We start from the raw sequence: 109,400 nt of genomic DNA, 5'->3' as shown, positions 1-109,400 counted from the left end.
TAAGAAGATCACGAGGAGATAAAGGAAATCCAGTGATGTGAGCTTTGGATCCAACACATCACTAGAAGGATCCGTAGATTTTAAGTTTGAATTTATGAGTAGGATCAAACGAAGATCTAACCTGGACCACGATAAGCCGCAGAAAGTGAATGAATGGGCAGATGGACGGATCAAACAAAGAGAAAGAAGGCACAGATGGGTGTCATTGTTACTCCAGCTCTGGAGTGAAGCTCACTATTGCATTTGGAATTTGCCCATAGGGGAAAAAAATGAACAAACATCAAAGTCCACACAAAAAGATGGAGTCGCTCCATCCGTGTTGTACCACTTGTACCGTGGAAGGACAGCAGGGGATCTCTTTCCTTCCCACCACCCCCTCCAGCTTCATTGGGTGAATACCGAGGTGCTCCCCGGCCCACCACTCTCTCCAGCGTGTCCAAAGGTCTACCCTAAGGTCTCCCCCCATGTGGACATGTCTGAAACTCTTTCACAGTGAGGTATGGGGGTCGGGGGTCCAGGAGACATCCTAATCAGATGCCCAAACCACCTTCATTGGCGCCATTTTGTAGCTCCACACATCCATCGCCACATTTCTGACACGTTCGACTCCTTCTCCTGCACTCCGTTTACCGCCCAGGTCTCAGCTTCATGTCGTTGGTCTTACCGCCATCGTAAACACCTTGAACCCTTGCCTTGATTCTTTGCTCACACAATACTCCTGACTTCTTCTATGTCGGTTATCTCTGCATCTAATTCTCCATCTTGGGCTACCACTGATCCTCGACATTTCAACTTCTCCACTCCCTGCAGGCGAACTTCTGAATTCTGATCCTCGTTAAACCTATTATTGGATTCCTTTGAAAGTCCTTCTTCTCCATTCTTCCAACTTCTTCCTTTCCGGTGCCACATTACACCGTGTCATCATCACTTGGGGCATTGACCATCTATCTCATGAGCCAACACATCCATAACCAGATCATAGAGGCAAGGTCTTCAAGAAGACCCCCTGGTGCAGATCTCCTCTAACTACAATGATTTCTCTCATTGAAATCGGAGAACTTTACGGTTATAAATATGGCGCCGTTGAGCAGGTCCAGCATCCCTTGGTGGGTCTCATCTGTTACCCCAACCTGAATTCTCACTTCCTCACACATCTCCTGGTCAATCCTCACACTCTTCTCTGGCCCTCCTTTCACCCTCTAGACATGGCGCCCCATTAATAGCCTTCTCCAAGCCAATGACCACCATATGAAAGCCTTTCTCTTACCTAGTTTAGCTTTTATGAGAATTCCGGCTGGCTTTTTGGATTTGATGGCAGACCACGTGGCTGCCTGCTCATCAGACCTCTGCCCCTACTTGACTCTTCTTGAGCTTCTCCCTCAACTGAAGACGCTGGCTCATGTGTCCCTCGCTCAGTCTGGCCGGACGTCTCCAGCAGATCTCATCGATTCTAACTAAGCTAAGCTCTTAGTCCTTCTATTGCCTCTGAAGTTGTAACCATAATATCATAAAACTTTGCCTTCCACATTTTTCTCTGAAGTTTCACCTTCCCTAACTTAATGCTCATCTCCAAACAATTAAAAAAAGACAACTAGGGACCAATAACATGACACAATGACAACCACATCAACCAGCAATGGCCACTGAGACTACGGTGACGTTCAGACAAAGAGAATGTCTGTGTATGCAGGGTGAATCATCTCGGGGTTGTGTTGGTGTCAGCGGTGGGATGTCCTTTAGCAATAGAAGTGGAGAAGGGCAGGAGTTACAAGTAGGTGTTGCTTAGCAGGAACTCCATCAGTTCCTGACACGTTTCACTTTGCTCTTCTCCACCCTGTAGGTCTCCTGGTGGTCTCCCCACGTGTTGTTCTCTTTACCTGGCCGGTCAGTTTTGTGCGACTTATCTCTCTATTTGTGTGCCTAATTCATGTTTTCCCCGACTACCTTTGAGTGCTCCTTTGTCTTCAGGATGTCATTTCGACCCACACTGGCCCAGAATTCAACTGTCTGCTCCTGCCCATCGTCACATGTTGTGACCCCTGAGTCACCAGCATTAATAAGATTCCCTTACGGCAAGCCGAGTAGACAACCCAAGGTGTTCTGTTCGGAGCCTTCGTGTTTGTGTCACTTACCGATCTGACCGTATGCCATGCTGATGAGGCGCTCGTTCACCAGTTTGTCCGTTTTGGGATTGCGGGGCTGTCGTTTCATGATGTCACTCTCGGCCGCTTCATAGGCAAGTGAAATGGCAGGCACCTTGGGTTCAAACAGATCAATCAGTTAATGTGCTGGCAGTAAAATCACAGCAGTGGTGGAGACGTAGGCCCGTTACGCTGACTCCATCTATAAGAGTGACGTTTGCCATCTGGGATTACGGAAGGTAGACTTTGGCTCAGCCGGTCAGAGCCGGGCTAGGAGTACGAGGACTTGGGTTCAACCCCTGATCAGAGTCAAGCAGCCACAGACGTGTAAGGGTGGCGCTGCTCTGAGTTACGTTGGTGTCAGCGGTGGGATGACTTTGGTCAATAAAAGTGGCGTAGAGGAGTAGTTATCAGCAGGGGTAGCGTAGTCGGCTCACACAGGGGCCTGTGAAGGTTGGAAAAGATCTTTAACTCAACAATTTGAGAACATAAGGAAAAAATGGATGATGTAGCCAGACTTGTAACTTCTGCAAAATATCACGTTGAGATTCGAAAAGCCCCCCAAAGTACCTGCTTGGCAACTGATTTTACAGAAAACGTTTCTAACGTCTGCGTGAAGTCTGCCCTTGACTGATTTCCACTGCCGTTCCCATCATGCATTAGAACGCTTTAGTTCACGTAACGTTTTTCTGATTTCGCCACGTTAATTTTTTTTTTTTGTGTAATTTGTCGATTCGAATTCATTTTGCACATTATTCTTCATTATTGAACTTTGTGTTATGGTCGATTGATTTGATGTTCATGACAGTGACGTCATTGTTGCCCACGTTCTCATTTTAAATTTCATCACAAACCGTCCCGTTTTATTCTCGATTTTAGCGTGCGTAGCCATGTTGGGTGCAGTAACGGCTTCCGCTGTCACTGCGTGATCACCGTGAAAGATGGCGGTGCAGCAACTCCGATTGTCCCGGTTTATGGACGCGTTCTAAACTTACCCTTGGTTAATAATTTATTTAGGGATAGGGTAGGTGTGGGGTCTGCGGGCTTTCCCTTCCCTCCTTTTTCTAACATGTAGACTAAAATTCCATTATAACTTTTATTTTGACCACAACGCCAATTTGAATGGTGCTATTTGGGGTCACCAACACGTGATTGCAATTGCCAAGATCACAGAAATCTGAGAACTTTAGGATGTAAAGATGGCGTCAACGAGCAGGTTCAGCATCCCTCGGTGGATCGAAAGAAAACGAGGTTATGGTTGGGCTTCGTTCCAGTTCTATTCCCGTATTTATCAAACATCTCAGAGTGGAAAACCAGTCGTAACCGGCTCGAAAATCTCAGAGAGAGAGACGCAATTTCAGTCCTACACTCAGGACTTGGTGTGAAAATCATTTCTCAATTTTCGCAAGTTAAGAAACGACTCGGATTTAAGTGACTGTCGTAATTCTCTAGGAGATGCCACAAGATGGCATTCAGGCAGAGGGCAGCAGGCGCATCCTGAGAGAGGCTGAATGTTTTAGAAATGCCAGACAGCAACAGATTTGTACACAAAGATGTCGATTTGACAAACAGAGTCACATGCGTCACATATCTGGTACGTGACACGCAGAGACGCCATGCGCTTTCAGCTGAAATGAAAGTGTGACATCACACGTAAGATGCAGCTTTTGATTTGTGGATGTCAGAGACAAGCATTTCTCAAATTTTGCACCAAACGTAGGATATGTGAGGTCATTTCGCCGATTTACACATTGACCACAGCCCCATGGTAAAGCGAACTGCACTCGTGCCAATCGACACACATATAAAGACCGTTGCCCCCAAGTGTGGATTAGCACATGATGATATCACGCTATCGACACACAGGTAGTCATGGGAACAAACTGCACTCAAGTAGTCAGCCTATTACCCTAAAAGATGGGCGGGGCTTCATATGTGATTGACAGTGAAATGTCACAAAGGTACACTGAGCTCTGCCATCCACAAACCCTGAAACATTCCCATTACGTTGTCGGGAACGTTGAGGGGATCATGGAGATGGAGATGGAGATGACAATGGCATGGCCTAGTGGAAGACAATTGGGGACACTGGAAGAGTCAACGCCACTTCAGAAATGATGCAAGAGTAGCCGTGGTGGGTTTCAGTAAAGCGGTGACTTCACGGGGTGCTTTCTGTTGGTATAACAGCGGGAAGGGCATGTGTCTGGAAGTGAGGCTGTGGATCACCCATCCATCGATTTCTAATCCCGATTTATTCTGAGCCAGGTCACATGGGAGCTGGCGCCTATCCCAGCAAGCATAATGCACAAGGCAGGACTAATCTCTGGAGCGTCCATTGTTAAATAAACGTACCCGTTGTCAGCCTTCACTCTCGTTCAGTGTGTGTGTCTCTGTCTTTCCACTTTAGTGTTCATTCCAGTGTTACTCAAAGTAGTAAGGCATAATAAGGTTGGTATAATGGACACATGGCATTCCGGCCAGGATGATTCAAGAACCCTTGCCCAGCTGGCAGGCCAATTTTATTGGAAGGATAAGGGGAGACGAATTACACGGACCATTTGCTCCCTGACACAAAAATTGGCAGTCTTACTGGACTATGGTGCCCACTCGGATGCCCGTGGGGCAGGCTGGGAGTTGCAGTCCAGTGGCACTGCCCTGCAGTGGTCCATCAGTGCCACCAGGGGGTGCTGCAGGGTCAAATCATTCCTATTTTATTAATCTTTAACTTAATGTTGTTTTTTTATTAGTTTGCTGCTGCTGGAGTATGTGAATTTCCCCTTGGGACTAATAAAGCATCTATCTATCTATCTATCTATCTATCTATCTATCTATCTATCTATCTATCTATCTATCTATCTATTATATAGTGCCTTTCATATCTATCTATCTATCTATCTATCTATTATATAGTGCCTTTCACATCTATCTATCTATCATATAGTGCCTTTCACATCTATCTATTATATAGTGCCTTTCATATCTATCTATCTATCTATCTATTATATAGTGCCTTTCCCATCTATCTATCTATTATATAGTGCCTTTCACATCTATCTATCTATCTATTATATAGTGCCTTTCATATCTATTGTTTTTTTTTTTTTCTGTCCCACTTGGCCATTGGACCTTACTCTTATTCTATGTTAATTAACGTTGACTTATTTTATTTTCTTATTCTGTCTTTTATTTTTCTTTTCTTTATGATGTAAAGCACTTTGAGCTACTGTGTGTATGAAATGTGCTATAGAAGTAAACGTTGTTGTTGTCTATCTATCTAAGCCTCCATCTGGCCCTGAAGTACCTCCGGCTGGTTGTGTTATTACAGCAGATTTGTTCCCAGGCCTGGCATACAAGGAGCCAATTGATGTCCTCCAGAAGAGGTCGGGTGGCAGTGGGCAGCACTCGTCTGGAGGGGGGAACAGGGAAGAGAGGTGGAGAAAGTGGAATTGTATTTGTGCAGTCTGTGTACAGAGGTCGGGTAAAAGAAATCGCTATTTGAACTGAAACGTGTGTTGTTGTTGGTGTGTTAAAGGGGTTGGGGCTCGATGGCACCCCCCACTGGTCAATAGTGCACTTTATGAATATCATTATTATAATTACTATTGTCTTTGTGGAGCATGCACTGATACAGCCTGTTACTGCACCCAGCACACTACAGCAAAGGTTCTGGTAAAATTGTGATGTCATTCATTTTCATTCTTCATTCTTTTCAGAGGACTCCCTGAGTATCTATCTTCATAACTGCTCGCCATGTCCTACACTAAGGTGGGACAAATTCTTCTCCTGGAGTGACATCGAGTGCAATTCCTACGAGTAATTCTGAAACACTCGATAAATGCGGGCACAGACCTTCACCTCGTTCTCAACTTACGCCTTTGCCAAGTCTCTTGACTGGCCTCCCCTCAAGACCCCACAAGTGTGCATACTTCCCCGACATCTTGGGTTGCTTCATTCCTGGGCCAGTGTGTCTGCCTGTATGTATGGCCACAGGGCATGCTGGGAGTTGCAGTCCAGTCAGACTGCTTTTGCTGGGTCCCATGAGGACCACCAGGGGGAGCTACAGGAAGAAGCGGTCCTTACGTTTCAGAGCTCCCACCTGAGAGCAGACACCAGAACTACTCCTGGCGCCACCATCATTCACATGGGGAGTCGGCGCTGAGTGAGGAGGAGGACGGAGTTAAAGGGGAGAAGCCTGTGTGTGGTCTTTGTGAATGAAACAATCGTCTTTGCACCCAAACTGATCACACCGTCCATAAATTATCTTCACAAAAAATCCTCGAGTTGCTTCAACTCAACCCAATGGTACCCAAGATGTTTAGCTTTCATTTTTTGATTATTCGTTTTGTCTCTCGATTTTTAGTTTGAAGGAGTAATTTTTCGTGTTTCTCAACCATTTTTTTTTTTGGCAGCTTCATTTCCTGGTCCACTTTCATCTTCCCTCCTAATTTGGATCTATTGAGCTTCTTCTGCATGTGTCAAGTCATTCAGCAGGACTGTAAGCCCAAGGGCTGCAGTTTGACCCCAAGCTGGGGATGAGACACAGCAGCCCATTAAGGAGAAAGGTGTTGGGGTGGGATGGGAGCTGCTTAGGCTTCACTTCAAGACAGACTTCGTAGAAGCCAGGTGGGCTACAGGGGGTCTTGTTCTGCTCAGCCATTTAGATCTTGTATTTGTCAAGTCATCTGGGATGGCGAGCGCCCGTGTCTGAGTGTCTGATCCCCAGTGGGACAATTCCAAGCATTCTTGGGTGTGATGGGTGGGACTGCTGAAGGTTAAAATCTTTATGGTAGCCGAGCTTTCAAAATGATTCAGATTAAAAAAAAAATTGTAAAAGTTAACAAAAGAGTGCACTAAGAGTGAGACTGCTGCGTTATGACTTTGGGTGCATGGCCTCGGTTTTCCTAACGATCACCCAAGAGTCCCTAAAGTCACACAAGCTAGCGCTGAAGTGACGCACACTCACCATATCCGTACCCAAGTCAATACACAGGATGGTGACAGTCCCGAGAGGCAGCGGGATGTTGGCAATAATGAAGAGCAGGAAGGGCGTGATCTCCGGGATGTTACTCGTCAGAGTGTAAGCGATGGATTTCTTCAGGTTGTCAAAGATCAGTCGACCTGCACACACAAAAGGATAAGAGCATCGTTATCAGACGAGCTGTGATACTCGGCTAGGATGGGTGGAAATCTGAGAAATCGACGCAGCCCTCCGCATTAGCATTTGCAGGGCAACATCTATTGGAAAGTATTTTGTAATGCATGCAAAAATCAAATGCATTGCATTTGTCATTCCAACAGATGGTGCATCACAAACGTTTGTCAGAAATGATTTACTACAAATGTTTGGATGGACCACCTGTTGGAATGAAAAATGTAACCCACATGTCTCTGTTGTATGCTGTAAATGAAGTATTAGTATTGGCGATGCACCATCGGTTGGAATGACAAATTCAATGTATTTTGATACTACACATGTCTGTGATGTGTCATCTGTTAGAACATTAGAACAATCCAGATGAGAACAAGCCATTCAGCCCAACAAAGCTCGCCAGTCCTATCCACTTGTTTCCTCCAAGAAAACATCAAGTCAGTGTTGGAATGACAAGCGTAATGCACTTGCCCTGTTATATGCTGCAAAAGAAGTGTTAATATCTGTGATGCACCATCTGTTGGAATGACAAATGCAGTGAATTTACAAATGTTTGTGATGCGCCATTTGTTGGAATGAAAAATGTAACACACATGGCTCTGTTATATGCTGTAAAAGAAGTATTAGTATTGGCGATGCACCATCGGTTGGAATGACAAATTCAATGTATTTTGATACTACACATGTCTGTGATGTGTCATCTGTTAGAACATTAGAACATTAGAACAATCTAGACGAGAACAGGCCATTCAGCCCAACAAAGCTCACCAGTCCTATCCACTTGTTTCCTCCAAGAAAACATCAAGTCAGTGTTGGAATGACAAATGTAATGCACTTGCCCTTTTATATGCTGCAAAAGAAGTGTTAATATCTGTGATGCACCATCTGTTGGAATGTAAAATGCAATTCATTTTGTTACTACAAATGTTTGTGATGCAATACTTATTAGAATGACAAATGCAATGCATGTGTCTCTTATATGCTGCAGAAGCAGTGTTAATGTTCGTGATGCACCATCTGTTGGAATGACACACGCAATATATTTTATTACTACAACTGTTTCTAATATCCACATATTTAACAAAAAATAAAAAGGGGGGGCACAAACTTTTTCACAATACTGTCTATGGTATGTCAAGTCTGCGTTGACCAAAGTGAGATTTAAGGAAACGTGTCCTCAATGAATTCACGTTGCATTTCTGTCCAAAAACCGTGAGTTTTATTCACAGAAGATAAAGCCGCCTGCCCGCTGAGACCTCAGGCTGACATGAAAAACGAAGGGTTTGGCGTGGAATCCATAAAGACTTTCCGGCACTTACCTTCCTCCACTCCAGTCACGATGGAGGCAAAGTTGTCGTCCAGCAGGATCATGTCGGCAGCCTGCTTGGAAACGTCAGATCCAGCGATGCCCATGGCCACCCCGATGTCGGCCTTCTTCAAGGCTGGAGAATCGTTAACACCATCACCAGTCACAGCCACAATGGCACCCTGAGGAGAAGAAGATCACAGAAATAACTGATGGAACGGTTCAGGAAAAAGTGCTCCGAGTTTTATTAAAAATAGCCACTGGCTGTCGGCTGAAATCTGAAACAAGAATGGCTGTCCATTTAGTACAAGTCATGTCTTCTACAGAATGGAGCTCTGAAGCTGCCCACATGGATGCCAGTATGGATTTACTGAAAGACTTGCTGCAATAAAACGCCTCCTCATCTATTTTCACATTTAGGACTCTCCGTACATTTTCTTTCAAATACATTTTGGAGCTGTGCAACTTTGGAAAAGATTCTGTTGGGACCCTCGTAGTGATGTTCATCTTCAGTGTACAAAGGTAAGCTGCCACATTCAAACTCCTGACTGGTGAAGTGGGTAGCATGGATGATCTTGTCAGTGTGGCACCTACGCAGGGGTGGCTTATATCAGTCAGCAGGTGAACAGTCCGGTCTTGAAGTAATGGGGTGGAAGAAGGAGAAATGGACAAGCGTACGGATCTGAACGACTCTGACAAGACCAGATGACTAGGTCACAGCATCTCCAAAATGGCAGGTAGGTCGTGTTGTGGTGCCAGTAGACTGCTAAAAGTGGTGAACCAGCAGCACGATCATGGACGCCCAAGGGTCACTGATGTGCGTGAGGAGTGAAGGCTAGTCCATGTAGGTCGAATCCACAGAAGAGCTACTGGAGCACAAATGGCTGAAGAACTTCATGATGGCCATGAGAGAAAGACATCAGGACACACAGGGCATTACAGATGGCTGCGTAGCCTCATACCAGTCAGAGTGCCTACAAATGGGCAGTGAGCATCACAACTGGACCACGGAGCAATGGAAGAAGGTGGCCTGGTCAAATGAATCACTTCTTGTAGATCTCATAGCCGGCCAGGTGTGTGTGTGTCGTTTACCTGGGAAAGAGATGGCAGCAGGATGCACCATGGAAGGAAGTCAGGGTGACACTCTGGACCACGTTCTGCTAGGACGCCTTGGGTCCTGGCATGTGTTATTTTGAACCACCCACCTAAAAACTCAAAGGCCTCTTTCAGCAGGATGACGCGCCCTGCCACCCTGAAAGAATTGCTCAGGAATGATTTGAGGAACGTCACAAAGAGTGGAAGGTGATGATTTGGTCTCCAAATTCCACAAGCCTCAGTCTGATCCGAGTGTCCGTGGGATGTGCTGGAAAAAAACCAATTCTGATCCATGGAGGTCCCACATCACAACTCGCAGGACTTAAAGGATCTTCGCGCAGAGACCACCAGACACCTTGAGAGGTCAAGTGGAGTCCATGACTTGATGGGTCAGCATGAGGGGGACTGTGGCTGATTGGTGTGTACTTCAATATGGACGACTGCCCACCGTGTCACGTACTGGCATTTGTACTGGCAAAACGTGCGTGGATCGCCGTGCAGTTCGTGTGAGCTGCCGACGCCCGCCATCCAGCACATCCCCTTCTTCCAGTTCTCTAGCATTTCAATGTCACGTTGTGAAGTGACGGTGACCATTGCTCCCCCATCCTCCCACGACACCAAATTCTGCAACGGCGCCCCAAACTGTAACCCGTGTGCTCACCGTGCGGGGGTCTCTGATGAAGTTCACCAGGGTCCGTTTTAGCCCGAGAGCCAAAGTTTTGCTTATTTACACCACCATTCAAATGGAAATGCACCTCGTGGCTGACGTCACATGACGATGGCATCTCGATGAACGGTTTGCTGAATGTTGGCGCTCAACTCTCTACGCCTCTCCCAGTCTCTCTGAGTGAGTTCCTGCACTGCCGCCATTTTGTTTGGATGGAAATGAAGGTCCTCGTGCAAAAGACGTGTTGGAAATGCCAAAGGCTAAAGCGCCCTGAACGTCTAGGAGACGGCAAAATGGACGCCCTTACAGCTTGGATGTTTTCAGGCGTTTGTTCATACAGTCCGAGGACGGCCTGGAGATTTCCTGTTCGATGTTGGACCCGTCTCTCTACATTTAGAATTGTTTTTTTCCGATTTGAGACGTCACCGTCGATGGTAGACCTCTTGGGCAACCGGAACAGTCTGGTTTTACACCTATGAAGTCGACCATCGACCGCATCCTGGCACTGAGGTTTCTCATGGAGCGCAAACGTGAATATCGGCAGAGTTTCTTTGCAGCCTTTGTCGATTTTCACAGAGTTGATCGAGCTGTGGCCCTGTGAGACATCCTGAGGGTTGCTGGACATCCTGGCCGGCCTGTCCACTGGGACTGTGAGTGCTGTGCAGAGTGGATGCAGGACCTCTGAGTTTTTCCGAGTTGATTCTGGGGTCCGTCAGCGGTGTGTTCTGCTCTTACTCTGATCAATGCTGTCGTGGGGTCCAGCGGCTGGGGGCAGCTGTTGGTGAAGAGAGATTCATGGATCTTGACTTTGCTGATGATGCTGTGATCTTCACGGAGTCAATGGAGACTCTGATGGGGGCTCGAGAGACTGAGTGAGGGGTCTGAGTGTCTGGGCTTGTGAGGGTCCTGATAAACACCAAAGAACCAGGCCTTTAATGACCTCTTAGGCACGGCCATCAGCAGTGTGTCTGTTTGTGGAGAGAGTGTCGACCTCGTCATTGATAAGTTTACTGACCTCGGCAGTGACATTCATGTGACTCTTCCTATGAAGTCAGTAGATGGATTGGGAGAGCACTGGGGGGTCATGAGGTTACTTTAAAGGGGTGTGTGGCGCTCCTGATATCTCTGGTCCAAGTCTTTAGAGTCCTGTTTTGCTATATGGTTGTGAGACATGAACGCGGTCCAGTGACCTGAGATGAAGACTGAACTCCTTCATTTGTGTCTCTTCAGAGAATCCTTGGGTGCCGCCGGTTTGACTTTGTGTTGCTCGGAGTCGGAGTCCCGAATGAGGCACATGACCTGCATTGTGAGTTACGGCACTACGGCCATGTGGCACCATTACCTGAGGGTGATCAGCTCGTAAGATCCTCATTGTTGGGGACCCGAGTGGCTGGACCAGGCCAAGGGGTCGCCCACATAACACCAGGCTGAGGCAGATAGAGGGTCATTTCTGGAGGGTGGGACTGGACCGTGTGTCGGCCTGGGGGGGGTTGAAAACCGGGATCCCGAGTTGTTTCGATGTGTGGTGGGTGCAGTGAGGTGATGCACCAGTGCCTGCTCTCCAACTTGACTTGACTTAATGTCACCGTTAGGAGGAATGCTGAAGTGCGTCCGGAAGGCGCGTTGCATTGTGATGATGGATTCGTTGTTTTTGAAGAACACTTTGACAGCAAAAGCAGCTGTGGGCACCGGACCAAGACATGTGGCCGACTGAAAACTATAAGAGGTCGCCTATCAAAGGACCCCCAGCCACCCCACTACCTCCACCTCGAACAATGACCTTAGGAAATGGGGGCCTTCATTTGGGCACACCTTGTAACACACAAGTATCTGTCAATTGAAACTGGGGAATAAGCAGCAAAGGTGTGTGAGTTAAACAGACACAGGCAGCCACAAGGGGGCGTCATTCTACAATTACAGACACACACACACACACACATCTCTTTTCTTCCACATTTTTCTAAAGCTGTTAAATAAGCCGTGACATGACGCCTTGGCGCTGCCCACAAAGAATGAGCTCAGTGAATGAGGCTGGAGGGTTACGTTCAAATTTTATTTAGCTGAACCAAAAGAACTCGGGATACGAGACCACCAACTCACCTGCCTCTGGCAGCCCTCAACGATGATCAGCTTCTGTTGGGGTGACGTGCGGGCGAAGACGATCTCGGTGTGGTTGCGCAGGATGTCGTCCAGATACTCGATGCTCATGTCCTTCAGGTCTGAACCATGGACCACGCAGGCTTTGGCGTCCCTAATGACAGACAGACAGACAGACACTGAGTTTTTATTGAAAAGACTCGACGAGAGCCCAGAGCTGCAGCCCACAATCGGCGGTCAGGCGAGTGACGTGAGCAGAGTGGGATTCCATACGGAGAAGAGAAGGAGGACTGAGCTGGCAGATTTGAGGTTTGAGGTCCACAGACTAGCAGGAATCAAAGAGGGCAGAGAAGATGAACCATCAGTGGCATCCCTGGGGGTCCGTCCTCTGTCTGTCACTGTCGCTGATTAAAACTGCTCAGAAACATTAAAGGCACACTTTGAAAACACATCAGATCTCAGTGCTGGCTCTCTCTACCGCTATGGACTGATATGGTGATGTGTGAGGAACGAAAGGATGGAAATGAAAAGGATCAACCGACAGAGAGACACCCGAAAATCAAAGAGAACAAAATGATGGGGTGGGCAGGCTGACGAGTCCATTTGGACAAAATTTCATTGCAGCAACTCCAAATCATACTCAGTAATTTGTTGCCCCTCCACCACCAGTCAATGTCCTAAAGAGATGACAGATGGTGTCCTGGGGGATCTCCTCCCAGATCTGGACCAGGGCATCACTGAGCTCCTGGACAGTCTGAGGTATTGGATGGACCAAAACATAATGTCCCACCCAGAGGTGTCAGGCAAGTGAGCTTGGGGGCAGTCAATGGTATCAGTTCCTTCATCCTCTCCCCACATGAGGCCGGGCATTGTCGTGCACCAGGAGGAACCAGTATAGGGTCTGTCAGAGGGTCCGTTGTCTAGCCTGTAGAGGTCTGTGTGTCCCTCCATGGATATGCCTCCCCAGACTGACCATCACTGACCCACCACCAAACCAGTCATGCTGAACGATGTCACAGGCAGCATAACGTTCTCAACAGCTTATCCAGATGTCTGTCACATGTGCTCAGGGTGAACCTACTGTTATCTGTGAAAAGCACAGGGCGCCCGCCAGTGGTGGACCTACCAATTCTGGTATTCAATGGCAAATGCCAATTGAGCTCCACGGTGCCCACTAGAGGACGTCGGGCCCTCAGGCCACCCTCATGAAGTCTGTTTCTGATTGTTTGGTCAGAGACATTCATACCAGTGGCCTGCCTGCCTGCCTGCTGGACGTCATTCTGTAGGACACTGGCAGTGCCCATCCTGTTCCTCTTAGATACCAGTGGGTCCTACTGATGGGTTAAGGACCTTCTACGAGGGGCCCTGTCCAGTTATCCTAGAGGAACTCCTGGAATCTCCTCCATGCCCTTGAGACTGTGCTGGGAGACACAGCAAACCTTCTGGCAATGACAGGCACGTGTTGATGTGCCTGCCATCCTGGAGAAGTTGGACTACCTGTACCAGCTCTGTAGGGTCCAGGTATGGCCTCATGCTACCAGTAGTGGCACTGACCTTAGCCAAATGCAAAATGAGTGACAAATCAAAACAGATGAGGAGGGAAAAATGTCAGTGGCCTCCCTCCACCTGTTAAACCATTCATTCCTGTTTTGGGGGTCGTCTCATTGTTGCCCCCCTCCCCCCCCAGTGTACCAAAGCAGCTGAAACTGATGAACAAGCCCCTCGGCTACTTCACTGAGCACATCAACAGCCCGCAAGTGTCATTGACTTGATGCTATACTTGCATTATGAAGGGTTCCTTTCATTTTTTTCAGCAGTGTATATTAATGCCATTGAGGCCGATATCATTAGTGAACACTGAGAGAGGCAGCAAAAAAAATCCAAGAAGACTTAGAGAAGCTTCAAAACTCGGGGGGACCTGAAAATGGAGTTCAGTATAGAAAAGTGCAAAATGCCACACGTGAGCGACAGGAATGTCAATTATAAATACAAGATGGGCGACACTGAGCTAGGGAGTGGCAGGAAGAGACCAGCAAAGGGGCTCACTGTATGTGGGCACAACATTCACATTGTCTGAGTAAAGATGCAGGAGCAACTCAAAAGGCAAATATAATGTTAGGTTAGGTCCTGAAAACTGTGGAACATAAGTCAAGAGGCTTATTTACATGGCTCAGAACAAAGAAGGGAACACTTAAAGATCATTGGATCTCGATGAACGAAACTTTCAAGTGGAAAATCTTTACTGTGTAATTCATTGAGAACAAAATGGAAACCAAAATCACCGACCCATCGAGGGGCTCATTCAACATCTCACCGAAAATCAGAGCCAAAAACTGGAATCCCAGGCTGATCCAACTTGCGTGACGGTGTTAGCTAATGTGACTCAGTGGTGTGTGCGGCCCCCCACGTGCCTGTATGGACCCCCTCTGCTCCTGATGAGATGGCGGATGGTGTCCTGATTGATCTCCTCTGTCACTCTTAACTCTTAAGGCTCGATGAAGCCTAATTTAATGACACAGTACAGGTTGATAATAATATTACAAATCTCTCTTACTGATCGATCGCCTTACAGAGGAATCAAAGCATTACGCACGTCTGAATCTGTTCCTCGGAGAGTCGCAGTCAGGGCGGCTGATGGGATGGTCCTTATGGATGACACTGCAGTTGTGACCCGCTGGGCTGGCTACTCTGAGCAGTTGTTCAAAGCTGATCCTCCTGCTAGCACGTTGGATATCTCTGGTCCACAGTCCTTGAGGCTGATCCTCCGATTAGCTGTGAACCCCAAAGTCTCACTGAGAGGATGGCACAGGTGATGAACCACCTGAGGGGAGGAAAGGCTGCAGGGATCTGTGGTGTCCAGGGTGAACTTCTCCAGGCTGGTGGTAAGGCTGTCCTCCTGGCATTGCAAGCAATCTTTGCTTCAATTTGGGAGACTGGCATCATCCCAACTGAGGGGAAAACAGGACTTGTCGTTCCTATCTGGAAAGGGAAGGGTGATCACCTGGATTGGGGTGACTACAGGGGGATAACGCTGCTCTCGGTGCCGGGTAAGGTCCTTGCTAGGGTCCTCCTCAATAGGATCCGTGATCACCTGCTCACATACGAGAGACCGGAGTAGTCTGGTTTTATGCCTAAGAAGTCTACCATCGACCACATCCTGGCACTAAGGGTTCTCATGGAGCGCAAACGCGAATATCAGCAGAGTTTCCTTGCAGCCTTTGTCGATTTTCGCAAAGCGTTCGACTCAGTTGATCGAGCTACCCTGTGGGACATCCTTGGGTCCCGCTGGTTTGACTTTGTGTTGCTCATGGAGTCCTAAATGAGGCACATGGCCTGCATTGTGAGGGAGCGTCAGTTATGGCACTACGGCCATGTGGCGCGTTTCCCCGAGGGTTATCCAGCTCGTAAGATCCTCATTGTTGGGGACCCGAGTGGCTGGACCAGGCCAAAGGATCGCCCACGTAACACCTGGCTGCGGCAGATAGAGGGTCATTTCTGGGGGGTAGGACTGTCTGCCTGGGGGGGTTGCCAACCGGGATCCCGATCTGTTTCAACGTGTAGAGGGTGCGGCAACACTCTGTACCAGTGCTTGCTCCCCAACTTGACTTGACTTGATTGATCTCCTCCAGGACCTGATCAGGGCCTCAGTGAGCTCCTGGACACTCCGTGGTGCTACTTGGTGGCGTCGGGATGCCCAGTCACGTAACGTTCTGGAGGTTCTCAATTGGATTCGGGTCTGAGGAACATACGGGCCAGTCAATGGCATCAATGACTTTGTCATCCAGGAACTGCCTACACACTCTGGTCACATGAGGCCCAGCATTGTCCTCTCAGGGCCCACTGCACCAGCCTAAAGTCTGATAACATCTCTGAGGATTTCATCCCACTTTCTAACATCTGTCTGGGTACTGTAGCCTTGCGGGTGGAGGTCTGTGTGACCCACCCGAGGATATGCCACACCATCACCAATCTGGTCATGCTGGATGATGTTCCTGGCTGCATAACCTTCATCACCGACGTCTCCAGAGTCTGTCATGTCTGTCACACGTGCTCAGGGTGAACCTGCTGTCATCTGTGAAGAGAACAAAGTGCTAGTGTGGTATTCTCTGGTGAATGCCAATCACGCTCCACAGTGATGGGCTGTGAGCACAGGTCTCACGTCGGGCCCTCATGCCACCCTCATGGTGTCTGTTTGTGACAGTCTGGTCAGAGACACACACGCCAGTAGCCAGCTGGAGGTGCTCCTCCTGTTCCTCCTCACACAAATGAGCTGATGCCAGTCCTGCTGCCAGGCTGATACCCTTCTATGGCCCTGTCCAACTCTCCTCATGTAATTGTCCATGTCCTGGTATCTTAGGGGACTCCAACTCCAGTCCTGGAGAGCTGCTGTGGCTGCAGGTTTTCATTCCAACTCTTTTCTTAATTAATGGCCAATTTTTGCTGCTAATTCACTATTTCCCTTTATTTTACTTGACGTTTTCTTGAGACGCTGACCGTTGAATTGATTCTTTTTTCCTTAAGCGGACACCTAAACATAAATTTAATGTGACGTGAGCCAACAGATGACCAACTAATCCGGGACCTCAAACTCCAACCAGCTTCACTCCATTCAGTTTCTTAATTTGAAGCCAATGCTCGTTGCTAATGAAACCCGTTATTTCATTCCGTGGCGCTCGCTCATTCATTCTGCCGTGGCAGACATTTCCAAAACTGCTGATTTTGTTTTTTTAAGAGCGCCACCTGTTAAAATGTTTTGAGGACCTGAGCAAATCAACATTACGCCTTTCTTTATTTTCAGATATTGTGTGATGGTCGCAGTTTGCTGTTCATGTGTTGGCTCATTTTGTGTCTCGTTATTGTTTGGCTGCTAATTAAGGAAAAAAGAAATCATTAAGGGTCAATTAAAATGAAGGCAAAAAATTAAGTTAAAGTGGCAAAATCTGTCACTAATTAAGAAATGGGTTAGAATGGAAACCTGCAGCCACAGCAGCTCTGCAGGACTGGAGTTGGAGACCCCCGTGGTATCTCCGCCATGCTCTTGAGACTGTGCCGGGGGACGCAGCAGACCTTCTTGTGACATTACGTACGGATGTGCCATCCTGGAGGAGCCGGACTACCTGTGCAAGTGGGGGTGCTGTTCTCATGCCACCAATAGTGACAAGGACACCAGCAAAACACAAAAGCTAGAGAAGAATCGGTCAGGAAGGATAAGGAGAGAGCAACTGTCTGTGGCCACCATTCTCTTTTTAAGGGGGTGTCTTGCTGTTGCCTCTCCAGGTCACCTGTTGTCACTTTCATTGGCACCAAAGCAGGTGACGTTGATTCCCAATCACTTGTGCCTCCTAACTGGACAGACTGACATCCCTGAAGCTTCAGTGACTTGGTGTTAGGCTGTCATGATCGACGTGTTCCCTTCATTTGTTTGGAGCAGTGGATGAAACTCCGCATCTGGAGTACGGTGGGCAGAGCAGAGGACTTAAGGACAAGTCCAGCTGTGACAGACGCCGAGAATGAAACTCGCTCAGTCTTGAGTGGAGGAGACTGCATGGGGACCTCATAGAGGTCTTCAAAATCCACATAAAGTAAATCAGATACTGGAGGACATCAGTGGGAATGAAGGGGACGTGCGTTTGGGAAGCTCAAAGAGTTGGTGGGAATGAAATGAACTGTTGAGGCATGGAGCTGACAACCTTTAAGAAGGATCTGGATGACGGGATGTCATCAGGACTTTCTGGTCCAGTCATCGTTCAGCTAGTAAGTTCAGTCAGTTAACGGAATGTGTTTTGAGGGGCTGTGACTGGTAATTCTTATGTTAGAAATCTGGTTTTTTAGACGTACGCCATACAGTTGCTAATCATACGTACTGTCACACGCGTGCGGCTGAAAGGCTCTAGTCCAGCGTTTCTCAACCTTTACGTATTTGCGACCCGAGTTTTCATAACGGTTTTAATTTTTTTGAAATGTAGATGCATACTTTATTATACCTACTTAACTTTTATTTATTTTTCTAGTATCAGAATCTAGTTTAAGTTCATTTGTTTTGGTTTCAATAGATGTGTTTTTCATATTTTCAAATCTTCGCGCCCCCCTTTTTGTTACTTCACACCCCCCAAGGGGGCCCGCCCCACAGGTTGAGGACCACTGCTCTTGGGACTGCACTTCTACTGCCACTCCAGGGGTGGCGCTGTGTCCTAACGCCTGTTTTCCTTTCTCCCTCTTGCAGACTGGATGATTGACGGCTATAACACCTGTGACATCACCTGGACACGCCCCTTCCTGCCAGAAGGACTGAAAACCGGACGCTCCGCCATCTTTGTTCAGTTCTATCCTGAACTCGCGTCTGAAGAGACGTCTCTGCAGTTATTCTGTGTGTGTTTTTATTTTTTTTTTGCTTTGCAGTTCAGGCTGCTATCCCAACTCTTTATCGTTGTTGTCTCTTTTCTTTTACGATATGCGCTGCCAGATATTTTAAGAGTTAAATTAACATTAGCACAGGTGAATTTGTTATGTAAGTTTATAATTAACTGATATTTTTATCAAAAAAGGAGAGGTTTGCATGTGGTGACCCTGAGAAAAAAAATTAAAGCAAAGCTACAAAACAGGGTGAGCCAATAAGAAAAGTGGGCGGGCATAGGCCTACCCGTACCCTATACCATAGTGGAGGGAATGAGGCGGTGTGATAGGTGGTCCATGGCATTTTAAATAAGAGCGTGCAGGCTCAGAGGTGGCACAGATGTGTCTCAGTGTCGATCGTGGTGCCAGGCTGAGCGCGTACTCGGGTGCAAAAACAGATGGATCAGTCAGGGGCCACATTCGCACCTCAGAGTGGTTGGAGGGTCACATCTGCACCCAATCAGGTGGATATAAGAGGAACCTGCATGGCTGGGAGGGACAGACAAAAAGGACAAGGAAGAGAAGAAAAGCAATGGAGGCAGAGGTGCAGAGAAGAGGAGACAGGCAGCCAGCTGAAGAGCCCCGAGGAGGAGCGTAGAGCTGACGCTCGTGGTTTCTGAAGAGGGCACTCCGGCCGAGTGACTTTAGGTAGCTGGAGTGACCCGTTACTCAAGATGGACTCCCGCGTAAGGCCCCGAGGAGTGGCAGTGGGGGCTGCAGAAGGGAGGCTCGGTGTGGTGCCCTGCCATGGCCTCAGATGGCAGTAGGGTCCCAAGCCTGGATCAGAAGGTTGGCCAAGCCTCTCGTTAGGACGTCTCCACTGTCGGCGGGTTCCCATTTGCAGTCAGTTTCAGACCAGCATTACGCGCCTTTGTGAATCGGGGGGCTGAACGCACCCCAGGGAGACCCCCTCTTAAGCGGTGATACAATGGGAAACAAATACTTTGCTAAATCAACTGCTGGCATGCTGCTCCTGCTGTACCCCGTGATCTTCATCTCACGTGGCGCTTCGAACGTTTAAAAGCCTGTACAGCCGCTGTCCTTGAGTCTCTCGTCCCCCAGACATCCTCAAACACTATTCCATCTCTGTTTCTGATGTTTTCCATTTGTTTGCTCTCCTTTTGTTTGAGACTTTCGAATTTTCCTACTAGCATTATCTCTAACCTGCACTGCATGAGTACCGCGCGAACGTTTTTGAATTCTTTACGACGTTCTGCTTTGTCTTTTTCGGGCTGATTATTCATTTTCCTATTTTCAGAATTTGCACATTGATCGTTTTTGCTTTATTTTCTCTCCAACGCTTTCGGGTCTCTTTTCGACGCGCTGCTCTTTCTTGTTCGCTTCAGTCGTTGACGTGTCATCTAGAACGTCTAAAACTTTTAAGTGTGTCTGCTGTGAGAAGACAGCCCGGACACAAAGAGATGGACACTGGCAGTTCTAAAAAAGACCGAGTCCAGCACCAAACACCCTTCACTGCTTGGGCCGCCTTTCCTCCTCACCCCCGAGCGTTGCCTTCTTCCACCCGACTCCAGCTCTCTGATCGTAGGAAGGTGGTCCCCTGTTATCTCCACCCGGATGTGATCCAGGTGCCTCCGATGAACTTCCGGTTTCCAGGGCTCTAGGATCCTCCAGGTGCCCCCCTGGTGGTGGCCATGAGCCTCAATAGGGTTGAGCTTCTAAGCTCGGTTCCCGTGGCCCCCATACTAACCAGGGTAGTCTGGGGGAGGTATGGTCCCTCTCCCAGTCCTTCCAGGGGTCCTGGCTGGGTATGATGCCAGAAACATCCCGACAACTGAGAGGTTAGATGACCGCGGTCTTGTTTGAAAATGGCTGTAAGTGGGGTGTAACGTACAAAAGTCACCGTCTCACGGGACTTGCTTCCAAAGGTTGTTAAGTATGACGTGACTTGACCGTCTCGCGGGGCGTCAAAGTGTCTCTCTTCAAAAGATCTCGTCTCGTCCCAAGATTTTTTTTTTATAATAGAGAGATTTATTTATGGAATAATTGGATGTGCTGCACCTATTTGAACACTGCTGTTTTCTGGGATTGATTTTAATAAAAGCACTAGACACCTTTTGGCACCTACCCCTTGCTCTGTGTGTGTGTGTGTGTGTGTGTGTGTGTCCTCATTTGCCCGGCTCACCTCGGCCTATGACCAGCGACATTTCTGGGATTTAGAGGCTCCCGGTGTGGAGCAGAGCCGGATCATCACAGCGGGTAGCCTCTAAAAGTGGAAAGTAAATGTGGCAGAACTTAAGACAGAGCAGGTCAGGTTGTTCCTGGTCACAGACGCTCATATCAATGGATTGAAACAACAAAAAAAAAAAACCAAGCAAATAGAAATGTGACGACAAAATAAGAAATAATAAAAGTAGCAAATCACTGGAGAGAACTGAACTATTACTATGACAAACGAACTGAAAACGATCCTCAAGGGTCTCACCTTGGGTTGACTTGACTCAGCGGGATATTCAGGCGGGCGGCGATGTCTTCCACGGTCTCGTTGCCCTCTGAGATGATCCCCACCCCTTTAGCAATGGCTTTAGCTGTGATTGGATGATCGCCTGTCACCATGATCACCTGCGGACGGAGCAAACACAAGGCCACAAGATGAGATTATAGAAACCGAGCTACAAAACGTGTCTGCAGTGGTACGTGAGGTGGAACACCACCGTCCAGACTGAGAACGGACAGGAACTAGAGACACCAATGTGAAGAAGGCACCTTGATCCCGGCACTCCGACACTTGCCGACGGCATCGGGCACCGCCGCTCTGGGCGGATCAATCATAGACATCAGGCCTACAAAGCACAGGTCGGTGAGGGGGAAGTTGACGTCATCCGTGTCAAACTTGAATCCACGTGGGAATTTGTCTGCTGGGAGGATGTAATGACAGAATCCTACAAAGTACAAGAACAACAAACAGTCGGATCAGCCACCATCACCGCAAATTACCAGGACCAGATAAGATTGACCATCAAGACTTACATCTCTCTGAGGTGCAAGTGAGCAAGTGGATAACCTCAGAGCAGCAACAGGGACTACTAAGGAGGTACTGAGGGATTGTAGAGAGAGAAGAGCTGCTCAGATTAAATCAGCTGAAGTCAAACAAATCACCAGGACCAGATCATATTGACCCTCAAGTTCTTAAGGAGGCCAGCAAGTGCAGATATAAACCACTGACACATATTTATAGGAAGTCACTGAGCACTGGAGAGATTCTGAAAAACTGGAAAATAGCAAATATCATCCTGTTATATAAAAAGGGTGAGAGGACAGATCTGAGTAACTGTAGGCCAGTAAGCTTAACGTGCATCACAGGGAAATTAATGGAAGGAATTATTAAGGAAAAGATGGAGCAACACATGGCAAGGACAGGACAGTCAGCGTGGGGTCAGAAGAGGGAGGTCGTGTTTTACTAACAGGTTGGGATTCTATGAGGAGGAAACAAAAGGATACGACCAGAGAGGAGCAGAGGAGATTATTGATGTGGACTTTCAGAAAGCATCTGATGAGGTGCCACATGAGAGGGTGGGCATCAAACTAAAAGAAGTGGCAGTTCAGGGTGTGGGGTGTAGATGGGTGAAGAATTGGCACAGACGCAGGAAGTAGAGGGTGATGGTGTGAGGAACCTCATCAGAATTGGGTGATGTTAAGGTGACCGGTAGGGGGCAGTGCAGGGGCCGCTGCTATGTTTAATATCTATAAATGATTTGGATAGGAATATAAGGAACAAACTGGCGAAGTCTGCTGATGATACCAAGACAGGTGGATTAGCAGATAATTTGAAATCTGTTACATCATCACAGAAGGACTTGGACAGCAAACAGGCTTGGGCAGATTTGTGGCAGCAGATGAAATTTAATTTCAGTAAATGTAAAGAATTACACATAGGAAGTGAAAATGTGAGGTTTGAATACACAATGGGGGTCTGAAAATTGAAAGTCCACCTTATGAGAAGGATTTAGGAGTCGTAGTAAACTCTAAGCTGTCGACTGGCAGACGGTGTGCAGAAGCCATTATGAAAGCTAACAGAGTGTCAGGTTATATAGCGCCTTGATGTGTGCAGTACAAGTCACAGGAGGTTCTGCTCAGGCTTTATAACACACTGGTGAGGCCTCATCTGGAGGTCTGGGTGCAGTTTTGGTCTCCAGACTACAAAAAGGACATAACAGCACTAGAGAAGGTCCAGAGAAGAGCGACTAGGCTGATTCAGGGCTACAGGGGATGAGTTATGAGGAAAGATTAAAAGAGCTGAGCCTTTACAGTTTAAAGAAAAAGAAGACGAAGAGGAGACCTGACTGAAGGGTTTAAAATAATGAAGGGCATCAGTCCAGTGGATCGAGACTGTTATTTTAAAATGAGTTCATCAAGAACACGGGGACACAGTTGTAAACTTGTGAAGGGGAAATTTCACACCAACATGATGAAGTTTTTCTTCACACAAAGAACGACAGACACTTGGAATAAGAGACCAAGTAGTGTGGCAAACAGGAGGACCTTAAGGACTTTCAAAACTCGACTTGATGTTTTTTGGAAGAAATAAGTGGAGAGGACAGGCGAGCTTTGGTGGGCTGAGTGGCCTGCTCTTGTCCAGAGTGTCCTAATGTTCTAATTTCTCCATCCTGGGTAAGTCGTTAATCTGCAACCAGCCCTCCAAGCAGGTCCTCCGATTTACTGGGAAAACTTGGGGGTTGGTGGCAGGATTGGCACTCCAGCCGCAGTAAAAAAAAAAACATCAGATTGTTCCAGTGTGGTGCTGAGTTGTCACCTGCTGGTCTCGGGTCCAAATCCAGGTGGTTTATCGTGTGGTGGGTTTGGCTCCCAGCTCCCAGCTTCTCTCTCTCTCTATGAACTTCAGCATGGAAGTCAAATCTCATCAGACCATTAGACATCTCCGCTGTCACCTCTCTCCTTAACCTTCTACTGCTTCCTTCCTCAGCCTCCCTGACCGTTGATGATGTTGCTGCTATTTTTCTGGAAAGGAGGCTGTCATCAGCAGTCAGTTCCCATCACTCCTACTTGCCAGTCTGCTCCCTCCTGAACACACCACAGCTCTCTTCACCTTCTCACATCTGATGATTCCAGCTGCATCTCTTGTCATCCCACTACTGGTGGTCCAACATCTCTCCCTCACGCGTTTCTCCAATTACACAAATCATCAACTCCTAGCTCTTCTCTTCTCAAAAAGCCCACATTTGATCCTCCTCAAGCAGGTCATCACATGCCTGTCTCTCACCTCTCCCTCCTTTCTATCAAAAACACTGGATCTCCAGCTAAGTCCCTTCCTTAATTGGACTGACCCAAATCACTCTACTGAGACGGCTCGACTCAACGGATGTGAACACATTACACATTACACACAGAGCTGCAGCACATCAGGTCAGGTCAGGTCAGGTCAGGTTGGGGAGCTGCACCCACCACACAATGAAACAGCCCAGGATTCTGGTTGGCAACCTCCTAGGCAGACACACAGTGCAGTCCCACCATCTATCTGCCTCAGCCAGGTGTTATGTGGGAGTCCCCTTGGCCTGGTCCAGTCACTTAGGTCACCAAGAATGAGGGTTCTGCTTTTCGGATCACCCTTGGGTAATCGCGCCACATGGCCGTAGTGCCGTAACTGACGCTCCCCCAGAATGCAGGTCATGTGCCTCATTTGGGACTCCGTGAGCAACACAAAGTCAAACCAACGGGACCCAGTGGTACATCATCTGTCCTTATTTTTCCATCTCCTCTTCCTAGAATTCAAGTCAACCATCAGACCCTTTCTGACCTTGGTATTACTGGGACTGCCACCAGTTGCTTTGAGTCCTACCTCTTTGTGTCGTGGCGAGGAGAGATGTCAGGCGTGCTCCAGGCAAACACTGGGGTGACCCAAGGATGGGTGCTGTGCCCTCTTCTCTTCTCTCTAGTTACCTTCTCACTAAGCCCTATCATCCAGTCCCATGGTTTTTCCTATCGGTACAATGCTGATGATACTCAGCAGTACCTGTCATTCCTTCTGGAGGACCATAAATTATCAGCTAGACGTCTCAGAAGATCTCACTGGTAGCTCAGCCTGGGTGAAGAAGCACCACTTGCATCTCAACCTGGCAAAGATGGACCGCCATGTTATCTGATCCATCTATTCAACACTCCATTTCTGTTCAGCTCGGCTCATTCTCTCTAACACAACCGACTTGGTGGGTGATCAGTGACCAGCTGTCCTTCTCTGACCATGTTGTAATGGTCTCTCTGATTTACAGATTCACTTGATACAACATCTGCAAAATCAGAGTCTATCTGATGGAGTATGCAGCAGAACGTCTGGTCGAGGCTTTGGTCCTCTTAAGTCTGGACCACTGCAGCTCTCGGCTGGCAGGAGTAACCACCCTGTGTCACCAAGCTGTTGTAGATGATTGGAAATGCAATGGCATGTCTGGTGTTCAACCAGCCGAGGTGGCACTGTGACTTCTCTTTTTTAAATCACTAGAATGACATTCTGTAATGGCAGATATAAAGTTTAAATCCTTGATGCTCATCTACAGAATAGTCAATGGGGTCAGCAACTATAGATGTGGAGACACTTGTGAGGTCCTAAGGCTGTGAGGTCTGCTGATGGATGGCATCTGGTGACACCATCAAATCTCACTCCAGACTCTTAGCTTGTGACCACCTCCATTCAAAATATGGATTCCCTCAAAGTGTTTAAGATGCTTTTGAAGACCCTCTTGTCTGGTGAATTTATTTAACTGAGGAAGTGTCACTTGCTGGCTTTTTTGTTTTTCAATTTTGTCACCTTGTCCTGTCACACTTGTTCCCAAACAGTCTCCCAGGCTGATGTTGTCCTCTTTTGTAAGTCGCTTTGGAAGAAAGTGTCTGTTTAGCGAGTAATTGTGAAAGTAAATGTGAACGAGGGGAGGACCGGCCTTTATTTGTTTCAACTTTGGGCACTCCATGGCTTGCAGCACTCGACTCTTTGCGCCACCTGTCTGAATGCATATTTAAAGGTTGTTTCCTTCCTTATGCCCACCCCTGATGAATCCTTAGCTATTTTGGCTCCACAGAGTTTTACTTACTACCAGGCAGACCTCCACATCCTCCCCCTTGTCACAAGCGTACATACCCACCTAGCACCCGCTCTCCGAGTCCTCCGAGTTCCAAATAGGCGTTCTGGAATGCCTCCTTCATCTCATCATCCAGGGGAATCTCCTTGCCGTGAAACAAGATGGTGGAACACCGATCCAGAATGCGCTCGGGAGCTCCTTTCATGACGAGCAGATGGCCTTTGGGGTGGGCTTCGGACTCGTGAATCGAGAGCTAAAGGCAGCGTAAGACTTGGCATTAGTGAACTGAAGCCCAGAGTCTGAATCAACTTAACTCTTTTAGGGCTAATTTTTTTTTTTTTCTTATCTCCCAGGGCTGAATATTTTTCCAAAAACTGGCATTTTTTAAAAAAGAACACAAAGCGATTGTGTAGCATATCAAATCAAGAAAAAATATTTACTTTTGACAAATGTTACTGTCTTGCATGCACTGTCTTTGCAGCAGCACATTGTACCTATCACCATGCTGCATAACCTGTCCAAAGCCACCAGGGGACAAAGCACGTTTGGACCAATGCTCCCTGAAGTTCTATCACCAGTTCTGTCCCATCTCTATTTGTAATACCACAGCACGCTTCATCTCGTCTTTTGTTGTGGGTTTACACTTTGAAAAATGAGAATGCGATGCAAACGCAGCCCGCGATTGAAAAAATTTCTCTGCCTACCTGTTTATCTCACCTGACGGTAGCTGAAAAGCAGCATCAGGAGAGAGCAGCCTGAAGTACAGCAGCTGGTGATCTGTCGTGTCCAACAGCAAGCCATGCCGTCTTGTGAAGTCCGGTAGCCAGATCGACTCTCAACGGATCAATGTCTGTGTATTTATCCCATGCGAACCTTGCCGTAGATGCATCGGCTGAGCGAAGCGCTCAACTGGCAGCAGATCCGCTAGCGCGGCATCGGCTGGTGTTCGATCGGCTGATGCCGGCTTCTCACTCTCTTGCTCGATCTCCTGATCACCGTCAATAAAATCTGATTCTGAAAAATCTGAGTCTGACTCTGCGATAATGCGCAAAACATTGTCTGCCGAGTGTTTTCTTTTCTGCACTCACTTCGCTCCCTTGTCACATGTCGATGCCATCTTGCCATTGTTTACATTTCGCAACTCACGCACACGCTAGGATTAGTTGACGAGTCAACGAGTCTAGCATTCCTCCAAGCACAGAGGGAATGCCTGTGACGTGACAGTGAGATTTGTCGCCATTAACAGCTGATTATCGCCCTCTATCCCTGGATGTCGACTTTAGTCAACATGCGCCTCAACCCCTCCTGTCGACAAAAGTCGACATCCGCCCTAAAAGAGTTAAATAATAATAATAATAATAATACTAATAATAATTAGATATTCAGCAGACACATGTTTTCTGTTTGATTCTTCTGGAGAATGCCTCTTTATGGGAGCAGAGGATTATTGAACTGCTCCTGTTAAATGTGGTGATCCTCAGGGATCCTGTTTTATTTATTTACTAGGTGAAATACCCAGCGTTGCCCAGGATGAAAATAAAGTGTTTTTTTTTAATTGTTTGAGAAAAATATAATAAAAAAAAACAAGTTTAAAGATAAAAATAAATGAACAAACAGTGAAGACTCACTAATGTGCTTGTCTTGCCGTCTGGTATGTATGATATAATCCAGTTGATGCCAACTCGATTTCATTTCAAAAGCACCAGGCGGGCGCGGTGGTGGTGCTCAAACATACAGAATGCTGGCAGTCACCTCCAGTTCGCCCTCTGGTGGTCGTTCCAAGTGTCAATGGATGATGACAGGCATACAAGATCACCCCCCACCCTAAACCAGAAGGGGGTGGGTTACGGCTGATTTCACCCTACTGTATTTTTAGTCGACCAATGAGGAACATGCGTACCAAGTGTCATGAAAATCGCTCGAACCATTCGGAAGTGACGCTGGGACACACGCACACACATTGACTTTTATAAATAGAGATTTATCTTCATCCTATACGAGTGATTTTCAAGAAATGGGATTCTTTTTTTTTTCCACTGCTATGCTGATGATACATAATGTGTGTAACCCTGCAATTAATCGGCTGCACAATCGTCTTTTTTGAGCTCAGATCCTGGATAGCCGGCAATTTTCTGGATCGCAAATCAAAATGAAACGGAAGTGCCGATCGCCCGTCCCGCCTGCTAAAGCTCCAGTTGGTTTCAAACTTCTCGCCCCATCTCGTAAACTTTTGCAAACCTCAGGTCCGTTATCTCGGTGTCATTTTTGACAATCTTTTGAGAAGCCGATGAACCCGAGTAGTCAAGAGTTGCTTCTTCCGGCTTCGTCTTTTAGCAAAGGTCAAACCTTTTATACTTTCTCATATACGAAGTACAAGGAAAGTATTGGAATCGTCCACAGATTCCATTTCGATTTTTTGATGAAACATGACATTTTAGACCCCCCCCAGAGTCAGAAAATACCATTTTAGCGCTGCTGCCTCGCAGTTAGGAGACCCTTAAGAGTTCGCTTCCCGGGTCCTCCCTGTGTGGAGTTTGCACTTCTCTCTGAGTCTGCGTGGGTTTCCTCCCACAGTCCACAGACATGCAGGTCAGGTGGATTGGCGAGTCTAAGTTATCCCTAGCGTGTGTGCTTGGTGTTTGGGTGTGTGTGCCCTGCCTGGGATTTGTTTCCTGCCTTGCTCACTGGGATTGGCTCCAGCAGACCCCCGTGACCCTGCGTTAGGATATGGTGGGTTGGATGATGACTGACTGACTGACTTTCTTGTATACAAATTATTAGGCAAAGTATTGTAATCGTCCAAAAATTCCATGTCTAGATTTTGATGAATCTCAATGTTTTAGACGTGCCTGATTCCAAAAATACCATTTCTGGAATTATTTGTGTGTGTGTTTCTAAACACAGTAACTTGAGTACACATTCACTTTGGTCAACCACATTTTGTATACAAGTATCAGGCACAAAACGCAGATTTCTATCAACTTTAGGACTTTTTCTGTTAACTCTGCAGTTGCAGAGTCCGATTTATTGAACTTGACTTTTATAATAATTGTCCATTTATCGATTATCCAACCCGCAATATATCCTAAATACACGGTTACGGGGGTCTGCTGGAGCCAATCCCAGGGTGCAAGACAGGAAACAAAGCCCGGGCAGGGCACCAGTCCACCACAGGGCACACACATGCACAATTTGGGATCGCCAATCCACCTGACCTGCATGTCTGTGGACTGTGGGAGGAAACAGCAGACACGGGGAGGACATGCAAACTCCACACAGGGAGGACCTGGGAAGCGAACTCTTAAGGGTCTCCTAACTGTGAGGCAGCAGCGCTACCCACTGCGCCACCATGCCACCTTTATACTAATTGTTCAATATATTATTCATTTGTTGTTGATGGCTCTTTAATGAGCATAATATAAACATATAATCCTTGTCTTGCGGTTTACTCCTCAAATATCCATCCCCATATCTGAGTACACACAAAAGTCGAGGGGAGACCACTTCTGATTTTTTCTGGGATTTTTCGATCCCAGAATTTGAATTGAATGTTTTATTTTTGAATTTTCTGTTCACTTTAATCGCTGTATAACAGTGTGTATTGACCACCATTTTATACTTTAAGATCGCCATCACACATCGATAGGAGTTTGACCTTTGGGCTGCTCCCACTAACCTTCATGCAGCTGCAGACTTGACTTTTATAATAATTGTTCAAGATATTATTCATTTGTTGTTGATGGTTCTTTAATGTACATAATATAACCGTTGACTTGCCGTTTACTCCTCAAATATCCATCCCCATATCTGAGGATACGAGAGAGTCGAGGGGAGAGCACTCCTGATTTTGATCTCTTAGAGATCTTGAGAAGGCGACTCCTGCTATTATCTTTTCTCGGCCTGATCACCGTAACTCTTCGTTTTCTCAGATCAGCAAACCCCGATACGCAGGTTCTTGTTTGATTCTGCTTCTCCACACTGACGGCTGCCTGTCGGTTTCCGATTTGACGTTAAAGTTTTGAAATCACTCCGTGGCTCTGTATCTGAATTGTGTGTTTTATACCCCAGCCATCCAGAGAGCTGAGATCTGCCGGCCAGTTGTAAATGGCCTGTATTTGATATAGCGCCTACTAGAGTTCAAGAACCCCCCTAGGCGCTTTACAACACAAACAGTCATTCACCCATTCACACGCTGGTGATGATAAGCTACTTTGTAGCCACAGCTGCCCTGGGGCGCACTGACAGAGGCAAGGCTGCCGAACACTGGCGCCACCAATCCTTCCGACCACCACCAGCAGGCAAAGTAGGTTAAGTGTCTTGCCCAAGGACACAACAGCTGCATTCTCATGCCGGGAGCCAGGATCGAATCTGCGACCCTCTGATTGCTGGACAACCTGCTCTACCGACTGAGCTACTGCTGCCCTATTGTTGTCCCTTATGGTCCCTCACACTAAAACTAAGGGGGGCTGCTGCTGCCCCTTTGCCTGCCTCACGACATTAAGACGCATTTCTCGCTTTCAGTGACCTTCACTGGTATTGATGGCCGCCCTTCTCTCAGTCATCTTCTGTCTTTTCTTTACCTCTCCCGCTGGCTCTGTTTCGTTCTAATGTATTGTATTTCTATTTATTTCTATTTTTGCTCGTTGTATGTTTTAATGTACAGCACTTTGGCTGCAGCGTTACTGATGTTGTGTTTGACGTCGACATTGACAAGTGCCAGCCGCTCACTTGATGCTCACACTTCCTTGTAATTTCCACACGTGACACAAATGTAAACCTCCTCTCTTTGTCACCATTACATTGGTTTGGTTTGCGCACTGACGGGCGGCTTAGCAGGACACGTGACAAATGACGTCTATGCCATCAGCCCAGCATTGAGGGGTCACTGCCCATTGGTTTTCTCCACCTTTTTGGTGTTGTGACCCCACATTTTCTCGTGTTAATTGTCTTTGTGACCCACCAAAGTGAGTCGAGTGTGATTGTCGGAGCAGGTGGTGTTGGGGGTCCTCAGAACTAAATCCCAATTGCGTGATGACTTGGGTGGGGCTCTGTCCCCATTGGCGAGCTCATTGGACCAGTGACCCCAATAGCAACTCAAGACCCACCAGTGACCCAAAAGTGGCTTGTGGCCCAGTAGTTGAGAAGCACTGCTGCGTGGCACCCAATTAGAAAAAGTTGTCTTGTTATTTAAGGCCCAGAGACACATCGGGATGAACAAGAAGTGCCAGAACGTCAACACCACCATAATAGCCCCATTGTCTGTTATCCGGTCAGCTAACCCACCGGTGGACCGTCCGGTCGTTTCAGAAACACCTCACCTGGTATTTGTTGGTGGAGTTGAAGGGGATCTCCGCCACCTTGGGATTCTTATCTCTCATCTTCTTCACAGATCCGCATGAGAGCTCAATGCACTTCAGGAGGGCCGACTCCGAGGCGTCACCAGCCGTGTCACGCTGAAACGATTCCAGGGAGATCTTTGTCAGGCAAGTTAAACATTTCACAACTTCTTAAAATCTTTCTGATCTGCCATCCATCTGTTTAACGGCCCTGTTTGTTCATTTATTTGGATGACAAGGAGATGAAGTCTCCCCGTAGGACTTTATGTGCAAGACAGGAGCCAAGCACGTTCACACACACAACCCGCACTGTGCCAGCTTAGAGTTAACAATGAACCTAATTAACCTGCAAGAAAACGACACATAAACACGTGGAGGACACGCCAACTCCATAAAGACAGCCGAATGGCCAAGATGTGACCCTGGGCACTGGAAACGGCTCACCACGGCACTACTGCATTATCCATATTTGTGATTCGAGATACGCTCCAAATGTGTTCATTTTGTTAAGATTTGCTTGGGATCCATTAATTACGAGCCAATCTGTCGGTCACTCTCTCTGTGATTATACAACAGAGAACATAAGTTTTGAACACGTCGACGTGATGGAGCTGCTGACATGAAGTTTACACCAGATGTCGGTAACAACCCAAGTAATCCACACAGAGAAAGAAATCGAAACAAATACTGTTACTGTAGGTCCAGAAATATTTGGACAGAGACCACTTTGTTCTCATTTTGTTCTGCACATCACCACAATGAATTTGAAATGAAACAACTCCGATGACGTTGAAGTGCAGACTTTCAGCTTTAATTCAGTGGGTGAACAAAACGATTGCATAAAAATGTGAGACAACTAAAGTATTTTATGAACACAATCCCTTCATTTCAGGGGCTCAAAAGTAATTGGACAAATTAAATAACTGGAAATCAAATGTTCATTTCTAATCCTTGGTTGAAAACCAATGCCAGCCTGAAGTCTTGAACTCCTGGACGTCACCAGATGTTGGGTTTCCTCCTCTTTAATGCTCTGCCAGGCCTTTACTTTCAGTTGCTGTTTGTTTGTGGGCCTTTCTGTCTGAAGTTTAGTCTTCAACAAGTGAAATGCCTGCTCAGTTGGGTGAAGATCAGGTGACTGACTTGGCCATTCAAGAATTTTCCACTTCTTTGCTTTAATAAACTCCTGGGTTGCTTTGGCTGTATGTTTTGGGTCATTGTCCATCTGTATCATGAAACGCCATGCCCAATCAATTTCACGTCATTTAGCCGATTTGAGCAGACAGTATGTCTCTGAACACCTCAGAATTCAATCGGCTGCTCCTGTCCTGTGTCACATCATCAATAAACACGAGTGTCCCAGTGCCACTGGCAGCCATCACACTGCCTGACTCCACCGTGTTTTACAGATGATGTGCTATGCTTTGGATAATGAGCTGTTCCACGCCTTCTCCATACTTTTTTCTTGCCTTCATCATTCTGGTAGAGGTTGATCTTGGTTTCATCTGTCCAAAGAATGTTTGTCCAGAACTCTGCTGGCTTTTTTAGATGTTCTTTAGCAAAGTCCAATCTAGTCTTTCTATTCTTGAGGCTTATGAGTGGCTCACACCTTGCAGTGCCCCCTCTGTATTTCCTTTCATGCAGTCTTCTCTTTATGGTAGACTTGGATATCGATCGCCACCAAGCCCTGGAGAGTGTTGTTCACTTGGTGGCTGTTGTGAAGGGGTTTCTCTTCACCATGGAAATGATTCTGCCATCATCAACCACTGTTGTCTTCCGTGGACGTCCAGGTCTTTTTGCATTGCTGAGTTCACCAGTGCTTGCTTTCTTTCTCAGGATGTACCAAACTGTAGATTTTGCCACTCGTAATATTGTAGCAATTTCTCAGATGGGTTTCTTCTGTTTTCGCAGCTTAAGGATGGCTTCTATCACCTGCATGGAGAGCTCCTTTGACCGCATGTTGTCTGTTCACAGCAAAATCTTCACATGCAAGCACCACACCTCAGATCAACTCCAGGCCTTTTATCTGCTTAATTGATAAGACATCACGACGGACTTGAACACACCTGCCATGAAATAGCCTTTGAGTCAATTGTCCAATTACTGTTGAGCCCCTGAAATGAAGGGATTGCGTTCATAAAATACTTTAGTTACCTCACATTTTTATGCAATCGTTTTGTTCACCCACTGAATTAAAGCTGAAAGTCTGCACTTCAACGTCATCGGAGTTGTTTCATTTAAAATTCATTGTGGTGATGTACAGAACAAAATGAGAACAAAGTGGTCTCTGTCCAAATATTTCTGGACCTCACTGTAAGTCCATAAATGAAGTGACGTATAATAAAGTGGAACAACATGGGGAATAAGAACACATGAAGAAAAGGAGGAGCAAAAACGCCTAGAAAGCCAAGAAAGCAGCTGACGTCTGTCAATCCTGATGGTCCCCTGTCAGTGCCAATGAATATCTGCTGCTTTAGCCCTAATTGATGGTCTGTCATTACTAGGGTGTCACACAAGAAGCACCTCATGATGGGTAAAAGCACAGAGCTTTAGTCTCAAGACCTTCACAAACACACTGATGGCATCGGTGACAGATGGACATCTAAACTTCTGAATGTTCCAGTGAGCACCGTTAATCCACAAGTGGAAAGAACATCATGTCACCATAAACCAGGGGCTCCTTGCAAGATTTCTGACAAAAGAAGTCAAAAGAAGAATCAGAAGAGCCAAGGACCACTGGTGGAGAGCTTCACAAAGACCTGGAATTAGCAGGTCCAGTAAGTAAAGCACTCCACCGCCAATGACCTTTATAAACACTCACCACTCAAGACTCCACTGCTGAAGAACAAGCACATTGAAACTCGTTTAAAGTCTGCTGTGCATCATTTGGACAAACCAATGAAATAACTGGGAGAGTAAAGTCTGGTCAGAGGAGACCAAAACTGAACTCTTTGGCTGTCATTACAACACCCCATGTTTGGAGGGGAAATGGCGCTGGACATCACCAGGGACGTGCGGTCAGGGGACTCACCTGTCATCATGAAAAGTAAAAAAACGAATAATGAAAATATAAAATAAATGTGTCCGCTGGTCTGTGCTATACATTTGTTTTCTGTGTGATTCCAATATTGCAGTAGGCTGGCACCGTGCTCGGGGTTTGTTTCCTGCTTTGCGCCCTGTGTTGGCTGGGATTGGCTCCAGTAGACCCCCGTGGCCCTGTAGTTAGGATATAGCGGGCTGGATAATGGATGGATGGATGGATGCCTCCAATAATTTTTGATCATTTTTATAGTCAAAATCGCTGAACTGGCGCATTTCCTGTTCAAATACACGGAAGAAACGTGAGGCGCGGCAGTGACAAGCCTCACCTGAACTCGGACTGCCCTCTTCCTCACACACTGACGGAGTTGATGCCTGCAGTTGGCGTGTGCCTGTCACCGTCTCTCTGTGTGTCGCCAATCTAATGCGTGCAGACACGTTTATTACACACCCTGACTTTCCACAGTCTGGCTAATATCTTTAATGAATGTCTGTGACATATTTAGTCTCGCTGATTGGACATCAAATCGCAGTGAAAAGGCAGTACCGTGCCACCCAGAAGGGGGCGCATATGAGCCCAACAGGTGCCCGTTGCTACTGTCCTTCTACGCAGAGGCGCCAATAAGTCAGCAACATCAGAAAGTCAAGTGCACTGCAGCAGGCCGTTTAGTTTGATTTTTCGTTCCGACTGACTGATTACGACTTTTAAAACTAAAGGAAAATAAGGAGGACTTTTACAAGAAAGTGAAGGAGATTTTCGGTGAGAAGGACAGGCGCGTGGAGTTCATTTACAAATAAAGGTAAGAGCATAAACGGTTTTCAATTTTATAAAAAATGGGATCAGACAAAGAAAAAAAATTCCAAAATTTAAAAACTACATTTTGACCTTAAATAAAATGTGAATTTGTTTTTCTCTCTCTCTCTTTTGTTGAACAGTCTGTATTAACATTAATTAAAGCATCAGAATGAAAAGCTTTTACAAACAACTAAATATTTCAACTAAGGTCAAAATTGAAATCCGTTTTTATTATTATTATTACTCTATACTTTCCTTTGTATTGAATGAGTTTGAATTGTGGAATTGCAACGGCGAATTTAGAACACGTGGAGGGTGAGGAGCAAATGCGCTCTCTTTCTCTCTCTCGCCGCTATAAACGTAACGTTCTTTCTTAGCCAAATATGCGCCTTACCTGTGTGTGCGTAAAGAATGAGATATGAAACATAACCAGTAGTCCATGTGCAGGCTACCTGACAATTGAATAATCAATAAGCGACTTTTTGGGGTTCATTGATTTGTAAATCTGACTCTGAAGGAGTCACCAGCCATGAACCTCATCGCACGTCACTGCACCTCAGCCCAAAAACACCACACAAACAGTGAAGTGTGGAGGTGGGAACATCACGGTGTGGGGCTGTCAGACTTCATAGAATTGTAGAAAGGATAAATGGGGAAATGTAGCGGGACATTCTTGATTAGAATCTGCTGCCATCTACTGTAACTTCCAGGATGCTGAAAATGAGACGAGGGGGGACATTTCAGCAAGACAAGGGCTCCAAACACACAAACAAGGAAACTCTCAATTGGTTTCAGAGTATTAAGAAAACAAAGAAGCTGCTCGAATGGCCCAGTCAGTCACCCGACTTGAATCCAACTGAAAATCTATGGAAAGATCTGAAGATCAGAGTTTATAGACGAGGACCCTGGAACCTTCAAGATTTGCAGACAGTGTGGGCCAAAATCCCACCTGAACAGTGCATGTGACTCGTTTCTCCATACAGGAGGCGTCTCGAAGCTGTCATCACCAACAGAGGCTTTTCTACTGAGTATGAAATACATTTCAGTAAGCGTGTTCAATTCTTATTCCCGGTGCCATTCCACTTTATTACACATCACGTAATTTATGGACTTACTTATTTTGATTTCTTTCTTTGTGTGGATTACGTGGGTTGTTACCAACATCAGGTGAGAATGTCATGTCAATAGACCCATCAGAAATATATTTACTGAGAGAAACGTTGACGCGTTCAATACTTATTTTCCTGGCTTTCTACTGTATATTGGACCAGATCCTCTTGTGTGTGTTCTGGCCCAGTAATTACTGAAATGTGTCCCACCAGTCACATTACCCGGGACAATCTGCTGACAAAACCCACCTGCCTATTTAGTTCCAGCAGACCCTCCTGAACTTCTTACTCAGAAGAGGGAATGTTGCCACCCACTATAAAGGGTCACGCAGACCAGAAGATGTGCATGTGACAAAAACGCCATGGTGAGGATTGATACCAGTGATCCTAGTAAACGCTGCCAAAGCCAACGTGATTAATTGTAGATGAGTGGCTTGACGTGGAGAGATCTCAAGGGTGTGTCAGTCAAGCAAAGGATGTTGTTCCAAGGATCGCTGTTGGGTTCTTTTCTTTCTCACTAGGCTTGGTCATCCTGTTTCATATTTTTTTTCCCCTATCAGTTGTACCGGACATTCCCTAAAGAGGACCACAGATAGAATCTCACCGATAACTCAAACTGGATAACGGAACACTACCTGTGGCAAAGATGGACCTTCTTGTTATCCCAGGTCATCCATCTTTTTAACGCTCCCGTTTCTCTTAACACTAACACCTGCCAAGTCAGAAGTCGGCCTTGGGGTGGTTGGTGATCGATGACCAGCTGTCCTTCACCGACCATGTTGCAACCACCACTTTACACAACTTTCACAAGATCAAGCCGTATCTGACTGGGTATGCAGCTCAACTTCTGGTCCAGGTTTTGGTCCTGTCAAATTTGGAGTACTCTACTGCAACTGTACCTGCAGTAGGTGTCACCAAGCTACTGCAGATGATTCCAACTGAAGCGGCATGCCCAGTGTTCAACCAGCCGAGAAGGACACATGTCACTCTTCAGATCACTACATTGACACCCCGTGGTGACACGTATGAAGTTCATATTCTTGATGCTCACCTACAGAGTCATCAACGGGTCAGCATCTTTATATATGGAGACAATTGTGAGGTCCTGTTATCCTCCTCATCCTCTTAGGCCTCCTGATGAATGTCATCCCTGATGCCTCCTCCGCGTTGTCAAAAGGAGGTGGTCGATAGCCAACAGATAAACTATTACCAAAACCAAGGCACTAAACCATGGCTGAAGGTGGGATGAGAACAGCTAAATATAAATGACCAAAGGATGACAATCATTAAGAGCTCACACACAAAAAATCATTGGATATGCTGAAAGCATCCGTAATCTCGGACAATACGCAGAAGTTGGTGCAGGGTTATAAGGGTTTTAAGGCGTGCAGTACATCTAGGGGTCGCAACAGAACAGGACACGGCCATTATGTGTTCACTATTAAGAAAGAACATAGGAAATGATCAAATGGCGGTGACCTGCTTCTGCAATTAATAGACTTGGATTAACTTGGCTCTACGTCATTGGGAACGTGTGAACTGAATTCAATTAACGCATTCAGGCACATTAGAAATTTTAATTGCAGATGTGTTAATCACACACGTAAACGGCAATTATAACATTTCATATTTCTGAATGAGAAAAGGACTCACAATGCTAGTAAAGCCAAGCTAAGAGTACTGGAGCCTCGTGACATATTTTAAATATGGCAGTAAAGCGAACATCCAAAAATGGGAATTAACAGTAAACTAAAACTTGAAGTAATATTCACAGGGTTACATGGTGGCCATCTACTTCACTCCACTCTGTAGAACTTTGGATTGAAAATACATGAAGTGACCATTTGGGAGGCAGCGTTCATTTGAATGTTCTCAGTACTAACTGGAGTCATTGGGTCATGTGACTATAGAGGAGCCATAGTTCCTTTTCAGTGAATTTATTGTCCTGATACCAGACTTGTTAGCGTCCATGAAGATTCTCTTACCTTTAGAATCATGGTATTCTCCTGGCCAGGCTTAAATACAGCTCTGTTACAGAGGCCGGCGATCTTGGACAGCGCAGTCCAGGTGGATGAGCTCTTATCAAATGTGGCACCTGCAGTGGGGTGCAAGGACAAAAAGCAGAGAGTCAATACTTGGAAATAAATGGCCTGGTATTGAAAATGGAAAGAAATCTTTTACACGGAGGACCACCGTCCCACTACTGCTAAGCTGATACAGTCTTGTAGCAAGAGCCACATGTACTATTGGCCTTTTGTTAGTTAATTTGCCTCTCCGTATAAATATCCCTAAGAAACTGGGTTGATGTTGGTTTGCCTCATAAAGCGGATCTACACCAGTGACGTAGCTAGGCCACAAGGCTCAGTACAATTCATGTGTAAGCAGCAGGGTTCGGAAAAATATCACTCATGTATGAAAAATGTCAAATTCTCTGATTTTTTAACCACAAATGCTTGAAAAATAATGTTCAGACGGTCCTTCTGCATCAGACACAGCAGTTGAAATGTATGAGGCCATGACACAAATAAACAGAAACATTACACCGATAATAATTTCTAGGAAGATAAATAACTAATTTACAATTTATAATTTCGTTTCGTTGTTAATCCAAATGCGTTCTTGCTCTGTGCAGAAAAAATCCCCACCAATTACTTTGGTTGTGGTTTTCGTAGCGTAATTATATTAAACTAATAATTAGAACACGGCTTATCAGTGCGTCTATATATTCTTGTCTAGTTGATGCGTATAAATGTACTGTATATAAAAAATTATTGCTGTTTCTTTATATATGAATAAATCTAGGCAAAATGTATCTTCATTTTTCTCTATACGTCATTTTAATTTTCTATTTAAATAGTTTAACATATTCAGATATGTTGGAGGGCGGCAAATTGAAGCACCGCCCCACCTCGCCCCGCGCGGCACAAACTCGAGCTACGCCACTGATCTACACCATTAATGAGGAGATACGCCGCGGACAGACAGGACAGTTGGCCTGAAGAGGATTTAACCTGGAGAAGGAGGGGAGAGGAGGCAACACTGGGAGGTGAAGAAAAGAGTAACAGTGCACTAGAATAGAAAATGTGCCATGGGAGCCACCTGCTGGAAGTGGCAGTTTACTTTTTCAAGAGTTGCATGTGGTTTGGAAGATGGACTTTTTCATTTGAATTTGGTCTGAAGCACCCAACTGCCATTCTGGGATGACATGACGTTACCGTTATTTGCGTCGGATGACCGTGCATTCTGTTTGCTTCTGGCTTCCATTGCCCTCTTCCTACCTTAAGGACAGTAAAAGAAGATGGTGGTATTTTTGGTGGCATGAGTTACCCATAGTGACTACATCTTGCATCCTAATTTGTTCATTTCTGATTTTTTATGGGTATAGCATTTGTTGTTTGAGGGGGTTATGTAGATAGATAGATAGATAGATAGATAGATAGATAGATAGATAGATAGATAGATAGATAGATAGATAGATAGATAGATAGATAGATAGAATGAAAGGCACTATATGATAGATAGATAGATAGATAGATAGATAGATAGATAGATAGATAGATAGATAGATAGATAGATAGATAGATAGATAGATAGATAGATAGATAGATAGATAGATAGATAGTTTATTAATCCCAAGGGGAAATTCACAGTAGTAAAAAGTGTCCAGGTATTGAGTCCACGTAAAAGAAAGTGGTAGGAGTGATCAGTAAAATAGAGAAAAAGGTAGAAAGATAAAGTCATACACGGAGCTGCTGGAAAGGCTGCCACTCTCGGCGGCGTCTGAATAATATTTGTCAACAAGTTGTTTGTCTTGTCTGTAAATTTATAATTATAGCCTTTCTTTTCTTTACTGCTTTGCACTGAGTGCTGATCAGGGACACGTGGTGAAGGGTTAAACAAGACAAGCGTTGCTCGTGCAGCCCCAAAAGATTTCTGTTAAGTATATTAAGTATGATTATGTATGATTGTGTGGCTGCATCGGGCTTAGTGTGAATTTCCCCTTGGGATTAATAAAGTATCTATCTATCTATCTATCTATCTATCTATCTATCTATCTATCTATCTATCTATCTATCTATCTATCTATCTATCTATCTATCTATCTATCATATCTATCTATCCTTTCTATCTATCTATCTATCTATCTATCTATCTATCTATCTATCTATCTATCTATCATCTATCTATCTATCTATCTATCTATCTATCTATCTATCTATCTATCTATCTATATAGATCCTTTCTATCTATCTATCTATCTATCTATCTATCTATCTATCTATCTATCTATCTATCTATCTATCTATCTATCTATCTATCTATCTATCTATCTATCTATCTATCTATCTATCTATCTATCATATAGTTACTTTCTATCTATCTATCTATCTATCTATCTATCTATCTATCTATCTTTCTATCTATCTATCTATCTATCTATCTATCTATCTATCTATCTATCTATCTATCTATCTATCTATCTATCATATAGTTACTTTCTATCTATCTATCTATCTATCTATCTATCTATCTATCTATCTTTCTATCTATCTATCTATCTATCTATCTATCTATCTATCTATCTATCTATCTATCTATCTATCTATCTATCTATCTATCTATCTATCTATCTATCTATCTAGTTGGTCTCCCGGGGTAGCGGTACAAGTTTCCCTTTCTATCCAAGCTCTAAACTTGAGATGTGACGTCAATGACACTTTTGTCATTACGGAGAACGGCAGGACAGAAGGAGCAGCCGTCCGACAGTAACCAGGATGGGTCTATGATCCTCAGCTAGAGATGCTCCTCCCACAACACAACGACTGATTGGTTTTCTCGTACTGTTTTGTGTCGCCAACATTTAGTGACCTCCGATAAATGCAGACGCTCGGACAAATGTCAGTTTTAGAAAATAACTTAAACCAGTATGACTTTATTCAATAGCAGTGCCGCTGTTAATATCTTTTCAAGCCCTTACTGAACAGTGGTTGTGTTAAAATAAAAATGAGAATCTTACCAATTAAAAACAGGCTTCCTGTGAAAGCTGGCGCAAGCACTCAGTGCTCATTTCACATAAGGATTGTCATTTCAAAGTGGTTTGGATCACTCGGGGGCACACGGCTAAAGTCAGGTGCAATTTGTGAGACCGGAAATGTAATGGCAAATATGAAAGTTCCCAAAGTTCCTCTAAGTGCAGTAGATGTACCTGGCCACTTTAATGTATCCTCAGGCCAGCAACTTCAGGAGTGGGACCTTTGATGGGGTGCAATTTCAAAAAAAAAAAAAAATCAAACAAGCACATGAAAAAATACAAAAAAGTCAAACTCTCCAAAGGCACCCAAAATTCCTCCTAAAATGTCAGGAAAACTGCGGAGTCAAAGGTCGCTGTTTATCACCCCTTGATCTTGAAAATGTCTGAAGGCTGATCTCTGCTTCAAATTTGAGCCTTCACCATAACCTGTGTGGCCTTCACCATGGCCCATGTAGCTTATGGCGTAGCTACGGTGTAGCCTGACAAGCATCTCCACAATAAGGCGACTGAAACACGTTTCTGTTTGTGTAAACACGGAGAAGGGCCAGAAAAAACATAGAAATCGAAGAAAATAGAAAATACATTCATGTGCTACTTCATCACAACACCACAAAGGCAGTCAGATGGCAGCCAGTCTGTGGTACAAAATGTGGGCTAACATCGGTTTAGAAGTCGGCGAATGTATCTGTCTGCAGTGTGGCGAGACGCAGAAGCAGAAACTACTTTCGATGGCGTTGTGTAAATCAGATTCCTTAATACTCTTTGCCCACTGAATGTTTTAGTATGTAATTCTCCGGGGTTTGGAATAAATTGAATATGCTTTGATGGGTTTGGCTATCTACAGCCTTAAGGGAATTACCCAGCATTATTTGGGAAAAAGGTCCTGTGCAAGTTGATTGGTGGAAAAACTAAGGATAACAAGCAACTGGATGTTAGGAGGAGTGAGGCGCTGTCTTTACATGGGTCTATCATGAAGAATCAAAGTGTCCTGAGGATACGGGGGTGTGTTAAAAGAGCGAGGGAAGATGAAGAAGATGACTCTGTTTCTTTCTCATTAGAAGAGGTACAGTGGAACCTCGGGTCACGAACGTCTCAGAACAAATTCGTACAAATTGGGTTATGACCAAAATGTTCGCCAAACTTTTGCACCTGTTCATGACCACACACTTGGGTGACGAACAAGCCAGTTTCCCTTTTGATTCTTATGTGCTGATGATTTGCGCACGTGTTCAGTCTGTCCCTGTTCATCATTCTCAGTGCGTGCATGCAAGGTTAGTTTTCTTGGTTGTTTATGGTTAGTTTTGGTATAAATTAAGGATTTTTCTAATTTTCATCTTTTTCCCTGTACTTAAAACTCATTAAAAAAAAAGTGTTTACAGACCGTCCAGATGAGTACAAAACGAAGTTATATTTGGGAGAAGATGGACGACACATACAATATTTCCAAAAATGCAAGTTGTCCTAAACCGGCCTTTCTGCTCAACCCAAGAACTAGTTGACAAAATAAAAAAACTTTAAAAATACAAAGCAAATCCTTCATTTAGACACTAACTAGGATACCAGACCGTTCTCCTTGGCTGGTTTAGATATTTGAAGAAAAGAGGATCATGAGGAAAAAGTGGAAAACCTCAAGGAAAAAAAAATTTTTGAAAGCATTTCAGGAGGAAGGCCGGCTGGACAAGACATCTCACCAAAATTCAGCAGCTGTTCTTGGGACCAATGTGAATGGCACGAATGTGCAAGGGGATTATTATTTATTTATTAAATGATTTATTTTTGTATTTCAGTATTTTTGTTGCCTTATTTTTAATGATGTGTGCCACAATTTTGTTTCCCTTCATTTGATGTGGCTGCCACCATATAGTTGTTGCCAGCAGGCTCTGTTGGTGGTCACGTGATTGTTTTTTACATGTGACGTTTTCAGGGAAATGGCATTTGAGATGGCAGCACACACGCTGTACTGATGTGTTCAAATGTTTTGAATTTGTTACATTCATCGATCCATCCATCCATCCATTATCCAGCCTGCTATATCCTAACACTGGGTCACGGTGTTTACAGCGAGCGGTTCATAAGGCTGTAGCAGGAGCTCTTGCAATGTTAGTTTTCTCTGTTATTCAATTTTTTTACATTTAGTTTACTGTTACGCTGTGCATTCTATGGTATAATTAAATATTTTTGTGCTTAAAAATCTTTAAAACAATATATTTACATACAGTTCATATGGTCTGGAATGGGTTCATTGTATTTACATACAATCCAATGGGGGAAATTAGTTTGGGTTTTGGAACGAATTACAGTCGTGGCCCGAGGTTCCTCTGTACCTCTTCAGACGCTCATACTAAAGCCTGTGTCGGACCCTCTCGTGGCCAAATGACTATTGTTTCGCTGAGGACTTGTGACTTTGGTGTACTTTCAGAACATTGATGCTTGGGATCTGCATTTTTTAGATTTCTATTTCTGTTTTTTGTGCATTGGTCTACAATGTAACTGACATGGGGAGGGTAAAAGTAATTTTGTTGTCCTGTAAGAATATTGAACTTTGTGTCTTTCAATACATTGCTGTTTTTCGTAAGATTACTGTGTCGATGTAATAAGAGTATAAGCTTAATATGTCACTGCGCTCTGTACAAATACATCTTATAAATCAGCCTTTTTCTCCTCACATGCACAGTTGACACAGAGACAGATTGAGCACAGGGACTCACCATATTAGAACTGCGAAATGGACATTGTGTACTATCTCTGTGTGTCAAACTCAGCATGAAACTCTATCTTCTGTGCCTTTTGTTGGAATGGTGTGATTCACCAAAGTGGGGGCCTGCACGTGGAGAAAGGGTATAAAGCCTTGGCACATTGCCCGGGACACCTTTGAAGCTGACGGACAGATGTGAGATAACGTCATCCGATCCTGAAAATCCTTCTAACACGGCGATGAAAATGGCAGACTGTACACATCAGGCCCCCACTCCCGAACTGGGTTCTTGTCATGGCTTCCTTCGTCTGTTAAACCGTGTAAACCGTCATTACAGAAAGCGAAGTTATTTTCTCCTGTGCGATTTCTTACCACCGTATCACTAATGGAGGGGTATAGTCTTTTTCTATCATTTCTATATATATTCAGGTTATGTAACACTCCGCAATTAAAAAAGAACTCATTCCAAGGAAGCTAACGCACCCTACTGGATACAGTTGATCATATTGTCTTTCTAAAGGTGTAGCATTTGGAGTAATTTAGGGCTTAATATTCGCTTGATTTCTTGAAATGTTTTCAGTGAAATGGTTGTGCATGGGGATCACCTTTAGGTGATGCTTAAATAAGGTAGGTGATGCCACTCCTGACCGATAGGAGGCACCCTCACTAACCGTTCTTTCTCTTCCATCTGCAGTACCGTGAAGAGCCCAAGTGGCGGCAACTGACTTCGCCTGCTGAGCCCCGAGAGGTCCCGCCCCTTACGACTTTGATTGAATTAAAGGAGGCGTGTCCAGAGTGTCACGTCTCAATCTGATCCACAAACCTGGATGTGAAAGGAGCTCATAGGCTGCCTGAAGCAAAATGTCGCATTAAGTGCCGCTTTGTTTGAGTAATTTGGAGGCCGGAATGGCCAGCTTTTGTTTCTATTGCCTGCAATTACACATTTGTTAACATTCAATGGGGTTGCCTGTTTGGCTCCTCAACATTTATTATGGCCTCCATGACTCTTCCTGACAGTGATGACACTGATTGTCGTTTACGTAAATCAGTGACGTTTTCCAGGTTATCCCATAAATGAACCTGGGCATTACAATATGTCGTGGTCAGATGTTAGGTGTGATGACAGTCCAGGAGTTCAGCCGAGGAGAGGAACCACCATTAAGGTAAGAAGGAGGGGAGACTACAGATCATGTGCAAAATGAAGGGTGAGAGGGGATCAGGAACAATCCAACCTTGAGAAATGAAACAGATAAACATGGAGAAGGCTTCTGTGTGAAGCTAAACACTCTCCTCTGCCTCATCATGGCTACTATACTGAGGCTGATGGAGGTTCATGAACAAATACAGTGCTGGACTTCCTTATTAGTTTACAGTCACCGGGTCTCTTCTTGAGCCGAGTCAGAAGGTCAGCTCTTACCTGATTGATCCTCGGTGGTGTCAGCCTCATGAATCTGGTTGTCGAACCACATGTGTGCCACAGTCATTCTGTTCTGGGTAAGGGTGCCAGTCTTATCAGAACAAATTGTCGAAGTCGAGCCCAGGGTCTCAACGGCTTCCAGGTTCTTTACCAAGCAGTTCTTGCGCGCCATGCGTTTGGCGGTCAGAGTGAGGCAGACCTTGCAGATGAGTACAAAAAGAAGTTACATTTGGGGGAAGATGGACAACACATACAGTATTTCCTAAATGCAAGTTGTCCTAAACTGGCCTTTCTGCTCAACACAACAAGAACTAGTTGACAAAATATAAAGCAAATCCTTCATTTAGACACTAACTGGGATACCAGACTGTTCTCCTTGGCTGGTTTAGATATTTGAAGAAAAGAGGATCATGGGAAAATTGTGGAAAACCTTTAGGAAAAAAAAAATTCTGAAAGCAGTTCAGGAGGAAGGACGGCTGGACAAGACATCTCACCAAAATCCAGCAGCTGTACTTGGGACTAATGTGAATGGCACGAATGTGCAAGGGGATTATTATTTATTAATTAAATTATTTATTTTTGTATTTCAGTATTTTTGTTGCCTTATTTTGTTTATTTTGTTGCCTTATTTTTAATGATATCAGGGAAATGACATTTGAAATGACAGCACACATGCTGTACTGATGTGCTCAAATGTTTTGAATTTGTTACATCCATCCATCCATTATCCAACCCGCCATATCCTAACTATAGGGTCACGGGGTGTCTGCTGGAGCCAATCCCAGCCAGCACAGGGCACAAGGCAGAAAACAAACCCCGGGCAGGGCACCAGCCCACCGCAGGGCACACACCAAGGACAATTTAGGATTGCCAATTCACCTAACCTGCATGTTTTTGCACTGTGGGAGGAAACCCACGCAGACACAGGGAGAACATGCAAACTCCATGCAGGGAGGACCCAGGAAGCGAACCCGGCTCTCCTAACTGCGAGGCTGGAGCATTACCCACTGTGCCACCGTGCCACCCCTATGTAGTACACTTTTCTTTTAATATTTAATACTAGGCGTGAAACAGGACAGCGAGAAGGGTCCTGCCCGGCTTCCAACTCCTAATGTTACACAGTTTCTGTCTCAGATTAGTGCTAATATATTACTCCTGCAAGCGAACTCTGATATTTAGCACGATGAGAGAAGTCGCAAAATCAACTGGAATGTTCAAGCTAATTTTAGAAAAAAACCTGATATAAATCTTTTAAGTAGTTTTCTCGTGAAAAGCAGAGAGATGTTGGATTTTATATGTATACTAGTCGTCCCCTGTGGTTCTACCCGTGTGGTAGTGAAACAGGACAAACTTTAAAAATCAATAAACAAACAGGTATCGCTAGCTAAGCAGAGGCAAGGTCCGCTCCAACATGTGGCGACAGGTACAGCAATTCAAACGGAGGCCGGCATATGATTGAGGAGGGCCCTGTCCGGCTCCCCACTCCTGATGCCACGCACCCATCCCTTTGGCCTGCTGTGTCTCTCTCGCAAGCAAACTCTGATTCTTAGTGAGATGAGAAAAGTCGCAAAATCAACCGAAATGTTAAAGGAACTTATAGAAAAAAACTCAATTTAAATCCGTTAAGGAGTTCGCTCATGAACAGCAGAAGGACGGACGGACAGACAGACAGACAGATAGGCGCTGGATTTTATACATATTCGTATATAGAGAGATATTTCCTTAATGTTTGAAAGATGTTCATTTAAACACTACATTAAAATATTCTGATATTTTATGGGCGAGCCGAGTGAAGAGTGGTATGTGGCATTGGCTCTGCATCTCAAAAACTGGAGCTGATAGGGCAAACAGATATGCCCAGAAAAAGGTCTAACATTTGAGGCACCGAACTGCGTGTTGGCCAGTGTTATGAAAAGCACACATCGGGTAACACGTAACATTTTGAACGTCCAGTTCCACCTACTGTAACATTCTCATGTCTGCGTCTCCCCATTTTGACTCAAATAGAGCACCAGGAGCAAAGGAGGAACCAATCTGGAAGAGGGCACCAGGGCACACTCACCCACTGTACCAATTTGGGGGTCTAACAAGTAAAGTCAACTCACTGTCAAAGATTTCCAGAAGACTCTGATTGCAGTAAAGTTATTCTCCTGTGGTGGCACAGACATGGAACTTCTCTCCTGGACCTTCCCTCATGAGGAGTTGTAACATCAAGTTTACAAGGACCACCTCTAGAGTCACTGTACATTTCCTAAAAGTTCAAAATAAGGGGGTACTCACTGTCACTGTGGCTAACAAGCCTTCTGGAACGTTGGCCACAATAATCCCAATGAGGAAGATGACCGCTTCAAGCCAGGAGTATCCAAGGATGAGGGACAGGACGAAGAAGGAAACGCCCAAGAAGACGGCAACACCCGTGATGATGTGGATGAAATGTTCGATTTCCAGGGAGATGGGGGTCTGGCCGACTTCAAGGCCCGAGGCCAGGGTAGCAATGCGTCCCATGACTGTACGATCACCGGTGGAGATCACGATACCTCGAGCGGTGCCTGTCACGAGGACCAAATGTGTGGATCAAAACAAGCCGACATGAAACGTTTAACCCTCTCAAGCTTAATTGATTTCTGTTTCTTGTTAACACCAAGACTGGCACACATGCAACTGTTCTACGTGGCATTTCAGGGCTCCATCATATATCAACTACTTTTGACTTATTTTCAGTTTTTATTCTTTCAATCATTAACCTATTCAGAAAAAAAGCATTGACAACCATCTGTGAGAGCTCATTTTGAGATCTGCCAGCCATTTATTTATGATGTGTAATGAAGCGAGCGAGGCGACTTTCATAAAATGAAATGAGATTCAGCTCACCCAGCCAGGTTAGTGGACCTCCATTAAATAACCGAGTAACAGGCAGTGCTGGCCTGAGGTCAGCGAGGAAGTCGATCGTCCACTCAGTACTCACCTTCCACACAGTTGGTTGAGAAAAAGGCGATGTTTCTCGTTTCCAAAGGGTTTTCGTGAGTGAATTCTGGAGATCGAGTTTGAGGCTCAGACTCCCCTGTGAGTGAGGAATTATCCACCTGTAATAGACGAAGAATATCCAGGAGGGGACCATTTACTTGTGTTATACAGGTAAGAATTAAAAAGTGATGACACAACAAAAAGAAAGGAGCCCTTAGGAGTCATAGTGAACTCTAAGCTATCGACTGGCAGTCAGTGTTCAGAAGCCATTAAGAAGGCTAACAGAATGTCAGGTTATATAGCGCCTTGATGTGTGGAGTACAAGTCACAGGAGGTTCTGCTCAACCTTTATAACACACTGGTGAGGCCTCATCTGGAGTCCTGGGTGCAGTTTGGGTCTCCAGGCTACAAAAAGGACATAACAGCACAAGAGAAGGTCCAGAGAAGAGCGACTAGGCTGATTCAGGGCTACAGGTGATGTGTTATCAGGAAAGATTAAAAGAGCTGAGCCTTTACAGATTAAGGAAAAGAAAATTTAATGTCAGTAAATGTAAAGAATTACACATAAGAAAAAAAAGTGTGAGGTTTGAATACACAATAGGCGTTCAGAAAATCGAGAGTCCACCTTATGAGAAGGATTTAGAAGTCATAGTGGACTCTGAGCTATCGACTTCCTGACAGTGTTCAGAAGCCATTAAGAAGGCTAACAGACTGTCAGGTTATATAGCGCCTTGACGTTTGGAGTACAAGTCACAGGAGGTTCTGCTAAAGCTTTATAACACACTGGTGAGGCCTCATCTGGAGTCCTGGGTGCAGTTTGGGTCTCCAGGCTACAAAAAGGACATAACAGCACAAGAGAAGGTTCAGAGAAGAGCGACTAGGCTGATTATGGGGGGCTACAGGGGATGAATTATGAGGAAAGATTAAAAGAGCTGAGCCTTAAGGAGATGAAGAGGAGACCTGACTGAAGTGTTTAAAATGATGAAGGTAATTCGTCCAATGGATCGAGACGGTGACTTTAAGATGAGTTCATCGAGAACACGGGGACAGAGCTGGAAACTTGTGAGGGGAAATTTCACACAAACATTAGGAAGTTTTTTATTACAAAGAGATCCACAGACACGTGGTATGAGTGACCAAGTAGTGAGGTGGACAGGAGGACTTTAGGGACCTTTATGGAAAATAAGAAGGTACGTATTAGCACAAGTAGATGTAAACTTAATATGAAGTTTTATAAGCATTAAATTTAGTGTGAACTTTTACATGAATTAAGTATGCCAAGTAAATACAGGTCAAATTTTCATTACAACGAAGTATTGTTATGTTTCTGACAGTTTCCCCATATGATACGAGTCTATAGAAATCGCATTACTACGAAGTCCATTCAGCTGATACTTTTATTACAACAAAGTGCCCTTGAAATGCCTGAATGAATCACTGGCAGAGCAGTTAGTTCTGTGGCCACAGCTCAGTTGTGCACAACGGTCCCCAAACAGAAACATTGCACATTTTTTTCTTTCTTTGAATTTTCCTCGTTGGTTTTTTGTTTCCTGTGGTTTTCAGTGATACTTTTTGCTTATCGCTCGCCAACATTTGAAAAACATCCATTGGAATTTAACTCCTTGTCACCCTCCTATAGAAACGGCAGACACGAAAAAACGATAACAGTTCATATTAGAAAAAACTTTCATTTTTTGCGGCTCTCGTTTGCGGCAAAAAGAAAAAAGACGTTGCCAGTGAAGTCGGAATTTCACCATCGACGCTGTCAACTTTCTGGAAAGACCGAGCAAAAAAAAAAGAAGAAACATCTCGGGTTGCAAACGTATGTGAACTGACGCATTTGAAGACACTGAAAAAGCCGTTTTTATGTGGTTCAGAGACGCTCGTTCAAGAAACATCCCTATTAATGCACCACTCATTCAAGAAAATGTGAGGTTTCTAAACTCTCTCGGGACCTCCGTCAATGGGACAACACGCCAAAGAGTGTCCCGAAGTGCGATCACAGCGTCTGTACGGGGCAATAGCAGGCTCATCGCTCTGCTGCGTCTCTCCGCCAAAGCAAACAGAAAAGATCTCGATGGGTGACGCAAGGAACTTTGTAAATGCAGGGCACAGGATTACTTACAGCTGTACTTCTCAATAGCACCTGATGACCCCGACTCTCTTGATTCACTAACACAATGTCTGACTTGTATCTCAGAATGGATGAATAGTAACTTTCTCAAGTTGAATAAAGAGAAAACTGAAATCTTAGTGATTGGCAATAATGGATACAATGAGGCTATCAGAAATAAACTTGATGCACTAGGATTAAAAGTCAAGACGGAGGTAAAAAGCTTAGGGGTGATTGTTGACTGTATTCTGAATTTTAAATCGCATATTCATCAGATCACTAGGACAGCATTTTTTCACTTAAGAAACATAAGTAAAGTTAGACCTCTTATATCACTGAAAGATGATGAGAAATGAGTTCACGCGTTTGTTTTCAGTCGACTAGATTACTGTAACGCACTCCTCTCAGGACTACCCAAAAAAGATATAAATCGTTTGCAACTAGTGCAGAATGCAGCTGCTAGAATCCTAACTGGGAAAAGAAAATCTGAACACATCACAGCAGTCTGAGTGTCACTACACTGGATACCTGTGTCATTCAGGATTGACTTTAAAATTCTGCTTATGGTTTATAAAGCCTTAAATAATCTGCTCCATCTTATATATCGGAATGCCTGACACCTTATATTGCAAATCGTAACCTCAGATCTTCAAATGAGTGTCTCCTTAGAATTCCAAAAGCTAAACTTAAAAGAAGTGGTGAGGCGGGCAGGCGGCCTTCTGCTGTTATGAACCTCAAATCTGGAATAGCCTGCCAATAGGAATTCACCAGGCTGATACAGTAGAGCAGTTTAAAACACTGCTGACAACACATGACTGTAACATGGCCTTCTTATAACTTCAATTTAACTTAATCCTGATACTCTGTATGTTCAATTCTTCATCATAACTATTCATGGTGGCTCTAAAATCCATACTGACCCCAACTCTCTCTTCTGTTTTTTTGTGTTGGTGACCTGCGCCACCTCCACCTACTCAAAGCTTCATGATGCACCAACATTGATGGATGGACTGAAAGCCAGAAGTCTATGTGACCATCATCATCATCAAGTCCTTCCGTGAGAACCCTAAATCCAAAGAGGACTGTTTCATTTATGTTAGGTAGATTGCCCAGAGGGGACTGGTCAGGTGGTCTCACGGTCTGGAATCTCTACAGATTTTATTTTTTTCTCCAGCCGTCTGGAGTTTTTTTTTTGTTTTTTCTGCCCCCCCTGGCCATTGAACCTTACTCTTATTCTATGTTAATTAACGTTGACTTATTTTGTTTTCTTATTGTGTCTTTTATTTTTCTGTTCTTTATTATGTAAAGCACTTTGAGCTACTTTTTGTATGAAATGTGCTATAGAAATAAATGTTGTTGTTGTTGTACACAATGTGCAATGGAGCCCAAGTGACGAAGAGACACCATCACAGTTAGAAGCCCGATTGATCCTTTGGGCTGGTGGAGTTCTTCTTTGGTTTGACTTATTAAGATGGTTGCTTTTCTATGTTAGGCCCGTGGCTGAGAGAGCCCAGTGGAGACGCACTGTTAAGAGTCTGTCACCATGCAAATACACAAACACCATAAACGCAGTGACCAGACAGCCACCGAGAACAGGCAGGTGACATTTGCTCATTTTGGAGATTCACTTGGAAAACGCAGAGCCCCTCTGGAGATAACAAGAGACGTCACCCACAAAGTGACCCACCTTGCAGCCATGAGATGATATGATCCGTAGGTCGGCCGGAATCCTGTCTCCACCTTTGATTTCCACGAGGTCCCCGACGACGACGGATTCGGCATTGATCTGAATCTTTTCACCTTCCCGGATCACAAGGGCTTGCTGTAAGAAGGAGGCACAGATAAAACCTGATGTTAGCCATTTCATCATAAGATTGTCACTCAGTCGGTTTAAACATTGTCACCTCAAAGCTGAGATTAACACAGAGAACGTCTACTGTTCGCTTGTTTAATACCACAATGAGAAGACAAATATGACCGGCAAATGAAAATGTCACAAGATTAATAACTATGAAGAGTAAATAAGGGTTTACAGCTTCATAGAGTCACTAGCCGTGCTACCCGTCTAAGACAGGCTGAAGACTTCAGTGCCAACGTTTGCAGTGCTTCATCTATTGGAATGTGTTTTGTAATGCAATCAATTAGAAAATGAATTACATTTGTCATTCCAACAGATGGTGGGTGCATCAGAAATATTTGCATTAATAAAATGCATTGCTGTTTGTGATGCACCCTCTGCTAGAATAATAAAGCCAATGCATATGTCACTGTTATATGACATTTAGTATGGGCTTCATAAAATCAGTGGTAATGATTGTGATGCGCCTTCGGTTGGAATGAGGAATGCAATGCATGTGTCTCTCTTTTATGCAATTTGCTTTGAGACAAATTTAAACTGTTTTAATATTTGTGACTCGCCATACACATGCCATGCATTTTATTACTACAAATGTCCATGATGCTCCATCTGTTAGAATGATAAATGCAATGGATATATTTCTGTTATATGCCGTTGAGTATGGGCTTCATAAAATCAGTGTTAATGATTATGATGCGCCTTCTGTTGGAATGAGGAATGCAATGCAAGTGCGTCTCTTTTTATTTGCAAATTTGGTGTAAAACTAATTAAAGCAGTTTTAATGTTTGTGATGCACCATCTGTTGGCTTACACAGGCAATGCATTTTATTACTACAAATGTCCATGATGCTCCATCTGTTGGAATGATTAATACAATGCATATATCTCTGTTATTTGCCACGTAGTATGGGATTCATAAAAGCAGTGTTAATGTTTGTGATGCTCTATCTGTTGGAGTGACAGATACAATGCCTTTTTATTACTATAAATGCTTGTGATGAGCCATCTGTTGGAATGACAAATGCAATGCATATGTCTCTGTTATATGTCATTTACTATGGGACTAATCAAATTGTAATGCACCATCTGTTGGAATGACAAATGCAATGCTATTTTTTATTACAAATATCTGTTTTTTTCTGTATTTGAAATGAAAGAGACATAGCAACCAGATGGACACCCAGATACACAGACACTTATCCTTTTATTAAGGTGGATTATTGTCGGGCAGCATCATGATTTGTGAATACTGTATAAGGTGGTGCCAGCGACACAAGGAGAGGATGCGGCTTACTGTCTCTGTGCAGATGAGAAAGACAGGGAAGGACGATGGTGCGTCAGTCTCTAACGACTCCTGTTTTCACTTCCCTATACGAGAGGAAGAATTTTCAGGTAAATTATGATGTCACTTCCACCCCTCAGTGTACAGCTCCTCCCACTCCGGTCCATCCTTATATATTTCAATGCTCATTTTGGACCGTGATACTGAAGAGGACAGACGCCCGTATCTGACAGGCTGAGATGTTAGTATTTTGAGGCCTACGGTCTCAGGTCTCGACCTTCCTCTTATTTTATGATAGAAAGTCAACAGTTACCTGCACTTTAGTGATGATCCTATTTAGGATGGCTGCACAGCTTTTTCTCCGCACACATGTGGAGTCATGGAGTGTCTGTGGTCACAGTGGTCAGCTTTCAGCCTCGATCAGTCAGCAGCATCTCCTGTTATTTTCCAGGAGTAGACACAGCCACTCCACTCTCCACTCACACCAATGAAGAGCGGCGAGCTGTCATCTGCTTTTGGTGGGCTGAAGGTTCACCAGGAGATGACAACCTCGTCAGATTCATCAGAATTAGTCTTGTTATCGGTAGTGGACGTGGATGTGCCAACCCAAACCATATGATCACAGAATCGTGGAGATCGACTTACCTGCATACTTTTGGATGTTTTTTCTTTTTCTTAATTTAAACTGGGGGTTCCACCACCCTGATGCTCTCTCAAGGCAGCTTTGGCAGGACCGCTCAGTCTGAGCAAAACTTCATACAGTATTTCAGAGCAGAAGACTGGGCAGTGCATACCTGTGGCACCATGTTCTTGAAGGAGTCCATGATCTTTGAACTTTTGGCTTCTTGATAGTAGGAGAAGCAGCCAGTGACGATGACGACGGCGGCCAACACGACTCCCAGGTACAACTGAAACAGGGAAAGGACAAACGCTTGAGTCTAAAGGAAGTCACAGCACAAATGACTGATCAGATGTTCAAGAGGCAGAGGTGCCATTTAATCAATAAGGCCTTGTCATTTGCATGGCGTATTCAGTGGCATGAGTGGTGACAGTGTGACGTCTGACCTCGGAAGTTGGCTTCAAAATAAGCCAAAGTGTGTGAAGAAAGAGAAGAGAGGAAGAGGAGAAGGAAATCAGAACAAACATTCAAGGATCAAAGACGCTACGAGGACGACGTCTCGCCCACTAACAGGAGGAGAATGAAGTATAAAAGCGCCGTGCTAAACGCTTCTTCATGTTAAGACTTTGACAGTGGCATCGTACCCACGAGACTTCTCAGTACTGCAGATTGAATAGAAGAGGACAAGGTTAGCGTCAGCGCCCTCTCTTGGCTCGGGGTGGTAGATCTAACTGCTTAAAGTCTGATCAGCTCTCTGTTAAAGAGCTCATCTCATCAGGGCTCTCAATCCGGCCTTGGGTACCACACTGGGTGACACCAACCTTGGTGCCACCTTACTTTTACAGCAGTATTTTGACGTGGCACTGAGTTGTAGTTGAATGTAACTTGAATTCACAATAGCGCATTTCAAGAGCTGAAAAGCACTTTCAGTAGATAGCAAGTGTTACAGCTTGTTTACCACAAGGAATCTCTTCAAAGCGGGACATTTCTGTTAAGAGTCCTCCATTTCACGTGTGATCCAAGTGGCTTCAACACATAGAAGTTATGGATCATTGAGTAACACTCCACTTCATGCCACACGTTGGCAGTCTTAATTAACTGTTTAGGAAACTGGAGCATTCCCATTTTTTTTTTAGTCAATTGTCACATTTTTGTTTATTAATTATTCCATTTGCTATGTAACTGTGGACTGGAGGTCCGCTTTGTCCCCACCTTCTTGAAGAATACCGATTCCTCAACATGAGCAGCACTGGTGTCCTTCTCCAGCCTTTCTGGTGTTGTGACCCTGTGGCCCACGTATCTGTCTTTGTAAGAATGGAGTTATCAGCAAACCTTTAATGAATTCCTTAGATTTTGTGTTTAAATTCTCAATGCATGTTTCGCCATCGCCTCGCCTTTCCCGTCTGTGGTTTCAGTGGCTCCCCTTGGGAGTTTTTTTCCATTTTGGACATTTGCTGAGGGAAATTTGTGGGCTACTTAACACTAAGCAAGATCGGCTAAGCCTGTGCGGGAACATCTAGTTAGCTTGAAGTCGTGGAAGAAGTCTGGTGGTGTCAGATCTGGTGACCGTGTTGGCCAAAGCTCCTTTGAAATGACCCTCTCCATTTCTGCCATGCTCTTTGCTGATGTGTGACACGTTGCTCCATCTTGCTGTTAGGAACCTTCTGTTAACTCACGATCATCCAGTGGATTCTGACATCGCTTGAACGATTTAGTGACCCAAACCATGAAGACGTGCTGCTTGAAACTGGACACCACCATCCTGACTGAGTGAAGGGCTATGGGCAGGATGCACCCAGAAGTTACAAATGGCTGTCTGGTGCCAACCTCATCAATCCAACTCAGGGGCATCCCGGCGTTTGTTGGAAGCTCTGTGTACTGAGGAGCACATTGCACGTTGTTTCGTTCAGATTTCTTCGTCTTAGCGAGAGTTATTTCAGAATATTCGGAGGCCTCTTTCAAGTGAATCTCCCTGTATAACTCCACACCAATAGAATGGGTGTTTAAAACAGTCGACACTGCGTTTTTAGAACAATCTGGATGTGAACAGGCCATTCAGCCCAATAAAGCTCGCCAGTCCAATCCACTTATCTCTTCCAAAAAAACATCAAGTTTTGAAAGTCCCTAAAGTCTTACTGCCCACCACACTACTTGGTCGCTTATTCCAAGTGTTTGTCGTTCTTTGTGTGAAGAAAAACTTCCTCATGTTTGTGTGAAATTTCCCCTTCACAAGTTTCCAGCTGTGTCCCCGTGTTCTTGATGAACTCATTTTAAAGTCACCGTCTCGATCCACTGGACTGATTCCCTTCATCATTTTGCACACTTCACTCAGGTCTTCTCTTCATCTCCTTAAGGCTCCGCTCTTTTAATCTTCCCTCATAACTCATCCCCTGTAGCCCTGAATCAGCCTAGTCGCTCTTCTCTGGACCTTCTCTAGTGCTGCTATGTCTTTATGGAGACCCCAACTGCCCACCATACTCCAGATGAGGCCTCACCAGTGTGTTATAAAGACTTGAGCAGAACCTCCTGTGACTTGTACTGCACACATCAAGGCGCTATATAACCTGACATTCTGTTAGCCTTCTTAATGGCTTCTCAACACTGGCTGGACGTTGATAGCTTAGAGTTCACTACGACTTCTAAATCCTTCTTATAAGGTGGACTCTCGATTTTCTGACCCTTCATTGTGCATTCAAACCCTACATTTTTACTTCCTATCTGTTATTCTTTACATTTACTGACATTAAATTTCATCGTCCACCAATCTGCCCAAGCCTGTCTGCTGTCCAAGTCCTTCTGTGATTATATAACAAATTCCAAATGATCTGCTAATCCACCTATTTTGGTATCATCTGAAAACTTAACCAGCTTGTTCTTTATATTCCTATCTAAATCATTTATAGATATTAAAAATAGCAGCGGCCCCAGCACTGCCCCCTGCTGGTCACCACTCTTAACATTCTGAGGAGGTTCCTCACATCATCACCCTCTGCTTCCTGTGTCTGAGCCAATTCTGAACCCACTGCACCCCAAAATGCCACTTTTAACACTCAGATGTTTACTGTGCACCAAACTAGGAGGAAGGGCAGAAGACGTAGGATCATCTCAGCTGTTACAGTGGGACCTGACCAGTCTACGGGCTTGAGCAGCTCTGGTGAGTGTTGAATATGAATGTAAGGAAGTAGGAATGCTAAATGTGAATACACGATTATTGCTCTGAAATGTGAAGGGACACTTGATGAGAAAGACCTGGAAGTCACGGTGGACTCATCACTATCTATAGCCAGACAGTGGGACAGAAGAAAACTAAGAGAATGTTGGGTTATACAACACCATTCACTCACACGTTGGGGGACAATTCAAGATAGGGTCCGCTCTAAGCATAATAACACCCTGGTGAAGTCTGGAGTACGGCGTGCAGGTTTGGTCTCCAGACTACAAAGAAGACATAGCAGCATTAGAGGAAGTCCAAATATGGCTGATTGTGGGACTCTGTGAGCTACAATTAAGTGAAGAGATATTAAGAGGAGTCCTGCGGTGGGTTGGCACCCTGCCCAGGATTGGTTCCTGCCTTGTGCCCTGTGTTGGCTGGGATTGGCTCCAGCAGACCCCCGTGACCCTGTATTCGGATTCAGCGGGTTAGGAAATGGATGGATGGATGGATGGATATTAAGAGGATCCCTGATTGAGGGGATTTTTATTCACTCCAGTAGATCCCTGCTGTTAACTTTCAATTACGTTCTTCAACAAGGTCTCAGAACTTGATTTGGGCTCATTTCCTGCAAATGTTGTAATGCTTTCTTCACAAAAATAACCACAGACAGATGACATAAGTGACCAAGCTGCATGGTGGACAGAAGAACTTTAGGAACCTTCAAAACACAACTTGATGGAGACTAGGATTGGAGAACTTCTTGGGTCATTCTTACCGGAGTTGTTCCTCTCTTCTCCTTTTTGGCTTTATATAGTGTGGCAGATGGCCGGGACCCTTGCCTGGCCAGGACACCTCCACACTGGAAGGGAGCCAGCTTGACCAGAGTGTTAAATGGCAGCCCCCCTTGGGTTGCAGCAGTGCCTTGGACTCCCACAGGACTTCATGGGAGTTGCAGTTTGGTGCAGCCCTGTTGGGAGCCATGGGGGACGATAGGGGGAGCTGCTGGGGGAAGCCCCCCTTGGTTTGTGCTTACAACAGGCCATGTCACATCTCCAGAAGTACTCCCGGGTTCACCCACTACCATGGCTCAGGGAGGCAGTGGGCGAAACTCAAAGGAGGTGGTAGAGGAGGAGGAAGAATTGCCTTGATTTATCATTTATTGTATTATTGTGGCTTGTGATTGGGAGAGGATTGAGAACGTGCCGGGGAGACGAATTTTTAAAAAATCCTTTATTTTATTCTATTTACGTGTGGTGTGCTGGATCTGTGGTTTGGGGCTCTCTGGCGCCCTCATGGGGTCACATTTCACAAATAACTAAATACGGGATGAGTACATGTAAAGACACCAGTCTGCTTTAAACAGCCAGATAAACTAGTGAAGAGGTGAAGCTGGCACATTTGGACAGGTCTGAGCTGCCCTTTGGCATCTGCGGGTGGTCTGTGCTCAGCTCGCCATTATTCTTTGCCTTTTGGGCCGCGTTCACGTTGTGCTCTTTTCTCTCACGATGACACTTTGGTCAACGAGTCGCTCTGCTCTGCTCAGAAAGCCAGCACTTTGCTTATCTGGAGGTCCCTCGGGGGCTGCTGAGCCCGCATGGGCAGTTCTTCCTCCACACCCGGAAGTGCTGCCAGATACAGGCCATCAAACACCTGGAGCACACCTGGGTGGGCTATAAAAGGAGGCAGCCAGAGTCGGGAAAAGGAGGAGGAGGACAAAGCTGGCCGGCGAAGAGTGGAGGAGGAAAAAAAAGAAAAGAAAAGAAAAGAAAAGAGAGAGTTGTGATTGTGCTGTAAACCAAAAATCCAATCTGTGTGCTTGGACCTGTGCCTCCTGCGTCTGTCTGGGTCGGGTTGGGGCGACCAGAGCGCCCTCTATCTTCCACAACAGATACATTTAATTCCAGGCCATAAATGAGACTTGATGACTGAGGGTACAAGAAGAAGACTCAGTTAATAAGTGTAATGGGTGCAGTACTAGTCGCCATTGATGTGGTGGTCTTCAGAAGGCCTTCAGACCCCCACCTTCAGTACACTTGATCGTGTGGCAGATCTCATTTTAAATGGATAAACTGGACATCTTTGCCCATCAATCCCCTGTGGACTATGGCCGGCAGCTTATCCCGGCCAAGACCCCCAAGCCGCCAGATGGAGCCATCCCTGCAACGTGGAAATGCCCCACATTCCAGCAGGGCATCATGGACTATGGAGTTTTAATACACAGCCCTGCTGGATAACATCAGGGCCACCAGGGGATGCTGCCAGGAGGCACAGAGACATTTTTCATACAGCCCAGAAGTACTTCCATGTCATGAGGACGGAAGAAATAAAGTGCTTCCTGGCTGACGAAGAAAAGAAGAATTTTGAACTGACCTGGAAGTGCTAGGAAGTCACATGGACTGAGGGTTCAGAAGCACTTCCAGGTCAGAGACTATATAAAGGACTGTGGGAGATCCCAGAGTTGAGCTGCGTCGGAAGGAAGGATGGCAGCGTGTCTAGGAGAGTGGAGGATTATTATTTATTGGTTATTGATTGTGATTTATGAATATAGTGGAGTGGAGGGTGCTTTGTGCACTGTTGTGTCCAAATAAAACAAATTATTGGACTTTTATCTGGTGTCTGGAGTCTGGTCTGAGGGTTCAAGGGGGCAGCAGTGCCCCCTATCTGTCACACCCCCACCCCAAACATTTTGTCAGTACGGTTTGCAAATGTATTAAAAATCCAAAACGGAATTCTCTCCTTCCTAGACGTATTCAGTTCCTTTGCTGTGGACCTCCAACCTCTGCTCAGGTGGTCCTGTTTGCTTCAATCCTCCTTTGAGATGTGTTGAGAACTTGAATATAGTCCACCCGTGGCAAACTGAATCGACTGGACATCGTTTAAAAAAGCCCATGTGGACCTGTGTGTAGAAGGTCCAGCAATTCAGCCGTGAAGTCCTCAAAAATCAATTTGTAATGAGGAGTACATCAGAGCAAGGGGATCAATTCATTTCTAAAGCTTTGAGTGATCCCAGGAGCACAGTGGGCTCAAGAATTGTAAAGTGGGAGAAGTTTGGGAAGAGTGGGTTGTTCTGTCAAACTGAGTAACAGGCCTTGGTCAGGGAGGTGACCAAAAATCTAACTGAGCTTCAGAAGTCCCCTACTGAGATGGAGGAACCTGTCAGAAAATACTCCATCAATCAGACATGTATGGAAAGGTGGCCAGACGGAAGGCACTCTGGTGTCAAAGGCATGTGACGGCCCACTTGGAGTTTACCAGACGCCATTTAAAGGATTCTGAGAGCTCAGGGAAACGCTTCTCTGGGTCTGACAAGACAAAAATAGAAGTCTTTGGGCAAAACTCCAAGCAGTATGTCTGGCCAAGACTAAGCACTGCTCTTCATTTGCTTAATATCATCATTACAGTGCCACATGGTGGTGACATCATCATGCTTTAGGGGTACAGGGACAAGGAGAGTGGTCAGAATTTGAACTGAAGGACAAACGCAGCCAAATCCAGAGAAGAAAACCTGCTCCAGAGTGCCCACCACATCAGACCGGGGTGACGGTTCAATGACACGAAGCAAACAGCCAAGGTGATGCTGGAGTGGCCTCGAGACAAATCTTTGATTGTCCTTAAGTGGTCCAGGCAAAGACCAGAATGGACCCTCATTGAAGATGTGTGGAGAGACCTGAAGATGGCAGTTTCCAGACCCTTCCCATCCAGTCTAATGGAGCTGGAGAGCATCTGCCAGGAACAACGGGGATAAAAAGGCCCAAATCTAGGAGTGCAGAACTTGTCGAGACTCAAAGCTGGAATTGCTTCTACAAAGTTCTGAATGAAGGGTCTGAATACTTCTAGGAATGAGAGATTTCAGTTTTTGATTTTTTTAAAATTTGCAAACCTTTCTGAGGACGTGTTCTCACTTTGTCACAATGTCATATTGCAGGAGAGAAGTTTCTCGTGTGATGTTACACTTTTTTGCCTTTTTTAGGTGGGCTGCTAAATTCATTTTATTTGCTTATGGAACTCGAATCTGGAGATCAAACCATCGTCGACATCACAGACTGCTGCCATTTCTAAAAGCCTCGGCACCATGGCAAGGTGAAGATGACGAGCCGAGTCACCGGGGTCTTAAGATTTGATCGACTTGATGCCATATCCACTTGAAGGATGGCAAGTCCTTTAACTGAAGCACAAACAATCAAGACCACCCCACACCCTTAAAGTGCCCCAAATCTACCAGGATGGTGCCTTACGTTGTCATTGGTAGGCTCATCTTCTGTCGCAGCCTGAATGCTGTATGCGAGAAAGCAGAGGATGGCACCGATCCAGAGCAAAATGGAAAATCCTCCAAAGAGCTGCCTGCAGAACTTGACCCACTCTGGGGTGGTTGGAGGAGGAGTGAGCGCGTTGAGGCCATCCCGGGCCAGAATCTCCGCTGCCCTGGTATTCGACAGGCCCTAAGTAGACAAAAGATGAGCAATCAGTTCCACACCTTGGGAAGTTCTTGCTCCCTGTTGCAGGACACTTTTGACTTTGGAGAGGACACCGTGGGCTTGGCATCATCTCTTCAGTCATCAGTGTCCACGTTTAGTGACCATTTATCTCCGTTCATCCTGCACACACTCCTTCTGTTCTTGGCCCCTGCTGCATCATGGGAAGGTGATGATCTGAGACATCTAAAAACTGAAGCTCACCCGCGACAGGTCCACGTTGTACTTCTTGCTCAGCTCGTCCAGTGACATCTTGTGTTCTTCCTGTGAAGGGTGACAAAGACCTCAAAGTGAAAGGCAGCCAAAAAACTGGACAGCCGACTAAAAATACCACATGAAAACACATGGAGAATCCATTGGTGGCGTTATAAGAATACGTGCAACTCTGACCGGCAGATTTTCTGTCAGGCCATCTGTGTTTTAGATCAACTGGCAGGGCGACCTTTGCTGACAAAAAAGCCCATCACAGAGAGACCACTTACCAGCGACACTTCTTTCTTGAGCTCATCCATGTCCCTGTCCTTCTTTTTCTTTCGGCCTCCATTCTCGGAGGTGGAGGCAGGTGAATACTCCCGACCCGACTGAAAAAGAAAGAAAGAAAGAAAGAAAGAAAGAAAGAGAGAAAGAAAAGAAGTCACACTAGGAACTGGCATGGAGCTCGAGCTCTCTCTATCTATTTTATATATATATATATTGTGGCAGGCGGCCAGGGTCAAAGCCCAGCCGGGACGCCCCTGCACACTATATTCAGGGGGAGCAGCCCTGGACGGTGCAATACCTCCTCCAGGACGCTAGATGGCCACCGCCCTGGGTTGGAGCGATGCCTCGGTTTCCCACAGGGCTCCATGGGAATTAGAGTTGGGTGCGGCTCTGTTGGGTCCCACAAGCACCGCCAGAGGGTGTTGTATTTGGGACTCCTGAGCCCGTGTGGGCAGCGTATTCATCACACCCGGAAGAGCAGCTGGAATTCTGTGATCAAGCACTTGGAGCACTTCTGGGTAAACTATTAAAGGAGCCAGCAACCACCACTCAGGGGTCAGAGTCGGGTAGAGGAGGACAAGGTTGCTTGGGAGGACTGGTGGTGCCAAGGAGAAGAAAGTGCTTTGCTGTACTGGTGTGATTTTGTGTGCCTGGGACTGTGTATTGCCTGTGGGACACGGGGAAGACGTGCGCCCACAGGGGAAGGAAATAAATACTTTGTTTTATTTTACCCGTGCCTCCATGTCAATCCGTCTTCCTAGATATACCTGCCAAATAATACAAAGAGTACACAACATGTATTTCACCCTAAATGGGGCTCGTCAGGCGTACACACCTTCTTTGTTTCCCCTCCTGGGGATGTTACGCCATGGCTGGGTGAAGATCAGAGTATTTAGATTTGCTTCTCACAATTGAGAGGACGTGGCAGATGATTGCCAATTGGGCAATCAAACTGGTAGGTAACCATCCTAATAATCAGATTGTGATTCAGACCTATGAATGTATATAAATATATACTGCACACACACACACATATATATATATAGTGGTGGGTTGGCACCCTGCCCAGGATTGGTTCCTGCCTTGTGCCCTGTGTTGGCTGGGATTGGCTCCAGCGGACCCCCGTGACCCTGTATTCGGATTCAGCGGGTTAGAACATGGATGGATGGATATATATTGTAGATACCACATGCACTGGACGGACATCCCGGCCAGGAAAGGAAGCAGAACCGGGAGGAAGAAATGGACGGACAGCCCCTATAGAAGTAGAGAGATCGCTAGGGGACTGTTATTACCCCAGCACGCTAGATGGCAGCAGTCCTGGATATCCCCACCCGGTGGGAAGCCAGCAGGGCATGCTGGGAAACGTAATCTGGCAGAGCAGCCCTGCTTGGGTCACAGGGGGCCACAAGAGAGCGTTCCAGGGAAACAAGCTCACTGCTCGAATAACGGACTTCCGTGTGACCCGAAAGTACTTCCATCGGGCAATCGCCCTGGCACCAGAAGAACTCCCAGGTTTGTAATAAAAGGGACCGCACTTTACCCAGGTGAGTCAGAGCTGGCTGGTACAGATTCAACTCTCAAATGGAGGAGGGCAGTGTGGTGGTGAGAGAAGAAGACCAGTGTTTTGTGTGTATTGGTGATACTTTTGGAGGTATTTAAATAAAACCGTTGTCTATTTTTGATAAAGGACTGTGTTTTAGTGATCGTGTTGGGGTTTGGGGCTCACTGACACCTTGGGTTTGTCACTATATATATATATATATATTGTCATATGAACAGACAGGAAACATCAAAAAGGTTTGGGGCAGCCCTGTTTTTTTAGTTGAGTAGTACTCAGGTTCAAGTCCAAAACAGAACAGAACTGATTTGAGTGCGTAAAGATGGTGGCTTTAACTGACGTCATCGTGACTGGAAGTGATGTCTTCATAGGCACCGAAACCAAAAGTGAAAATCCGAAATCGTAGGCATTGTGATTGGAAGTGACGTCATCGAAGGCGCTGGAACTTATGGGATTTCCCGTGAATGGTCTGCAGAGGATCGAGAGAAACAGTCAGTGCACGTCGCCACCCCCAGGACTGGCGTGGAATTGTCACTATTCAAGCCCTTTGGCTGCCTCCCATTCACCCGTGTGTGACAATATATATATATATATATCAGTGGCGGACAGTGCATGTCACACCTAGGCCTTCAGTAGTGCTCTGTCTGAATCAACCCGCCCCTCAACAACTAATTTATGGTTATAAAAGCCATCTTAATATGCAGAAATACAGTAAAAAGAGCCGCTGCATCGCAGATAGATAACTCCTGTAGCCACAATAAATGCCTTTATTGAATAGACAAACCGGGGTGAACAAGTTCCTTTCTACTGAAGCCACAGCCGCGACATCACATAACAAACATCAATAATAACTCATAAACTTGCAATATTATTTAGGAAAATCGCAATATTTTACTCACCAAAAATTCAGATTACTTGTAAACAAAATCCATCCCCCTCTCTTTCCTCAAAAACAGTTCAATTACTCTGTCGTGCGGATTATCCGTGCGCCTCAGTTCCATCAAAACATCCCTTTCTATCGCCATCGAAGCTAATGCTGCAAGTCGAACCTGCCCTGTCGTGTTTAAGTTTGAATTCGCTTTGGGGCTGAAAATGTCCGCTCGACAGAAGCAGTGGACACGGGAATGCTCAGCGCCAAAGATACCGATGTGAACAGCCGCCCCGTGCTCTCATTCAGATTTTTCTGACGAAGGAAGTCAAGGAGATCAGTGGGAGATTGTCCTGCCAGATCATCCATGGCATACATTACAGTCACTTCTGTTTTTAGCCGAGACAGATCAAACACCGCTCCGTGGCTCTTGTGTTAAACTGGAGAAGGCTGCATGCGGGGAAATGTTTCTTGTATTCCCGAAACTTCTGGGGCTCGAGGAGCGTGACAAACATCAGGTTTTCGTGGTCTTCAAATCTGGTCTGTGTCTGGCTGATAATATTGTCCAGAATCCTGCCATGGAGTTGGCCGTAGTGCGTGTGAGGATCTCGCGCTTGACCTCTTCGTGCGCTCGGAGCTCCAGCGGTGTGTTCAGTGGCCTCGTGGAGTTCCTCATATCGGCTTCTATCTCGCTCAACGGTGTCACAGAACTCCTTTACCCCCAGCCAGACAAAGCTGCACATCCATGTTTTTGTCCTGTAGTATTGAAAAGAGCATGTCTGAATACTCAGAAATGCCATTGAATGTGTGAAGCAAAAAACAAAACTCAGAATCATCCAGACGTGCTTTAAATCCATCAGCACAGCGCACTGCGTCCTCATCATACTCGTCTTGATGCTCCAGAAGGTGATGAAACAGTTCCTTAAGAGCATCTCTCTTCTCAAAGACCGTATTGACCACCCTGGATGTGTACTACCACCGTGTTGGTGCCACACGAGGGAGACGCCGCTGGCAGATTTCGTCCAGTAGTTGCGTGCGCCGAGGCGATCTAGAAAGAAATGCAGCAAGGCCATTGAGGTGGCGTAAAAAGATCTTGCATTGTTTAAGCTTTGAGGCTCCTCGAGTCAGCACTAAATTGAGCCGATGTGCATAGCAGTGTATGAAGAAAGCCAAACCTTTAACCTGCACCCCATTTAATCCAGAAGACATGGACGCTGCGCCGTCAAAACCCTGTGCCACAACTTTACCCAGACATTCATTTTCCAAGAAAAATCTGATGATAAGACCTTCAATGTCACCGGCTCGCTTCCCACTGGGGACATCTTCAAATCTGACAAATCGCTCCTTGACACCTGTGCCCGTTACGTAACGCAGGACCAGTGCTACCTGCGCTGCGTTACTCGCGTCTGTCGTCTCATCCACCATAATAGAGACGGACGTCACTGCTTTTTTAACGTCACTTCTTGTCTCTTCTCCCATCACTTCAGCAATAGCAGTGATCAGGTCATTTTGTATTTTACCCGACGACCCACTAAACTCTTTATTGGTGGACTGGTGGTGATGTAAATCCGTGTTGCTCTCAGCAATGAAAGAAAGAAGCTCCACATAGTTCCCTCTGTTATTGGATCTCGCGCTTTTATTGTGTCCCCGAAATGAAAGTTCCTGTGTGCCCAAAAAAAAATGACACAGTCTATCAGTCTTTTGAAGATTTCTCTGTTTTTCTTCACCTTTTCGTTGTGGAGCTCCATTTCCCTGCTCTCTTGCTCGTTCGGCTGTAGATCTACTCTGGTTTCCCCAAAAGTTTTGGAAAGCACCGTTGCTTGTAAGTGTCCGGCAGTGCCGTGATGTCTCGTTGCTGCCTTGGTTAGGCAAGTCAAATTTACAAAGCCAGTGTGGCTCCAAAAACCATGTCGATCAGTGGCAAATAACAAGCACTCCAGGGCCAGGGGTACCGCTCGTAGTTGGTAACCTGAAAGTGGCGGACAAATCCTCTTCCTGGTTGTGACAGGCTACCTAGCTTCGGAGTTGTCCGACCTTTCTTAACAATGGCCAGCTTTTCTTGAAAAGTCCGTCTTGAAAATGGCCTTGAAAGTAAATCGGCCACCAAATCTATTTCTTCTCCTCCTTCAGCCATTGTGGGGTGACAAAATAGCTATTACACCATCCTATCCAATCAATGGGTCTGAATACGGTGACGTCGCCGTACGTCTGCTAGAGGGCCCTACTGACACCAACTCAAAATCTGATTGGTTGAAGCAGCAGGTTAGTCGACATTTATTCTGTTAGAGGGCCTGCAGAACGGATTGTGAAGGCCTCTCTGCCTGGCAACAAATGATGGCTGAAATGTGATTGGTTAAATGCTTTAATACGAAAATACACGCCTGGAAGCAGCACAACCATCGGAAAAGCTATGAAAGGAAGCGGACAGACTATTTGGAATTATTTAATAAGTATTAATGACATAACATCAGTTTGTGATTCAGATAGTTTTTTAGGCCATCAGAGAAGGACTTGTAGGCCCTGACAGCCCACCACTGATATATATATATATATATATCTCAAAATATTTACTGCAAATATATATATACTGTATATATATTGTGGAGCCAACCCGGACACAGACAGGCAGACATGTTGTTAAAATACCACCACACGTTTATTCAGAAACAATATTTACAATAATTGGTCACTCAGACCCAGTCACGTGCACAATACCCCAAACACAGTCCTGGCCACACAATGCCTTCTCTTCGGGCCGCCTCCACACTCTTCTTGCCTTGTCCTGCTTCCACCCGACTCCAGCCTCGAATGAAGAGAGACGGCCCCTTTTATACAGGACCCGGATGAGCCCCAGGTGTTCACGGCATTTCTCCTCTAGCCACGCCCCAGCGTGGCGGAAGTACTGGCTGTCCTCCCGGCAGCTCTCCGGGCGCCGTCTTAATTCTTCCCCCCAGCACTTCCTGGTGTGGTGGAAGTGCTGGGGTAACAGGTCCCCAAGGCATTGGGGCACCTCCTGGCGGTGACCACGGGCCCCTACAGGGTGGAGCTGGGGCCCCCAGAGCAACCAGGAAGGCGACCCCCACGTGATCCAGGGTGGGCGCAGACCCACATCCAGTCCCTCATGGCGTCTCGGCCGGGTCATTGCCCCTGACATCCCTGACAATATATATATTTATATATATATATATATATATATATATATATATATATATATATATATATATATATACACTGCAAATATATATATACACTGCAAATATATATATATATTTATTTATATATATATAGATTTAGTCATGCATACGTGTCAGAGGGTCGCCCTTCAGGTTTCTCCCAGGTGTTTAGTTCCATCCCAAACCAAGAGGGGGCACTGCCACCAACTATGCTGTTTTTTTTTTTTTTTTATCCTCCAGAGTACAGAGAAACCACCCAGTAAGAACAACTGACTCCGCCCCTCTAGGCAGCACATCAGATGGCAGTAATGCAGCACTTTTGTTGGTTTGCCAACCGCCATTAACACCCAGAAAATGAAGAAGAAGAATTAGTCAGCAGCCCCATGCTAACCGGAGAGTTTTGGTTCGTTCTGTTTTTGATGCCATCAAGTGTTTGTTTAGATTCTCTTTTAATTAAATGGCAACGCCCAGGTTGGTGTACCAAAGCATTTTATTTTGTCGAGGTGGTCATTCCCTTGGACACTCACAATATACACATATGTATATTATGCAGGGGAAGATTGACATCCCAGGGCAGGACAAACCCCTGTACCCTTACCTGGCAGGGAGACCAATGCACTAGATGGACAGTAGAAGACAGACTCCCCCAAAAACACTAGGTGGCAGCATAACTGGGCCAGTATGCACATTCATGTGCCTGCAGGGCATGCTGGGAGTTGAAGGAGGATGGAAATTCAGGGAAGGCTGACTCTATTTCCCAGAGCTCCCACCTGACTCCTTGGAACCAGAAGTACTTGTCAAATAAAGGGCCATCTCTCCACTCAGGGAGTCCGAGTCGGAAGAGGAGCAGGAGGAGTGGAGGAGGAGAAGAGAACGGCATTATAGTTGTGGATTGTTGAAGGGAAGAGACCTGTGAAGTAAAACTTTTTGTTTGCAATGGAACTGTTTGTAAAGCTGTGTCTTGTGAGACGCCCCCTACAGACTGCAGACAGACAGTTCCAGTTTCTCCACATATTCTTTTTCCTTCTTAGAATGAAGAATTAAAACCCCACAGCAAGCACATCATCTGCCTAACTTTAGAATGAAGTGCTCCTCAAGCAGACCTGGACGTAAGGGTGTAAGAGCAATGTCTGCAAATGTGGAGAAGTTATATGAATATTTGACAATCACCTTGTTTGTCGGCATACATTTCTGTGTCATCGTTGCATTCTGTATCATGGAGTATGTGTGGCATGTTGATTAGCCAGGATATCAGCCAGCTGCTCAATAGCCCCATTTTCAGGCTTAACTCTCGTCGTTCTTTGTCACTCAGGTGCCCCCTGTGTTTAGCTTGACGCTCAGCTGATGTTGCTGCTAGAGTTCTTTTTTGCGACTGTTCATTTCTCGGTGTTTGTTGGGCGTGTGTTCCGTTTCCCTGGACGTGGCGCTCAGCAGATGGCGCTGTTGGCCTTTTCCTTTCTGCCATCACGCTCTCAAGCAGTTCACCGTAAGAAACTCGATAACTTGGTCGAGGTTGCCGCTACCCAACTGTTTTGTGTCACCAGTGCCTATTACATCATTAGGACCGAGGTTCAAGTAATTACATGACAGAGAAAGACAACCCTTAGCATTTTATACACACACACTCAGCGGCCACTTTATTAGGTACACCTCTTCAACTGCTGGTTAACACAAATCTCTATAATCAGCCAATCACAGGGCAGTAACTCAATGCACCTGCTGAGGTTCAAACTGAGCATCAGAATTGGGAAGAAAAGGGACTGAAGTGACTGTGAACAACGTGACATGGCTGTTGGTATTTCAGAAGCTGATAATCTACTGGGATTTTCACTCACAAACATCTCTAGGGTTTCCAGAGAGTGGTCCGAAAAGGGGGTAAATATCCAGTGAGCGGCAGTTCTCTGAGCCTCATTGATGCCAAGGGTCAGAGGTGAATGGCCAGACTGGCTTGAGCTGATAGAAAGGCAACAGGAACTCAAATCAGCACTCGTTACAAGCGAGGTGTGCAGAAGAGCAGCTCTGAGTACACAACACGTCGAACCTTGAAGCAGGTGGGCTACAACAGCAGGAGACCACCTCGGGTGACACTCCTGTCAGCTGAGGCTACAAGTCACACGGCTCACCAAAAGTGGACAACAGAAGACTGGAGAAACGTCACCTGCTCTGCTGAGTCTCGATTTTTGCCGCGACATTTGGATGGTGGGGTCAACAACGTGACAGCATGGGATCCGTCCTGCCTTGTATCAACAGTTCAGACTGATTGTGGTGGTGTGATGGTGTCTGTCGATATTTTCTTGGCACACTTTGGGCCCCTCAGTACCAGCTGAGCATTGTTGAAGTGCCACAGCCTACCCAAGTATTGTTGCTGACCATGCCCATCCCTTTATGACTGCCATCTCCTGATGTCTCCTTCCAGCAGGATAATGTGCCACGTCACAATACTCAGATCATCTCCAACTGGTTTCCTGAACATGGCGATGAGTTCACGGGACTCAAATGGCCTCCACAGTCAGCAGATCTCAAACCAATCAAGCACTTTTAGGATGTGCTGGAATGGGAGATTCACATCATGGATGTGCAGGCAACAAATCAGCAGCCACTGCTTGATGCTATCATGTCAATGTGGACCAGAATCACAGAGGAATGTTTGCAGTACCTTGTTGAATCTACGCCATGAAGAATTCTGGCAGTTCTGAAGGAAAAAAGGGGGTCCAGCCGGGTACTGGCAGGGTGTACCTAATAAAGTGGCCGGAGAGTGTATACTGTATATGTAGAGAAGCTCCGCTACTTGTCAATGACAATGAGTTTCAAAATATTAGCTATCTCTTGCCTTACATGTACCCTCAGCGTTCATCCTTCTCCTTTCCTAAGTATCCTCGAGTGCCCCAGCCAGTCTCCCCTGCTGTGTCCCCTCTCGACTGCGTTCCCATAACGCCTGCTTCTCAGACTCCACCATTTCGAGGTGCCTTGCTCGCCTCCTGTCTGCTTTTTGACCACCACCAATGGCAGATGGGCCCCCATTACCCACTGTGAGAATGTCTTTTATAACCTTGTGAGGACTTCCCGTGGTTGAAGGCGACTCTCAGCGTTCCTCCTACTCTTTTCCTCGGTGTCCTCATGTCTGCCAATCTCTCTGGCCTGGCACTTCCTGACTCGATTGTGCTTTGACTGATCAACTACAGCAAAACCGGCCAATCAGATCAAAGCCAAACTGACCAATCAGATTGCTCCAAGGCACCGAACACACCCACACACACAAACACACAGATTAACATGTTTTTATACAGACAGGTGTCAAAAGTGATAAAACAAGAAAATGGAAGTCTGAGGACCTGTGGTGGGCTGGCGCCCTGCCCGGGGTTTGTTCCTGCCTTGCACCCTGTGTTGGCTGGGATTGGCTCCAGCAGACCCCCGTGACCCAGTAGTTAGGATATAGCGGGTTGGATACTGGATGGATGGATGAAAGTTTGAGGACAGCGGGCAGCCTTCGTGTTTTTCATATAATTAGAATTCCAGCATCACAATGTATTGAGTGTATTGTCAAAGACACACCAGTAGGGGGCAGTTACAAAGCTACGACATGGGCAGTAATCCCTCCTGAGCATGAGAGGGCGCCATTCATCAGTAACAGAACCGTAACAAGTGTAACGGACGTCACATCTGCTGCCATCAAACTGCAAGTCCTATCCTGCAAGGGATATAAAATCGGTGCCGGAAGTCGCATTTCATTGTAGTATCTGCAAATGAGCTGCGACTTTTTAATTAAAAGATTTGGATTTGCTAGGACCTGTATGGTTATCGTTTGTTTTTAGATTCTTGTGCTTTGCTTTTCTCTTACACTAGCGATATAGCGGCCATCTCTCATGTTTGTGTTTCTCTTAAAATATGGAAAACAAAGTCAAGGATTTGAGGACATCGAGAACTGCATTATCATACTGGCACCATCGTCAGATGAGGTGATGGAAGGACATTGGGACAAGCAGGCAGTGACGGGCAGTGACGTAAGAATTCACCGACGATGTGCGAACAAGAGTTTAGAATTCCAGTAGTGGACGATGTCGGGTCACAGCTGGGATCTGGAGGGCATTATGGATCAGGATGACATCAGACCAATGCATGCTCACTGGATCAACAACTAGGGGGTTTAGTGGGATTTTGGGGGGGACTGCTGTCACCTACTCGTTTTATTGAAAAGATGAGGTGACAAAAACCACAGACAAACAGCAAACAGGGCTGAAGCCAACAGTGAGAGAGTGTGTCAGACTGTCAAACTCTCAGTGTGATCTTTTAGAAATGGTCGCTTTGGGATGTTTTTGAGACCCCTGAATCCAAGGGTCACCTTGTTATTTGTTTTGCAGTTAATGTGCACTTGTGCTTTTTTTTGCAATATCCCAGTACCTTGTGAATATTATGAAAGGCGCTATATAAAATCAAGACAGACCTAACAGACCTGACCTGACATGGTGACAGTGAAAGGAGCTTTAGAACTGAAGTCAAATATGTCAGTCAGCAACTTTACAACCCACTTAGTCCCAAACAGGGCCGCGGGGGTCTGCTGGAGTTGGCATAGGGCACAAGGCAGGAACAAACCCTCGACAGGAGGCCAGTCCATTGCAGGGCACACACACACACACATGGGCCAGTTTAGGATCACCAGTTTACCTAACCTGCATGTCTTTGGACTGTGGAAGGAAACCCACGCAGACACGGAGAGAACATGCAAACTCCACGGCAAATATGTCCTGCCTTCAGTTTTGAGCATCTTGTGAGTGAAGCAAAAATCCTCAGAATAAAATTAACCTTTATGTTTACTTTGAAAGGCGCTATAAAACCTAAAATTCAAAACACTTTGGCGCTATATAACTTAAAGAAACAGCTTACGTTTACTGAGAAAGGCACTATATAACTTAAAATTTTAAAAAACAATTTGTGCTTACTAAGAATGACGTTATATAATTTAAAGAAATAGCTTAAGTTTGCTATGAAAGGCGCTATATAACTGGAGTCAAACATGTCTTTCAATTGTGAGTGTGGCAAAAGATGCTGGATAAAATAAGCCTTCATGTTTACTATGGGGCTGTACGGTGGCACAGTGGGTAGTGCTGCCGCCTCGCAGTTAGAGTTTGCTTCCCGGGTCCTCCCTGCGTGGAGTCTGCATGTTCTCTCCGTGTCTGCGTGGGTTTCCTTCCACAGTCCAAAGACATGCAGGTGAGGTGGATTGACGATCCTAAATTGTCCCGAGTGTGTGCTTGCCCTGCAGTGGACTGGTGCCAGGCCCGGGGTTTGTTTCCTGCCTTGTGCCCTGTGTTGGCTGGGATTGGCTCCAGCAGACCCCCGTCACCCTGTAGTTAGGATATAGCGAGTTGGATAATGGATGGATGGATGGATGTTTACTATGAAAGGAGCTATAAAACCTAAAATTCAAAAAACAGCTTGTGTTGACTAAGAAAGGTGCTATATAACAATATTAAAGAAATAGCTTGTGTTTGGGCGTGACATAATTTAAAGAAACAACTTACGCTTACTAAGAAAGGTGCTATATAACTTAAACTTTAAAAAAACAGCTTGTGCTTACTAAGAAGGGCATTATATGATTTAAAGAAACAGCTTGAGTTTGCTATGAAAGGCGCTATATAACTTAAGTCAATCATGTATTTCAATTGTGAGTGTGGCAACAGATGCTGGATAAAAGAAGCCTTTATGTTTACTATGAAAGGCGCTTTATAGCTGAAGCCCAGCGTGTCTTTTCATATTCCTATTTAAAGCACCTCAGAAAGGAGCGGATGGTGGAAGGTGCAGCTGTATATAAAGTAAAGTGTTTGTGTTTCCACTGAATGGCGGCACTTGGCTAACCCTGACCCTACTAAAGACGGACTGTGAAAGCCCCGGAGCCCCTCGCCGAAGGAGAATAATAATGAGATGAGGAGGAGTTTTCATCTTTTTCTTTCTTTCTTTCTTTCTTTCTTTCTTTCTTTCTTTCTTTCTTTCTTTCTTTCTTTCTTTCTCTCCTATTATTTTCCAATTCCGATTCTTGTGCTGTTTCTCCTCTTTTTGATTTTTATATATTTGTTTCTTTTCAGGGGATCACATTTCAAGCAGATGTTTTCCCAATGCTCAGCTGGGCCTGCATGTAGGGGACAGCCGGACACGGACGGGTGTCACTCCTCTTCCATTCAGCTTTTCTCGTCTCCCTCGTTTTTCCCAAAGCCCAGGATACAGCAGGCATTGTTCTCCCAGCCGACGGGAGCTGCTGTGACGTCATGGAAAGCTTCCTAACTTTATCCGCGGGGATCAAATTTCAAGAACAGCTGAGGGAACGGAGGCTGGCAGGCAGGCGGGTGGACGGGGGCGCCATGCGGACCTTCTTTTTGGCTCCGAGCGCCTCACGCGCGGTCTGAACTCGTGGATTGTTGGGTGTCCGGAGCGCACCAAAGTCAGGCAGATGAATGAATGGCTGGCACTGCGTCACGTTCTGGTTAAATGGAGCCGCAGAATCAGGAGAGTCGGCGGCGCACTTGGGGTTGAGATCTAATAAGCCCGTTAGGCGGAGGTCGGGGTCTGCCAACCAGCTAAGTGGGCACATTAGAAGTAAAGAGCCGGAGTAACTCGACTGCGCACCTGTGCATGAGCAGCAACACACACACACACACACACGCACACACACGCACAATAACGTATTTTGACATTAAAACTTTTAAAAAGCCTAGCCATGATTTTTAACAATGCTTTAAATATGATTTAAAGGTTTTGTCTTGTTTCCACTTCGCTGCACGGTCCACACTTGGTGGGTATGTAATGAGTGCAAAGTCCTCATATGGATAGGAACACGAAAACACAAACACACACACACACAGACACGGAGTGACAAGTCAAATACAATACACTGTAGGCTGCCACTGAGTTGTGGTGGTCCTGAAGAAATGCTAATCAAACCAAACAGGAGGGATTCGTTCGCACGTTTACTTGGACTTGTTCTCAAACCCAAACAGTGCCAAGACCAGACATTCTGTGTTTTATTATTTTTTTGAAGATATACTGTACAGGTGCTGGTCATAAAATTAGAATATCATGACAAAGTTGATTTATTTTAGTAATTCCATTCAAAAAGTGAAACTTGTATATTAGATTCATTCATTACACACAGACTGATGTATTTCAAGTGTTTATTTCTTTTAATTTTGATGACTATAACTGACAACTAATGAAAGTCCCAAATTCAGTATCTCGGAAAATTCGAATATCAATTAAGACCAATGCAAAAAAAGGATTTTTAGAAATGTTGGCCAACTGAAAGGTATGAACATGAAAAGTATGAGCATGTACAGCACTCAATATTTAGTTGGCCTGGATTACTGCAGCAATGCGGCGTGGCATGGAGTCGATCAGTCTGTGGCACTGCTCAGGTGTTATGAGAGCCCATGTTGCTCTGATAGGGCCTTCAGCTCTTCTGAATTGTTGGCTCTGGCGTATTTCATCTTCCTCTTCACAATACCCCGTAGATTTTCTATGGGGTTGAGGTCAGTGAGTTTGTTGGCCAATCAAGAACAGGAATACCATGGTCCTTAAACCAGGTACTGGTAGCTTTGGCACTGTGTGCAGGTGCCAGGTCCTGTTGGAAAATGAAATCTGCATCTCCATAAAGTTCGTCAGCAGCAGGAAGCATGAAGTGCTCTAAAACTTCCTGGTAGACGGCTGCGTTGACCTTGGACCTCAGAAAACACAATGGACCAACACCAGCAGATGACATGGCACCCCAAACCATCACTGACTGTGGAAACTTTACACTGGACCTCAAGCAACGTGGATTCTGTGCCTCTCCTCTCCTCCTCCAGACTCTGGGACCTTGATTTCCAAAGGAAATGCAAAATTGACTTTCATCAGAGAACATAACTTTGGACCACTCAGCAGCAGTCCAGTTGAGACACTTCTGACGCTGTCTCTGGTTCAAGAGTGGCTTGACACAAGGAATGCGACAGCTGAAGCCCATGTCTTGCATACGTCTGTGCCTGGTGGTTCTTGAAGCTCTGACTCCAGCTGCAGTCCACTCTTTGTGAATCTCCCCCACAGTTTTGTTTCACAATCCTCTCCAGGGTACAAGCGGTTATCCCTATTGCTTGTCCACTTTTTTCTACCACATCTTGTCCTTCCCTTCGCCTCTCTATTAATGTTCTTGGACACAGAGCTCTGTGAACAGCCAGCCTCTTTAGCGATGACCTTTTGGTTTTTGTCCTCCTTGTGCCAGGTGTCAATGGTCGTCTTTTGGACAACTGTCAAGTCAGCAGTCTTCTTCATGATTGTATAGCCTACAGAACTCGACTGAGAGACCATTTAAAGGCTTTTGAGTTAATTAGCTGATTAGAGTGAGTGCGGCACCGAGTGTCTTCAATATTGAACCTTTCACAATATTCGAATTTTCCGAGATACTGAATTTGGGACTTTCATTAGTTGTCAGTTATAATCATCAAAATTAAAAGAAATAAACATTTGAAATACGTCAGTCTGTGTGTAATGAATGAATCTAATAGACAAGTTTCACTTTTTGAATAGAATTACTGAAATGAATCAACTTTGTCATGATATTCGAATTTTATGACCGGCACCTGTACATTAATTCCGAAATGGACATTAAAAAAAGTACTTTAGGATTAATAACAACGCATCACGCTGAAGGTGATGTGACACAAGGGAAGTGGCCATGTTTGAGTTCAGTCGTGTGAAAAAGTGAGTGCACCCCATGGAAATTGAATTGGCAAACAGGAGATGTTCATGCGAACTGAGGCTACAGACAATGGAGACGCACATTGGAACAAAAACACAAGGACGGCGAGCCTCTTCAATCACAGTGGGATCAACAAAAACATCAGCAAATGTAAAGGTCTGCTGGGGAGAAAGCTGGCATGACTGCCTACCTGTCCCTGGCGCCAACTTGGTGACATTTTGCAAGACTCCTTCCGTTGCTAAGATGCTTGTGGGTTTTCTTTCACGTCCTTCCCATCTCAACATGTCAATGGAATTCCAGTCAGGCCAATCCATAACCCTCCATTTCTTCTTTTTCAGCCATTCCCTGGCGGATTTGCTAACGCGTTTCTGTTCGTTATCATGTTGAGATGTCCATGTCCAGTTCAGCTTCATCTTCGGGGCTGATGGCCTCATGTTCTCCTCAAGTACTCTTTGATATGACGCCAAATTCACAGTTGACTTGATGACTGCAAACTGCTCCACATGGGCATTTCGGGCTCAATGTAACTAAAAGACTCAAGAAATGCCACCAGATCTTAGTGTGACATGGGAGGTTAGGTCAAACGGCGCTTGTGAAAGTGTGTCACTATCTTAGAAATCGTCACCCGTTTACTGTATAACAGATCTGCTGACGTGAGCTCAGGGACGCTTCTGTAGATCTTTGTCAGTCCACACCACTGCAAGTTGAGGCTTTACTTGGTAAAGATGAAGCCACACATCAGCACTGTCCACAAGCACCGCCAACGTCTCTGGGCTCATCCCAGATGGAAACTGGCACAAGTTTTGTGATCCAACGAGTCAAGACTTCAAAGAGGTTTTGGAAAACAACAGCCGTTGTGTTCACTGAGCCCAAGAGAAAAAGGACCATCTGAGTTGCCATCAGCGCCAGGCCTACAAGCCAGCGTCTGTCATAGCATGGCACCGTGTTGGTGCCCATGGTGTCTGGGAAGGCACCTTTATATGCAGAAAGATACAAAGCAACTCATGCTTTTGTCACACAAGGGTTTGAATAGCGACGATTCCATGCCAGTGCAGAGAAATTCATTTCATTGCCTCGCTGGATTAGAGTTTTTATTTTGCCGGGGCGTCTACTTGTGTGGTCGTGGGTTGTGTTCAGCCGTACTGCAGCCCCCCATTTTAATCTGCACCATTTCTTTGAGAAATGCGGGGGTCAAAAGGGGTTCATGTAGTATTGGCAGATTATAAGGGGGCTGTTTCTTTCTTTCTACCATAACCCCAAAAAAAATCTGAAGTGTTTTTTGTGAGTTTCGTTATTCAAAAATCGCATACGCGACGTCACGTATTCGAAAGAAAACTCTTTGCTTACCGCTACTTCTTGTGATGCGACATAAACGTGTTTGGAGACGAATGGATAATGAAAGAGAGACGGTGGTGTCGGGTGTGCTTGGACATTTGTTATTATTAACTACTGTATTACTATCCATCCATCCATTACCCAACCCACTATATCCTAACTACAGGGTCACGGGGGTCTGCTGGAGCCAACACAGGGTACAAGGCAGGAAACACACCCGGGCAGGGCACCAGCCCACCTCAGGGCACACACACCCACACACGGGACAATGTATGTTCGCCAATGCACCTGACCTGCATGTCTTTGGACTGTGAGAGGAAACCCACGCAGACACGAGGAGAACATGCAAACTCCACCAAGGGAGGACTCGGGAAGTGAACCCTTAAGGGTCTCCTTACTGTGAGGCAGCAGCGCTACCAACTGTACCACCGTGCTGCCCATTAACTATTATTATTATTATTATTATAACTTTACGTTTTGTAAAAAAGGCAGCAATGCCGTCCACTTGCATTAAGTTCGTAACGCCAATCAACAACCAGCTTTAAGAGCTTAAAAAAAATAAAAGCACAGAAAGGGAGCGGCGGAGCTGAGGCGCGATGTCTTCTCTGGCTTACTGAGATGAAGATTTTCAGGATCTAATAGAAAGTGAACAACGGAGTGCGCCGCTTGGAGTAAATACAATCAGTAACCTGTGCTGCTTTTTGGTGGTAGACATTTATTCCGACCCCCCTGTATACCGAGATGGGACTCATTGCAGGCTTTGATGCCAATGTGGAGTCTGAGCAGATCACCCAGATGACCTGGAATAGGGGGCTCTACTAAGAGCCGACTCTTCTTCAGCCCTCTATTCCCCCAACTGCTCGGCACCTTCGAAGCCCCCCTGCTATGGATGCTTTCCATGCTTCGTGAAACAGACTGCACAGATAGAGCTGAAAGGCGGAGAGGTGGCTCTGAGGTTAGGGATCTGCACTGGCAATCGGAAAGTCGCCAGTTTGAATCCCATAAATGCCAAAAGGGACTCTGCTCTGTTGGGCTCTTGAGCAAGGAAGGTCCTTAACCTGCAATTGCTGAGCGCTTTGCGTAGTGAGAAATGTGCTATATGAATGCAAAGAATTATTATTATTATTATTATTAGGCACTATGCAAATGATCTGTACACAGTACATAATAGAGAAACAGACAGATAGGACAGGCAACAAATGTCAGTCAGAACGACAGATACAAGAGGCACAATGCAATTAAATGATACATACTGTATTGTAGGAATAAAAGGAATAAACAGAGACACAGATTCACCAAAGAACAGAGGTAAACAATTCCTTTCCTATCTGTTTACTCTCCTCTATCTGTCATTTAGTGACCTTTAGATCTGCGTGTGTCTCCACTGCAGAGACAGGCAGTGTGGTGCACTGGGTAAAGTTTTGGACTTCAAACCCTCAAGTTGTTGTTTCAAATCCCCCTACTGACACCACTGTGTGACCCTGAGCAAGTCACATGACCCGCCTGTGCTCCAATAGGAAAACCAAAAAAAAATGGAGTCAACTGCATCATAAATGTTGTAAGTTGCCTTGGATAAAAACCTCAGGTAAATGTGTTGTGCCTTTTCGTTATATCTATCAAATAATGCCATTCATCTTTCTCTGTTATAAAGTGACTTCCAGCTCTAGTTATCGATTATATAGTGCCTTTCAGATCCATCTGTCTATCATTTATACAGTGCTTTTCACATTTATTCATCAGTTCTATTGTGCTATTTAGCTCTGTCAGTTTGTCTACATCTATTCAGATCTATTTCAGATCATTTATGTATAGCGCCTTTCCACTTTATCTATTATAGAGTGTCTTTCAGCTCTCTTAATAATGCATAGAGCTGTTGAGTTCTCTCTATTATTTATTGCCATTCAGCTCTATTGATCTGCCTGACTATTTTATAGTGCCTTTCACATCTATCTATCTATCTATCTATCATATTGTGCCTTTCATTCTATCTATCCATCCATCCATTTACTAACCCGCTGAATCCAAACACAGGGTCACGGGGGTCTGCTGGAGCCAATCCCAGCCAACACAGGGCACAAGGCAGGAACCAATCCTGGGTGCGGTGCCAACCCACCCCAGGACACACACAAACACACCAAGGCCAAGTTAGAATTGCCAATCCACCTAACCTGCATGTCTTTGGATCGTGGGAGGAAACCGGAGCGCCCGGAGGAAACCCAAGCAGGCACGGGGAGAACATGCAAACTCCACGCAGAAAGGACCCAGAAAGCGAACCCGGGTCTCCTAACTGCGAGGCAGCAGCACTACCACTGCACCACCATGCCGCCCTCATTCTATCTATCTATCTATTATATAGTGCCTTTCACTCTATCTATCTATCTATCTATCTATCTATCTATCTATCTATCTATCATATAGTGCCTTTCACATCTATCTATCTATCTATCTATCTATCTATCTATCTATCTATCTATTATATAGTGCCTTTCACATCTATCTATCTATCTATCTATCTATCTATCTATCTATCTATCTATCTATCTATCTATCTATCTATTATATAGTGCCTTTCACATCTATCTATCTATCTATCTATCTATCTATCTATCTATCTATCTATCATATAGTGCCTTTCATATCTACTGTATCTATCTATCTATCTATCTATCTATCTATCTATCTATCTATCTATCTATCTATTATATAGTGCCTTTCACATCTATCTATCTATCTATCTATCTATCTATCTATCTATCTATCTATCTATCTATCTATCTATCTATTATATAGTGCCTTTCATATCCATCTATCTATCTGTCATATTGTGCCTTTCAGATCTTCTTCACTTCATACTGTAGACATCTCAAGCCTTTTCCACCGACCGGCTTCACCGCACACAAATGCACGAATAATTGAGCAGAAAACTGGGGGGCGTTTGGGGGTCGTCACGGCTCAGTTTGTCACATTTCTCTGTAAATCGCGTAGCGTACCCGGTGCTCCTACAGAATAATAAGCAGCGCAGGACAAACGAATGTCCCACTAACTGCGGATTAGCCGTCCGTTGATCGTAAATCGGATTACCGCCTGGCACAGATTCTTCAAATTGTTCAGCTCTATAGAAACAATATAAAACAAAACACAAATAAAGAAATAAAACATAATCCAACGTGACTTTCTCAGTGCCACTTAATACACGTGAGGGACGCCGAGGAAGGAACTAAACGCCCACTCAGGCCGCCCTCAGGGCAGCTTTGAAGTGCCGATCAACTGGACTCGCGCGTCTTTGGGAATAAGAAAAACGAAGCATCAGGAGAAACGAGTTTTAATAAAAAACAAAAGGTAAAGTTTCACTTCTGGTTAACGGAAATAGCCCAAAAGTTGATAAGTTCTGTACCCAATATACTTGTATGCAAAATCTGGTTGACCAAAAGCGAACTCAAGTTATCGTGTTCACACACACACACGTACACACGCACGCACACACACAGACAGACACGCAGATATACTTCCAGAAATGGTAATTTTGGACTCAGGGAGTTCTAAAATGTCGAGATTCATCAAAATCGCGACATTGAATTTTCGGACGGTTACAATACTTTCCTTATATTTCGTATACGAGAAAGTCAAAAGCAAGCAACCAGAGTCAGCTTTTCAATTTCCTGTCCAAGTCTGTTTTGAGGATGCTTATTTTCAGACATCTATTTTGATAAGCAGAAGGGGATGGGGGCGTTTAGGCAGACACAAATCTAACAGATGCTAAACATGTCCCCCTTATCAAAGAAAGAAGTCGCCAAGATAAAATGAAAACACCTCGTGCGTCCTTGAATGGCCAAGACGAAGCCCAAACTTCATCTCCATGGGTGGAGAGACCTGCAAATGGCCGTTCACAGGCGCTTCCCATCCAGTCTAATGGAGCTTGAGAGGATCTGACAGGGAGACTGCAATTAACGGACCCAAATCCATGCTGGTGTGCCAAGCTTGTAGAGACGTACCCCAGCAAGACTCGAAGCTAGAAATGGGGGGCTTCTACAAAGTACTGGATTAAGCGTCAGAATACTTCTAGGAATCTTTGTATTCTATCTTACATGATAGATTCTGTCAATGATTTATTTTAATGCTGTTACAATAAAACATTGTTATATTATAAAAAGCCCCCTCCCTTAACACGACTTTGAAGGTCTGGTGGGTGAGCTTCAACAGTTTTATAAGGTAGGTACTCGGATTTCTTGCTCAGGATTCACACAGGGAATCCATGACAGGGATTGAAATGATGACATTTGTGTTTAAAAAGTCCAGTGAGGCAAACCTTCCAAACGAAATGTAAAAACCGGCGAGCCTCTGAATTTGCACTGCGCCGACTCTAACGGAGTCCATTTTGACTGGTTTTCCAGTGGTGTTACTTGGATGTCATCTTGGATGGGGATTTGAACTTAAAGAGGGCAGCAAAATTTAGCTAAGACTTCATGTTTGATTGGCTGATTGATTGGATAGATGGCCTATTGCCCAGCCCCTCCCATCCGTAGCCACGCCCCAAATCCCTCAGGGCTGCTCTGGTTTTCCTTCCAGAAACAGTTGGATCGGCTGGCGTTTGTGTGCTCAGTGATTGACTGGCGCCCAGTTCAGGGTCACCTCCTGTTTGACACAAAACACCACCGATATAAACTTCGACCAGCCGGCCCTGAAATGGATTAAGTGGGCTTTAGAGAATAGATGAATGACGGCCGCCTTTTCAGAATCAGCTTTCTCACTGTTTGCTTGTGTGTGTGTGTGTGTGTGTGTGTGTTCACCCTGTGATGGAGTGGCGCCCTGTCTGGGAGATGTTCCTGCCTTCTGCCTTTCACCCTTTCTGTTTCCTAATGAAATACACAATAAAAGCTGTTTTTTATTCTTTTATTCCACTAGCCATTATGCAATATCTTGGTTGGGTGTAGTTTGCACTGGTAACACGGTTTATGGGAATGTTTTCAGCAGTGCTGGTCGATACCCATTTGAAACCCCAGGTGGGGTGGATTGATGTTACCCCTCATTGTGCACAGTGGGTAGTTGGCATTATTAGACTTGAAAAAACTGTGGAGTCCCCCCTCGGTGACCAGAAAGCATAGGTTTCTGTTATATGCCATTTGGTATGGGATTCGTAAAAAGCAGTTTTAATGTGTGATGTGCCTTCTGTTGGAATGATAAAATGCAATGCATATGTCACTTTAATACAGTATGCTATTTGTTATGGGTTTAGCAAAAGCAGTATTAATGTTTGTGATGCACCATTTGTTGGAATGACAAAAGCAGTGCATATGTCTCTGTTATAAGCCATTTGGTATGAGATTTGTAAAAGCAGTGTTAATATGTGATGTGCCATCTGTTGGAATGACAAATGCAGAGCATATGTCTCTGCTATAAGCCATTTGGTATGAGATTTGTAAAAGCAGTGTTAATATGTGATGCACCACCTGTTGGAATGACTAATGCATTGCATTTTATTACTATAAATGTTTGTGGTGCACCATCTTTTGGAATGACAAATTTACTGAATATGTCTATGATATATGCTATTTGTTATGGGATTCATTTAAGCAGAGCATTTGGTATGGGATTTGTAAAAGCAGTGTTAAAGCTTGTGATGAGCCTTCTTTAGGAATAGCAAATGCATTGCCTTTTATTGCTACAAATGTTTGCGATGTGCCATCTCTTGGAATGACAAATGCAATCATATGTCTCTGTTATAAGCCATTTGGTATGAGATTTGTAAAAGCAGTGTTAATATGTGATGCGCCACCTGTTGGAATGACTAATGCAGTGTTTTATCTCTGCTATAAGCCATTTGGTATTGGATTTGCAAAAGCAGTGTTAATGCCTGTGATGTGTCAGAGGCACAGCACACTGAATGAACAGGTACACAGACACTTCTCTCTTCTAAAGGTGTACGAGGTGTTCACCTTACTCAAGCATGTGGAATCCACCAAATCACTGCGGTTCTCAGCCCAGTGGTCCTCATGCTTCTCTCCTTACTTTCTGTGGATGGTGTTGTCACAGTGCACAATGGCATTGAGATCTGCTGCTTTGAAAATGTCCCCACGTTAATGTCATGTGAAGCTGACTACCACGTCAACTTGATTTGGGTGCAGCCGCTCGTCCCATCTAAATCATCAATCGATATCCAATTGTAAGGACAGACCTTTTGTCTTTTCTTATCACTCTGTGAGACCCCGTTCTGCCCCAGGAGGGTGTAAATGTATTATCATTTATGTTTTTATTGTTACCCACACCATACAATCGTGAGACACTGTACGTACGATACAATCCACCCGCAACCATCAAATGACATTTTCTATTTATTTCAGTTGTCCCTTTTGCCTTATTGATTTTCAGCCTATTTAGTGAATTGAAATACCACTGAAGTTCGACTTTAAGTGTAATAAACAGTGGGAGACTGTTAGCTGATTGATAGTTAGATGGACATCTTTATCCAGGAGACTTACAACATCTGAGACAGGGACAGTTTCTTTGTCCTATCCCGTTTCAAGCCCAGGCAGGTGAAGTGACTTGCTCAGGGTCCCACAGGTGTCAGCAGTGGGATTTGAGGTCTAAAGCCTTACCGCTGCGCCACACTTTCAGGCAGCGTGCATAGGAAATCAACAACACCAAATGAATCTCCAGATGTGTGTTACTCCTCACACACCAGCACACGACGGTAAAATGAATCTGAAGAGTCTCAAGACGTCTCATTTTGAATTTCTACCCAACATGATTAGGTATAAATGCAGGGAGCAAACAAATATGAAATGGTTTCTTGAAACATACCAAGTTCACAGGGCCGCTGTTTGGCCAGGGTTAGTTAAATGGGATAAACTTTATGTCCAGTTGTGACTTGCTTGAGTTGGGGATGCCCATGCGGTCAATAATATCAAATCCTGCATTTTAAATGGAGCCGAAACATCCAAACCACTGACGGATGAAGTGAATAACCACGTAACAAGGGCTGGGACACGTCAGGCAACAAGTGGACACTCAGTTCTTGAAATGGAAAAATGGGCGAGCGTAAGGATCTGGGCAACTGTGACAAGGACCGCATTGGGATGGCTGGACCACTGGGTGAGAACATCTCCAAAATGGCAGATCTTGTGGGATGTTCCTGGCATGTGGTGGTTAATACCCACCAAAACTGAGCCAAAAGTGGTGAACCAGCAAACCAGCGACAGGGTCATGGGTGCCCAAGTCTCACTGGGAGTGAAGGCTAACCCGTCTGGTCCGATCCCACAAAAGAGCTACCGTGGCACAAATGGCTGAAAAATGTAAAGCTGGCCAGGTGGGAAATGCGTCTGAACACACAATGAGTCTCCAACAGCTTGCTGGGTAGCAACAGGCCAGTCAGAGTGGCAAAGCTGACCCCCATCTACCCCTAAAAGTGCCCAATGGAGCAATGGAAGAAGGCGGCCTGGTCTGACGAATCCCGTTTTCTTTAACATTATGTGTGCGTCGATTACCTGGGGAAGAGATGGCAGCAGGATGCATTATGGGAAGATGGGAAGGCGGCAGCGGCAGTGTTTGTTGCTCTGGGAATCCTTGGGTCCCACCATTGATGATACTTAGACACGGACCAGAGGACACCCAGTTCTACCTTTCTTTCAGACCAAATGACGTTTCTAAGATGACGTCTTTGGTTAGTCGTGTCAGTGAATTAAAAGAGTGGATGGATGAGAACAACAAAACGGAGATGTTAATAATTGGAGGGAATGACGCCGACCACAACAATTTATTGTCATCATTTAACTCACCATTCATTTAACTGAATCAGCCCACAATCTCAGCATTATCTCCGACTCTAGCAGGACATTTAAATCGTCCAAATCAGGTTTCTTCCATCTTAAAAATGTTGCCGTTTTCTAAATATGTGAGATACTGAGAAGTTAGTCCATGCTTTTATCTCTAGTGGGACTGACGACTGCAATGCGGTGTTCACTGGCTGTTCAAACTGTTCTTTATTCAGCCTCCAGTTAATCCAAAATGCTGCTGCAAGAATTATTACAAGAACAAGAAAATGCGAACACATAACCCCAGTCCTAGAGTCGTTACACTGGCGCCCGGTTAAGTTCAGGGCAGATTTCAAAATCCTCCTTTTAACATAAAAAGCATTAAATGGCCGAGGACCGACTTACTTGTCTGAACTTATCACGACTTACAAACCTGAGCGCACATTAAGATCTCAAGATGCCGGTCTGCTTAGGATTCCAAGGATTAATAAAATAACAGTGGGAGGTCGAGCTTTTAGTTACAGGGCCCCCCTTAACTGTGGAGTGGTCTGCCTGCCACTATAAGAGATGCCCCTTCAGTCAGACTTGATGATCTCCTCATCCAGGGAGTCAGACTACACAACCTGTAAATGGAGGGGATGTCAAAATGGACAACTGAAGTTGTTGATCTCCTCATTTGAGGATATCAGATTACAGGACTTCTCTTTGGGGAGGGTGTCAAACTCGACGGCTGCAGTTGATGATGTCTTCATGTGAAGATGTCAGATTAGACAATGTCTTGTTGGAGAGGATGTCAAAATGGACAACTGCAGGCGATGATCTCCTTGACAACTGAAATTCCTGGTCTCCTCATCCGCGGATGTCAGAATACATGATTTCTAATCGGAGGGGACCTCAAACATAATAACTGCTGTCGCTGATCTCCTCGTTTGAGGATGTCAGTTTCCTGACTACAAGTCGTGTAAGGGTGTCAGAGTTGATGGCTGGAGTTGATGATGTCCTCATCCAAGAATGTCAGATTACATGACATCTAGTCAGGGAGGATGTCAAACGTGATGATCTCCTCACCTGAAGATGTCAGATTGCACAACTTCTTACTTGGAGGGGACGTCAGAGATAATAACTAGAGTGGCTGATCTCCTTGAGAAATGAAGTTGCTGATCTCCTCATTCAAGGATGTCAGATTTCACGACTTTTAGTGAGAGAGGGTGTCAAACTTGACAATTGCTATTGATGAGGTCCTCATATGAGGACGTCAGAATACACAACTTCTTGTTGGAGAGGATGTCGACACGGACAACTGCAGGCAATGGGAATTCCTGATCTCCTCATCTGAAGACATCAGATTACATGATTTCTAATCAGAGGGGACCTCAAACATCGTATCTCCAGTTGCTGACCTCCTCATTTGAAGGTGACAGATTACACAACTTCCTAGTTGGAGGGAGCACCAAACAAATGAAGCTGCCGATCTCTTCATTCAAAGATGTCAGATTACACGACTTCTAGTGAGGGAGGATGTCAAACTTGACAACTGCTGTTGATGATGTCCTCATTCAAGGGTGTCAGACTGCACAACTTCTGGGTCAAAGGGGGTGTCAAACCTGATGACTGCAGTTGCTGACCTCCTCGTTTGAGGACGTCAGATTCCCTCCTAGAAGTCATGTAAAGGTGTCAGAGTTGACATCTGGAGTGGATGATGCCCTCGTCTGAGAATGTCAGATTACATGACTTCCAGTTGGAAGGGACGTCAAACCTGATGACAGCAGTTACTGATCCCCCTCTTCCAAGGATGTCAGATTACACAAATTCTCATTGGAGTGGATGACAAATTGATGACCGAATTTCTGATCCTTCTCTTTCCAGAATATCAAATTACACGACTTTTATTAAAAGGGAGTGTCAAACTTGGTGACTGCGTTGTTGATCTCTTCGTCTGAAGATGTCAGATGACACGACTTCTAGTCTGAGGGGACTTGAAACTTGATGACCACAGTTGTGGATCTCCCCTCTCCTGAAGATATCAGATTACATGACTTCTGGATGAAGGGGGCTGATGATCTCCTTATCTAAGGATGTCATCTTAGATGACCTCAAGTTGGAGTGGATTTCAAACTTGACAACTACATTAGATGATCACCTTATAGGAGAATATCAGACTACACAACTTCTACTTAGAGGGGATGTCAAACTTGATGACCGCAGTTGCTAACCCCCCTCTTCGCAGGATGTCAGATTACATGACTTCCAGTAGGATGACCACAGTTTCTGATTCCCCACCCCCTCTTCAGAGGATGACTGCATTGTTGATCTCCTCGCCTGAAGATGTCAGATGACACAACTTCCTACTTGGAGGGGATGTCAAACATAACAACTACTGATCTCCTTGAGAAATGAAGTTGCTGATCTCTTCATCCAAGGATGTCAGATTACACGACTTCTAGTGAATGTCAAACTTGACAATTGCCCTCATCCAAGGCTGTCAGACTACACGACTTCTGGGCCAAAGGGGATGTCAAATGTGATGACTGTAGTCAGATTACATGTCAGATTACACAACATCAAACATAGAGTTAATGACCTCCTTGACAACTGAAGCTGCTGATCTCCTTGTCCAAGAGTGTTACATTAGAAGTCATGTAATCTAGAAAATGTGTAGTCAGGTGGGGAGATCGTCAAGTTTGACAGCCCCTCCAACTAGAAGTCAAGTAATCGGATATCTTTGGGAGGGAAGGATCAGCAACTGCGGTCGTCAGGTTTGAGAGCCCATCAGACTAGAAGTCGTGTAATATGACGTCCTCAGGCAGGGAAGTCAACAATGCATTCATCAAGTCTGACACTCCCTTCATTTAGAAGTAAGAGATGAATCAGCAACTGCACTCATCAAGTCTGACATCCCCTCCAACTAGGTGCTGTGTAATCTGATATTCTCAGATAAGGGAGATCGTCTAATGTAGTTCTCAAATTTGACATCCATTCTGTCTAGAGGTCATCTAATCTGACATCCATAGATGAGGAAATCATCAACCCCCTTCATCTAGAAGTCATATAATCTGATATCTTCAGGAGAGGGGGATCAGCAGCTGTGGTCGTCAGGTTTCCAGTCCCCACAAAGTAAAAGTCGTGTCATCTGACATCCTCAGACGAGGACATCAACAACTTCAGTCTCCAAGTTTGACGCTCCCTTTATGTAAAAGTCAAAGAGTGGGATCAGCAATTGTGGTCATCAAATCGGCCATCTCACCCAACTAGAATGTGTGTAATCTGACATCCTCGGAAGAGGGAGATCAGAAACTGTGGTCATCATGTTTGACATCCATTCTGTTTAGAGGTCATCTAATCTGACATTCATAGATGAGGAAATCATCAACCCCCTTCATCCAAAAGTCATTCAATTTGATATCTTCAGGAGAGGGGAGATCCACAACTATTGTCGTCAAATTTGAAGTCCCCTCAGACTAGAAGTCGTGTCATCTGACATCCTCAGACGAGGAGACCAACAACTGCAGTCACCAAGTTTGATACTCCTGTTAACTAAAAGTCGTGTAATTTGACACTCTCATAAGAGAAGGATCAGCAATTGCGGTCATCAATTTGACATCACATCCAATGAGAATTTGTGTAATCTGACACCCATGGAAGAGTAGGATCAGCAACCACTCTCATCCAGTTTGACATCCCCTCCAACTGGAAATCATGTAATCTGACATTCTCAGAAGAGGGGGATCAGCAATTGTGGTCATCACGTATGACGTCCCCTCCAACTAGAAGATACGTAATCTGACATTTTCAGATAAAGAGGTCATCTAGTAGTAGAGACAGAAGGTCAGACAGCGGCAACTTTATAATCGACAAGTGTGCAGGGCGTGAGGATCAGCGCCAGCTCGGGGTGTTCATGTGGGGTCAGTCCAGCAGAAGGGGACGCCATCTTCAATGAAGAAGTCAACCTGCCGTCAAACTGGCGCTAAGAAGTAAAAGTCCAGAAGCTCCAGTACAGCAATTACATTTCAAGCCTGTGCTGGAGTAGACTGCCAACTGCTGTACCAGCCTGGCACTCAGACCTGCCCTTTGTCTCACATCCACTAAGCCCAAGTGACTTATGTGGGTGGCTCTTCCATCTCCTTTGTACAAACAAACATAACACAGCTTGGGGAGAAACACCTGGCGCCATTCAGGGTCACGGTATATATGGCAGACACCATCACATCAGATGGCATTTCAGAAATGTCACTGCCATGCTGGCACCAGAGCTACAAGAACAAACAACTGAATGTGTCCTATGGGACAGTGAGATCAGGGATTTTCCTCCAGACACGGTGCTTATTGGCATTCTTTGCGGGCGTACGATTTTAAAATCACTTTAAAATATAATCATAAAATAATTTCTTTTACAGCTAAACCTTTTCATAAGTACAAGAGCATGTGCTAAGGAGGGCATCTTCAAGGTTCTGACCAGATAAGTAATTCCACTCTGAGAAGATAGAGGGCGCTGTTGTTAACAAAGACTCCAGCCTGACGACGAGTGACCTCACTTCCTCTACAACCCAGGAAGCCCCGCCCCTTCTGAGAGGTCACTATAAAACCTCGGAGCTCCACCTCAACAAGCGTCCTTCTCAACGGACAAGCTTTCCAATTTTTACACAGCAAACAGCCAGGAATTTGCATCCATGAGTGGCTACTTCTGCTCATCCTTTTTCTAACACCATCATTAAATTGCAGTCCCCTAACTCTTTGGGCTGACTAATGCGTATTTATTTTAATATATACAGTATATGTACACTGCTCAAAAAAATGAAAGGAACCCTTTGAAAACCAATCAGATCTCAATGCTGGCTCTCTCTACTGCTATGGACTGATATGGTGATGTGTGAGGAACGAAAGGATGGAAATGAAAAGGATCAACCGACAGAGGGACACCCCGAAAATCAAATGGAAGAAATGATGGGACAGGCAGGAGAGTCCATTTGGCCGAAATGTCATTGCAGCAACTCCAAATCGTACTCAGTAGTTTGTATGAAGCCTGACAACGTCCTAATGTATCGACGGATGGTGTCCTGGTGGATCTCCTCTCAGATCTGGACCAGGGCATCACTGAGCTCCTGGACAGGCAGAGGCGTCGGATGGACCCAAACATGATGTCCCACCCAGAGGTGTTCTATTGGACTGAGGTCAGGCGAGTGAGCGTAGGGGTCAGTCAGTGGTATCAGTTCCTTCATCCTCTCGCCACATGAAGCCGGGCATTGTTGTGCACCAGGAGGAACCAGCATAGGGTCTGACAATGGGTCCAAGGATTTCATCCCGATACCTAATGGCAGTCAAGGTGTCGTTGAGTAGCCTGTAGAAGTCTGTGCGTCCCTGATTGGATATGCCACCCCAGATATACCATCACTGACCCACCACCACACCAGTCATGCTGAACGATGTCACAGGCAAAATAATGTTTTCCACGGCTTTTCCAGATCCTTTCATGCCTGTCACGTGTGCTCAGGGTGAACCTGCTCTCATCTGTGAAAAACACAGCGGTGGACCTGCCAATTCTGGTATTCTTTGGCAAATGCCAATCGAGCTCCACGGTGCCCACTAGAGGATGTCAGGCCCTCAAGCCCGCCTCATGAAGTCTGTTTCTGATTGTTTGGTCAGAGACGTTCACACCAGTGGCCTGCCTGCCTGCCTGCTGGAGGTCATTTTGTAGGCTCTGCCAGTGCTCATCCTGTTCCTCTTAGATACCAGTGGGTCCTGCTGATGGGTCAAGGACCTTCTACGACCTTCTGTCTCTCCTGCAATCTCCTCCATGCCCTTGAGACTGTGCTGGGAGACACAGCAAACCTTCTGGCAATGCGGCATGATATTAATGTGCCATCCTGGAGAGTTGGACTACCTGTGCCAGCTCTGTAGGGTCCAGGTATGGCTTCATGCTACCAGTAGTGACACTGACCATAGCCAAATGTAAAACGAGTGACAAAAAAGATGAGGAGGGACAAATGTCAGTGGCCTCCCTCCAGCTGTTAAACCATTCATTCCTGTTTTGGGGGTCTTCTCAGTGTTGCCAAGTGCGCCGAAGCAGCTGAAACTGATGAACAAGCCCCTCTGCAACTTCACTGACCAGATCAACAGCCCACAAGTGTCATTGACTTGATGCTATACTCTCATTAAAAGGGGGTCCTGTCATTTTTTTGATTAGTATACAGTATATTATTACACACACACACAATTACTTATGTATACATAGATATATTTTTTTAGAGTCAGGCATGCACACTTAGAAGACATCTTCTTGTGAAACACGTAATTCACCTCCAGAAAGTGAGTTGGCATTGTCACAAATAACCTCCCTTCTTTTACTCCTTCCTTCAGACTGAAGTCCCACCACTTACACCTTTGATCACATTTAAGTGACTTCTAAAAGTAATTACTGTTGTGACCGCTATGGTCTTTGTTAATGTCGTCTTTTTTTGTTCCAAACATCTCTTATGCTTTAACAGACCTGGTGTCACATACTGTTGGGGGCTCAGAGCAAGGTGACACAATGAGGATGGGTTGTGAGACACTGCATGAACCAACTGCTCAAGACTGGAGGACGTGTCCATCAAAGTGCAATGACAGCACATCTGGGGGTCTTCTGATGCCACATCCACATGGGTACCACAACAGCCAGTGGCTGGCATTCAGTTCTGGACCTGCTACTGTTAGAGCCACATCAGCCCACAGAAGCGCCATGATATCTAGTTTAAACACAGCCATGACAGGAGGCCATTCTGCCTCACCTAGCGGGGTTGGAGTCAGAGGAGTAGAACAGAGTAGAGGAGAAAAGGAGATCAAAAAGAAATAATAAAGAATTGTATTGTGGGGTGGCACGGTGGCACAGTGGGTGGTGCTGCTGCCTCACAGTTAGGAGACCCAGATGCACTTCTCAGGTCCTCCCTGCGTGGAGTTTGCATGTTCTCCCCGTGTCTGCGTGGGTTTCCTCCCACAGTCCAAAGACATGCAGGTGAGGTGCATTGGCCATCCGAAATTGTCCCGTGGGTGTGCTTGGTGTGTGTGTGTGTGTGCCGTGCAGTGGGCACTGCAATGGATGGATGGGTGAATTGTATTGTGATTGACCATTGTGGAAGGGCATGAAGTCTTTAAAATAAATAAAGTTTGGACCCGAAACTCACGTCTTTGGTCTTCTGAGAGGCCACTATATCTGTATTCACAGAGAGAGAGAGAGTCAAGCACAGCCCCCATGAAGCCCTAAGTGCCCCCCTAGGTGCCTGGAGGGTGTGCCCCTTGAGTTACCAAAACAGCACACATTAAGTATGACTAGACTTTTAGGGCCAGTTATCCCCCTCACGGTCTGGAGCATGTACCCCCTGAGTTATTAAAATGGCACCCCTCGGTATCCACAGAGGCGAGGAGGGTCTGCCTCTTAATTCTCACAAACAGCGCCTGGTCTGGTGGCAGCAACCCTATGTGGCCGCCGATGGGCTGACTGGCCGCCTCCACTTAGGAGACGTCTTGAGGGCTGTCAACAGGTAGGCTATGCCAGTCTGACTCCAGAAGGGGGCGCTGTCACTAAATGCATTTTTCGTTACCACCCACAGTGCAGGAGATTTCTGACTTCACTTCCCCTTCCTGCCAAGAAGCCCCGCACTTCCGGGAGGTCCCAATTAAAACCCGGAGACTACCGGATGCAGATGTTCAGTTTGCCCCTGTGATCGGGGTGAGGTGGAGCTGCTCCTCCTCAGAAGCACCACACCTGAGAAAACCTCAAAGCCCCTGGCACTGCCATTAACCTGCTCTTATTCTGCACATTTTTTTTTTTTTCCATGAAATGAATGACACCCGGCTGGCAGACCCTAACCCTCAGCCCAACTCGCTGCACTGCGCTCCCTCATATCATGACTGTAGTGATGACGTTGTTACCTTACAACAAGAGGTCCAAGTTTCAAGTCCCCGGTGCTCCCTGCACACGTGTCCTTGCCTGTTCTCCCCACGTCTGTGTGGGTTTCCTCCACACATTCAAAGACATGGTGGTTCGGTGAATTGGCATCGCTGCATTGGCCCTGCTGTGGGTTTGTGTACTGCAGCACCTGTAGCTCCAGACCACAAGGGGGGCACACATACGGTCTGAGTGGGTGGGAATACGTGGAGAAGCCAACAATAAAAGCAGCCCCATGAGCAGTGTATGGGGGGCACAGATCCAGCACTTAAAGAAGCACTTTGATTGCGTCTCCCAGCTGCAAAGCCCATTGACCCTGATGTCTTACCACCTTGGATGAGGATCCTGGACTTGGGCTCATAGAGCCAGGAAACAGCGTGGCACATTGGTTACCACTGACCAGAGGAGACCAGAGTGAGGTGTAGATGGGCGACGTGTGTATAAATGGACAAAGGGAGCTTGTGCCACCACCGGTGATCTGAGCAGCACGGTGGAAGAAGACCCGCAGCAGCCTGCAGTAAAGTGGTCTCACTGCGCCCCATAAGGGATCTGTACAATATGTATATCAGGGTGGCACAGGAGCAGTGGTGCTGACCAGGGTTCAAATCTTGAGTGCACCATGCATAGAGTTTTATGTTCTCCCCATGTCCGTGTGGATCTCCAGTCCAATGACTTGGTGGATTGGTGATGCTACATTGACCCCTGATGTGTGTGTGTGTGTGTTGTCACCCTGTGATGGGCTGGCACCCCATCCCTGCTACCCACTGCCAGACCTGTATTTACGGGGCCATGCAGTTTAAACTGTTATGGGGGCCCCTTCACAACCAGCAACGAGGTCTGGGTGACCCCTGTCATCTTCTTCAATAGGGTTGTCCCACAACAGATCACCATAAATCATTTGTAATCAGTACACCTCAGATTTTGATTAAAATTGCTGTATGGGATTATCTCAAATGTTTAAAGTCACTGGTATGAATAAAAATTTCCAGTGCCTTATAGTTTGAGTTATGGGGAAGGTGAACATTATAGTGCCCTGCAGCGGGATAGATGGCACCGTGCCTGGGTTTGTTCCTGCCTTGTGCCCTGTGTTGGCTGGGATTGGCTCCAGCAGACCCCTGTGACCATATAGTTACGATATAGTGAGTTGGATAATGGATGGATGGATGAATGGATGAACATTATAGAGCCCCCTACGGCATTAGAGGTCCTGCCTGAAGCTTCAGCTTCATTAGTTAGATAGGAGATCCGCACCTGCTGCTACCCTGCCTTGGATAAGCGAGTTATGACAATGGACGAGTAAATATAAAAACGATGACACGCCCCCTTTTCACTTTGCACCGTAAAGCCACGCCCCAAATATGATTTTGTTTTTTCCCGGCTGTCCCTGGTCATAAATTTGTGGATTCTAAAGAAATCCCCGGCCCAACGTTCGAATGGCTTCTTCTTCTTCTTCATGTTTTTCAGACTGCCGTGCCCTGTATCTTTCACTTTTTTTTTCTCCCTGGTAAAGCTGTGCCCCCGCCTTCTTCTCCGCCCAGTCGCCCCCCATTCCGGCCAGCCCGTCTGTCAAGCGCTCCGCTAGCAGGTTTGTTCACAGCACGCTGCCGACCCGCCGGCTGGCCGAAAGACCCACCAACGTCACGCATTTGGCCGGACCGGCTCATTCACTTTAATCCCACGAAACACTCAGCCTTTCATTACAACCTAAATTAACTCCATCGTGTCCGCAACCAAAGTACTGTCTGCGCCCCCCCGCGTGGAAAGTTCAACGCGCGTAGAAACTTCCAAAAATGGAGATTCGAAGCAACATCAGAGGATCACATTTGTCATTTGCGATGTGCAGTAATGCATTGTGGCGTTTAACGGTGTTTGGTTAGTTTGAAAGTGGGCTTCAGTTAGCGGGAGTTAGAATGAAGTCGGCCAAATGCCCGTTGCGGTTTATTCAGTTCTTAGCACTACAGGACTCATCTGAAATCGTTATTTAATCGTCACTCTCTCCAGAAATGGACATTTTTTTACTTAACGCATCAGCTTGCAGCGCTGCTCGACTGATCAGGCGAACGTGCCGCACTAAGAGACCGTATAAGGTGCCTTACCCCTTTGCCCATGTTGACCGATGCTCGGATCCCGACGAGAAGTGCGCTCGCTGCTCGAAGCCCTGGGGCCGCCGGCCGTCTGACTGACTGTCCGCTTCAGCCTTCTGCGCAGCTCTAGCGGCACCCCTGGCCCACCCCCTCCGCCACCACTCACGTTAATGTGTTGTTCATTTGCTTTTTTTGGTAACACTCGACACCCCCTCCCCCAATCAACCCCCCCACTTGCCTGGGAAACTTAATCCGAACTTTTTTTTTTTTGGCTTTTTGAAAAATGAACACATGACGCTCAGCTATTTCACTTATTCGACACGCACACCCCCCTCCTTAGTCCCACCGAGTAAGAACTGACGACCATCCATCTCATCCATTAATCCATTCATCCGCTAATTTTATTTTCCAAATTCATTTGTCTATCGCGAGCGCCTTTAACAACTCGAAGGGTGCGCAAGTGAATACGAACGGGACGATCTGCGCATGTGCGAGCCTGTCTTCAGGGCTGTAAATAAAATGAGCGATCGAGATTTGAAAGCGAGACTGGGAAGAGGAGGGAGACGGCGTGAAATCGTGCACATCCGGCAGGGAGGAATAAAAAATAGCACTAAGACTCCAACTTTTCTACTTTAAAGATTTATTTATATGCTCATTATTGTCGGGTGAAGTTCTTTCTTGCGTGTGCGGCTCTCGCAGTATTTTTAAGTTTTGGAACTTTTGACCTTTGAGAGGATGGGTTGATTTTAGGCTATTTTCTTTCTTAAATAATTAAACTCGAAGGAGGAGAGGTAATGTAAATTCGAACTGAATGATGCGCAACAGGCGACCCGACGCGGTGCGACAGTCCATTCTGTGGCGGTCAAGTCAAGAATGAAGCCCCTCGCACCGGGAAGTGGGCGTCTGGCACCGGGCTGCCTGCCAGAGTTTAGTGAAAGTGGCCATCAATCATTCAGGAGGTAAAGTGCGTGCCAGCCTCTGGACCACCTTGGAATTCATCGGTCCTATCCTGTCCTGTTCTGTCCTGTCCGGTTCAGTCCAGCCGCGAAGATCGCCGAGCTACGCTCGTTCAGACTGATGACATTTAAAGGCGCTGGGCGGTCAACGGAGCGACAACTTATTTTGTTTTTAAAGCGTTAAATGTCGTCTTATTATGGGCTACAGACCGTTATACCGAATTCATACCTTTCATCAGCTATCACCTAATGACCCGCAGATTATGCCCTAAAGGTGCCAGAGTGAGCAATGCCATATAGGGGAACCATTTTTTATTCCAATAGACCCTTCCACATGAAGGCTCCAGAAAGAACCCTTTATTTATTTAATAGGCTCCATACTACAATTAAATCTCCGGGGAGAGATGGTTATGTCCGGGCTAAGTGCACGTTCTCCTAATAGTGTCCTGCTAGGGAGCCTTGCCAAACAATCAACACTTCGGGGTTTTTTTTTACATATTAGAAAGTTTTTCAAAGCAGAAAGAAGCAAATATTCGAAGAACCCGTCCCACCATGAAACTGTGCTTTGTCAAGCAATAGATCCACGAAAACCAGTAACCAGTGGCGGTTCCAGACCACATTTACCGGGGGCAGTGTTTTATAATGGAGGCACAGAACATCACCATAAGTAATTAATTAAAATTTTATCTCTTCAGCACATGGACGGGCCAGTTCTACAGGGGCACTGGCTCCTGTTGGCCCCCGTCTAAAACCGCCTATGCCAGTAACGAATCATCAAGTGCCATTAGAGGACCGTATTAACCGTTTCATAAGTGCAGCTGAAACACAGACAATTTGGGGTCGGTTTAGGGATGAATTGGACAAAACAGCGGCTCTGCCATTTAAGCGAAATAGACGGTCACCAAGACCTGGGGGTGGGATCGGGGCGACCCTGGGACCCTGTCTTACAAACACTCGGACTCAATACGACACTCCGGTTATATTAATTTATATTATTTTCGCGTACTATAATGTTTGATCTTGCCACCTGACAACCTGCACAGTCCAACAATGCCAAGGACACCATCAATAAAGACAAAGACGATAATAATAAGTAGAAAGCATCGAAAACACAGACGCGGCCAAATAAAATTGAACGATCAAAACGGCAGCAGGACAGCCGCTCTTGACTTCCTCGCCAATCTCTTATTATCTCCCAGATGGGCTCACATGAAAACGTACGCTAGAATTCAACAAATATCGGCCTCTGTTTGTTCACCGGACAGGCTAAAGCGGGTCTCCATAGTCCACCGCGGTCTGGAAAAACACGTGCATTGATTGGCTAGTTATTTTCTAATATTTGCATACAGGAAGATACCAAAAATGGAATCGTGGCTAAATATTATAAGAGAATTATTTTTCTTTAGTTTTATCAAATTTTGTAGTATTTTTAATTTTAAATGCAGTTTACTATTTTAAATGATATTTATTGTTATGGGGCTTCATTGGTAAGCATATAGCTAGATAATATATAGCTAGTAAATTATCATTAAATTATTAAATAGAAAATTATGCATGTAAAAGAAATGTGTTAAAAGTGTCTCATTTACAGTATTTTTTCTTTAAAAGCACCATTAAATGCAGATAAACTGAGAACAGTAGGAACATTTTGACCATTCAGCCTAACAAATCTCGCCAGTCCCAGCCACGTGATTCCTCCGAAACAACATGAAGTTAATGAGTGGCGATATGGACCCGTCACACTCTGGACCCCGACATCAGGGACTGACTGAAGTATAAATTGGATCTCATGAGTTTCAGACTCCCTGAGCATCACACTGTGCCCCCCATCACTTCACGCCCACCTCATCGGTGGGCACCGCCATCACTTCCAAGCGTACCTAACGCATTGCATTAGACTTGCTGGACTGTTAAGGCCTGCCAGTCCATGGGTTACAATGTGAGCGCTTGTTGATATTTTATGTGCTTTTTCTCGTTTTTAAGAGTTTTTCTAGTCACTGATTTCGATTCAACTTATAAACGCATACATGAATAAATGAAGCCTTCTATCATCTGATGCCCTTCTGACATTTCCAGATTGTAAGTTCATTATTTTATACCCAAACTGTTGATATTTTGCTCTTTGCCAGTCCTGCCTCTCCTCTCGCATGTCTCCAGGTTTCTACGATCAGATCTGTAGGTGTAAATAAAGGACGTCCATGTTTGGAGTTCATGTATAACGATGGCTCGAGACTCGTCTGTATTTGCTGAGTATTTTCCACGGTGATAACCTAAACATTTCAAGACTGACGCACCTTCACGGTACCCCCAGACATACTGTAACCTCCAATGAGAAGTTGAGACGCCTCCATCTCCAAGAATATCCTGGACACACCTGGTGAAGCCCACTTGCCAGCTAATTACCTTGAGGTTCGCACTAATGGGGCGTCCCCATCGGCCTGATAAACCCTGTGAAGAAGTGGGCAGTGGCATCTACCCCTGCACCAGGTGCCCTAATGTTTGCATTGGAACTTCAGCCACTCTGGCTATAAAGACAAAGTATAGAAACATTTAAAGCAATGTAAAGTAGAAAAAAAAAAAAAAATAGCAAAGTCAGGATATGATCTAAGTGTGTAGACTTAGAAAGTTTACTGATAATTAGCAGCAATGACAAAGATGGCATCTTGGGCAGCTTATAGAGTTAGAAGTGCATGAGTTGTGTTCTTTGACGTCCGGCGTCTCTGACAGGTTGCTGTATCTGCATTAATAACGAGCGTCTCTTCAGATTTTACAAAGCACTCTACAGTAAGAATATTTATTTTCTGAGTAATGTTCATAAAAGTGAAGTTTGTATTTTCATTAACCCGGTAAACACCACTCAGTAGTGCTTATGGTTACAACAGTGGCATCTAGTGACCAACTTCAGTGTTGACACTTAACAGCCAAATGCTTATTTAAGTTTGTTTGTGTGTAATTTGAGATTTATTAATAGTTTTTACTTTATTTATTTTAGAGCACACACATGCACACCTATTAATTCATATTAAAATATTGAACTGAATTCTACTTTCTTAAGCGTTTTAATTGACACTTTTTTGTGAATGCCAATTATTCTTACAAAATCAGTCAAAGCCCTTTAATTGAATCTCTTACGCAAACAGTATGCCATTCCAACAGATGGTGCATCACAAACTTTAACACTGCTTTATTGAATCTCATGTCAAGTTACATTTAACAGAGGCATATGCATAACAGGTATTATTCCAACAGATGGTGCATCACAAACATTTGTTGTAATAAAATGCATTGCATTTGTCATTCCAACAGATGGTGCATCACAAACTTTAACACTGCTTTAACAGATCCCATACCAAGTGACATAGATAAGAGACTTATGCATTGTGATTGTCATTCCAGCAGATGGTGCATCACAAACATTTGTAGTAATGCATTTTATTACTGTAGATGTTTGTTTGGTTTTACCCCTAAGAAGTCAACCATCGACCACATCCTGGCACTGAGGGTTCTCATGGAGCGCAAACACGAATATCGGCAGAGTTTCTTTGCAGCCTTTGTCGATTTTCATAAAGCGTTCGACTCAGTTGATCGAGCCGCCATGTGGGACATCCTGAGAGTTTGTGGGAGCCCCTCGAGGTTGCTGGATATCATGGCCGGCCTGTCCACTGGTACTGTGAGTGCTGTGCAGAGTGGAGGCAGGACTTCTGTGTTGTTCCCAGTTGATTCTGAGGGTCTGTCAGGGGTCTCTTCTGCTCCTACTCTGTTCAATGATTGCATGGATTAGGTGATTGGCTGGGTAGTGGGGTCCGGCAGCTGTGGGGCATCTGTTGGTGAGATTCACTGATCTTGACTTTGCTGACGATGCTGTGATCTTCGTGAAGTCAATGGAGGGTCTGATCGGGGGGATCGAGAGACTAAGCGAGGGGTCTGAGTATCTGGGCTTGTGAAGGTCCTGATAAAAACCAAAAGCCAGGCCTTTAACGACCTCTTGGGCACGGCCATCAGCAGTGTGTCTGTCTGCGAAGAGAGTGTCGACCTCGTCATCGAGAGGTTTACTGACCTCGACAGTGACATTCATGTGACTCTGGTGACTCTTCCTGTGAAGTCAGTAGACGGATTGGGAGAACATGGGGGGTCATGAGGTCGCTGGAAAGGGGTGTGTGGCGCTCCTGAAATCTGTAAAAGGACAAAGGTCCAAGTCTTTAGAGTCCTGGTGCTTCCTGTTTGTGAGACATGGACACTATCTAGTGACCTGAGACGAGGACTGGACTCCTTCATGTGTGTCTCTTCAGAGGGTCCTTGGGTCCCGCTGGTTTGACTGCACTGTGAGTGAGCGTCAGTCACGGCACTACAGCCATGTGGCATGATTACCCGAGGGTGATCCAGCTCATTTTTGAGGACCCGAGTGGCTGCACCAGGCTAAGGGGACACCCACATAACACCAGGCTGTTATAGATAGAGGGTCATTTGTGTAGGGTGGCATTGGACTGCATGTCTGCCCTGGGGGGTTGCCAACCAGGATCCTGAGCTGTTCCTCTGTATGTTGGGTGCAGCAACGTGCTATACCAATGGATGCTCGCCAGCCTGACCTGACCTGACCTGATGTTTGTGATACGCCGTCTGTTGGAATAACAAATGCAATGCATTTTATAACAACATGCATTACAAAATGCTTTCCAATAGATGGTGCATTGCAAACGTTAATGCTGAGGTCTACGTTGATTGTTGCAATTCTAGCCTGTCTTCGATGGTTAGCACTGCTAGTTCATATACCGTTTTGGAACTATCTGAAGTTTTTTGAACTTTTATAGCCAACTTCCCATTTCTAGGCCTGCTAGGTTGAAAGCCTACTGTTGGTAGACTGGATTGGCGGCAGGATGTAAGGCCTCATCTGGGTAAGTCATTGTAGGTCCCGGCCTGCTTTGTGGGACTTTTGGTAGGCCTCGTGTCCCTTTTCTCCATGTCTGAGACTCCTTCTCATAACATCATGAAAGGAGACTGTGTAGGGCATGGAGATTTGGAGCAGAAAGAGAGCACTTACTGTACCTGTTTGGACACAGGACATTTAGGAGGCTCTCCTCCCTTAATGTCCACTGGCTTCGGTGAAGGTTTTTGGTGGAGTCTCAAGATGGATCCTCGCATGTATCACATAATCGGCTTCACGCTGGCAGAAGGATCCTTAGAGGAGAGCAGGCTTGGGGCTTGAGAGACTGCAGTGGAGTCTGCGTGGAGGGAGCAGCTGTCATGGCGCAGCCACAATCTGTTTGCTTTGTTTTGTAGAGTTCTTTTTCTTTGCTTTTTCTTATTTTTGATTTTTTTTTTTGTTACTTTTCCATATCAATGTTTTCGCTAAGTTCTGTTATCTGTTGTTTGAGTTCTTTTCTTGTTTGTTAAGAATGTTCATTTAGGTTTTGACTTGTCTTGCTGTTTTCCTTGCTGCTGGTATTCTGAGTCAAAGTCGTTGGCCAGAGCTGACTTGAGCTACGAGACACGTCGTCCGTCCTCACCCTTCTTCTGTAGATCTCTCCTCTGCCTCCATCAGGTCCTCTCTGCCACCCTCTCTGACCTTGGCATCACCGGGACAGCCCTTATAGTAGTTTGAGTTGGACCTCTTGGGCAGATCCCACTTTGTGTACTGGCAAGGAGAGAAGTCAAGGGTGTGCTAGGCGAACCATATGGGTGCCCCAAGGACCTGCGCTGGGTCCGTTCCTCTTCTCCTTGCTGGGCACCATCAAGCAGTCCTATGGTCTCTCCAATTAGTGTTATGCCAATGATACACGGCTGTGCCCGGCGTTACCTCCAGAGGTCCACCCACACAGTTTCAACTGTGATATCATACTATGGTATGTGATATGTATGTACTGTATATATTTATATATATATATATATATATATATATATATATATATATATATATATATATATTTATATTTATATATATATACAGTGGGTATAGAAAAGAATCCCCCCCTTTGAAATATTCCCATTTTTTTTTGCTTTACAGCCTATATATATATATATATGTAAACACACAAACTAATATTTTTTCCAGCTTTACTTACTCAATGCAGTCTCTAACATCCAAGTAAAAGCCATCACAGCTACAGTTCAGAAGAATTTCAAAAAATCAAAAACAAGAAATCCTGAAATGAATAAAGGACCCCCCCCTCCTAAACTCACTCAGATGTCAGTGCCCACCATTTCCATTGCGGTTACTGGCTGTGCTCAGTTGTAATGAGTGTGATTAGTGAAGCTGTTCCTGGTCCATTCATTCCCCTTCCTTGGTACTGCGACTGACAGCAAATGACTGACTATGAGTGGCAGGTCACTTTCAGAAGATCTCAGGGATGGAGTTGTGGACGGACATAAGGAAGGAGATGGAGGCAAAAACATCTCAAAGGCTTCATCAATCCCAAGGAGCTCAGTAAAGTCCATCATAAAGAAGTGTTTGGTACGACTAGGACCCTCCAAACTGGATGGAAGAGCAAGGAGGAAACTGGGAAGAGAGGCGACTGAGAGGCCAAAGGCTAATGAGTGGTCATTAATGGTGTGCATGTGACAACAATTTCACAAGCGCTCCAAAATGGTGGCTTTTTTCGGGAGGGTCACACTTCTCAAGAAAGGCCACATGAAGGTTCGTTTGAGCTTTACCACCTTGAAGATTCTGATGCCAAGTGGAAAAAGGTCTTATGGTCAGATGAGACCAAAATCAAACTATTTGGCCTCAACACCAAACTGTCCACCAATGCAGCGCACCATCCACAACACACCATACCTACAGTAAAACATGGAGGGGGCAGCAATCCTGTTGTGGGGGGCCCTGGGGCTCTCATTAGGGTAGAAGAAAAAATGGATGGGGCAAAATAACATCCAATTCTTGAGGAAAACCTGCTACCCTCTGCCAGAAAGTTGAAGACGGGCAGAATGTTCACCCTTCAATACGACAACGACCTGAAGCACTCAGCAAAATTGAGCACACGGTGGCTGAAGGAGACAAAAGTGAATGATATGGTGTGGCCAGTCAGAGCCCAGACCTAAATCACACTGAAAATCTGTGGAAAGATCTGAAAATAGCAGACCACCAACGCTCACCATCCAATGTGACCGAACTTGAACAGTTGAACTGGAAAGAAGAGTGGGGGGCAAATATTGAGTGGGCTCAGTCTAGGTGTGCAAAGCTGATAGGGAAGAATCAACAGGCTGGCATTAAAGCAAAAGCGGGGTCAACAAAATGATATTGACATGGTGGTGGTGGTGGTGGGTGGGGGGTGTTGGGTGGTCCTTTATTCATCTTAGTATGTCTTGTTTTTTATTTTTTATCATTATTTTGAACTGTAGCTGTGATGTCTTTCACTTGGATGTTAGAGGTGGCACTGAGTAAGTAAAGCTGGGAAGAAATATTAGTTTGTGTGTTTTCATTTAAGGCTGTAAAGCAAAAAAAAATGGGAATATATTTTGAAGGGAGGGATTGTTTTCTATACCCTCTGTATGTATGTACATGTGATAATACTCATTGATATTGTGACATGGATGAACCTGGCAAAGATGGACCTTCTTGTTTTCCCAGCCATCCCATCCCTTCAACTCAGCTAATCAAGTCAGTATGGAATCTTGGGATGATAATCAGTGCCCAACTGCCCTTTGCTGACCTCGGTCTTGCAGATTCACTCAGTGCAACATCCGTAAGGCCAGGCCACACCTGACAGAGTAGGCAGCACAAGTCCTGCTCCAGGCTCTTGTCTTGTCACGTCTGGAGTGTCTGCTGACAGGAGTGCTGGCCTGTGCCACCAAGCTGCTACAGATGGCTCAAAAGGCAACGGCACTTCTGGTGTTCAGCCTGCCAAGGTTGGCACATGTCACTCCTGTCTTCAGATCACTACTCTGGCTCCTTCAGCACTAAGTATGAAGTTCCAGTCGTTGATGGTGGCCACTGGAGTAGGCCGTGGGGTCAGCACCTATCTAAGAGGGTGAGTCAAAAATGATCCTCACTCCGGCTGTAGAATTTATTTGAATCGACTTTCAGAAAAGACAAATTCATCGTTTCTCGACATCATCCCCCTGCTTTTCAATACACTTTGTCCATCTGTCAACAAACTTTTGCATTCTTTAATTAAAAAATGTTTCAGGCTGAGCTGTGAGCCACAAATGCATCACCGCCTTCACCTCTTCATCAGACTTGAATCTTCATCTGATCTGATCTCCAAACGCTTTTATGAGTTGTTTCGGTGGCCCAGCTGGCACAAACTTTTCAGAACCCAAGTCTGTCAAAGATTATTGTGTAGGCAGAGCCCTGGATGATTTGTCGAATAGACAGAATCGTTTCACCGGCGCACTCGACGTTGTCATCAGTCAGGGACTTGGACGGGCATCCAGTTCCGTCTTCATGGCTGAACTTCTCCTTCCATTCATACACACACTTCTTGGTGACCAAGTGCTTTCTCCATACTGTGCACAGTCTTCGATAAACGTCAGCACACCCTCAGACCACACCAAACGAAACCCTGCATGTCATTCTGCTCTTGTGCAAATCACAAGTGGGGCAGCCATTGTTTCTTGCACCGCAGTTACAAGCGATCTGAGGCGATAAGGCAGTGACTGGGGAGACGGGGACCGTGCTGCCAACACAAGTTCTGAACATAACTGGAGTGCGGATCATTTTTGAGTCCCCCTCGTCAACGGAGGTGCCTGTGACACCCTGCGCTTCTTCTTGACTGCTCAGGTCTGCTGATAAATGGACTGGCAAGACCTTCTGCTCCTTCTCGCCCACTTAGTGCTGCTGATGAATGGCCTCTGGAGATGCCACCTCTGCATGGTATCAAACATGTGTAGCTCTTAGATGGTGTGATGAGCTGCGCACCTCCATGTCTCTCTTGTTTGGTGAATTTCTGTCCAATTGACGATGGCTTCGATGGGTTCTTGTAACTAAAGGAGCCTGGCACTTTATTTTGAACCCTCCATTTGTGATGGTCACCTTGTCCTGTCACACTTGCTCCCAAACAATCCCCCAGACTGATGTTTTCTTGATTATGGTGACCTCCTTTGTAACTCACTTTGGATAAAAGTGTCTGCTAAGCAAATGAATGCAACATGTAAATGTGGTGGTGCTGTGGCTGCGGGCGGATATGTGAGGCCTAAGTCACCTCAGTCTTGTGCTGAGCCTTTAGTTTCAGATTGTGTTTGTTCAGCGTCCTCCTCTTCCTTCCTTCTCTGAAGGGCAGCCACGTCCCCCTGCAGCAACAGCCACAATTGCAATAAGGATATTTGGTCGTGATTTTTTTTTAACTATTCTTGTGCTTCTCCCTTCCTCATGTGCCTTTGACGCCGACCTGAATGTGACGCGTGTGGCCCAAGTGACCATCACGGCTGAGCCTGACGCCGATGTCCCTCTTCTTGTGACTCACTGTGCCGCCTTTGGTTGTTTCATTTGCTGTGACGTTTATCATGTGATGGACTTAGCGAGCTGCTAAACTGTGGGATTACACAGTGGAATGTCGAAAAGTGACAGCGGGAGAACGATGGTGGGTGACATTTACAGATCATTAGACGGTTGGCTAAGCCCAGACCATTTTTTTCATTTAACAAATGGTGCCCAACTCCTGCGTTTACAGCTGAGATGGAGTCACTTATTTGAATTTATGGATGTGAATTTCCCCTTGGGGATTAATAAAGTGTCTATCTATCTATCTATCTATCTATCTATTTCTTATATAGCACCTTTCATATCTATCTATCTATCTTCATTTCTATCTATCAATCTATCATATAGTGCCTTTCACTCTATCATATAGAGCCTTTCACATATCTATCTATCTATCTATTATATAGTGCCTTTCACTCTATCTATCTATCTGTCTATCTATCTATCTATTTCATGTTTGTATTCCTCTCGTTTGGACTTTTGTAAGGGTCTTTCCATTTATGGTAATAATTCATTTGATGATCCGTCTTCAACCAGACCAAGACTTTCAACAAGAGCAAATAAAGAAGGTCTGCTGTTACTCCTGTTTCAATGGCGTTACGTTGGCTTCTGACTCGTTTTAAAATTCGGCCAAGTGCCTCTGTGTGTGCTGGGGCTTCTCCATTCTCCTTAGTCTCCACGTCAGTTTCTGGTTGGGATCTGCTGACCATCCCTAGGACGCTGACGTAGGAGCACCAAGACTCTGGAATTCATGCCCTCCGGAGAGCACAGGAATTAAGTCTGAAAGAAAGCTTAAGACGTACCCTTTATTTTTGGTGGGCCTGGGTGATCCTGTCTTCCCCTTTTATACTCTTTATTATGTGGACTTTACCAGAAGGTCTTCAGTCCCATGCTCTTCTCTATCCAGCAGGGGGCACTAGTTCCATAGTTGGAATAAGTTCTTTTGTAATTGTGGCATTTTAAGTAACCTGAACCTAAATAGATACAATATAAAGAGGCGATACCCCTCTGTGACGATGTGGGTTCTGGCTCCACACTCCCTTTGATGTTTGGGAACCCTTGAACCCAACACCGTCGATAATGTAACCGAGTGAGCTAGTCAATGGAGGCAAATAAACAATTGAGCAAGGGGTGGTATACAAAAAGTGCAATAGTGCTTTTATTAAAAGCAGTCAACAAAACAAAAACAGTGTTCATAAATAGTGCAGATCTTCATATTCATTAAATAAATAATCCATAAAAAGAACACGTGGAGGTTAAAACCATTGGAAAAAAACAATCCTTTAAAAACGAGAGGTTAAAATCTTCTTTTAGGAAGCAGTCTTAAAACACTAACACAATCCGGTGCCTATTTTCTGTATGCGTCTCACCTGCTTATCCCGTACGGGCTTAGCAGCAGGCAAGACGCTCTCTGCAGCTGCCCTCCTACATCACACGCTCGAGACTGGAGACCTCCCGATCCCTGGCTTCGGTCTGGCACTCATCCCAGTCCCCGAGACTTGATTACCCTCAACGGCCAGGTCGCCCACGTTGGGGATTCCATCACCAAGTCTCCCGACTTCCGCTGCCTTTTCCATGGCCTCTCTGCGGCCCGTCGCTTTCACCTTGTCACTCCCGCTACCGGATCGCTCAGCGGGAGCGACATCTACACAAACACCTGGGTGTCGGCCTAACACCCAGCTTCCTCGCAGCTGCCCACGAGCGCTCGATCGCGCGCTCACCACACGCTCCGCGTGTCCGTCTCTCTCCTGCACCGCTTGCTTCCACGCTCCCTGTAACCTCCGTCCTCTCCTTTCCTTTCTCTCCAATCGATTCTCCCTCTCCATTTCTATTCCCCTCCGAACGTTTCTTTTCTTCCCCTAAAACCGACTCGCGCTTCTTTTTAAAATGACGAGGGCCACAGCAGCTGCAGCATTAGCCGCGGGACAATCATGAATGTGGGCAGTTCCTCACCTGTGCACTAGGTGAGAAACGCCCACACCCTACGGATCGTCCCACGGCCCACTATGGCCCAACGTCCCCTCACTAAGCCGCGAGCACATTGATTATTTATTTAAAAATGGCCTTTACTCAACGAGCTGTGGACCCATAACACCACACCCCTCCTTTAGTGATATGGCGGTAAGAAATCACATAAGACAAAAAAACTTCATTTTCTTTAATGACGATTTACACGACATAACAGACGGGAAGCCATGACAAGACCTTTGTGTAGAGTTTGCCATTTTCATCGCTGCGCTGGAAGGATTTTCAGGATCGGATGATGTAATCTCCCATCCATCCGTTGGCTTCAAAGGTGTGCCAGGCTTTATACTCTTCTCCACGTGCAGGCCCTTACTTAGGTAAATCATGCCATTCCAAACAAGACAAAGAGAGGCATGCTGACTCTAACACACAGAAATAGTGCACGTTGCCCATTTGTCTTTGTCTATCTTGTCTTATGCTTGGCCTAGCAGTTCTAAATGCTGAGCCCCTTTGTATTAAATCTGGCTTAGCTGTGCATGTAGAAAGAAAAAAACAGATTTAAAATATTTGTACAGAGCACAGTGACATTAAACTTATTACACCAGGTGGAGTGGAGGACGAGAAAAGATAGAAGAAGAGTGCGGCGTGCTGACCGGTGCTTGAACTGTGCTATACTTGTGGGAAACTGTGGGAAGGCTTTTACCACGAGGGAAAAGGAGAAATACAATCGTGTGCTTACACTTGTGTGTCCTACATCTGTCTGTGTCAGGTAGGATGGCTGATAACACCCCCTAGCGGTCCACACTTCACAAATGTTCATTTGGTGGAATGGACGCATATTCCCAAAGACACACTCCAAAGAAGAGTGGAGGCTGCTATTGCAACTCCACATTAGTGTTCATGGTTTTGGAATGGGGTGTCCAACAAGATCATATGGGTATGATGGCTCCGGTGTGTTTGGCCACACAGTGAAAGTTCAGATAAGTAAGCAGGGCCTTCAATGTATGAAAGGGGATTTTGATATCAGCTCTAAACTTAGCTGGAAGCCAGTGTAACGACTCTAGGACTGGGGTTATGTGATTAGAACATTAGGACACTCGAGACAAGAACAGGCCATTCAGCCCAACAAAGCTCGTCAGTCCTGTCCACTTGTTTCTTCTAAAATAAGATCAAGTCGAGTTTTGAAAGTCCCTAACGTCTTACTGTCCACCACACTACTTGGTCGCTTATTCCAAGTGTCTGTCGTTCTTTGTGTAAAGAAAAACTTCCTAATGTTTGTAAATTTCCTCTTCACAAATTTCCAACTGTGCCCCCTTGTTTTTGATAAGCTCATTTCAAAGTCACCGTCTCGATCCACTGGACTAATTCACTTCATCATTTTAAACACTTCAATCAGGT

General features: G+C 45.4%; 1 protein-coding gene across 1 annotated transcript; it reads right to left on the bottom strand.

Annotated features, from left to right (window-relative positions):
* Nucleotides 1-2,109: 2,109 nt before the first annotated feature.
* On the bottom strand, nucleotides 2,110-95,801 carry LOC120521267 (sodium/potassium-transporting ATPase subunit alpha-2). The gene is made up of 18 exons (XM_039743004.1): nucleotides 95,679-95,801; nucleotides 62,260-62,358; nucleotides 61,982-62,041; nucleotides 61,541-61,744; nucleotides 54,327-54,440; nucleotides 52,080-52,214; nucleotides 48,281-48,398; nucleotides 47,596-47,864; nucleotides 45,316-45,514; nucleotides 38,157-38,266; nucleotides 31,213-31,347; nucleotides 25,958-26,147; nucleotides 21,573-21,748; nucleotides 21,292-21,428; nucleotides 12,459-12,609; nucleotides 8,610-8,778; nucleotides 7,105-7,259; nucleotides 2,110-2,256 (listed from the first exon to the last, which is right to left on the bottom strand). Exons 1-18 carry the CDS (start codon nucleotides 95,688-95,690, stop codon nucleotides 2,125-2,127), a joined length of 2,565 nt encoding a protein of 854 aa, XP_039598938.1. The 5' UTR covers nucleotides 95,691-95,801; the 3' UTR covers nucleotides 2,110-2,124.
* Nucleotides 95,802-109,400: the final 13,599 nt, after the last annotated feature.

The sequence above is a fragment of the Polypterus senegalus genome, unplaced genomic scaffold (assembly GCF_016835505.1).
Source record: "Polypterus senegalus isolate Bchr_013 unplaced genomic scaffold, ASM1683550v1 scaffold_3255, whole genome shotgun sequence".
Lineage (NCBI taxonomy): Eukaryota > Metazoa > Chordata > Cladistia > Polypteriformes > Polypteridae > Polypterus > Polypterus senegalus.
The sequence above is the reverse complement of the archived record's forward strand: the minus strand, read 5'-3'. Positions and strand labels throughout refer to the sequence as shown.

What these genes read in the sequence shown, in the direction of transcription:
- LOC120521267 (XM_039743004.1), bottom strand. An exon ending in CTCAACCAACTGTGTGGAAG is followed by an intron (nt 47,865 to 48,280) that starts GTGAGTACTGAG and finishes TCCTCGTGACAG; the next exon opens with GCACCGCTCGAGGTATCGTG. An exon ending in CACCACCGAGGATCAATCAG is followed by an intron (nt 38,267 to 45,315) that starts GTAAGAGCTGAC and finishes ACCCCACTGCAG; the next exon opens with GTGCCACATTTGATAAGAGC.